At 41.7% G+C, this 144,179-nt stretch overlaps 2 protein-coding genes and 1 pseudogene across 2 annotated transcripts; 1 reads left to right on the top strand and 2 right to left on the bottom strand.

Moving 5' to 3' along the window:
* Window positions 1-38,806: 38,806 nt before the first annotated feature.
* On the bottom strand, window positions 38,807-39,657 carry LOC147898130 (uncharacterized). The gene is made up of 3 exons (XM_087378859.1): window positions 39,437-39,657; window positions 39,287-39,347; window positions 38,807-39,208 (listed from the first exon to the last, which is right to left on the bottom strand). The coding sequence occupies exons 1-3, from the start codon at window positions 39,655-39,657 to the stop codon at window positions 38,807-38,809; spliced, it is 684 nt and encodes a 227-aa protein (XP_087234985.1).
* A 1,105-nt stretch (window positions 39,658-40,762) lies between these two features.
* Window positions 40,763-97,749, bottom strand: LOC147898129 (hyperosmolality-gated Ca2+ permeable channel 1.2-like). The gene is given in 12 exon segments (XM_087378858.1): window positions 40,763-41,050; window positions 41,135-41,266; window positions 75,889-76,119; window positions 76,227-76,460; window positions 77,514-77,838; window positions 84,893-85,138; window positions 85,291-85,631; window positions 86,107-86,187; window positions 86,352-86,479; window positions 86,482-86,541; window positions 97,088-97,164; window positions 97,436-97,749. Coding segments are annotated over 12 exon segments (2,457 nt in total).
* Window positions 97,750-120,341: 22,592 nt separating this feature from the next.
* LOC147898128 (uncharacterized) lies at window positions 120,342-120,847 on the top strand (annotated as a pseudogene).
* The last annotated feature ends 23,332 nt before the right edge of the window (window positions 120,848-144,179 follow it).

Raw genomic sequence — 144,179 nt, 5'->3', positions numbered from 1 at the left:
TTCGTTAGAGAAGTGCGAGCCTCTAAACTAGTTCTAATGGGCATCCAAATCTAGATATCACTTGTTCATACAAGAACTTAGCAGTAGATCGTGCATCTGCCTTCTTGGTAGCTCTTGCTTTCACCCATTTGGTGAAATAATCTATCATCACGATGATAAATCTGGCTTGCATTGCACGCGCAACTGGATTGATAGGACCTACAAAGTCAATACCCCAATTCTCAAAACGTTGAGAAGCAAGATTCATCGTTAATGGCATGCGGTCCCAAATTTGTGGTTTTGTTGCCCTTTGGCATGGATCGCATCTTTTTACAAACTCAATAGCATCTCCGAAAAGTGTTGGCCACCACAATTCAGCCTATAACACTTTCCTAGCAGTTATTTAGCCGGCAAAATGCCCACCGGCTATCCCTGAATGTGATTATTCTAAGATGGATAGGAATTCATCCCCTCGGACACATCTCCGAAGAATATCATCCTTTCCCATCTTATATAATTGCCCTTTAATAAGGAGCGGTATCCCTAATCAACCTTCTTGCTCTTGCCTTATCTAGAGGTATTCCTATTAGTAATCCATTGGCAAGATAGTGATAAATTTCTTTTGCCCATTCTGGTACTAACTCAATTAAAAACATTGGGGCATCTAGAAGATCATCTTCCATTCCCGTGGGAGCTTCTCCATTGGGAATTCGTGACACGTGATCCGCAAGTACATGTGTCTTGCCCTTCTTAACTACTACTATGAAATCAAACTCCATATGAATCAACATCAATCGAGTGATGCATCCAGTCAGGCATGGTTTGTTCACGAGATAGAGTAAGGCTTGATGATCGACAAAAAATATGAACTTGTTGGCTAGTAGATAATGCCAAAATTTCTTAGCAACATATACCATTGCTAGGCCTTCTCGCTCCATTGTGGTGTAGTTTCTAGCCTCGTTAGCTGGCAGCTTACAAAATAAATGGGATGGTCTAGTTTTTGCTCACCAAGTTGTGCAAGCACACATCCTAACAAAGTTTGATGTGTCAATATGAACATGGAATATCAAATCCCAGTTTGGTGCTCTAAGGATCGGTGTTGTTGCTAAGGCATGCTTCAAGGAATCATATTCCTTTTCCGTCCACTCAAAGGAAATAAGTAACTTGTAAAGTGGTCGTGCTATCTCTTCATAGAGATAAAATAATCTCTTGTAATATCCTGCATGTCATGTAAATCCTTGAACTCCCTTTAAATTTGTCAGTGGGGGTAGCTCTAGAATCAGCTTGATCTTATTGTAATCTATAGAGATTCCATTTCTAGACACAAAATGTCCAAGGATAACACCATGTCTAACTCAAAACTAGAATTTAAGTGGGTGAAGTGAAATCCTCCACAATCGACATCTATCAAAGACCATTCATAAATATTTTAAATGTTCGAGCCATTTGGAATACATGCATAGATCATTGAGGATGATTTCCAACCAAATGCACAGGTACTCATTGAAATTTGTACTCATCAGAATTTGAAAGGTCGATGGGGCATTTGTTAAGCCAAATGGCATTTTTCGATATGCAAATATTCCCCATGTAGTGGCAAAGGCTGTCTTGATCCTTAGGATCAATGGAAACTTGGTTGTATCCAGAGAATCCATCAAGGCACCTGTATGCTTCATGATCCGCCACTCTTTCTAGCATGTGTTTAATGAATGGTAATGGGTAGTGATCTCACACAGTCGTGGCATTGACCTTTTTTAAGGTCTACACACACTTGGATCTTTCCATTCGTTTTTGTGACTATCACTATGGGTGAAACCCATTCCATGTGCTCTATTTCATATATGAATCCTACGTCAAGTAATTTGTCAATTTCCTCCTTTAATATCATTTCATAATTGGGATTCATATCATAAGGCTTTTGTTGTACTGGTTTTGCATCATCTCTTATAAGAATAGTGTAATGTAGCACTTCTAGTGGCACACCCTTCATATCCTCATATGACCATGCAAAACAATCCTTGTATTCCTTAAGGAGTAAAACTAATTGTTGTTCTTTGTTTGGAGTAAGATCTTTTGATATGAACACTGGTTTTGAAACTTCTCCCTTTGCTGCCAAGTTCACTTCCTTGACCTTGGCCTGGTCCTTTGCAGACTACATCATCATAAGTGTCTACTATCCGTTTTGCATTCTCGCAAAATATATGCCGATCTTGGGTAGTATAGGACTTGAAATGCAAGGGCACATTCCTTAGGTCTTCATCCTTGTCTTCCTCTTGATCTTCATCAGATGAAGCCTTGAAGTTGGAACTAGAGGATCTATCCTCTGACTTATCTACCTCTAGAAGCTCTACCTGCCTTTCTAGTTTCTTCGATTTTTTTCCAAGTTGTTTCCGTGGTAGATTGCCTATCTTCTTTTTGGAACTTTTCAAGGAGTAAGTCTCTATTCTTGAAGCTCCTTGATATTTTGGCTTAGGCATAGGCAGTGTTTCTTCAGCATGTATAGATCCTACTAGTATGGTAAATTCCTCCATTCTCCTACCCCAGTTAGGTGTAAACTCTTGATCCACTGGGGGAGCACACACATGTCTTAACCAATGAAGGTCAGACTGGACATGCACCACATCTTCATCCTTTCGTGGGTATTTCAGGAGGTTAAACATCTTAGACGAACAATTGTTCCTTCTAGAGGTTCTCCTTGATCTTGTGTGAATTGAGTGCCTTGCTTTTCTGGTATGTCCATGGTCACCAGCAAGTGCATCCAATTATGGGAATATTCGGGTTTAGGAAGAGATGCATACCACTTTGCATCTTGATTGATTCCTTCTATACTTGCATTCTTTGCTTTAAAGATATTTACTAGAGTGGTCCTCACTGTAGTATTAGATTCAACTGCAAAGAGGTTTCCACTCACAAGGTGAGTCTTCCAAGTGTCTAAGTTCACCTTGAGAACTTGACCTTCCTTTCTGAGATATATCATGTTTGTTCCCTAGTCATGGATCAGACCAAATGTATGCATGTAAGGTCTTCCTAGGATAATATCATAAGAGTCAAGTTGGTTGTCGAAGTCCATTACAACAAACCATGCCTTGTATGATACTCCAAATGTTTGGATCTTTAGGTCCTTGACCACACCTACAGGCCTCGTAGTTGCTCTGTTAGCAAGCTTAACTATCAAAGATGTTCTGTCCATGAGCATTCTTCCCCATTTTTCCCAGCATTGTTTAGTCATTATGTTGACTCCTACTCCTCCATCCCATATATCTGTAACTGATTGGTTTTGGTAGGAGATTGGAATTATAGCATTCGTATCATCGCTTTCAAAATATTGTCCCAATTTGTTGATTGGAATTGCTACTGGTAGTTCATGTCATCCTCTCATCGATGGGTCGGGGAGTTCTGAAGGTCCTATCACCCTAGCCATTGAATCCAGGGACCATTCATTTAATCACATAAATCATACCATAGCATTGGATTTCCCTTAAGTAATGAGGAAATCGGCATTTTTACCTCACTGGACAAGAATGTAGATAGTCCCATCACATCCCTTGGCTTGTGATTGCATCAGACCTATCATCAAAGTTGAATACAAATATAGGTCTTGGTCCTTGTTCCTCCAGCTTCTTCATGCCTGGATCCTCTTCAAACATTTTGTCCATTAGGAATGAACTATTGTTTAATGAGCTCAAGTGGCTTTCTTCTCTCACAACTGAAGGTATCTTCAGGGGTGTCTTAGGTGGTGGATAAGACAAATGGTTAGGGAATGTGGTATCCCTGATGGTTTGAGCTCTTTCTTGAGCTTCCTTTTTTTGCTCATATTCCTTGAGCTAGTCATTCCATCACCACTTTTGGATTAGGATATTCATCATTTAGTCCTTGGGGGTTGGTCTAAGCTCTCCCTAGGCTTGTACACCTTGCGGCTTTTGGTTATTCTCTAGGTTTCTATCACTTGCAACACTTCTTGTCGTTTTTGTTTCTTTGCAAGTGGTCATTTCTTCTTCTGACCCACTCTACACAATGACTCAATCCTTACCCTTTCCTACTTTAGTCACATGCTTCTTGGTAGTCTTTGGTAAGGGTTCTGGAACTTTTTATGTGCTAGCATGATTTTCCTTCTCATGCTTTCTCAATGCTTGCCTCATGGCCCTTGCTTGCAATCTTGTTAGTGCATTCAATGGTATGTGAGCTATGTGTCCTCTTTCAACTCCTAGAAGATTTAGACTTGTGGTCTTCTCATCATTAGCTGAAGTTGTTGGCCTTCTCATAGGACACTCCTTGTATAAGTGCTCGACACCACACCCACTGCATGATGGCATGTTAGGTGCTGGAGGTGCTTGCAGTTGTGCTTGGGCATTGTTTCTATAAGGACAATCCTTATAATTATAGTGATTTCCTTGACATCCATAGCACATTATTGGTTGACCAGGTTGATTCTTGTAAGGACATTCACTTGCCTTGTGATCCCCCTTACAAATGGAGCATTAGATTGGTGGTCTAGCCATAGTAGAATTCATATCCCTTGCCCTTGTATTCACTAGCATTGTTTGATAGACTAGAATATGTTGTTCACCATGTAGGACATAGTAACTGATATAACTAGTGCACTATTGATCCTCTTTGGCATGTGTCATTGAAGGCTTAACTATACTACTTCTGTTGCCACTTTTGTCTCCACCCATTCTCTTGGCATTTCTTCCACTAAAACTTGGTTCATCGAAGTGATACATGGTGTGGTGGTGGTGGTTACAGTCCCAATATTGGGGGTGGCGATGCAATAGTTTGTGCAATATATTGTCCTTAAATCATAGGTATTGCACCGTGGTCCCATTGGTTGAACTTTCTACCCTAAAGGTGTTGGTAGTGTGAGTTGATGGTCTAGATTGGTACATCAGAGGTTTGGGTACAACTCACGGATATCGACATTGTGATTTTTCATGATTTCCCCACCTCACACAGTGTCCATGGTACGATAGAGGAGGTTTTGCCCTCAACCTAGGACATTCATTTCTGTTACAAACTCCACACCATACATTGCCTCTTCTTGGGAATAAGTGTGAGTTGGCCAAAGCTTCTCTTAGTACTGCTACTTGGCCTTGCAGATTCAATCATTCTAAAAGTTTCTTAGCCAATTCATCAACATTTAGGTCTTTGGAAGATTGTGCACCTTCCTTAGAATATGTGGATGATCTTGAATGTTGTGATCTGTTGTTTGATGGTGATGGTGATGGTGGTCTATCCGTGTTTGTCGCCATCATGTTGTCTCCTAATTTGATCGTTGTTTTGTTGCATAACTCAAATCATTCTAGATTCATCGCAAATAGCAAGTCATGCAGCTTCTTACTTTTCAAGCCTAGTAGGAATCTTGGTTGTTCAAATGCTTAATCTTGACAATGTATTCCTGAAGTGATAAGTACTCTTGTTGCACTTGGTAGAGTTGATTTATTGGACTCCATCTCAATTCGCTAGGTGAGAATCCTGTTATAAAAGCTTTACGTAGTCGAGTCCAACTGATCTTTTCTTCTAGTTCTAAGGCTCTATACCATTGACATGCCTTCCCCTCAAGGCTCAACCCAAAGGCATTCACCTTGTCCGAATCCCCTACTTCACCGAAGTTCTCCCAAACACCATGTGAGACTTTTTGAGTGAAGGAAAAACCGAGTGAATAGTAACGAATAATTTTGCATTGCATGATACCATTGTGATCAGGTTGGCCTCAGGTTTCATGCAGCAAAAAACCAATCCAATTTCAGAAAAATAGAACCCATTTTATTTTATATCGAACCATCATCAGTAGGAAATCAGTAGCAAAAGCACGAAAATAAACAAGGTACACCTGAAACAACCAAAAAGTGATTTTTTAAATCCCTTGTCCAAGGTACACATGACAAATTGGTTCCATGTAATAGGCCAAAAAACTTATGCAGAACACAGTGGAAAGATTTCCCCAGTGTTTCTCATATTCCTTGAATGTGACACACCAAACACCAATGTTTTTAAAAAGGTATGTTTGTTCATTAGAAGATATACTTTAAACAAGATTGTATTCACATCATGTCAATTATCATGCACATTGAACACTGGAAGATACACATCAAATGGATTATATTCATCATGTCACACTTTCCTATTCAACTTTCACACATCTATAACCATATTTTTAGTAAAGAACACAATCCATACCACTCATGTCTAGTACCGTTCAATAGGATTTGTGGGCATGTTTACATCTGAGCTGGCCAAGCATTCTAGTTACATAAAGGGAAATTCTTTTAAAAAAATAAAATTGAAAGTGGTATGCTTATATATTACTTAGGAAAAACCAAAAGACATCTCATACAAAATGTTCCGGAGATGGTCTCTAACACCCACCTCTGGCCAACTGGCCACTAGCCATCTAACCTGGATAGCTATCTCCATGATGTCTGCTTACAAGACAACGAGAAAACTAGAGAGCCATTGACCACGGCATCATACCGGGTGGCCCAAATTCTATGCAATGTGGCATATCTGATTACATCCTAGGGAGCAAATTTATCTGACCCAAGGTCCAGCTCCAAAAATAGTAGCACCTTTGGAGATAAATTCTAGTCCCAAGGACTTAGCAAACACCAGCGGCGGATAAGTCCCCATACATTCCGAACCTATGGGCACCCCCAAAACAGATGGGTCAGAAACTCGGCCGTAGATTTGCATAATTTGCATTTGTCCTCCATGTGCAGCCAAGGAACATGGCTGCCAGTAGGGAAGTGTCGACCATCTATGCCACGTATGCTCAGGATCATCATTTCATTGAGTCTCTGATCCCAGCCCTCCTTGTAGGCAAGGAGTTTGTCCATTGCCTTCGTAGCAGTAAGCTTGTTCAGGGAGTGACAGGCCCCTACTCCCACTACTCTGATAGTGACCCAACAAAGGGATGAATATTTATAGGCCAATCATTCGAGACCCTACTCAAAATTCCACATATAAAGGCCAATTCGAGCTAAGTTAGTAGGAACTTTGCCTCAATCTGCAAAAGGGACAGCCAATGTGAGCATACATCCCAGAGGTCTTCCCACCCTTAGCATCTATCCGCTCTACAATAGCTTCATTCCCCATTGCGAAGAACCCACCTCCAGGCCAAGCAACTTGCCACTAGATAGACAACCGTAGGGAGTAGTCTACCTCCCCTATAGGTAGCCCTTTCCAACAAAGCATGTAAATGTCCTCCTTCCACATGGCCACTAATCTATTGAAGAAGCTCCCCTTCAAAAAAAGTGGGGCAACATAGAAGACCTTAGTCCACATGTCCACCAGCAACCGGAAGTGTTTGCATTACGAATTGATCGTCTAGAAACTTAGCCCATGGCTCCTTGGACTCCAGGAATTGTACCCAGAGCTTCATCAGAAAAGAGATAGAATGTCTCCTCAAATCTGGGACCCCAAACCCCCCAGTTTTTCGAGGCACACAAAACCAACCAGGAGAGTCACTTCCATTTGGTCTTCTTTCAAATGAACGATGTCAAATGCTTTTCAATTAACAACACGTGTTTTGAAAAAAGCACAGACTGACACTATATAAAAAGAGGCCGAGATATGCTTCACTACAGTGCATCTACCCAGCAAATTCAAAGGCACCTTTGACCAAGCATCGACTTTGGCCTGGAACTTGGGCCACCACCACATGAATCTTTGCCTTATGGATATCCTAACTCTAATGGGGATCCCAAGATGTCTGATCACTTGGCCTCTGGGAACCCATTGGAGGCATGTAGCTCTCATCTAGTCAAGCAGATCTCTCTTAGAAACATACAGTGCCTTTGACTTTTCCCACTGGATCTTCGAACCTGAGGCTTCACGGTGCAGCTTGAATAGGCCAAGAACCAACAAAAGCAGCTCTGGATCAGCCTTGCAAATAGAGTTTGAATCATCCGTGAATAATTGTGCAAAATATAGCGATGCATTGGACCTAGGTGAAATTCTTTACAAACCACGTGGGCGTTGAAATTAAATTTGGGTTCACTCATGGTAGAAATCATGATTGCTCGTGAGGTCTACTCTAGAATAACGGCTGGTCACCCAAGGAGGTTTGCAAATTGTGAACTCAATGAAATCTTCTTAGTACGTATGCGTGAGTAACGCCACATCTCCTTCATGAGTCATGCGTATCTACTTCGCGTAACGTGACCATCAATTGCGTTGATGCCATGATGAACCCCGAGGTCGAAGTTTGAAAACATCACAAGATTCCGCAAAGCTCTATGCCTGATTGTAGCGACTACCTCCAGTTGAAATTTCGTGGGCAAACGAGCTCAGCGTTGATCGAGTCTCCGATCGACAACAGGATGCCACCTTACCGTCAGAATCCGGGCCGCACCGGGCGTATCTCCACATCTCTTCCATGTGTAGCTTCATCTTCCTAGACGTCTGCTTGCCGGCCTTCTTTTTAAGCTTTCCCATTTGCACTGTATATTCGTGGGTAGCTGGGTCCAAAGATTGCCGAGTAGACTTGCGTACTTCCATTTGTCATCGTGAACGTCTTGCATCTCCGTCCATTGCTGCAAAACTTTCGTCAAGCTGGCGCAACCAACGATGGTTCTTGGTCCGGTTATTTCTCCTTCTTTGTCCAAGGTAATCCCAAATTCACGGGGTCTACAAAAACTTTCACCTGTCCATTTCGAGCTTAATTTTGGTTTCCGAGTTGGTTTCAAATTTCGCTCTTAGGCGGTGAGTTTTGGGCTGCACTGGTTTTTAAAGTGCTCTTGGCACCTCACTGTGGACGATCATGCTTCTGTCTACATCAAAACTGTCGGAGTTGGCAGTGTGACGCCATTCTGTGTACTAGAATACTCATCTGCTCTTACACCTCTGCTCGCTTTTCCATCGCCTTCCATAGGTCCATCCAGAGCCGAGCGGAAAAGCAAATCTAGCCCTCGAAGTTTCGTAGACTTTGATATGTCACACAAGCACGTCTTAGTGGGTGCATTCTCACCTTATATTTCTGTTTACAATTGTTCTTTCAGATGTTCTACATTCAATTACTACTGTTCATGATAGCCGGTATCGGGAATTTGGATTTTTCTAAAGGCGCCAGTTGCCGTGATGAAGATGAGGCTCTGAGTCTGGCATTGCCTTGTGTCACTTCAGGAACAGTGCAGTGGCATCCTTCCAAGTCATGCTGCTCTGGAATGAAGCAACTGATATCAGGCTTGACCCTGAGCTGCATGTGTGAAGTTTTGATGTCTGTGGGAGGTACAGCCACTCCTGTTCTTGTTCAAAATTACATCGCTGAATGTTCTATAGCCGTGCCTCCAAAATTCCGGTGCAAATAGGGGGGCGGGGGAAACTGTGGCAAATAGTCACGTTCTGTTGTATAATAGCTTCACAAATTTACGAACTCTGTATGCTACATCAAGGTTATATACCTTTGATCCTACAATAGCCGTTAAGGTCATGTAATGTAAGGTTATTCAAGACAGGTTCTCAATACGGAGGTATTCAAGAGCTTGTATTGTGCTAGTTTGCATACTTCAAATAAATTTTTTGGGTTGAAAATCAATGCCTGAACCATTGGTAGATCGAAGGAGACTTTTTTTATTTAGAGAGAACTAAATTCAAAGGCTTCCCATTTTTCTTATGTGAATTGGGTAAGTAAATTATAAGAAGAGTATTATTTGCCAAATTGATTAAAAACAAATCTAACAAGAAATGAATAATGTATTCTTTCCACTACAACATCAAGTCAAGTATTTTAATATAGTAAATCTCTCACCTTATCACTATGATTCAATCACATTTTGGCACAATAGGTTTGAGTTCGTAAGCCTCATTTCCAATGCTTGTTTGGAAAACCATGGCGAAGCTAGGGCAATTATTTGTGTATGTGTATAGGTCTCTTACAATGTGGGCCTTTCCCCACCCACCACTACAATGTTATGCGAATAAACTTAACATAGCTTGTTTGGTCACATTAAAATCGTGTAATTCCAATCACAATGGCTTAGCCTACTATGCCATGCACAAACTGGTCTTAATACGAAATTTTGAATTTCTTTGCCAAAATGTTACATCTTTACATTGTGAAGTTCATTCTTTGAGCTTATGAACGCAATGGTTTCTTTTTCATGGCTTCCAAATGAGTAACCATGTTTTAGGGTCAACCATGTTTTATAGTTTTCAATTAAAGGTCTTGAACCCAAACAATAGTTTAATAATTCTACAATGAGATAATTAAACTCTTGCCCACTATTAAGTTTTCTATACTAAGCTATATAAGTTGTCAATTTGTTCTCCATATAAGATCCTTATAATACCTATTTCAAGTTGGGGGTAATTTTTCAAGCAGTTTTAGCATGCCATTAAGACTTGATATAGCATATAAACATACCTCCATCATGCTAATTAGAATGCACAATGTTATTAAAATCCTTAACTACTTTTTTAATGTTGGTGGGAATCTTTTGGGAATAGGCCCTAAGAGACCATTGCACTTATAAAATTCCCTCACAAACATTGATGAATCAAAGCAACAAGCTTCATTGTAAAAACTACATGTCACTTTTACTTTTTTGTTACTTCCCTATGGCCTTCTTAGAGATACATATTGTTATAGTTTAAAAATTATTCTTTGCATGCTCGAAGTTATATTTTCTGCATGTTGGGTGACCTCAAAGAGTTGTATCTCAAGTTTATGGCTCAAAATCCTGACCTTGCATTTAGGAAAATGAGCTTTGAGCATTGTAAGACTTGGTAGGTCAGGAGACTCAAAGATAGGAATGTGTGTTGTTACAAAACAAACATAGACTTTCACTGGCCTAGCAATATTTGAATTACTCGAGATCTAGCAGTGTTGGAGCATTGCTCCATGGAAATAGATGCCCATGGTTTGCAAAACATGAATGCAAAGTATGTAGGCCACCTGGATCCTTGTCATATATTAAAAGGGAGGCCAAGTTTGGTAGGCTATGGTCTCTGTGAGAACTAATGGATTGTCCAAAGGGAGACTTTGAGTGGCACCGCATTGAATGCATTTATGGCATATGCACACATTGTAGTCTAAAGAAGAGGAAATTTGATATGTATCCAAATGAAATGAGAGAAGACAATGGTATTCCTCTAAAATGGGGGAGATTAGAGCACATTAATTTTCAAGGCTCAGAGGAAAAGAGATGGCTACAATCGCATAAGAGCAATTAGCCGAGGAAGCTTATAGATCACTTAATTCAATCCATCCCAGAATATGTGCTTCACAATTTCATGGCCAGTTGGTAATATAAGTAGTTCAAGATGTGTCTTGTCAAATTTTCCCATGACACTATTGTCTCTATCATAGATTATGCAAAAAATTACTCATTTCAAGAACAAGATGAGATATGAAGTGCTCACTGGTACAAGCAGATACTTATAATTCTAGTGCATATCACATACAATTGTTTGCTTGATTCTTCTATGGCTGATTGCAATCTGCTTGTTGACTCACAAGAGTCCAAGTTAGTGCAATGAATATACCATTTCTATATTTTGAATGATAGGGAACACGACAGCTTATTTGTGCAGCATGCTTTTTGTTTGCATTGGGAATGGCTACAAAAATATGAATCCCATGTACAAGAAAATAAAAACCAACATTGAGTGGATGGTGCTTTCTCTCAATTTAAATTAGCCCATGGATTCTACTTTATCAAGGTTGAAATTCTTGACCGGTCTAAACATGATGTGGAATTTATTTGGGTCTAGCCATGTAAGGGGGAAACTGACAGTTGTGGTGCTATTAGTAAGTGAGCTCTGTTTCAAACACCAATTAACGTGCCCTCAAGAAAAGCGACAGAAAGCTCAACTATGCCCATGATCCTATAGCATGAGTTACAACCAACCTTTCCACAAGGGTACAATCAACATCCAGTAAATAAAGCCTTAGGGACAGTGTAGTCCGTAAAGTGTTACATGAAGTAAAAGTGAATGAATTGCAAAGGAAAAGCAAACACGATTGTGAGTCCATTAAAGGGACTCATAGTTTGCACAGCATATGGGTCTTTTTAAACAACTAGTCACTTAAAACAAGAAAACTTTATTGTTTTTGCAATGCATGCATTATAGGGGATCATGACAATTTTGATGACATTACAATTGTAAAGAGATGGGAGCCAATTCAAGTTTTTCCTCTACATGAAGATGGAGTGACAAACAATGGAGAGAAAAACAATGACTCAATAGGTTGGGGAGTGTTTTGATGACCTCACTAACTTGTGTGGAGGAGAGGGATAACTTTGTAGTTGTCACTCACTCTAGGGAGAATGAGGAAGATGACTCATACTTTGTGTTGCAATGTACTAAAACCAAGCACAAGGCTAAGAAAGCATTTAATGATCATTGGGGAATAACCTATGAGGAGTGGGATTTAGTAGTTGGAGCTATCTAGTACAAAAAATTCTCGAAGAGAGGCCACATTTACATTTTGTTACATAAGAATTCACAAACATTTGTGCACTCTCATCTAGGAGCTATTAAGTTTCAGTTGCAAGCATGCCTAGACAAAAGAAGGGGAACATTGTCTTCAAGATGGATTTAAATAGGCATGAGAGCACATCATGGGGAGTCCTAGAGTAGTCGATGACTAAGTCCATAGGGTCATTGTTTGCTTGGGTGCTGGTGAGGTTCAGGGACTTTTCTTTATATAGGTATATTGCATGACCCATAACTTATGCATTGCTCAATGGAATTCGGTAAACTTTTTCTTCAAGTTGCAGTACATATTTCAAACTTGAACATAAGAGAAATATATTATGGAATAAGGATTTGGAACGAGACCGTTAAAGCATTACAAGTGCTATGTTGCATGTGAAGCATGCTTCCTTTAGGAAGACTATAGGATATAGCAATTTATTCAAAAACATCAAAATTTTATTCTGTACATACATGCGACCAAGTAATCATTCAAAAGTACACTACATGAGCTTCTCCTCAACCCAAGGACACATCTAAATGAGAAGATTAGGCATGGGTTAATGGGCCTCCAATGTTGTGCTAAATTGATGCATACCCATTTGAGGGCACGCTTGATAACTTTTTTTGATTTGTTGAAAACCAAAATGGATTGAAAATTTGGAATCCAAACTAGTGGGACTACTGCATGGTGGTCTGAAAACATTGATAGCTATTTGTATTAGTATCTAGATTCACCCTAAAATGGAAGATGTTGAAAAAGTGCGATTTGTGCATGTGCAAAGATCTTTTAATAAATCCAACACTATTTACAATTTTGAATTATTTCTTTTTCCATGCACTTGCTTGTTTCTGTAGTGTGTGCATCATAGGGGATCATGACAATTGTGAGAACATTGCAACTATGAAGACATGGGAGCGAGTTCAAGTTTTCTCTCTATGTTCAGATGGAGTGACAAACAATGGAGAGACAAATGACTCGCCATAGTTTGAGGAGAGTTTTGATGACCTCATTGACGGTCTAGGATTATGAGCACCATGAGAAAGTTCACAAGTCCAAGAAATGTCTACAAGATTTTAACTTTTTCAAAATACAATGACCTTTTGCGGCTAAAGGAAATTGCAAAGTCCCAACTATCTTATCAGCCTCTCTATATTAGCAAGCATCTCCCAACTCTTTAGGCCAATCTGATGCACAATGGTAGACCTCTTCACACACTCGGATTACACACTGCTTGCTTGACTCTGTTGGCTTATATGCCCATAGTAACTCCTTTTGCTGGGGTTCCTCTTCATCCTAGTCTTTTGCGCTCTATACATATTCACGCCTCCATCATGTCCTATCAAAAGAAACCTACATCATGAGCTTGACAAGTACCTTAAAGGAGTAGGAAAAACAATAGCCAGGGAAATTAATATTCACCATCTATGCCGACTCCAAGTAATCCACCCACCACTGAAGCATGTCCTCCTTGTAGCTAATTTCCTCTTTCTTCTTCGGGTTTGTTTCTGTGAGGAGGTCATCCAACATCGTTTTTAGATAAAACAAAAGCATTCCAAAGTCTTTTAGGTATGCCATAGATTCGCAATAGGTGGATCAATGCACATAATTTTGGGGCTAGATTTCATAATGGGCTCTTAGTTGTGTCTGCACTGAACTTAAATAGAGAGAGAGTTCATTGAAGTTAATTACTAGCCACTATAGTGGCCCATAATTACTCACCTTCCAATTATAGGGATTTGCAGTGGTACTAAAACGTTAGTTTTAAAATGCTATATTAAAACATTTTAAACATTTTTAAAGTAGCCCTTGGGCATTTTAAAATGCCCCACTAGCCATTTTTGTCTAGGGATCGGCTCCAGCCAGTTCCTGGCTAGTGTATCAATACACTGGCCAGTATTTTGACACAACATCGACCGATATTACATAATACTGACCGGTTTAGTGTACACTGACCGGTGTTTCTCTACACCAACTAGTATAATTAAGAACATCGGTCGATGTTGTTAATGTTATGGAAACCAGTGTTGCTCTCATACTATTCACAAAATCCAAGATTCCTAGAATACTATGGAGTCTTGGGAAAGACAAGAAGCATAAGAAAGAGGATAAACAAAGCTACAAAGAAATTTGTAAGTATTATTAGTCCTTCTAAGTAACAAAAGGTATCTAGTGCCGATGGTGGGCTTGCTTTTGCCGGTGGGAATCGACTTGCACGTAGACACTAATTGGAAAATTAGTAGTTATATACTATTAGGTGAAGAGTAAGTTAGTTGCATGTGACATTGTACTTAGCTTTGGAAAAATATATTATTTTTATTTTATGCATGAAGTATATAAGTGGTAACTTGTCTAGTTCTAGACTCTTTGAAAAGACTTGTCACTTAGGACTAGGTAAAGAGGTTGTTGGTTGCATGGCCTGGAATTTTAGTTTAGTTATATAACTTAAGATTTCATTCTGGATGCATGAAATACAGTAGATAGATAGACACTAGCAAAGTTTAGAAAAATGGTATAGTAGACATTAGTGCATGAAATGATTTACTTTTGGAATAGTTTATGTTTGTGTGTATGATTTTCTTACTTTTATCATATGTATTTATTTATAAGCATGTAACTATAGCTTGTAACTATACCTAAAGAAAAAGTCAAAGAGCCGGTTGGAGGTTCGCTTAAGCCGACCTGTAACAACTCATTCGTTGATGAATAATATTATACCACATGCCAGATGGAGGTTCGCTTAATCTAACTTGGAACATCTCATATGTGGTTAAAATTCATACTATATATTACTGAAATTCTACAAACTAGTCTTTAAGAATGATGAGGAAATATTTGACTTTGAGCCGGTTGTGAGCTCGCTTATGCCGGCCATTTACATCTCGCTCAAAGTCTAGCCAGTTGTGGAGCTCGCAATTGCCATCTCATAGCAACTTGTAAAATTATGTCGCATACGTGTGGAGAGATAGTGGTATACATAGGTTCACTATCCTTATGTTTTATAGATTATTAGGTGAAACAAATTAGATATGAATATATTACATACATTTTAATTTGTAGCCTTTATTAGAACTCAAACTCCATAGTACATATATACATAGAGAAAAAACAATATTGAGGATTGAGGCTATTCGGTTAACAATTTCTCCTAGGTTAGAAAGTAGTAGTAAAATTGTTTATAACTACTTGTGTAAGTAATGCTAGCTACTGCACCAGTGTGTGTAACATACCGACATCCATCAATAGAGCATGATGTTGTGAATGATCATGGTGCAGATAAATGCATGGTGGGAAAAGGCAATTTGCCATCCCATGCCTATTTCAACAGGTAGATTACCACATTCACAGTCATCCAATTACGTTAGGAAGGGGCGAGACAGTTGGATGATTTCTCTCTCTCTCTCGGTCTAGCAAGCTACTATCCCAAATAGCCACATTGATTTTGGATGTAGAATTGTAAATGATTTAAAATATTGTTATGTGTCCTAGAACCTAAATGATATGGTAGTATCCAAAACATGATTATTTATGTGATTATACATAGAACTTATATGAAATTTTGTATGTTTCTCTTACAGCCTCTATCAAAAGCATGGCTCCAAAAAAATGAGGAAGAAATCCAACAAAGGCTCACGATTACATTACGATGTTGCCTAACAAGAAGTGGAAATGTAACTTTTTTCATGAAGAGTACTCAGGCTCCAGCACAAGAATGAAAAAGCACTTCTTGGGTGATAGCGACAAATAGATTGGAAAATGCAAGGGGCCAGGAGTTGAGAGAGTTATAGCCACTCTAGGCGGACAAATGCCTAAAAGTACAGACAACCAGGTAGATGATATAGTCGCACGTCATCAATCCCAGCCTCAAGAACGTATGCCTGATGATTTACTCACACCTCCAGCTAGCCAATCTGTAGATGTGCCACCTCAAAGTAGTGGTGTGGCCTCATTCACACAGACGGCAAGCTGCTCTATGAAGTACATGGATAGTGGACAATGTAGTGACATTTCTCGTTCGCAATTGCATGCGCGTCCGCAATAAAGATCTTTGGAAGAGTCATTTAGACAACAACATATAGAGAAAGTGCAACAAGATGTTTTTGAGGCCATTTGTGCACCGCTTACCCACCAAGCATGGTTCAAAATCTGCATTAGAAAAGAGCCATGGCATCTGTAGCAAAGGTGAGTCTAGGCTTTATATTGCCCACTTACAATGATGTCTGCAATAACTAGTTGGATGCATACTATGAGAGGATGAAACTAGAGATGGAGCAAGTAGTATACGATCTTGAGAGAACAAGATGTACCATTGTTAGTGATGGATGGAAAAATATCACCAAGAGGCCTCTTATCAATATCATGGTCATGACATTTAAGTAAGAGGCTTTTTGTCAATCCATTAATACAAGTGGTAATGCCAAGATAGGTGAATACATTGTTGAACAATTGGAGGCTGTAAGCCTGGATGTTGGGGAGCATAATGTAGTTCAGATAATCACCGACAATGCAAAGAACTATGGGAAAGTTGGAAATTTTATAAATCAAAAGTATCCAACCATTTGGGCATCAATGTGCTCTTGCCATTGCCTTGACCTTGTGCTTGAGGATTGGTATAAATCAACGGAGACTTTGTGGTTCAAAGCCACTGTAGATGAAGGACAAAGATTGGTGTTATACTTCCTCAACCATGAGAGATTGTTAGGCATATTCCAAAGCCACCAACGTATAGAACATCCACTAGAGTTTCTGAAACCTAGCAAAACACATTTCAAAACAAACTATATATGTTGGACCATTTGCTCAAGCTACAGGGAGTTGTAACGGAGACATTATTCAGTGTAGAAGCTAGTGAGTGGATAGCTGAGTCAACCTCACAAAACACTCGTACTGAATTCACAGAGATGAAGCAAATGGCTCACACTGCTAGCTTTTGGAAGAGAATAGCTGATGCAGCTGATGCAATGGGGCCAGTATGGTTTGCCATTTGGAAATTAGACGTGAAAGGTCCAAGTTTGGGCAATGCTTACCTAGCATGGTGGGCTGCTGAGTGAGACCTCTTAAAGGAAAATAGAAGATCCACAGGTGACAACATTGGCTACAGCACTATTCGTTGTGCCACTTTGCAAAAGATGTTTCAAAAGTGATGGAACCATGTTCACAACTACCTTCACTATGCTGGTCATATTCTAGATCCCCAATGGTGGGAGTATCTTTCAAAAACTTTGGAACACGTAATGCAGCCTTGGCATAATCTCTTGGGATGATTTTTTGAGGATGGATTTGAATATTCTGCTGCTGTCAAGGAACTATCCACTTTTCAAAATAGGGAAGGGTTGTTTGTATATACAAGAATACAAGACCTCACAAAGGAGATCTCTGCATGGAGATGGTGGGAAGAGTGTGGAGCCTTGACACCTCATTTGCAAACATTGGCATTGAAAGTGCTATCCCAACCTTATAGCATTTCATTGAGTGAACGAAATTGGAGTAATTACAAGTTCATTCAATCACTTATAGCATTTCATTGAGTGAACAAAATTGGAGTAATTACAAGTTCATTCAGTCACAAGAAATCGCTTGAAGACATATTGAGTAGAGAACTTGGTATATGTTTATGCAAATGGTAGAGTTTTGGATGATGTTAAGGGAGAGAGCAATGATGGAGATTTAGCCAAGTGGGTACATTGTGATCTCCCAGGTCCGTTGCATGATCCTCCCATTGTTGGACAATTGCAAGTTGCAGCCAAAGCAAACTCTAGCGATGAGGATGAAGAAACTTTGTGATGACTCATGAGCAATCATTCCTAAGCTTGAAATACTATATACACTACTGATTGTGCTTACATTCATATTTATTAAATATTGTGCTATTTAAAATATTGTTGATTGACATCATACTAATTTTGTTAATTGACATCATTCCAATTGGAAATTATGCTAAAGCATTTACATGGTATTACAATCATGCTTACGTTCTATTTTAAATTTAAATTTTTGTTGATTGATGTCATATCAATTTTATTGATTGACATCATACCAATTGGAAGTAATGCTAAAGCATTTAGATGGTAATACAATTGTTTTATTTCAATGTTTAAACTTGGAAAGTATTATCCAATTGCTTGCAGCCTTATGTACTTCTGTAAGTGATGCTAGCTGTTGCACTAGTGTGTGTAAAATACCGACATTCGTCAATAGAGCATGATGTTGCAAATGATCATAGTGTAGATAGATGCTTACTTAGGAGAGAGAAGGACATGGGAAAAGGCAATTTGCCATCCCATGCCTATTTTAACAGGTATATTACCACATTTATAATCATCCAACCACATCGGGAGAGGGCAAGACAGTTGGACGATTTCTCTTTCTCGAGGTTGAGCAAGCTTGCATGGAGTACTCACATGTTGGAAGTTAGGATAGAAATGCATTTCAAAGGGTTCAAAAGTTTTTGATGATTATGAATGCACCACTCGGTGTATCCCAACACCGTCTGGTATTTTCAGGAAAATATGACAGTGTTGGGATACATTGAGTGGTATATAGCTGGTCAACCGGTGTACGTTGATCGATTATTAAAAACGTGTTTTTTGCATTTTGAACGTCCACAAGCGTCTTTAATTCAAAAAACACATTCTTTTCTTTAAAAAAACGTACTAAAACTATCCCAATCCAATTACCACCACCGAGCTTGCATGCATGATTACTACAAGTGTAGTAAATTATCAGTCACTAGGCTTGCATGCTCAGAAGAGTACTAGAGTTCATGGTAATGAGGGATTAGAAGTGATTAGGCTTCATGATTTACTTTTGTGGGAATTATTGCTCGGTGGTGGTGGCTCTCATCAGCCACGTCTGTCGTGGCTATGATTCCATCGGGCTGGCAGGTCTAAATTACCAACCACCGCTCACCCATCACTGGGATTACGCATGCATGATCACTATAGGTGCAGTAAAAATTACTAGTCACCAGGCTTGCATGCTCAGTAGAGTACTAGAGTGCATGGTAATGAGTGATTATAGCCACGTCTATCGTGGCTACGATTGCTTCCGGCTAGCACTTAAAATTACCAACCACCACCATAGTGGCCTGCTCACCCCCACCAGGAGGCTTAAGCATGCATGTTCACTACGAGTGCAATAAACATTACCAGTCACCGAGCTCGCATGCTCAGTAGAGTACTAGAGTGCATGGTAATGAGTGATTAGGCTTCATGATTTACTTTTGTAAGAATTTTTTCCTAGTGGTGGTTGCTCTCATTAGCCATGTCTATCATGGCTATGTCTAGTCTAGAGGGATTCAACACTATGAAGAGGAGGATTCTTCATGATGCTAAGAGCCACCACTGGGCTTAAGCCTCACTTAAGCATGCATGATCACTACGAGTGTAGTAAAAATTACCAATCATTGGGCTCGCATACTCAGCAGAGAATTTTTCATGGTAATGAGTGATTAGAGGTCATTAGGCTTCATGATTTACTTTTGTGGGAATTACTGCCGGGTGGTGGTGGCTCTCATCAACCATGTCTATCATGCCTATGATTCCACTGGGTTGGTAGTTTAAATTACGAGCCACTACTCACCCACCACTGGGCTTATGCATGCATGATCACTATGTGTGCAATAAAAATTACCAGTCACTAGGCTCGCATGCTCAGTAGAGAACTAGAGTGCATGGTAATGAGTGATTAGAGCTTCATGATTTACCTTTATGGGAATTACTCCTTGGTGGTGGTGGCGCTCATTAGCCACGTCTGTTGTGGCTAAGATTCCATCGGGCTGGCAGTAGTTACCAGCCACCGGAGTGGCCTGCTCACCCACCACATGGCGTCTGCTTTATGATTACCATCTCGTCTGGGGTGGTGCCTAAGATTCCACAGTAGTGGCCTGCAATTAATATGGATGGAACCCTGAGCTCCAACCACCATGGCGACTCGAGCTTTATAATATATAAGATCCGAGGCATTTGGCATTTTACTATGTTGCTCTCATCTGCCCCTACTCTGGTACTTTTCTCCACATGCTCTGCTACTTTGCTCCACACCCCTCCTCTAGCTCTTTTCTGCCCCTGCTCTACTTTGCTCCATGCTCCCTCCTCCAAATCTCATCACTCATCTGTTCCCCTGCTCATCTGCTTCTCACCCACTCATCTTCACCATGCGTACTATCACTCCCCCTTGATGCTCTATGATGCCAATGTTATCTGCCTTCTCATATAATGTGATTGCATTGCACTCACCTAGAGTAGAAATGCTGGCACTAGTGGAGACCCTTCATTCCCACAATTAATTCCCCCTGTATTTGCATGTCACCACCTTAGATGACATGCTCACAGAGGGCCTCTTTATGGTTGTGTTGCATGGGTTCCTCCTAGATGTCAATGAAGGCCTCACTATTTTTGGAACATAGTACTTTCAACTTATTGGGGGGATTGTAATTTGAGTCCTGGCAATGTGCATGGTCTTCAGTCTCTCCATCATCTACTCCTTTGGCTTCCTAAAAAATTTTAATGCAACAAGCTAGACTGGCAGAAATACTGAGTTATACAAATTCCCTCTTACTCACACGATGCTCATAACCACTCAGCAATGGCTGGATGTAATCTTTTGGCCTCTAAGGCTCTCAATGATCTTTTGGCTCACTGGATGTAATGTTCGAGTTGCAATTGCTGATTTTCATTACATTTATGTAATCTCTTTTTGTTTAGTTTGAGGCTCTCAGTATTATGCACTGTTTGTGATCTTTTGGCCCTTCAAGCTCTCAACAATTGCCAAGGTTTTATAAATGTAAGATCCTCTATTTAATTTTTGGTCGGTATAAGTTGTTAATTTTTATATAACCTATTACTGGACGTAGATGTGCATTGTAATCTCTTTCACTCAATATTCACTCGACAAATTGTACTTTTTCCCTCATTTATATCTACTGCAACGAGGACTAAAATACTAGTAAAGTAGGACTACAATTTCCTTGGTTTATGACCAAAATAGCACTAATATAACTCCAATGACCCAACGTTGTGGTTGCATGGAGATGCATTAAAAAAAATAAATTTCAACTTTTCAAAAATGCAATTGATGATATGGCCCATGAGGGGTTCCCCCTAGGGAGAAGGGCCATATCGACATGCATCATATAATATCCAAGATGCCACTGGACAAAAATGGCACGTCGATATGGCCCTTGCCCCTAGAGGGGACCCATCAAGGGACATATTCTCAATTGCATTTTGCCTGGTCGCACAAGGGAATACATTTTCCCTGGTACACAAATACATAACTCCAAGAACGTGCATGGTGGCTATCATAGATCTCCTTCTATTTGCTAATGCACAGGTCATCATAGACCTCATCTCGTAATATTACGTAAAAATAGGTAACGGAGCTATAACTCCAAGAACTAGCATGGTGATCTCTCCAAGACAACCTTGAATTCTGGGCAATACAGGCCATTAGGCCAGAGACTGCGCTGAGGCGGTGATGCCTAGAATGATGGATTGCATCTCATTATTAAAACAAAAACCAGCACGGTGGTCTCTCCAAACCAACCTGTGATTTGTATGGGCAAAGATGCGGAAAAAGGTTGCACGATGATAGTTGGTCAGGCTGTGCTATGATGGTGTTCAAAATGATAGATTGCATCTCATTATTACACCAAGAACCAACGCGATGGTCTCTCCAAGCCAACCTTCAATTTTAATGATTTGCATGGGTGCGGTGCCCAGTGGCAAGTGGCAAAACTACGGCAAAAGGCTACGTGATAATAAATGGTCAGGCGACTTAGGCCAGAGACTGCATTGCGCAAAGTAGTGTAGAGATGCTATGTGTTGAGCTATGCGGTGTTTAGAATAAATAGATTGCATCTCATTATTATGCCATTGCTCCGTCATGACATTGTGAAATTTTTCGACAAGAGCACAGGTCCGCACAAAATTCAAATATTCATCTAGGAGCGCATCACATCACGGCCCCAAAATGGCCTTGAATATAGTTCCATAATTGGCTACACCCAAGCAAACATTGAGCCCATACAAGAAAATATATTATCATTTCATGGGTATAGTTAATTCTAAACCAAGGAAAATGTATTCCCTTTTCTCTTGAAAAAATAAAAAATGTATTTATAGTCAGCCTATACAACCACTATACTTATTTTTAGTAAATTTTAAGTAACCATCGTGCTTGTTTTAGTAAATCCCAAACAACACCACCCTTGTTGTAGTAATAGCAAATGAGGGTGTTTTAGTAATCTCAAATGGTGGGAAAATGTATGCCACTTGTCTTAAACACTCTCTAGCACCAAGACTTCACCGAGACAATCTACAAGTCTACTACTCTACTAGAATATCTTGGCAACATAGGTATTCATTGTCTTCCCTTGAAGAATCCAAAAAAAGCTAAGATTATTGCCCCATAATTCGAGCTCCATGAAACCTTTGCTAAAACCAACTGATTTTTTCTAGTTGATTTTTGCTCCTGAAGACAAACCTCCAAGGAGAGATAAAATAAAGTTGTCTCCTATCGAGGCATTCCTTGAAGGGTGAAATTCTAGTAATCCTTTTTTTCCTTCTGGAAAATTTTGCAAAGATAAAACTATGCTCATAGTCCATCCTTGTTTCGTTAAAAAATCTCTATCTTAAGGTGTGTGGACTTTGGCAGGTACTTCAAAGATTGACTCGTTTGTTGACAAGCACCTCCAACACTTACTCAGTCACCATCGACTATGGCTTTGACCTATTACTAGTGCTAGTAAGTCAATTTCCTTCACAATATACAATCTTAAGAATAGGGGGATTGCAAATTCAAGAACAGGGTGATTGCATACACCTCATCCATACCAAAGGAGATTATTTAAGTTCAATTTCATTGTGCATTCCATCACCTTTTATAAAGTATATGTAGTATAGTCTCTTTTCATATGCGTTGCTATTTGATGTGCTGACACAAAGATGTATATCACAAAGAAGATCATAATGCTGACAAAGAGAAACCCTAGGGTCCCAAGTCAAAAACTATCAAGGTAAAGGCATCCAACTATGCCTATCAAAGTCAAGTTTCATGATTTCAAGGGAATTGAGGAAGAGGGTCCATACAACCATTTGTAGAGTTTTCTGAGAGACTATCACATAAATGGTGCTGTGACCAAGGAAGAATACATGAATTATCTTTCTTTTACATTGACTAAAATATCACAATGTTGGTTTAACCAATTCTCGATCGGCTATTTCAAGGATTGCAAGCAAATGTCCGAGGCTTTTCTCAAACTATTTAAATAAGAAATTATTGAAGTAGATGTTTGCACAAAGCTTAGCAAGCTAAAACACGAGGATAATGAATCCATTCAAGATTTATCATGAGAATGCAATCTCTTATTAGTCAACTCAATACATCACCATATGACAAATCACTATGTGCATGGCTAGTCAAAAATTGTACTCAGATTGTTCTAAGATCCCCAAAAATTGTCAACCTGACAAAGGCATGCAAGGAATTATACTAAACCAAGTTGTTGCATTGGAGAAAAATGGACCTATGAAGAAGTCAAGTGCATGCTTCCACAAGATCATACAAGCTAAAGTTGAGAATGAAGAAGGCCTTGAGGGAAATGGGTTTACAAAAGAAACCAAACTCAAATGAAAAATGGTACATCTAAGTATTGTAAAAATTGCACTAGATATGTCATGATGAGTTTGATTGCTGGTATATAAAGAAAAGATCTAGAAATGTGAACCAATTGGAAATTGAGCCCAAGGCAAAGGATGGATGCCTACCCACCAAGGCCGAGTGTCCATTGTGGCAAGAGAATATTATCTACCATTAAGGATGCCCAATTGGATTTGTCAGGGATCAAGGAACTCATTTTATGAGCTAGTGACAAAAGAGTTTATGGCTGTACACCAAATTGCTACAACATACTACCCTAGGTGTAATGGACAAGCTGAGTCAATCATCAAAACTCTAAAATTGGTGCTCAAAAAGACAGTAAGTATACATCAAAAAGATTGGGATGCAAAGCTTCCTACTGCATTATGGTCTTACATGAGAGCCTATAAGCTCCCTTAAAATTTGACTCCATCCCAAATGGATTTTGGTCTAAAAGCTATTGCTTTTGTTGAGTTTCTGGTTTTGACCTTGGTGAGCCAGAATTAATCAAGAGACAATTACATTATGGTCATATATGATAGCCTATAAAGTCCCTACAAATTTGACTCCATCTCGTATGGATTTTTGTCTAGAAGCTAATGTTTCTATCGAGTTTCTGGTTTTGAGTCTTTGAGTTGACACTGATCATTACCTTCATGACCTAGAAGCAATCGAGATGCTTACAGTAACTATATCGTTTGGATCAGTTGTACATTCAAGCTATATGGTCATAATAGGTTATTTCACCACACTCTAAGCCACAACACTCTCCTTCTAACTCACGATCCTCATCAATAACCTGCCTACTATAGAGAAACATAGGGTGATAGGTAGGAGTAGCTGCTACATGGAGCTAAGACTTCCACAAATGGAGATATCAACAACACAGGGTCTATACATAAAACTCCTCCAACCAACATTGAGAAGGTGGCCAAGACAATCATGATCCAATGATAGAAAAAGTGCCACTCCAAAACAATGAGGGGTAGAATAATATAGACATTGAGTGGTAAGTGTCAACAAGTTACCAAAAATTATTGATGAGATAGACAGACCACTCTTGGGGAGCCAGCACAAAACATAGAGGAACATGACAATTGTAGACCGAGCAAGTGCTACCCAAAGAAAACATAGAGGCCATAGGAGAAATGGAAGATAATGTTCCCAAGGGGCTAGAGACCACTACAACAGCCATAGAAGAGGCCAGTATAGAGTCAAAAAAGGCTATGGATTAGATTACTACAGAAGCCAAGTAAGAGGTTTAGACTAATGACTCACAACAACTGAAGACATGGGGATTGGCAGTGGCTTGTGCCTTTTCAATCACTAAGGAGGATGACCAAATTGTGGTGGATTACAAGGGCAAGGGCATTATCAATGAAACAATAGGCCTAAGTGATCAATTGACCATGACACGAGTGTCCCCAAGTCAAGACATTGTGACATATGATTTTGTTGCAAAAAAGCTCAAAGGTAACTGAACCAAACAAGGTAGTAGCAACTAGAAAACTATGCACAGGGGATGATACTCCAATGGAGCGAAGAAAATTTCAATGATATTCTCCAGACCATGCATGGGAGGTATCCCAATTATCTCTCCATGATATGCTCCCAGGTGACGGTATTCATTCCCTTTTTTAATTTGAATACATTTACCCCCAAATACACTCTTTGCCAATTGTTAGCAATTGAGGGAGATAAGGCTAGAGGTGGCACAGTCCATACAATGCAAAGGGAGAATGAGAATGGAGGATAGATGAGAAGCTCTCCAATCTGAAGCCATCACATGAGGTAACTCCTAGCTGTGTGTGGTCTCTGGCATTGACTCACATGGAAAGGGATCTTGGAGGAATGTCAAGGGAATTTCACACCTCCTACTACTCCTTGTGGGAGCAATGCAAGCTCATGCAGTCCAAGTTTATTGAACAGAACACCAATACTCTAGCGTCTCCAAAACCTCGAGTAATAGTGGTAACTTGAACACTTTCAAAACCAAAGCAGAATTCAACTATAAAGTGGGAGTGATCTTACCCCCTATAGACTACAACAATTCAAACTGTAATTGTGGATTTTGACATTTTCCAATTAATAGTGGTGCAATTAATTTTGATGTTCTGAATGGTTTTGTTTCATGTCAATGTCAAGTTTTTCCCAAAAAATTTATTATTCTTTTTATTTTTTATATTTAGAACATTTGGGTATATATAGGTTATAAAGTTACTTTAGTTTCAAAGTTTCACTATCATCAACTTGATGAGTCTACAAAAAGATGGGTCCCAATTGATTATTTGAAGTACTTGTTCAATCAAGAACCCAGGTTCATGAAGCATTTAGATCTCCTAGCTCACACCCTTAGGGTTTAGGGAGGTGGACACTAATGACGTCCTAGCATGTGGAGTCATCGAAAACACAAGAAGTAGGTTCCTATCTTGGGAAATGACCTTTATTTTCCTTCTCTAGGAGGGATAAATGGAAGAGGAGGCCTCGACCTCAAGCCCTAACCCTACCCCTGCCCTTTCCAATCCTCTTATTTCTGTAGATGAGCCCAACATCTACAATGAAGAGCCCATAGATGAAGAAGCTGAGGAGTGGGAAGCTGCATTGGCCCTGGAAGCACTCCAGCGATTTCCTGAACCCCATTCTACTTCTCAAATTCCATCCACCTCAGGCACCACCTCTGTTGACCTTGCAACAATGATATAATTTCTTGCTCCCCTTCTTGTCAATGGAAAACAATACCTCTTCCTCCATGACATAGAGGTTATGTTTGGTCTCCGGGAGGATGAAGCTCTTGGTATCCTATGTGGATACGAGGTGGACACGACTATGCACGAACTTGGGTTTTTGGGAGCAGATGATTCAATAGAAGAGGTTCTTGCTTTAACACTTGCCCAAATCAAAGCTGCAGAGACATCAATCTACTCCGACCTACCTGATGTTCCAGAAGAAGCCTCCACATCTCACTCCAGACAGCAGGAGGCCTCTGGATCCATCCTCATTGACAAAGAGGAAGGGATTGAGCATGATGACTCCATAGTGGTAAGAAACTATGAGCTTTGAATTTCTTCTCTCTTGGTATACTTTTGCTTTAATGGAATTCTAATGTAATGTTGGACTATTGTAGGAGGCATTTGAGGTCGACCTATTCTCATCTTGGCAATGCCTTGTTCGTAGTAGCTTCGGCCAAGATCACTCATTAGCACATTACCTTGGCCAAGCAAAAGGGCACTTTGTGGTTATCCACAAAAAGATTTCTCCACATGGCACTGATAATCTCCTAAAGTGCAAGGCCTTGTCAAGAGTGATTGGTCATGCTGACATCAAGCGCAATGTTGACAAGGTCATTTTGGTGAACCGCATGGTTGCCCTAAATGCCTTTGGAACCAATTTTCAAGGTATGGCATTGACAGCAGCAGCCATGTCCCTGGCTAGCAATGACAATAGTGTTGACTCTCTATCGACTAGGTTTAGAGCTAGGAGTGTATTTGGGAATTCAAAGCCCGATGTTCTCAGTGTTTTAGAGAAGAGAGAAAGGCTCTGAAGCCTTATTGGAACTTGCATAAACTGATGGAAAGCATCACGTAACATGTATAATAACATGGGAACAATAATGGAACCTAAAGATATCTTTTATTCATTGGCCTCAAAGGGAAGAGATTTACAAAATGATTCAGGTTACACCAAATGAACCTAAACAACATCTAGGGCCTAAGGGAGGGATCGGAGCAGATGCGCTTGGCGAGTGCAAGGTCCTTGTCCATCATTGTTACTCTTTTGGCATAAATAGCACATAAGTTTGCATCTTCAAAAATACCTACTGTCATCTGCTCCATTGCCTCCTAAATTGCTCCCATAGCACCTGAAGTGAAATGCACATCACTCTTGTAATGCTGTGCTATTTCACGTACAACACACTAGAAGGGTGCACAGGGAATGAGATTGTCCATAGTGGTTTGGAACTTGTGGATCTCCTGAAGTGCCTTCACGCCTGATTTTTTGCACCTCTTAATCTTTGGGGGACCCTGCACTAGCCTTTGGACATGGCTCCATGGCTGCTTGTCTGCTTTGAACTTCTTTCGCCTCTCCTCCCTTGCAACGACCTCTTTAGACTCCTCTTCCTGTGTCTAGTGGGTGATTCGAGGTGGCTTCTTGCGCCTGGGGTCTGCTTTGTCCTTGGTCTCTTTTCCTTTTCACGAGGCTGTGAGACAGCAGGCTAAGGCTCTTGCTCAGCTTGTACTAGAGGCTCCTCATATTTGATAATCTCGAGGCACAGAGGGTTGATGGTGCTCTTCTGTGTGGTCTTCTTGGTTGGAGGATTGGGGGCAAGGTTCATTATATCTGTGAGCTCACCAAATACTTCCTCTTGTTGTGGCCCCTGTAATCCTCCATCTCCTCTCTTTGCCTTTGTTGCTCCCCTTGTTCGTCTAGATGCTCCACTCCAGGACCCCATAGAGGAGGGAGGGGCAGTTGATCAGGATTGATTGGACTATTTTTCCCCTCTTGGGAGACCTCTCTACTTCCACGGTTAGTTGTGTGGAAGGACTGAGAGGACCCCTGATCGTGCTTGGATCCTTCATCGTGATGGGATTCCTCATGGTGCTAAGATCCTTGGGATCCCCCATGAGAGTTGAATGGTGGGGACTCACATTGCTTGGACTCCTAATGATGAGAACCGCCTTCAGATCCTTGGTGATCATTGCCCTCTTGGCCACTAGGGCTTGCAGTGTGTTCAGAGGCCATGGCATTCTGAGGACAACGGGTAGCATCTAAACGGCGTCCAGTGGGTCTAGCAGTTTGTTTAACTTGTGCCATAGAAATAAGGGATTTTAGGGTTTTGAAGTGCTTTATATAGTCTTTTTTAAAGCACTTTAGGGTTTTTCTTTTAAATTAGGGTTTTTTGAGTGCTCCTCCTCCCCCCCAGTGTTTTGTCAGTAGTTCGATAATACTTAATCTTCACCACCCTCCCTCCCAACCCACTCACCCCTCTGCCTTGCCATGATGCACATGCAATTCTGCAATTTCCAAACAAATTTGTGAATTTGGGAATCTATAATTGACTCAAAATAGTGTTAACTTTATTCATCAAACATTTTACATTTGGGGCTCTCTTAGGACCCAACGCCTCTCCTGTCTGACTCTACGTTGCAACGAAAGTGCAACCCCTTGGCTCCCTGTTGAGGACTTCCAAGTAGCACATCTCCTTGTCTTCTTGACATGTTGAACCACTTTTGCGAGACTTGAGACCTCTACCTTATTGCGCTTGAGAGGCCTGGCCTCTAGACATCTATAAAGCTTCATCCATTTTTATAGCAAATACTAGCTTGCCATCTGTACAATGAAAGAGAAATTCAGTATGGATATAGAAATAAGAAGAAATAAAGTTGAATGTGAAGAGGAAATTTCTCTTATCTTCTTCTCTCATCCCATAGAATTCGACCATTGCTCTCTGCAAATTCTCTACATCCACGTAAACATTATTGAAAGCATTCATCTCAAACGTTTGGATGCCATATTTCTTTTTACTTTTCTAAGTCATTGTGCCACTTACACAATAGTATCTTCCAAGCTTTTCTCTAGCACATTGGTTTGTTTCTTGATGTGCAAGCCTTACAGACCACAGTGATGGCAATAGCATTGTAGATATCTTATACTTTTCCTCCATAGTAGACTTGAAAATTTAAAAAATAGAGTTGGAAGCTTCACGACTTACACCAGCAGCATCACAAGCTCCAAGCACCTCCTTTGCTTTGACGAGGCCCTTCCTCTCTAGCAACTTGTTTATGTAGCCCTTTTTGTCTAGGGTCCTTCAACACTTCCATGACATCACTTGGCTTTATTAAAGTTCTTAGAACATATGAAGGATCACTATCATCCATTTCCATTGCTCCCATCACATCCTCCATGAAATTCCTAAAGTAGAGTACAAATGAGTCTTAGTGGAAAGAATGCAACACCACAAATATTTTGGGGTAAGAAATTTCATTGAAAATTTGGGGAACTAACCTTGCAGCCGTATTCTCCTCTTTCGGGCACCACTATTGGTTCACAATGCATCCATAGATTGCAATTGTCTTTTCTTCTCCTTCAGTCCCAAAGGTGTTCCCTTCAACTTTTGTACTCGTTCTATCGACTTCTATCGTTCCTTCTCCACAGCATGTTGAACTTGGGCATAGATAGACCTTTCCAAATCTTGTTTGCTTTTAGCAAGCTTCTGGATTGATTCTTCCAATTCATGTCACTCCAAGTCCAGTGCATGTGCTTTGTCACTGAGTTATTTTTTTTGTAATTGGAGATCGTGCATACTATTATGCATTGCCACAATAGTAATATTTCCCAAATTTGCAAGTTCTTCTGCTTGGGCTCTCTACACCTCGCTTGCTTGCATAGCCAATGTCTAAGAATGGTTCAATCGATTGCAATAACTGAGCAATCCAGCATGTCCCTTGCCAACAAACTGAACAACATCATGCACTATATGAAAAGGAGGACTCTTTTGGGTGGTGGGTTCTAAAGGATACAAGTTTCCATCCACCCAAAGGTCAAGATGCTTCTTCCCTTGCAATCGAAGACTGTGGAGCACACTTTGAGGAGTTCCACTATATCCCAAAGAGCATGTTCTTGCATATTCTGCCTCCTGTTGTGGGTTCAGATGGTACTTGTTGGATATGCCCTCAAATGGTGCCATGAGTACTCAAAGAGAGGTATTAGTGAGGCAGGCTAAAATTTAGGGGAGAGCTAGCAAAGATGGAGTAGTGAGAGGGAGAGAGTAGCAAGGAAGAGGGAGGAGGAGAAGCAGATGAGGGCAAGAGGAAGATGAGGAGAAGAGTAGGGTGACAGGTGTAGAAGGGAGGGAAGGAGCTGCTATAGAAGGGAGGAGGAGGGGAGAGATGCTACAGGAGGGAGGAGGAGGGGAGAGATTCTACAGGAGGGAGGAGCACAGGAGAGGGATCGTGGGTAGCTGGAGAAGGAGGGGAGAGAAAGGAGGGAGGAGGAGCCAGGAGGAGGAGGGGGGGAGAGGGAGGAGGGAGGAGGAGGAGCAAGACGGAGGAGGGGAGAGGAGGAGGGAGAGGGAGAGGGAGAGGGAGAGGGAGGAGGAGGACAGAGGGGGGGAGGGAGGGAGGGAGGGAGGGAGGGAGAGAGAGGGAGGGAGGGAGAGAGAGAGAGAGAGAGAGGGAGGGAGGGAGATTCAAAATTTGAAATTCAAATTTCAAAAAGCGGCCCCCTCCCCTCATTGTGGGGGGAGAGGTGGGCTCAAATGTGGGCTTAACCCACCTAGGTTGGGCTGGTTAGGCCTCTTTGGGACCCTCCAAGACCCTTGCATTAGCCCACTAAGCATTCCCTAATCCATTCATTATGAGGCCCTTTTGAGACCCCAATTCTCCCCTGATGGGTGTACTTTCTTTGCAAAAAAGGCTCAAGCTTTTGGTAAATTTAAAGAATGGCTACAGGTTGTTGAAAATGAAACAGGGAGAAATGTGAAGAAAATCAGATCGGATGGTGGTGGTGAGTTTGTTTCTACACAGTTTGGAGATTTTTGCAAGAGCAAAGGGATCAAGTGACAAACGATGACACCACATATGCCTCAGCAAAATTCGGTTGTTGAATGCCAAATGCAGACCATGGTGGAGATGGGGAGGTGTATGTTGAAAGGTGCTAGACTGCTAAACCACTTTTGGGCTGAGGCTGTTGGCCTGAGGCTATCAATACTATAGTTTACATCCTTGATCGCAGCTATACAAAGGCAATCAAAGGTAAAACACCACATGAGGCTTACAGTGATAAGAAGCCATCTATCTCCCACTTCAGAACATTTGGGTGTGAATGCCATGCGCATGTACCAGACAAAGAGAGAAACAAGATACAACCAAAAAGCACCAAATGTATCTTCTTAGGCTATTGTGATGAGAAGAATGCCTATAAGTTGTATGACCAAGAGGCAAAGAAGATCATAGCGAGCCGTGATACGGTGTTCATGGAGCAGCCATATGCAGTGGAGGCAGACAAGAGCTCTTCCACTTTATCATCGAGCAAAGGATCAGATGATGAAGGTATGTCACCAACCTATTGTTACACCATCGGAAAATCCATTGCGGTGATGGGTAAGGCAGCTATACAACCATGATAACCAGATGCCTATGTCTATTGAGCAGCATGCAGATGGACCAAGGCGGTCTCAGAGAATCGAGGAGCAAAGGAGGGCTTCTACTCACATAGACAATATGGCCTTGATGGCTGAGATTATTGCAAAAGTAAAGGAGCCTATAATTTTGGAGGAAGCACTTGCAGACCGAGATTGGAAAAATGCTATGCAAGTAGAATATGATAGCATCATGAAGAATGAAACTTGGGAGCTAGTAGATCGACCACCTAACAGAAAGGTTATTGGCACCAAGTGGGTTTGGAAGGTAAAGTACAAGGCTGACGGGACTTTGGAAAAGTACAAACTTGCCAAATTTGTTGCACAAGGATTTTCATAGGTTGAAGGGTTTGATTTTCAGGAATCTTTCGCTCTGACTACCAGAATGACCACTATTCGCATAGTACTATCAGTGGCTGCTCATAAAAAGTGGCCAGTTTATCAAATGGATGTTAAATCAGCATTCTTGAATGGTGACCTCAATGAGGAGGTGTACGTGGCTCAGCCACTTGGGTTTGAGGCCCCCCATTCTGAGAACAAGGTATGTAAGCTGAAGAAGGCTCTATATGGGCTAAAACAGGCCCCAAAAGCATGGTACCAATGGATAGACAAATTCTTTCATAAATTAAACTTCAAAAGATGTGCCTCAGATGCTAACTTGTATGTGTACAGGAAATGTGGAAAAACTACTATTATTGTTCTATATGTGGATGATCTCCGTATTACAGGTGACTATGAAGACATGATCTAGCAGATTAGAAAGGCATTGAGCATGGAGTTTGAGATAACAGTTGATGCACTACTGTTTGGGGATTAAAGCCAGGCAAGATCTTCATCTCTCAGCAAAAATATGCAAGGGAGATATTGAATGCATTTGGTATGCCCGAGTGCAAGGAGATAGCTACACCTATGGAGATAAATGCGAGGTTATCTATGGAGGATGCCTCACCACCAGCAGACATCGGGAGGTATAGGAAGTTGGTTGGCAGTCTCATCGATCTGTGCAACACCAGACCAGACATCAATTTTGCTATTGGCATTTTGAGCAGGTTCTCCACAAGCCCTGGGAGAATCATTGGAATGCAGGGATGCAGGTGCTCAGGTATGTGAAGGGCACTCTTGATTATGGCATCATCTATGGTACGAGCACTTCCTTGGCTGGTCATTGTGACTGGGCTGGAGATGTTGATTCCAGGAAATCAGTTTCTGGATATTGTTTCTCTTTTGGTTCAGGTATCTTCTCTTGGATCAGTAAGAAACAACCAACAGTGGCATTGTCTTCTACCGAGGCTGAGTACAAGGTAGCATGTTTTGCTGCATGTGAAGCAGTGTGGCTGAGGAGGATCTTCTGGCACATGGGAGTGCAAGAGGATGAGGCAACTGTGTTGAGGTGCGACATTCAAAGTTGCATGGCCATTGCTAAAAATCTAGTGTTTCATGCGCGCACAAAACATATAGAGATTCAATATCACTATGTGCATGATTTGATGGAGGACAGGATAGTGGAATCGGTCTATTGTCCAATAGAGCAAAATGGAGCATATATCTTCACCAAGGCACTCGGGAAGGATCAGCTTCAAGGTCATGTTCAGAGACTCTGCATTGGGCCGAGAAGGTAGTTCACCTATGGGTGGACATTGAGGGGGGGTGTTAGATATGCTCAATGCCCCACCCTCCTGGTAACCACCAGTGGTCCAAGGTGCTCAAGTTGTAAGGCCCCCATATGAGGAGAAGCCATGTGTGAGCCCTTGGGACACTCGATGGATGGTGACTTTTCCATGTTAGATGAGGTCGATCAATGAGACTATTGATGGTAAGGTGATTGTGTGGGAGCCCCTTATTCTTACTGGGGCCTGGGGGCCAGCTGGCCCCCCTGGTGGGGGTTTGGGGGTGGGAGCCCCCGAGGCGACGGTATAGGGAATATTCCCTAAATATTCCATGGACAACTAGTCGGTTCCACCGACTAGGTTGATTGGTCGGCTCCACCGACTAGGTCAATTGGTTGACTCCACCAACTACATTGATCCGAATACCGCCCTCATAGCTATAAAGAGGCGACCTTCGGGTCTGAAAGAGGGTCCCAAAGCATGACATAAGAAAAATACCCACCTCCGTGGACTCCTACCATATTAACTAGTTGATAAAATGTCTCCACATCAACACAATCAACATAATAAAAACCCCTGCCAATAAGAAAAACAAAGGAGTTGATTTTATTTTCTCCAACGGTTGTTGTTGACCATGCATGTAGCATAGGTAGTATCGTAACTCGTCCCATAAAATAAAGGCAAATATCGAGTTGTTGGCCCTAAGAAAGACTTTGGAGAAAGCATTCAGAGGAAAGAACTCAACACATAGATGAACCCGAGACTTGGTTATGAATGACAAACTCCTTGAATAAACAATGGAGGAGATCCAATTGCATAGGCGTAGAAGGAAAACTGCCAGATGCAAATTGCTGAGTCTTCTCATACTAAGTAGATGTACGAAAATCAGCAGGCCTCTTTAGAGTCCAAGAACATTGTCGTGAAGCAAATTCTACTACAGTAGGAGATTGGAAAATGAATGGGGCCTCTGAATTAGAAACTCATAATTCAATCGGGTTGCAGAAAAGAAACAAAAAATCAAAAGGAACGGTGGTACTAAGCTTGACGACAGGGTGGGTTAGAGATGTAGTAGAAAGTAAACGAGGCGATGAAGGGCCATGCTGAAACACTAAAGGAACAACAAGCTTGGCTAGAGATGAAGGAATAGATGAAGGACCAAACATAAATTTGGCTAGAGACGAAGGACCAGATGAAGGTCCAGACAGAACAAGAAAAGATAGCGCACAGGTGTCTTCCGCCATCTCGAACCTCCACCGACATACAGTTTACACACACACACACACACATAGATTCCATGTTGCATATTCAAAGTGGGAGGTTTGAGAGAGAGAGGTTTCAAAAAGAGAAGCGGGATCGATAGTTACAATGTCTTTGTTAGTTACACATCATGGACATGGGACGTGGTTTTTATTTTTAAATTTACACCCATGACCAGTCTCACAATTACTTTGAAAGTTTCTTTTACAAGGACTAAACAGCATCGTCCATGGACACTGCTTTTTAGTCCATTCAATCGTGCTTCCACCCAGGAGAAGAGAGAGAGAAGAGAGAGGGAGAGGAGAGAGGAAGAAGATAGAGAGGGGAGGGAGAAGATCAAGGAAGAGGGGAGCTAAAGGGAAGATAGGGAGAAGAGAGAGGGAGAGGGTAGAGGAAGAAGAGGAGAGAGAGGGAGAAGAGATATCTAGCACCTGCCTCTCCATTTTCCCTGGAGACTTTCCATCCTTGGTTGAGACAGGATTTTGACCTTGTGATTCAAAAATTTTGGGTGCCTGCTTATCTTAAGAAGAATCACAAGGGTAAAAAAAACCTTCATTTTATTGATGGTGATGTGGTTCCTTTACAATAGTTTTTGCTTGCAAACAATCTCACTATGGAGGATATTCTATTGGATGCCTCCCCTAGTGACTTGTAAACTTTTTTACTATTCTAGCTTTCACTTAGCTTTCACTTAGCCTCTTGGCTTTTCCCAGGGGCCTACTTGTAATTTTTTTACTTTTGTACTTCATGGTGGGTTTTCACCTCTTCTTAGGTTTCCCACAGAGAAATATAATATTTCACTAAAAAGTGTGTGTGTGTGTGTGTGTGTGTGTGTAGCACTTCAAACAGATGCCGGAAAGGTGAGATCTTGAGTGAAGTGGAGTCTGTGAATGCAACTACCAATGAGGAACAGATCAACTTGAGACTAGAGCTGAGTAGCAACACTTCAAACCAACAAAATCTTTGCAAACACTCAACGTCCCTAGGGCCATCAAAGTTCATACTCAGATTTCCTGATGAAATATGGTACGTGCCTCTGCAGGAAACACGTTTTCTTTTCTATTTCTTAAATGACATTGCAAATGAAGGTAGGTGGTGATGCTTTATGCTACTTTTTATAGGTGCATCTAGTATGCTTGTCTTCAGACCTAAGGATGTCAATGCAAAGGCATTGATGCAACTGACCGATGGAGAAAAAGAGGCAAAACAAGCTATGGTGGACCAGGCAAATGTTGTATCTGACATTGTTTCTTTCTTTTAAGAACAAACAAGAAGAATGGACTCAAAAACTAGAAAGGATATCTTCACACAAATAAAGAGGCAACTCCCCGATCCATTGTATCAAATCAGTTCAAATCAGATCAAATCTTCCAGGTAGTAGCTCTTCACCTAGTATCCACTAGATTGCCATCCAAGCTCCACTGTGGGAGCACACGGGTAGACAGAGCCATCATTTGTACTACATCAGTATTGAAGGAAAATTTTGTTCATCTTTAGTTTGCAGTGTACTCTCTATTCTTTGTTTAGTTTCTATTCTGCTACACCGTGTAATTTAACAGTCAGTGCCATTGCTTTGTGTGACTAGTTTGGTAGTGCTTTGCATGTGCTTGGTTACTACTTTGGCAGTGCTTTATGACTCCTTGTCCTTTTCTTGACTGCTTTGAGTGCTTTTCCATTGCTTTCTACTTGTAATGTGCTTTGCATGAAGTTTATAAGTTCTCTGTATGTTATTTGTGACTGCTTTGAAAGTGCTTTAACATTGATTTGTGGCTGCTTGTCCACTACTTTCTATTTGAGGAGTGCTTTATATGTGGTTTTTAGTGCTATGACAATGCTTTGGTGGTGCTTTGTCACTGCTTGCTTTTCTGATTGGTTTGGTAGTGTTTTAGCAAAGCTCTATATGTGGTTTGGCATGTTATTTGCATGTACTTTGACTTCTTAGATTCTGCTAAGAATTGCTCAGTGACTAGTTTACCATAGCTTTCTTTTTAAAAGCTGTTTTTTGATAGCTTGATTTTTTGACTGGTTGCTAGTGCTTTGGCACTGCTTTGTGACTACTTTGATAGTGCTTTACATGTGCTTGTTACTACTTTGGTAGTGCTTTATGATTGCTTCTCCTTTTCTTGACTACTTTATGAGTGCTTCTCGACTGCTTTCTACTTGTAATGGGCCTTTAATGAAGTTTACAAGTTCTCTATATGTGCGTTGTGATTACTTTGAAAGTGCTTTAAGATTGATTTGTGGCTGCTTTCCACTTCTTTCTATGTGAAGAGTGCTTTACATGTGCTTTGGTAGAGATTTACACATGCTTTGGAAGTTCTTTGCATGTGCTTTACATGTGCTTTGGCAATGCTTTGCATGTGCTTGTTACTACTTTGGCAGTGCTTTATGACTGCTTGTCCTTTTCTTCACTACTTTATGAGTGCTTTTCCACACTGCTTTCTACTTGTAATGTTGTTTGCTTGAAATTTACAAGTTCTCTATATGTGCTTTGTGACTACTTTGAATGTGCTTTAACATTGATTTGTGGCTTCTTGTCCACTGCTTTCTATTTGAGGAGTGCTTTATATGTGTTTTTCAGGGTTTTACAAGTATCCGAGCAGAAAACCACGAGCAGAGAATCCGAGCGATCCTTTTTGCAACATTTTTTAATGTATATTCATTCAAGGAATCATATTGGAACACTATTACGGTGGCATATGTTAAATACCAACTATACTTATCCAATTCTAACAGTATAAACTTTCCATGTATAGTATTTAAAGAAAATGTTAAAATAGGTCAAGGTCATTTGCAACCCCCCTAGAATGATACATTATCTTTTGGAACATTCATATTTTTAAATTCATTATTTTTTTTCTCTATTCTCCTCACACCCAAAGTAGACTGTTTCTCTAAGTTGGCCACTCATGTATGTGATTCCATCCATGAACAAGGTTTGAGCATATTGCATAAAACTTTTACTAGATGTGGAAGTTTTGTCCAATATATTCCTAACCGAAAAAACATTAAATCCAGATCATGAATCCAGGATTCCACACTAAAAATTGTAACCCACAAGCGTAATTTAAATTTTGAATTTCAATGAACCAATCCAACCAATAAATGTACGTGTGCACTTCAGCTTGCTCATCTATATGTAAGCCGCCAAGTGATATTTTACAAACCACATGCAACAAGTTTACTAGATGCAGGTAATATAACAAGTAAGAGTGACAACATATGAAGGAAAAGGAATGCATATCATAGAATCTTACATTAAATAATAATGCCAACCAACAAGATAGAAGCTCAAGATTGTTTCCAAAAGCCAAAACAATATGTACCTCCAATGTAGATTTTACTTGTGCATTAATAAACTAGAGTGCACCCAAAAAAAGTTTTCCAAACTATTGTCTCATATGCATTTCAGAATCAAAATGATAGCCAAAAATAAATATCATGTATGTGAGATAGCACCAATGTCTAATAGATAATAAAGTATAACCATAAACTAATTCTCATCGGCAGAGTCATCCACAAATAAAGTCCGTTGTCTCCTCTTCTCTCTCAACTCATAGTTATATGATTTGTCATTCCTTTCCATGTGCATGGCCATACTCTCTGCATAAGTTGGCAATTCACTTCAAAATGAAACTCTAGAACTCCCTTACATGTGTAAATGAAAGGTATTCATTCAAAATAAAGAACAACATTTTTTATTCACTAGTCCAATGGCACAAAAACATTGATTTCTTCCTCCTCAGCATCGACGTCCATGAGCATATGCTACTATGTAGACGATCCCACACCTACATAAATAGCATCCACCACTCTTAGAAGTAGTCCAATACATATCTCTGGGTCATTGTCTATTGCCAAGCAAGGGCGACCAGAGTGGAGTGCAGCCATCAATCCTGGTCTTGTCCCTGCCCCCATCTCAAGAATGGAACCATTTGGAGGACACAACATCTCCAAGAACATAAGTATGAATGCAAGACTGTTCTCAAGAGATCCATGCCATGCACCTCCCTTGCCAACTCTTTTGGAATGATGGACTAAAGGCAAGTAATGTGGAAGCAAGTTGCCATCTAAACTCATCCTCATCGTGGAAGCCACACCCTTTGCTGATTGCATGTTAAATGTGGGTCTTTGTCCTATCCTCCTCATAGCCATAGCATGGAAAACATAAGACTATTCAAAAAAGCATGAGTCGATTTCTATGTGATTTGTGATATAGAAGTAGAAGCAAACATACATCTGAAGACTCACCTTCACACCAATCCCAAGTGTGTCTAAAATGCCTTGAGGTTCCATGCTTTGTACTATCCATCTGCTTGAAACAAAACAATATGTACCAGAATCAGACCCTAGCCTATAACCCACAAGACTTCATGAAGTGTTCAACACAAATAAATTTACCTGCAAGCCACCTCCATTTTTAATCTTACTGCATAGCGCTCCACAGTAGGCAGAGTAGATGGAGAACAGAAAACCAAAGTCCACCCATTGTCATCCATTACAGCTACAGCAACGGCCAAGGAAGAGGAGATATGATCTTCTGTGATAACATTCCAAGGTGGAACCTCTCCTTTACCACCTGTAGCATACCCTGTGGGAAGATCCACAATGCAACAGTCCATACTCCATGTGCATTGTTTAGAGTTTTGTTTCTTCCCTTGTTGGTGTAGAAGTGCAAAAAAATCGCATAATTCTTGATATCCATCTGTGAGCTGTGATTGCACTATCTCTTCGCCCAATTCGACATAGTCAAACTCCCATACCGTCACCCAACTCCTAGGTATGAGGGGATGTTTCCAACGTGGTAAAAAAGACAGTGGAACCCAAATAAATTCAATAGAGAAAGGCTTTCTCACTATCCCAGAGTCATCAACTTCTGGAGTATCTGCAAACATAATGTATATCAAATGACAATACTAGACTAAAAGGAATTGGAAAACTTCAACAAAGATTTTGTAGCTTACTGTCTCCATCCAAGTCGGTATTCTTCCTTCTCCCTGGTTTTGCAGGATCAGGATTCCCTATATTTTCCTTTTGTTTCTCCACCAACATCTTTTGTTGCTCCTCTAGATTTTTACGTTGCTCCTCCATCATGTCTCGAGAGGATCTAGAATCAGATTTACATTGACCTTTCGAATGCCTTATCAAGAAACCCATGGAGCAAGTCAATCACAAAAAACTAGTTAAGAACAAGAGGCACATAAATAACCAACATGAAAAATATACCTCTTAATCCCTCCTCCTCCACACACTTTCCACTACTCATCTCTATCCACCATGGACAATGCTTTCTCTCCCACTCTGAAGCCTTATAGTTCCTTTTGCAGTCATGTCCTCACGAAAGACTTTATGTGTGTACATGCAATATGTAGGAGGATTGAGCACTGTCCATGCCTTGCAAATAGATGGAATGGTCTATATCTTTTTTGTTTCCAGCAAATGAAGAATAAACATATTCAAAACCCAAGTAGTTAAAAGCATAAGAACACTATGAAATAGAAATTCAAGAATGAGGCAATGAAAGATGAATGCTTACCTATAAACAACTCTTCTGCTTACATTCACAAGGTCAACCTGTTTTGCAGGCATGGTAGCCACAGACATGAAGGATGCAAAAGGCTCATACAAATCACTCCAATGTCTTGCCACAATATCCTCAAAATATTTGCATAGTGTAGGATGCTCTGGCAACTCCAAAGGAGAAACACCAACAAAGGAAGCCTGAACCTATGACAAAAACCTATGACACTCTTCAAGAACTTGGTCCATAAAAACTTCCTTTGCAAGCCACCCAATGAAGGCATGGTCACTTGATGGCATTCCATAACTATTCTTCAAATTTAAATCAGACCCAAGTAAAGATAATGATGAAAGCTGCCTAGCCTTGCTGTAAGAAGCAATGGCCACTTGATACAACTTGTCTAGTGTAATTTTAGTAGTTGTGTCTTCATATGGCAAGGACCATAATTTGTGAAACCAATCTTTGCCATGTGCAGGACTTATTATTGACAAAATCTGTGAAAACCACACAAAAGAAATTCAGCGTGACATTTGAAAGCAATGCATAGTAATACTAGACAAAGTGTAATGCACACTCACCCTATGCACCTTTCTCATATATGTTTGAGTGAGTGTTCTTTTAATACCAACTATTTTAACAACTCTTTCATCTTTATCCATTCCAGGAGGCAGCTTCTTACAAGCTGCTTCAAAATCAGATTTCCACTTGCCCTACAAAAGCAAGTATGCAGCAAAGCTATAATTCAAACTATATAGAGGAAGTGATGAAGCAAAAGCAAAAGGAAAGAAAGCATGAGGTAGAAAGTATAAGAACTCATAGCATAAACCATGCGACCAAGAATAGCCTGTGTGAGGGGATACCAAACCCTTCTTCCTTGACCAATCTCCTTTTGCCGTACAACCTCAATATTTTTCTTTTCTTCTTCCATGAAATCCTCTAGAAATACTTGTGCATCACAACTAACAAGTGTACGGACAATGGAATCTATTTTAGCATTAAAGGTGAAAATAGAAATATGTGCTTGAAACAACTAGTGGAAGAAAGAAAGATGATACTCACAAGTTAAACCTTTGTAAAGTTGCAATCAACCTCAACTCATTGTCAGGCTCTGGAGCTATAATATGTGCATGAATCCTGATATGCCTTGCCTTGTTATTAACAAAGACCTCCCCAATGCTTTCCATCCATGAGGCAGTTTGATGGTTTCCCTCCCACACATATAACATCTTGCAGGACAAGAATTCCCATGCAGGAGTCTGTTGAAGCTCATGCTCAAACTCATCATTCACAGCATGCCAATGCTTATCCCATGAAGCTCTTATCTCATCGTCCACCTCTTTGGTTGTCCCATTAGACATCCCAACTGAAATAATAAAGGAACCCTTTGTATGGACATATCCCTCCATCTCAAATGCTCTCTTGAGAATGGAGAGGTCATTCCTAAGTTGTCTCACCTTAGGGTTAATAAGTAATCTGCACAAAGGGATACGGGGAGGTACCATTCCTCTATCAATAGTTATGGACTCAAGAAAATCACTTCCAACATTACTATCCATTGATTCAAGGACAAATTCATCACCTTTTGTATCAACCTTAGCCTTTCCACTATCCTTCTTGCTAGCAGACTCTTTCTCCACCAACATCTCTTCAACCTCCTCTGCATTTGGAGATTTGGCTTGCGTGTCAGCAGATGTGGGGGATGGTGTTGTTGGTGCTTGCTCTTTCTTTTTAGGAGTCTTTTTCTTCTTACCACCAGCCTATCCACCTATTGGAGATTTTCTCTTTCCTGACCTAGTCATGACTTCTAGCATACATAAAAGAAAATTGGATATTAGATCTCAGGCACCATTCATTTTTTATTGTACTTTGAGGAAAAGAAATCCATTGAATGAACAATGAATCAAAGAATGCAACTGACCAAAAGAGAAATACCTGGTGATCTTGGAGCTTGGGCTGATACCACAAACAATTCAGTTTCCAATATTCCAACCAACACTCTAGAAAGAGAGATTCAAGAAAGTCATGAATATGTATTGACATAGGAGCATAAGAACATCAAAGAGCAACCATAGTGTGAGAAAAAACTAATGCACAATCCCCCTATTCCACCCAAATTGAAATTACAAAAGGAGAAATTCCTAAGGAGCTAGGACCTCTGTCCCATTCCCCCAAAAAATTCAAATCTCCAATATCCAAAATGACAACTTGTATATAGTGATTGAAGTAAAGTTAGGAATAACTATTCACATAGCAACTAGAGAATTATGAAAGTAAAGATTTTTCATGTGAAGCATGCATCCTAAAGACTATAGGATATAGCAATTTATTCAAAAACATCAAAATTTAATTCTATACATACATGCAACCAATTAATCATTCTGAAGTGCACTACGTGTGCTTCTCCTCAACCCAAGGGAACACCTAAATGAAATCATTATGCATGGGTTAATGTGGCTCCAATGCTGTACTAAAGTGATGCATACCCATTTGAGGGCATGCTCCATAACTTTTTTTTGATTTGTTGAAAACCAAAACAGATTAAAATTATGGAATCCAAACTATTGGGACTAGTGCATGGTGGTCTTAAAACATTGATAGTTGTTGGTATTGGTATCTAGATTCACCCTAAAATGGGGGCCTATTTGTGTTTTGAAGCACTTTAGGCCACATTGCACTTGTTTGGGATATCCAAGTCTGCTAACGTGTATCGCTAGAGGGGGGGAAAACCAACGGCTGAAATTTGCTACTCCCATGAATTTTAAATTTTCACACCTCCCGCCCATCAAATCTTGGAAGATTAAGTACCTGCAACTTGCCCTCACCCTACAACCCACACGCACCTTGACGTGACCTTGCACAGAATTTGGTTTGCCATTGTCTTCTTTCAGGTAAGTCTTCTATTCTTTGCTTGCCCCATCAGCTAGCTTCTCTAGTTCTATTCTAGATAGATCATGCCCATGGTGTCAATGGCAACATGCAGCTCACCATGGCTTGCAAGAGAAGCAGACAAAGGCTGCGAGATAAGAAAGTCGAAAAGCTAGGTCAAGGCACAAGGAACAAAGTGCGGGTTGAGGAAAGTGCTGGCATGGTATCGAATCAGTAATGAAAGACACTTTTACAGCATTTGTGAAGGGAGAAACAACGAGAAGAAATAAGACTCCTTGCAGAGTAGCAGCAGCAAGAAGCGGTTGTAGATGCACACATTTGATCATTGCCATCGGAGCGAAGAACATGAGCTATGGTGTCATGATTGGTGGGAGCATTCCAGGAAGCAACATTAGGACATTCAAGTGATTACTAGTATTAAGTCTTCACAAGCTTTAGCCTGCACCCTAAAGTTCATAGAGTAAAAGCCCTACCAACACCTCAAGAGATGCACGTCCAAGAGGCGATGCTCTCTAACCTAAGAAATGGCCTACAGAAAGTGAAAGGGGTACACAACTTAGATCAACTAGCTACAAAGAGGGCAACATTAGCTATGTTGGTGTCCCTTGAAACAAAGGAGAAAGGGCTTGGGAAAACAATGTCAAAGATGTTTTCAATCAAAAGGACGAACGTGGCTCCAACAGTTGAACGTAGAGCAAAAGCAATGCATGATCATCCCGATCCTAGAAGTTTGTGGGCTTCAACAAAATGGAAGAAAAGGAGAGATAGCCTAAGTGCGGAAGTCATTGCTATAGTGTTGACGATGTTTTGGCACAAAAATACAAGAGTTTCTCCAAAAAGAAAGGACATCTGTAAGAACCAAACAAAACAGAAGGTGTTTGAGGAGCACATCATACACATGCTAGATACAACGCAGGTCAGTGGTGTTGTGAGATGAAGTTGGGGGTAATGAAACTTCACGCACCTCTTAGCTTCCTGCTCTTCCCAATCTTAATAATAGAGACCCTTATCACTTGCAAAGAGAGATGAAGAAAATACTTTCATGCAAAGAAAACCACAACATATCTTTCTCCTTGCTTCCCTTAGAGGAGAATGAATATGGTAACATCCCAAGTAACGTTGTAGTCTAGCATCAGGAGAAGAAAAGGATCCACAGAGGCCATTATCTCACCAAGCCGGTCGGCACCAAAGAGAAGAGCAATGCGTTATTGGAAGAAGATCTTTTGGCTCAACATGACATGAACTACTATCTATCTAGGGGCTCAAAGGGGCTGATTTGGCTGGATGGGTGAATTCTGGGAAAACATGGCACCTCCTTCATAGAAGCCTCTAGAAATGGCTCAAAATCATTCTACAAACTACTAGAAAACACGAACATATATAACTTCCACCATAAAACTAATATCAAAAATTAAAGTACATATAGGATGTGCCTTAAAGTGAGCTTCGTACTGATTTAAGTTTCGTTGAAAACAGATAACCGGTTGAAGAGATATGGACGGTTTATTGAAAGGGGGTAAAAACTACCATAGAAATAAATAGTCATACACAAAGACTCATAATTTCTTGTCCTAGACCCAATAAAAAAAACTAATTACATGGGAGGGAGACCCTTAAAGAGAGCTTTGCACTGATATAAGTTTCATTGAAATCGGACCACCAAGGAGAAAGTTATAGGTCCAATACTGAGAGGGGGTCTGCCATCTGTCCATGCAGATTTCACCTAGGCAAGCTACTCCCTCAAGGCTCCACAATTATCAATGATCCAATACCCCTAGAATTCGTCTAAAAGAGAGGAATAAGTTTGCATTGTGGCTCTAGAAACGGATGGACCATGTGTGCACAGTGAGCGGCCGAACAAGAACTACTTTAGAGACTTGAATAGAGAGAGAAAAGAACATAAGAATGGAGAAAAAGAAAGGAGACTCAAGGAAGATGATAAGGAGTGACTTTCATTGCCATGAGAGTAAGACTCCACTCAAATACACTCAAAATACTATAAACACAAGGGAGAAGAAGAGGTTTCATACATACAAGAGGGAGCGGAAGCTCCAAGGCTACTCATAAAGAGAGAATAAACTAGAGAGAGATGGACTCAAGAGTCTACATAAGAGAATATCTGCAAGAGGGAGAGAAGGATCATGGAAGAGGCTTGAGGAGACTAGAGCTACAACAACATGTGGCCTAATGGTGGAAGAGATGATGAACAAGGGAGAGGAGGGCTCCTTTTATAGAGATTTTGTCACCCTCCTTCACCCATTTACAATTGTTGCCTATAGATTCCTTTCCCCATCAATCACATAAGCCCGTATGTCACCATCCATGTCCTTTTTGGCTAATCTTGCCATGTGTCCCATTAAAAGATGCTCAAGACTCTTAAAATATTGAGAAAGTCAAGAGTCTCCCCACAAGGAGCCCATAGGGACCCTCTCTTTTCCATATGTCCACATCCTTCTTATTCCACATGGAAATTCTAGAAGGATTCCTCTTGACTCCACACTCCTCCACATGCCTTCCACACGCTTGGCATGTGATCTCTCTTATATTATTGGAATACATGGACATGACTCACTCTTCCTATTTTCTAAAAACCCCATAATATCCCATACACAAATAACTCTCACCCCATACCAAGGTATTTATAATTCATACCTATGGTATTTACAATGATCCATTCCACTCATCCTCTCAATCCCATACAATATCTTAGAAAATAGAAATAAGTGAGAGCTGCTAGGCTATCACTTGATACTCAAACTCTTATCAAACATAGAAGAAGACAATACCAATGCCAAATAAAAAATATCAATTTTTGGCATCACATCTCCCCCCCCCAGCAGATCCTCCCTAGGGATAGAGAGGGTCTACTGGCCCTCAAGGTGGTCGATCATAGAAGAATTTAAGGTGATACTCATTGGTGTGTCTGGGTATCACCATGCCATCAACGTCCTCAAGCTAATAGGTTCCATTGGTGACATTCATTTACATCCTTATGGAGGCATGGCCAAAAGTAACCAATCTCTACTTCTATTATGGAGTTAACCCCTCGAGGGGGTCACTATGTAAAAACCCTCTATATCGCGTGCGTTCAAAGCCTATTTCTAAAATCCCTTATCTATAAAATTTTCATAAATAAAATGTACCATTTTTCTATACAAATTTGTAAATTTCTCCCAAAATTGTTTTAAATACTCCCTTATGTAAATTAACTTTTGTAAAATATAGATATTAAAAATTTCCTTCTGTTGAACTCACATGATAGGGTTACATATGATGAGTGACCCCCCCAAGGTTAACCCTCGAGGAAACATGCCTTCTTCCACATATTGATGAACATCTTATAGTTCTGGCCATCCAATGTCTACCAAAGAAGCCACCCTTCGGTCTTGTACTACAATGGCTTGAGTAGCCAAATCATTTGCCCTTTGATTTTCTTTTCTGTTTATATAAACAAACTTGCAAAAATAAAATTGACTACATAGTGCCATAGCCTTTTGATTAAGCTCCTTCAAATGAGGACTTCTTGTCCTATAATTCCCTTGCATTTCTTTATAATAAGTTGTGAATCTCCTCTTACTTCCAATTCTTTAACTTGACGTTGAAGACAACCCTCCAAACTAAGAATCAAAACATTATACTCAGCTGCATGTTAGTTGTGATACCTGGAAGCTTTTGTCCTCTTGCCCACACCTCTTGACCTTCAGAATTCATCAAGACTATCCCTTTGGCTCCTTGTTGGCATGAAGCACTAAAAGCCCCATCAAAATACAAAACAAGAGCTGTTGGTGGTGTATCCCTTTCATCTTTAATGTTCTTCTTACATTTCTTCTCTTCTCCTAGATCCTTCCGTCCTATGAGCAATTTTGCCATAGTGGACCTAGTGGTATTTTCAGTGTGACGAAAGAGAAAGAGAACTCTTGAAGCTCTGACAACCATTTTGCAAATCTCCCCCCAGGATTAGGCTTGCGAACTAGATATACTAATACAAACTGAGAGGTAAGGAAGAAAAATGGTCGAGCTAATAAATAGGAGTGAAACTTTCTAATTGAAAACACCAAAGAGACAGCTTGCTGCTCCATTTCTTCATACCTTGTTTCCACCTCTATAGGCTGTCGACTGGCATAATAGATGGGTTGCATTCTACCTGCCTCTCCTTTTTGTAGCAATACAGCAACAACTGAATGCAAAGATACACTTGGATTTACATAAAAGTCTTGAGACCAATCAGGGAGCTTCAATATTGGGCCCTTACTCATGGCCTCTTGAAGTTGCTAAAAAGACTCTTGTTGCTCCACACCCCATTGGAAAGAAACTCCTTTTCTTGTCAACAAGTTCATGGGATGCACTATCTCTGTGAAATCATCACAAAAGTGTTGATAATACTTGCTCTTTCCTAGAATTCTGCGAACACCAGTGACACTCTCAGGACTTGGCAATGCCATCATTACTTGAACCTTGTCAAGATCCATTTGCAAGCCTTCTTTAGAGACAATATGCCCCAACAAGGCTACTTTTGTTTGAGCCAAATGACACTTGCTAGGATTTAGACACCCTTTTGCTTCATCAATCCTAGCTAAGGCCATCTTTAACTTCTCCATGTGATCCATGTAAGAAAACAATACAATGTCTATGCTCAACAGATAACAGGATTTCATATGCAAGAGAGAAAAATAGATAGTATGGAGAATAAAAAATTTGATTACTATAAAACTGATACAATAGATGGTGCTGCCTCCCAACCGTGCGCTCCTATGTGAGAAGCTTCGATGGCATGCTGGAAACAGTAGAGGACGGAGGCTGGATGCTAAGGAATCAAGGTTGCTATAGCCAGTGATGATGATGGGCTTCATGGGCTTGCTCTTATATAGCCACCAGTCAAAGTCAGTTAGACCCAATCGAGAGACCGACCCAGTCGGCCCAAAACGACCGATTGGAGGTTGGTCTTGAAATAGGCCATCGACCACATGTTAGAACCATGGCGCAGAATAGAGCATCTAACCAATCGGTCTGCGTTTGGCCCAGAGCCATCCGGGATCATCTGGGGCTCCAAACGGGCCCTGCAGCCCGAGAGTGGGCTACCTTGGGAAATGCTCCATCTACCTCAGTGCAGTCAGTCATGGGATGCCTTCCTGCACTTGCATGTAGCCTAGTTGGTAGTGTGCCAACTCTATCTAAAGCCGTCCAGCCATCAGGCCACACATGGCCCCCATCTGTTGTCCAAACTAGGACCTACCGGATAACCAAGCTACTCAAATGCCTTCTCCTCATATGGGGGACTTACAAGTAGAGTTAGCTAGTTCCCGCGTAGTTACACGAGAGTGGAGCATTGATATCTAACACCCCTACTTAATGTCCACCCGCAAGTGAACTTACTTTTTCGTCCCAATGCCAAGTCGATGAAGATGCCTCTCCAGCAAGTCTTTTCTAAGAGCCTTCGTGAAGATGTCTGCAGCATTCTCTATAGTCAGACAGTACACCAAGTCGACCTCTCCATCCATGATGAGCTCGTGTACAAAGTGATATTGAATCTCAATGTGTTTTGTGCAAGCGTGGAACACAGGGTTCTTTGCAATTGCCATGCAACTTTGATTGTCACATGATAACTGTGTAGGCTTGTTCTGCACTACACCCATGTCCCCTAGAATCCTCCTCAACCACACTTTCTCACAAGAGGCAAAACATGCTGATTTATACTCAGCCTCGGTAGAACAAAAAGCAACTGTGGGTTGCTTCTTGCTGACCCATGACACAGCTCTAGATCCAAGTGAGAAATAATAACATGTCACTGATCTCCTACTGTCCACGTCTCCTGCCCAATCCGAGTCATAGAATCAGGTCAAGGTGTTGCCCTTGGTATAGGTGATGCCATAATCAAGTAAATAGAAATGCATTAGTCCGAGGTCTGTCATTTCAAACTCTCTTCCTAGCAACTACTTTGTCTACGAGATCTTTTCTTCATGGTTCCCTGTTATGACAAGGTCATCCACATAAAGGACCACAATCATACACCTGCCTCCTTCTTTGTAGATATATAAATTTGCATCAGATGGGCTCCTCCTGAACCCGTTTTGTAGAAAGTAGGCATCAATCCACTGGTATGATGCTCGTGGGGCCTGTTTTAGCTTGTAAAGTGCCTTCTTCAATTTATAGACTTTACCTTCTGAACCGAGGATCACAAAACCTGGTGGTTGTTCCACATATACGGGATCTCATATGCAAGAGAGAAAAGCAGATAGTATGGAGAATCAAAAATTTGATTACTGTAAAACTAATACAATAGATGGTGCTACCTCCTAGCCATGCACTCCTATGTGAGAAGCTTCGATGGCATGCTAGAAACAGTAGAGGACGGAGGCTAGATGCTAAGGAATCAAGGTTGCTGTAGCCAGTGATGATGATGGGCTTCACGCGCTTGCCCTTATATAGCCACCAGTTGTAGTTAGTTAGACCCAATTGGGAGACCGACCTAGTCGGTCCAAAACGGTCGACTGGTAGTCGAAATAGGACACTAACCACACGTTAGAATCGTGGCATAGAATAGAGCATCTAACCACTCGTGTTCAGCCCAGAGCCATCTGGGATCATCTGGGCTCCAAATGGGGGCCCTGTAGCCTGAGAGTGGGTTGCCCCAAGAAATGCTCCATCTACCCTTAGTGCAGTCAGTCATGGGATGCCTTCCCACACTTGCATGTAGCCTAGTTGGTAGTGTGCCAACTCTATCCGAAGCCGTCCAACCATCAGGCCACACATGGCCCCCATCTAGTGTCCAAACTAGGACCTACCAGATAATTGAGCTACTCAAATGCCTTCTCCTCATATGGGGGGCTTACAAGTAGAGTTAGCTAGTTCCCACATAGTTACATGAGAGTGGAGCATCGATATCTAACAATCCATGCGCCGAGAATAAATGCAAAAATCATCCAAAAACACCCTTATGAACTTTCCCAAGTAAGGCTCGAGCACTTGACTCATGAACCTTTGAAATGTAGCTAGTGCATTGGTCAACCAAAAGGCATCAGTTTGTATGCAAAAAATCTCCAAGGTGTGACAAATGATGTTTTCTTTTGATCTTCCTCCCAGATACGAATTTGAAAGTACCCAGGATACCCATCACATACAGAATACGTCTCATGCCCTACTACTTGGTCTAGTATTTCATCTTGGAATGGCAAAGGAAAATGTTCCCTCTTAGTGCATGCATTCAAAGGACGAAAGTCCACACAAAGCCACCACTTAGTTCCTTTCTTTGGTGTGACAACTATAGGAGATATCCATTCTGAATCATCAACAGGAAAGATGAATCCCACCTCAAATAGTTGTGTTACCTCTTTCTTTAGTGCCTTAGTGGATCACCCCAATTGCCTTAAGCGTTGCACAAGTGGCTTGCTTTCTAGCTTCAACTCAATCTTGTGCTCCATAAGAGAGTCTAGTCAAACTTGTGAATCGCTTATTTTGCAAAGAGACATAAATCATCTAACATATCCAAGTACTGGAGCTTCTCACTACCTATCGATAGAGAATCACCAAGAAGCTCTTCATTGCGTTGGCATCGTTTAGTGTGCTCCACATCCTCCACATGAGGTGTCTCTATAGGATCTTCTTGTACCACCACCTTATTCCCCCCTGACTCATCCCAATCAGCACCAAGATAGACCAAAGGCCACTTCTTCCACCTCACCCTCTGAGCTGGACTCCTCGGAGCTACACGTTGTCTCTTCTTCTTCATCAATTAATAAGTCAGAGCTCGAACTCTCTGATGTTGAAGACTCCTCCTCGTCAACTTCCTTTTTGTGACTTTTGATGTTGTAGTGCACCTTCTTATCCTACAAAATCAATTCTCTAGCATCCACCTTTTGAACAGCCTTCACCTTGCATAGCCAAGGCCTTCCCAAAATCAATGGATAGGCACGTGCATCTGGCTTGGTAGGGATCACCTAAAAAGTAGTCGACACAGAGATTCCACATACATCCACTTCTAGATTCTTCACAACTCCCAAGGTGTTAACCCTAGTGTTGTCAGCCAATTTGATGCGATAAGGAGAGGTAGTACTAGAGTATTTTAAATCAGCATCTATCATGGTCTTCTCACTCATGACATTAATCGATGCACCTCCATCAATGTACACATTAGAAATCACTTGAACCGCAATGATCACATCAACCATAGGTACATCATCACCAACATCTATATCTACCTTTTTAATAAGAGGAATGGCACTTTTGTTCTTTGACACTCTTGTGCTTGCTAGCTTTCCCCATTCTTTTCGTAGTTTTTGAGACAAAGCAAGTAGTTGACCAAAGGTGATATGAGCTTCCTTTTCTTTTAAATGCCAAGCTTGATCCAAGTGAAGGCTCCAAACAAGCCACAAGTGAAGGCTCCAAACAAGCCACAAGTGAAGGCTCTAAACAAGCCACCCATCCTTTCAAAGTGCAGTTTGAGCTGAGAAGCCAACCCTTTAGTTAGAATACCTATTTCAGTTTCCACCATGGGCGAACTTGGAGGAGGCAAACATTAATTGGACCCTCACAATTGGTACTCAGGATGATGAACATTTGAATAGGAATTATTTATACATATAAAGCATTGCAACTATTAGTTTAATGAGAATTGAAGCAATGTACATAAAGTCTCGTCAACAATGACATCTCTTGAAGACTATTAATCTTCTCTTAAGTAGATAATACAATTTATATGCTTTACGTTCTTCTTGGGAAGTATACGCTACTCCAAGTCTTCAATCTTCAAATGTAACACAATCATAAGTTTCACATATTAGGGACCCCGAATCAGGCACACAAAAGCAACATGGGTAATTGGTTTAGATCAATTGGCCATATTAAAACTATTGAATGGGTTTTGACAACTAAACTTTCCACCATCTAGACACTATAAACATGCAACATGACTACTATCTACAAAATGTTTTTGTGCAAGCAATAGAAATCTATCTCACTCAAATTTACATAGTTTTGAATTGGTTTTCTTTTGGTTCAGAAATGTTTTAAAATGCAAGGTCCCATATTGCAAAATATAGGTGTCCATGAAACGTATTTAGAGGAACTGTCTAATTATCTTGTTCTTTCTTAGTGTCATACGTGGTTGGATGCTTCCTATGGAAGTGAGGGATGTCAACTAGACTCGCATTAACCCTTTACAAAGAATACATGAACATCCACCACATGGGCACAAATAGATAAGTTACATGATATCAAGAGTCCATTTTGACAGAGTAGGATGTGGTAGCCAAGAGGCAAAATGTACAAATGCACCATATTTCCACCAATATAGATATGCAATGCGTACACAAGGAAGATGAAAAATGCACAATGCAACATATTTCCAAGATTGTAGATATGCAATAGGCATAGATACAATAGTCTAGATATGCCACAAGTACATGCAAGAATCTAGATATGCAATAAGTACAATAGTCTTTCAAATCTAAGCATGTAAAAAAGCATCCTAGCATGTCATCTCCACACTTATTTATAGTGAAGTTTCGAACTAGATTTGCAAGTAATTTTGAAGTATGTTTTAGGTTGTAGGTTTTTGTGATGCATGACGAAAATTTCAAATTCTTCGATGATCTTGTTGCATGAACTCATCCACACTTGACAAGACATCGCTATTGAAACCTTTGCCCTTCTCACTGTGCAAGAATTCATCTTACTACGGTGTTCCTCTTCCTGATGTTCCTCATCTGCTTCTTCCTTGCTTTCTTCTTCTTCTTTTGCTTTACCACACCCCCGTTTAGCCATCATTACCTCTCTTTCCTCATCCCTTCAAGAAGCTTCTAACAAGGATACTTGTTTTTCTTCTTTCTTTCTCAATCTAGGACACTTGGGGCGATAGTGACCTTTTTCATTACATTCATAGCAAGTGACCCCACTCTTATCTCGAGGTCTATCCTCACTCTTTGGTGCTCTAGGTTGTCGTGCATTAACCAAATGCAATTTCAAATCAGCAAACTCTGCCATCAATTGGGAGATATTATGATCTAACTCAGAGGACTTTGGTACCTGAGGAGTGCCCATTACCTCCACCTTAGGAGTTGAAGCTATTGAAGACATAAAAGAGTATTTGATCTTTAGAGAAGCTTCTTTGTTGGTCACAATGCGAAGTGCCTCCATGTATGTTGTTGGATCTTTAGTCATTACTTTTGAGCGAAGATGAGGCTCCAAAACCATAACAAATTTTCTCATCTTTAAGTGCTCCATCCTTGAGAGACTTTGAGGGGCCGATGATGCAGATGCCACAGCTCGCAAAGCTGCCCTTTCATACTTTGTCCATAAAGTTTCATATCGGATTGCCAACCCAGAGACCATCTCACCCTCTCCTTGATAGAACCGGTCCAATTGCAACATCAAAGCATTTGGTGACTCCACTACCCGAAATCTCTACTTCATTGCTGCCATCACTTGGCCCCAGTCCTCCTTGGTGGAGTCTGGCAAGGCCTCATGCCAACTCAAGGCTACACCTTCAAGAAAATCAGGCAATATTTCCATCCGATCCTTCATGGACCATCCAAAAAGTTAGCATCCTCAAACAAAATCCCGAAGATAAGACTCCAGGTCTTCCCCTTGGGTCCCTCAAAACACTGGAATCTTCAACATGATGAAACACAAAAAGAAAACACCCAAATCCAACTAATGTCCCGAACAAGATCCCACAGAGCCTTAGTATACCAAGACCAACTTATTATGCATAACCACTTGTTGAAAACCCTCCACAATGTGATCCTCAACAAAATCTTAAAAAATAAGTGACTAACCAGCACCATGAAAACATTGTGTATACATGCATTCAAGAATCACCCTTCTCACAATTGGAAGTGCACATAACAGCTTTAAGATATTGTACTCTTCATCATTTGCATAGCAAAAGAAGTTGAAAGCATTGAGAATCACCACTCTGTTGAGAGTTCATGCTCAACATCATGTGATCATGTGTGCATAGCACCATAACATGATCATATGTGCATAGCACTAACCTTATAGAGTGCTATAAAGGAAAGGGTTAGATCCCCTAACCTTAACCCTAAAAAGGTTTTTATATATTCTATTTTTTCAACTAAATCTAGTGTACAGTTAGTCATTTGTGGTGTGCTTTCTAGCTGTTCCCTCTCTCCTCATCTCCACTCTTCTCCTTTCCCCTCTTCATATTTTGTCATGGTATCAGAGCTCTTTTGCCTTCTGCTGAGGTATTGTGATTCCTGGGAGTGCGAAAGAGATTGAGAGATTGAGAGGTTTCTATCTTTCATTCCGTTGATGAAAGATTTCCATTCATGTGAGAGGAATTTTCGTCCGTTCATCTCCTTTGAGAGTTCATTAAGAGAGAGAGAAATTTCATTCATTCAGTTCACTTCGCTTGAGTGAAGAGATTGCCATCCATTTGGAAAGAGAGTTATGTTGTTCTTCATTCTCAAGGTTCATTTCATGAGAGAATGGTCCTGTGAGGTCTCTTTCTAATTTATAAGTTCATTCTTCTCTCCCGATTGTAGCATTTTGAGCTCGTGTTCAACATTCCTTGAGTCGTCTCTTCTATTCTCTATGTATTCTTTATGCTCAAAGAAAATAGAGACAACTCTACTCTCTAAGCAATTGCCAACCTCTCCAAGCGACAACGCTTCCAGCACTAGAAGAAGACCCTCCATCCACCAACGACTGGCTCACGGTCTCGGCTCCCATGAGACAGCATCAGCCTTCTAAGGATCCACAGCTCTATAGTCTCCAGCACAGCTGCCTCTCCAAACAAACACTAGGTGACTCAACTAAGGCAACCTTGCAATAGATCTCACAACGGGATCCTACAATGGTGGCTTTGCATAGCTCCCTGGCTCTTCATCGATCCGCCAAAATAGCTCCTTCTCCAATGGCTGCTTCGACTCCAAGGCGACCTCACAGAGAACTGCCAACATAATTTGGCACCCAGTTCCTGTCTTCCCAAAGCACCTTCTCCAACAAGGCTCCACCACGAAGCTCTCAACGTAGCTTCAACTAGCCACAGATATGGGCTGCAGCCACGGGTTGCATCTCCTGCAACAACAGTGCCACCAGACGACCAAACTCTATAGTTCCAACACTCTACAATGAGCTGCTCTCACCGACAATAACCACGACTACAAACGCACCATCCACAAAGGTTCATAGAGGAGCTGGAGCTCTAGACCCAGCGATGGCTCTCCATGCGACAACCTAGCACCTCTCTAAATGGAACTGCACCAGTGCCAGTCCACCAACGGCTCCATCTCCAGCAACTAGTCTGAGACAGCCAAGATAATCCACACACCTGGCTCAGCCATCTTTGAGTGCCGCCTCCAGTAGCAAATGCCTCGTAGACGAATCTCTCAAGGCCAATGAGCCGCTCCTCCAGCAAAGTCACCTAGCTCCAGCTCCAAAGCGCTCTGCCTCCACGAGCTCACGGATAGCAGTGCCAATGGAATCTTCCTCTCCATCCGTCAACCATCACAGACGACGATAGAATCTTTAAGATTCCGTCAGCATCTCAAAGATTCTGACTACCCAATCCTTGACACGTGGCAGATAAGCTCCAACCTGGGTTAGGTAAGTTAATCCGGGTTAGATTGATCATAGGTTAGAGAACTTGGTCAACATTGTGCCACATCAGTAATCCACATCATTAGTGACATGTCATCAAGCCACATCGTCACCTATGCCACATCAGTTGACACATCATCATTGCCACATCAGCTGCTACATCAGCTTACCCACATCATTACTGCCACATCAGCATTGCCATGTCACCTTGCTGACCTCATCTGTGCCACCTTAGCACTGCCACCTCAGCAGTCCAGTCAGCATTGACCTCTACAAGCAAAGTCCCTTGTCAAGCACACTGTGCACACACTACATGTGCACACAGTTGCCACCTCAGCACAGAGCTTCATTGGCACACCTCTTGCTAAGCACAGTGCCACATCATCACTACATGTGACTCATAGTGACACATCATCATTGAGCACCATTTGCACTCCTTTTGCCCCTCCACCTAGATCAAGTCGTATCTCTTGATCTAGGAAGAATTTGGCGGCGCTCCAAAAAGGAAAGTTGCTCGTTTTTTCGTACTCTACGCAATGCGCACATTTCGATGCAAGTTACACTCACTTTTGAGACTCACTGACAAAACCACTTCCTTCATGCACATTTTCCTCTACATCGATGCATCTGACCTAGCACTTAAAAAGAACAAAATAAAAGGAATTATTTGCTGTTCTTTCATCAATCGACGATTGGTTTAGATCTAGATCAAAGTAGACTAGATCGCCATAGAGGGGATGCTTTGAATTTCCCCAAGTTGCCAATCTAAGCCATGCCCGAAATTCCTGACTAGTACCTACTCGGAGTCAATCCATACACTCACATATAGTTTCACATCATTACATTACCTGAAACCTTACGTTCATCAGTTCAGTGAGCAAACTTCAGAGTTTAGAGGCATTGCAGATTGATTCAGTGGGTAGATAGCATTTGATTTCACACACACATGCCACCATTGTAAAGCCTATTCGGCTATCTCATGGCATCGTGCACATCATTTCAGCCTTGTAAGGCCTCTTGGCTATTCCCAGCATCATTGCCACAAGCCTTGTAATTCAGATCAGATTTTATATACTGCAGTTCTATCTTCACCGATGGTTCAGAGATTTCACTTGGCATATTCAGTGTATTTGCAGTTGATTCATACATAGATCTTCACGACACTTTTTGAGTACATTTCTTGCACCATGTTGACTAGCAATCTCAATCTGGAGGCATCTGCTAAGTTAGACAACTCCAATTACGGTATATGGAAATACCAAATGGAGACCATTCTTGTGCTTCAGGACAAATGGGAGTATGTCGATGGGTCTACACCTAGACCATTGGCCGATCCAGCCACCAGTAGCTCTACTCCATCTGTTGTCACAACACCAGCAACGGAATCTACATCAGGATCTACATCTACACAAACAATTTTTGCACCAATAGCAGATCCTGCCATTGCCCAAGCTCAAGCAAAATGGGATAAGAAAGACAAGTATGCCTATCACCTGATCAAGCAGAATGTGCAAGATGTCATGCTAGGACGGCTCAACATAGTCAAGACATCAAAAGAAGCATGGGATATGTTCGCGGCTCTCTATGAGTCCAAGAACACATCCAGAATTCTCACCCTGAGAAACCAGATCAACCAGAGTTTTTGCAACAACAGTGAAACTAGTCATGCTTATGTACTCTGCATAAAAGACTACAACAATCAACTTGCAGCAGCAAGAGAGACTATGAACCCCACAGAAATGGTTCAAGTAATCATGAATGGACTAGGAGAGGGATACGAGAATCTAGTCCAGAGTATTGCCATCCAACAGAAATTCCAACACTGGAAGAACTTCAATTAGTTCTACTTGGTGAAGAACTCAGGACTCAGGCCATCAAGCATGTAAAGGTCATTATAATGATCAGGCATTCACACCTTCGGATAGAAGCAGAGGCAGAGGTAGAGGAAGAGGTAGATCATACCAGAAAAGTGGTCATTATCAACAAAATCAAAGTCAGAATCAACATCAGCATCAGCATCATCCTCAGCAACATCAGAGTCAGCAAAGAGGAAATCATTCCAATCGAGGAAGATTTCAAGGATGAGGGAATGCATCCACCAATGTGTCAAACATTCAGTGCAACTACTATCACAAGTTTGGACACTATGAAAGAGATTGCCGTAAGAAGCAGTACGACCAAGGCAGTCAATCCAACAATAATTGAGGGAATTCCCGAGGCAGAGGAAATCATCGTGGTGGACATTCTAGTCATAGTCATTTTGCAAATGAACATGGAAAAATGTTTCTTGCAAGCAAGGAATTGCATCAGACTAATACAATGTACCTAGACACTGATTTCAATCCCAAAGAGGATTTCAGCTATTAAGTCGACCAAGTGGAACAGGATCCTTGGTACATCGGCAGCGGTGCATCATCTCATATGACTAATCATCAGGAATGGTTCATAGAGATGAAACCATTAGAAGGTCAGAAAAATGTCATCTACATAGCAGACAATACACCGAATCCAGTTCAAGGGATAGGTGTTATCCCTATGAACAATTTCATTGGTACGAAAGGATTAGTCAAAGATGTGCTCTATGTTTCGAAGCTCAGCAAGAACCTTTTGTCAGTAGGTCAAATGACGGAACACAACTACAATTTATCTTCGATGGTGATGAATGCACTATCAGAGACAAATCCAAAAGATGTTAGCTAGTAGCAAAAGGTGTCAAGGAAGGACGTTTATACAGAATGCTAGCTACAATACTAGATCAGCATGCCATGTCAGCTCAACCACAACAGATGCCACTATCTACAAAATGGCACAAGAGATATGGTCATGTCAACTTCAAGTACTTATTAGATCTCAGGAATCAGAATATGGCAATTGGGATTTCGAAGCTACAATTTCTTTGAACATTACTTATCCAAAACATTATTGTTTATTTTCTTTAACTTGTTTTTGTTTACTTATGGGAAACATGATTACTAAATTCTTTTCTCTTATTTTTAAAAAAAGAGCATCTTCTGTAAAAAAAATAGTCTTGCTTTATCTTGTTTTTTTAAATGATTTACTCCTTCCTTTTCAAAGAAGAATAAATGTTCGTTTCAGCACTTAGGTTGACTACGTTGTTGCTTCCACCACATGTGCTCCTTTCATGCCACCATAACGAGAATCCCCCTCTCACAAAGGAACTATTTTTCATATGATAGATAATAACAAAGTGTCTAAATCCTCCCACCGTGGGCATGCCCAAGGTGCATGGACAAGTGAGATTGCTCCCATTTCCTGGCCATGGTTGAGATGCATTGAATGAAGGCTAAGCGGGGTTGCTCCCCTGAGGCATCCCCAAGGGCCAGACCCAAAATTGATTATTAGCCATCTTGATTTTTTGCTTGCAAAACAAGGTGAATTTCATTCAAGTAGCCTACCCTTTTTAATCCATCATTAGGGCTATGCTACGTGTTCACAATAGTGTATGTAGAAGAGTGATCATTGAATTAGTTGTGCCATGCCTTGTGCTTCAAGGAATGACTGCAACTTTGCTTTGCTGGCAGACATTTGTCCAAAGAAGTTTATATTGAAATTGCCCAGAATGTAAGTTTTTGGTATGGCTTGTAGATCTTGCAACAAAAAATAAGTCAAAAATAAACATTGAAATGAATAGTAAAACAAGGAGAATTTACTCAACAATGCGATAGTGTACAAAATCTAAATATATTTTATTAGAAAAGATCGCCCCTTAGGCCTAAGATACAACAATGTGCCTTCAAGGGCAGGTGGTAGTCTAAGTCCTAAGGGTGTGCTCAAGAGATTCTAGGGCTTTCCATCCATAGTCGCTTTGTCATCCATGTCCTTGTCCATGACCATGATGTGCTTTGTGTGGATGGCAAACAAGTTAGCATCCTCGAACAAAGAGGTGGTAACTTTCTCCACACCCTCCTGGGTCACCCCCATAGCTCCTATGCTGAAGCACACGTCGTCCTTGTATCCCTGTGCTATCTCTCATACCACACATAAGGGAGCATGTGGGACAGTGCTTTTCTACAACTGTCTAACCTCGCTTAGGCCCTCGCTCTCCCGCTTTGCTATGTATGGCTCTTAGTGGAGGCCATGCAAGTACCCCAACATGGCTCCATGGCCTCCTGTCTACTTTGAACTTCTTGCAATGCTCTTCTCTGCACTAATCCCCCTCCGAGAGTCCTCCTCTTATTGGGCTAGGAGCTTGCACCTTTTTAGATTTCCTTGTGGGGCTTCCTCAGCGTCTACTTTGTCCTGACCCTAGCTGGTTGCATGCAGGCAAGAACTACGTCCATGATGGGTTGTATTACCGAGACAGGGATGATGGTACTCTTTCCTCACTCTTTCTTGCAGTTTGTTGAATCCTTGACAGGTTATCAAGGAGGTCATCCCGCCGTCATCATCATGAAATGAATCTTTTGAGCCCTCCTAGGAGTTGGAGGTTGGCTCTCATGAGACTTAGGGGAGGACTCACGAGATTTGTTGGAGGGCTCATGGGGAGGGGAAGGCTCATGCAAAGGAGAGGGCTCATGAGACTTGGGGAGGCCTCATGCAGAGGAGAAGGCTCATGAAACTTGGGGAGGGCTCATAGGACTTGGGAGGAGGGCTCATGAGAGTCGAGGGAGGGCTCATGGGACCTAGGGGAAGGATCACGCTCTGGGGAGTTGGGGGAGGCTCATGAGATTTGGGGGAGGGCTTTTGATTCTATGGCTATTTGGAGAAGTTTTGTCTCTCTAAGATCTTCCTATGTCCAAACGCTCGTGGTTGGGACCCACTTGCACAGGCCACCATTTCTAGATCTGTCTCAGTGGATCGGGGATGGGCTTGAACCGTTATCTGCAAATTCCTACGTGATTCGGGAAAGTATTCTTTAAGCTATGATTCTTTGAGTTGACGTTCTTCTTCTCTATTGTTGTAGAAGGTTAAGTTTCCTAAGGTTCATTTTTGCACATAAATGCAAGGGTTGACTCTCTCTTACTCCATCCTTGGATTAGATTTTGGAGTTGTGGCAGAAGAGAGATATTTGTAGATTTTTGTGTTGAGTCCAATTATATAGTGATGCCCATGTTTTAAAGCATTCCAGGTTCTATTTTCACTAGCAGTCATTGCAGTGGGGCCATGATTCTTTTGGATATACCTTATGCAGATCACTCTAGTTGCAGTCTGAGCCATGTGCGCTCATTTGTGGTTTGCATTTGGTTGCATTGGATTCTTTACAAGCCACTTGGGTGCATAGGATCCTTATTGGATGCATTGATAGGCCCAAATTGCCTTGTGGGATGCTTTATTAATGGACATTTAGCACCAGATGCTATTTTATGCTGAGGGATAGCTTTAACATATTGGACTGGATGCACAAGTTGTGCTATGATCTCTTGGATGAGATTTTGTTGATGCATATGATCATGGACAATATTTATGCTTGCGGGATTTTGGCACTTATTGGCATTGGGATTGCCATTGTTTTGCCATTGCAGTTCGCATTTTCTTTTGGGCCAGATTTGCTCATATGGATGCATAGTATGTGCACATGAGTTAGATGCATTTTGATGCTTTGAGCCTTTTAGGTTTGGTGATATTACTTTCCATTTTGGCATACACATTTGGGTGCACCTGGTATATGGTGTGATTTGTCTCTTGTAGATACTAGCAATTGGGATTTTGTTTCATTTGCATTGTGGCATCCTCTTCCATGTCTGAAAATGAGTTTTTCAGCATTAAAATTTTTTATGGGACAAACTTTTCTTTGTGGAAAGAACAGGCAAGGTATGTGCTTATTCAAAAGATGCAGATTAAAGCCTTTGCAGGGATTGAAGCTAAGCTTGCAGATATGTCTAAGAATGATTGGAATGAGTTGGATGCATTAGCAAAGTCTACTATTAGACTTCATCTTGCTGAGCCAGTCTATTTCACAGTAGTAAATGAGTAGACTATGAAAGATTTGTGGAAAAAATTATGTGCCACTTATGAGAAGAAAACTGCCTCTAATAAAGTTTTCCTCTCATGAAGAGGTTGTTTGAGCTGTAGATGAAGGAAGGGGTCTCCATTACTTCTCACTTGAATGAATTTAATATTATTTCAGCCAACTTCAGGCTCAGAATATGAATTTTGATGCGGAGACTAAGGCAATATTGCCATCCTTATGAAATACATTCCGTACATCTGAGTAACTCTGTATCTAGTGGAGTATTGAAGTTTGATGATGTTGTGGGTTGCTTGTTGTCCGAGGAGATTAGATGAAAGCAAGATGCATCCTTAAATGTGCAAAGGGGCAAATCACAGTTCAGGGGGAAGTCCCAAGAAAGAGGGAAGTCTTGTAGCAAATCCAAGGCACGAAACATTGAGTGTTACTATTGTGGTAAGAAGAGCCACATGAAAAATGATTGCTACAAGCTGAAAAGAGAGCGAAAGGATAAGAAAAAAAATGAAAATTGGGGTGCAAATAAGAAGGAAGAGAGTCCAAGTGAGGACAAAGAAAAAAGGAAGATCGAGGAGATCAATGTAGTCATCTCACTAATAATAGTGACAATGACATTCTCTTCATGTCTTAGACTAGTATACCTACAAACTTGCTTACCACTTCAGATGATAAATATTCCCAGGATTGGATTTTGGATTCTAGTGCTTCATTCCATGTTACTTCCCATAGGAAATGGTTCTCCATTTATGACAATGGAAAGACAGGATCTTGGAAATAACTATGCATGTGACATAGGGGAAGCAGGTGACATAAAGTTTTCTTTTGCAAATGGGTATGCCTTTGTTTTGAAAAATGTGAGACATGTGCCTAAGCTGACCAAGAGTCTTATTTCAGCGGGTCAGCTAGATGATGTTGGTTTTCAAACCACCTTTGTTTTTCAGAGTTAGAAAATTCAGAAGGGCTCTATGGTTTTGGCAAGAGGTGCCAAGTGTGGGACATTATATCCCTTATATGTATCAAGGGTGTCTAATCATGTTGTTGCAGTAACCGAGCAACCAAGTACTTCTTTGTGGCATTGTCGATTGGGGCACATGAGCCAGAATGGAATGAAACTCTTATGCCATTTGGGCTATGTACCACATTTGAGTTTTCCTGACTTTGAATTTTGTGAGAATTGTATCTATGGGAAGCAGACTAAATCAGCCCATAAAAGAAGGGGAAAGAACGAGCTTGAAAGTCTTGATTTGGTGCATTCATATGTATGTGGTCCCATGCCTACACGGTCATTAGGTGGGGCTGAATACTATCTGAAATTCATTGATGATGCAACTAGGAAAGGGTGGGATTATGCTATAGCTCAGAAGAGCAATTGTTCCAATGGTTGGCTTTGGTTGAAAATTAGTCAAGTAGAACGGTTAAATGCCTATGGACTGACAATGATGGAGAGTGTCTCTCTCATGACTTTCAGCATTTTTGTGATACACGTGGGATCAAGAGGGAGCTCACCTCCCCTCGTACTCCAGATAAAAATCCAATTGCAGAACAGATGAACCGGACCATTTAGAAAAGATGCAATGTATGCTTTCCAATGCAAGTCTTTCTAGTGGTTTTTGGGCTAAAGCAATGAACACTAAAGTGCATGTGATCAATAGATCACCTAGTAAGAGTTTAGATGGTGGTATCCCTGAAAAGGCATGGAGTTTCAAGAAGCCCTATTACTCTCATTTGCATATATTTGGGTGTGATGCATATGCACATGTGCCAAAAGAGCTTCAAAAAAAGCTAGATCATAAGTCTAGGAAATGCATCTTTTTGGGTTATGGTGAAAGTGGAGAGATGGGAAATCATCTCTGGGATCCAGAAGCAAAGAAGATCATATGAATTCATGATGTGGTCTTCAATGAGAAGAAGATGCATAAGACACCCATGAGGGATGTGGAAATGAGGAGAATTATTTTCTAGGATGTGAATCCACCCGAATATGTTGATAGATAGCAAGATGTCCATGCAATGAATGTGAAGGAAATGGTGCCACCAGGTACTCCCATAGATACACAATCAAGGGCAGATGATGGATCATCTATTGGTGGAAATGATGAGCCAAAATAGAGTTATGCAATTGAAACAATGGTGCTATTTCCTAAATGTGCTAGTTGCTCTGCTTAGTCTTTGAGAATCTTGCTTTGCTTGCATAGCCACTTTCTGAACATTCTTCAAGTGATTGCAATAACCAAGCAACCCTGTATGTCCAAGTCTTACAAACTGAACTAGGTCATGCATTTTATGAAAAGGAGGGATCTTTTGGTTGGCAGGATTTAAAGGATACAAGGATCCTTCTACCCAAAGTTCAAGATGCTTCTTTCCTTGTAAATGAAGACTGTGGATGTTGGAAGCTCCCCTCAATCCCAGACTACATGTGCTTGTATATTTAGCCTCCAACTCTAAGTGAACCTGGTACCTGTTGGAGACATCCTCAAATGGTGCCATAAGTAAAGGAGTGTAGAGGAGGTGTAGAGAAGGAGAAGGTTTCAAGAACTAAGCTTGAAGGAGCAAGAACGTAGGAAGGGGGAGGGTGCGAAGGAGGAGGGATGGAGGAGAGAGGACCATCAATTGAAAAGGAGGGATGGAGGGGGAGGAGCAAGCATAAAGGAGGAGGGAGGGATGAGGGAGGAGTAGGAGGGAGGGGGGAGGAGGAGCTGGTATGGAGGAGGAGGGAGGGGGAGGGAGGGGGAGGAGGAGGGTAGGGGAGGAGGGATTCAAGAGGGGCTTATCATTTCTCATCTCCCCTAATGGTTATAGCTCTCCTGAAGGAGTTTAGAGACTATTTTTCATGGAGTCTACTAGCATGAAGAGATTTCCCTTGGAGGTTGTTCAGCATATCAACCCTTTATTGAAATAGGGAGGCCTATTTAGCGCCGTCCTTACCCCATGAGTTCAAAGTACATGAGTATAGTTAAAGGCAATCTTCAAAAGCTCGTCAATATTGGATTCATTTATGAGCTAGAACACATGGATTGGGTGTCATGCATAATGATTGTCATGAAAAAAATGACAAGTTCTGAGTCTATGCTAAAGTTAAAAAGATCAATTGGCCACCAAATTTGATTCACTATCTCCTTCCATACACTATCCATAGTGATTGTCATGGAAAAATGACAAGATCTAGTTCGTGATTAGGCCACAAGATTTGATCAATATCCCCTTGTGTATACAAAGCATGTATTAGAAATAGTAGTGGTCAAGGAATCTTATAGATTTCTTGATGGCTTTTGAGGGAAATATGAAGCTATTACAAACTCCCTTGATCAATACAAGACAGTATTCACCATAAAATGGAGACTCTATGCCTACAAAGTCATGCCCCTTGATTAACAAATGTCCTACCCACATTCCAAAGGTTGATGACCACAACTTTCAAGGAATATCTAAGAGACTTCTTAGATGTCTTTTTGGATGGTACATGTATAAAAGCCAGTTAGAGTGAGTACTTGAAACTACTTGAGAAAGGTATTTAAGAGGTGCAAATCCTACCACATATCTCTGAATCTACTAAAGTGTTAGTTTTGAGTAAAGCATGGAGTAGTTCTTAGGCATATTATGTCCAATAATGGCATTCCCACACAAAAACAACTTCAATCTCATTGTAATTTAATGAGGCCTAGCCATGGTATACACAGTATGTAAGTTCCATCATTACCTTTTGCCATCTAATTCATGGTCTTCTTGGACCATCAAACCTTAATTTAATCATGAACAAAACATCTGAATAGGGCTTATAACAAGCTGGACTCTCATCCTTCTTGAACTTGAGTCATGGTCACTATCCCCAAGTCCTCTAAACATATGCTAGCTAATCACCTCTCAAGAATACAAATGGAGAGACAGCTACAGTAGTGGATGATGATCTTGTAAAGAAAGAGGGAGAGAGATAGGAGACTCAAGTTCAGCTTTCTTCACAACACACAAAAAGAGAGAGGACACAAGGTTGGAGGGTGAAGCCTTTCTTCACTTTTGCACACAACAACAATACAATAGAAGAGGAAAATACCCTATATGTCAAAACCTAGAATACGTGGTTCATATGTGAACCCAAACCAAAAACGTACGTGGTAGTCTAACTACACCACGAGTACAACTAACATAGGCGATGACATAAATGATAGTCATCCAGGAGATATATCGGGGGTAGAGCTTGATATCTCAACACTCCCCCTCAAGCTCAAATCCATCTCACGTACACCAAGCAAGCTCCTAAATCTGCGAAGCTTCTCGGTACCCAATGCCTTCGTAAAAATATCAGCCACCTGCTCCTCAGTGCTGACATAGACAAGATCAATCTCACCAGCTAGAACCTTCTCTCTCACAAAGTGATAATGCACCTCAATGTGCTTCGTTCTAGCATGATAAACTGGGTTATTAGCAAGCATGATGCTGCTAATGTTGTCACAATGAATGACAACTGCTGCATGAACTGACTGTCCCATATCTGCAAGTAGCTTCCGTAACCAAGCTACCTCACATGCAGCCATTGCTGCACCCCTGTACTCAGCCTCTGTGCTCGACAAGGCAACTGTTGGCTGCTTCTTGCTGCTCCAACTGATGGCACCACTCCCAAGGGAAAACATAAAACCACTAGTAGATCTCCTGTTTGAGACACTACCAGCCCAGTCAGCATCTGTGTATCCATGTACCTGTAATGCACACCCAGCTTCATAAAACAGTCCATAATGCAATGTGGACTTCACATACCGCAGTATGCGCCTAGCCGCATCCAAATGTGGCTTCCTCGGTGCCTGCATAAACTGACTCACCAGCCCCACAGCATAGCTCAAATCTGGCCTGGTTATAGTCATGTAAATCAAGCTACCTACTATGCGCCTGTACATAGTAATATCTTCAAGAAGCTCACCTGACTCTGCATTGAGCTTCACATTCTGCTCCAATGGAACAGAGATAGGCTTACAGCCTGTCATCCCATATTTGGACAGCATGTCCAAACCGTATTGCCTTTGCAACAGCCATATCCCACTCGGGGATCTAATAACCTCAATGCCCAAGAAGTAACGCAGCTCTCCCAAATCCTTCATCTCAAATTTCTGCTTCAACAGCAGCTTCACTTCATTAATGTCTGCATCACTATCACCTGTAATAATCAAGTCATCAACATAGATGACTATAAGCACAATCCCTCTGTTTGTCCTTTTCACATAAAGTGAAAAATCTGAATTGGAAATCTGAAATCCAATAGTGACAAGATATTGCCCTATCTTGTCTGACCATGCCCTCGGTGCCTGTTTTAAGCCATACAAGGCTTTGCGCAACCTGCATACAAAATCGGGGTGTGAGTTATCCTCATAACCTTCTGGCTGCATCATATAAACCTCTTCCTACAAATCACCATGCAAGAAGGCATTTTTCACATCCATCTGATGCAAAGACCATCCCTTTGCAGCAGCCCTATTACTCTCTCACGGTTGCCATCCTTGCAACTGGGCTGAAAGTTTCCTCATAGTCAATTCCATATGTCTGCGCAAAACCTTTGGCAACCAATCTTGCCTTGTACCTTCTAACAGACCCATCAGCATTGTGCTTTACTTTGTAAACCCACTTGCAGCCAATAGCCTTCTTATCATGAGGCAAAGGCATCAAATCCCAAGTGTGGTTTGCATCCAAGGCAGCCATCTCTTCATCCATAGCTGCTTCCCAATTTTTATGGCCTGCTGCATCCTCAAAACATGTGGGCTCTGGCTCCTCTAGAACCTTGACCATATAAGCATAGTGATGTGCTGTATACCCATCATATCTCAGCCTATCAACTGGATACTTAATACGAGTGGACCTCCGTACAACTGGATCAGTTGCAGGAGTCTTTAAATCATGCCTGCTTTTCCTTGCACCAGGTGTAACAACAGAAGGAATTCCAAGTTCCTCATCAAGGCTCATTTCAGAGCCACTTGACTCTCCATCAACATGAGAGCTACCAGCAGACACATCAAACACTGGAGCATGGTCCACTTTTTCTTTTCCCTTATGTGATACCTGCACAACACTATCAGGACTGCCATGTGACGATTCACTAGATCTCAATCTCCCTGTCCATGCATTAGATCCACTAGTAGAGGACTCTTTGGGTCCACTCAAGGCTTGAGATTGCTGCTCTGCATTTATTGCAGCATTCCCATTTCCTGCATCTGCATCTCCTACCATAACAGTTGGTGCATACCAGCTGCTCATTTCATCAAAAACAACATCTCTGCTCACTTGCATTTTGCGGGTGGAAGGGTTATAACAGCGATACCCTTTCTGGTGCTGAGCATATCCAATAAAGATGCATTTTTCTGCCTTTGGATCCAGCTTTGTTCTCTTCTCATCAGGAACATGAACATAAGCTATGCAACCAAATACCTTCAAGTGAGAAATATCTGGTTTTTGGCCTGTATACATTTCTTCAGGCGTCATGCCATGGACAGCTGCAGTGGGGGTTCTGTTCATAATATAAACAGCAGTTGCTACTGCTTCAGCCCAAAAATAATCAGGCATGTTTTTCTCATTTAGGATCGCCCGTCCTACTTCTGCAATATGCCTGTTCTTCCTTTCTGCAACCCCATTCTGCTGAGGGGTAGACCTGCATGAGTACTTCCTTTGAATTCCCTGTTCTTTCAGATATTCACAAAATTCTTCTGAAAAGTACTCTCCCCCTCCATCAGATCTTAGCACTTTAATATGCACACCTTTCTCTTTTTCAACCATGGCCTTAAAAGCCTTGAAATGGCTGAACACTTCACTTTTGTGCTTCATAAAATAAATCCACACCTTCCTAGTGTAGTCATCAATAAACGTCACATAATAATGGCATCCACCAATAGAAGCAGTTTTGGTTGTCCAAACATCTGAATGGATCACTTCCAAAGGTCTTCTGCTCACCTTAGCATTTTTGGGAAATGCATGTCTGGCCTGCTTACCCATTTGGCATGCTTCACATACCTTTTGCATTCCCTCAACTCTGAATTTAGGCAAACCTGCAACAATGTTTTTCGTTTGCATAGATTTCAGCCTTTGTATATTCACGTGCCCAATGCGCTTGTGCCATATCTCAATATCTGCAATGACATCTCTCCCATGCGCAAACATAGCAGCTTTCACCTCAGGCATATCAACATCCAAGGTGAACATTCTTCCATTTTTGTTGCCTTTCGCAACCAAGCGGCATTTATTTTTCAAGTCCTCAACAAAGCATCCATCAGGATTAAATCTAACCTGCAGACCTTGCTCAACCATCTGGCCAACTGAAACCAGGTTCTTAGTGATTTTTGGAACATGAAGTACATCTGCCAAGTACTTCGTTTTGCCATCCTGCATAGCCAATGGCACTTTACCAACCTGCGTAATTGGGTGCGCAGTATCATCACCTGTTTCAACATAACCTGGCTTATCCAAATTTCTAACATCATGAAACCACTCACCATGACTGGTCATGTGGTTAGAGGCACCTGAATCAACATACCAAACATCATTGCAAGCTGCAGCATCTCCTGACATGGAGATATATGCTGCATCACAAAAAGGTGCTCATTTCTGTCGTCACCATGCCCACTTCATGATGCATAGTTGCTTTGCTGCAACTTCCCACTTTTGATGTCATTCTGCTTTTTATAGCATGTATTCTCCTTGTGTCCAGGCTTTCCACAATAATAGCATTCTGTGCTGCTATTTACTTGCTGGTTCCTTTGCCATGAACCACGGCCTCTTTGGCTCCCCCTGCCTCTAGAACTACCACGTCCTCCTCCATAGGACTGGTTTTCCTGTTGTTGCTGTTGGTTCTGATTTCCTGCACGGCCACCAAAACGGCCTCTTCCTCTACCTCTGCCTCTACCTGTATTCGAGTAGAAAGCAGTCTCTTGAGAAGTTGAGGTGGCTGAACCACCATTCCTTTGCTCTTCACTTAGCAAGAGAGCAATAAGTTCCTGAAAATCAGGAAATGTTTCACGGACTCCAATGGATGTCCGAAACTGTGCATAATCTTTCCCAAGACCATTCAAGGTCACGGACACTAAGTCCTCATCATCAACAGGTGCTCCAATGGAGACAAGAGAATCTGCAAGGCCTTTCACCTTCAAGGAATACTCATTTATATTCAGATTTTTCCTTTGCACATTGTGCAACTCCTGCTTTAGCTGCATCTTTCGTGCTTTGGTATTTGTGCTATACAGCTTCACCAATGTATCCCATGCCTCCTTAGGCGTCTCTACATCCTGTATATGCACAATCATAGAATCTGAAATGCTAACAGATAGCCAATACAAGCATTTTCTGGCTTTTTCATGCCATTCCTTAAAGGCCTTCAATTCAGCAGGAGTGGGAGCAGTACCCAAAACTGGTTCTGCAGTTTCACCACTGATGTAATCCCAAACTCCCTTTCCCATAAGGAAGTTTGCCATCCTGAACTTCCATGCTTGGAAGTTGTTCTTGTCAAGCTTCTCACTGACAATAGTAGACAGATTCTCAGACATTTTACAAATCACGAATTGCAACAGCAACCTGTAAACACAGCAAATGCCTCACAAGGGCAAATAGCAAAACTTCTGCGAAAAGCCTCACAGGGGCAGATCTGCAACACTGACGAAAGTGGTATTTCACCACACAGTCACTTCCTCGTGACGATTTTGCATCAACAGGCAACAGGCATGAATCTGCAACTCCCAATATCTCTGCACATAGGCATACGATGCAATTTCTGTGGCACCTTTCCACCGACTAGCCGTGCGGTGGTCGCACAGCAAAAACAGGGCCTTTTTCTGAGTGCCTGCGAAGAACTTCTGCCTCCAAAACGGGCTTCGAAACGGCCTCAAATCAAAAAAATAAAGTCACCAAGGGCTTCGCCTTCTTCCGCAGCATATACTGCGCTCTCGCCACACTGCGAAGGGCCTCTCAATCTGAAACAGTGCACTCCTGCACTTCTGGCTGTGCTACCTGCAGAGATTTGCTCCCAAACTCGAAATAGGAAAGCAACACTGGTCCTCTTACCAGGACACCACAAACTTGGCTTGCTTTCTTGAGCTCCTTACCACGAACAAGGCTCTGATACCATGTAAAGAAAGAGGGAGAGAGATAGGAGACTCAAGTTTAGCTTTCTTCACAACACACAAAAAGAGAGAGGACACAAGGTTGGAGGGTGAAGCCTTTCTTCACTTTTGCACACAACAACAATACAATAGAAGAGGGAAATACCCTATATGTCAAAACCTAGAATACGTGGTTCATATGTGAACCCAAACCAAAAACATACGTGGTAGTCTAACTACACCACGAGTACAACTAACATAGGCGATGACATAAATGATAGTCATCCAGGAGATATATCGGGGGTAGAGCTTGATATCTCAACAGATCTTTGAGATGACTTGTTGCTCCAATTGGGCTTAGTACCAAAATATGGAAGATATCTGTTGCCTCCTAGAAAAATTTAACAATTTCCACAAGACTAATCACTAAGCAAGGAATGACTCACAACTTCTTATTTCTTCCAAAAAAAAGGAACTTTCTATTAATGCTTAAGAAAAAACCAATGATAAAAATCAATACTCACTATAGCATTGATTGTGGAAGGAGTAAAAGAAAGAACATTGGTTGTCAAGTAGCATGTTTTTAGAGAACCCAACTCATTGACTAGGGAGTCTCTAAAATAGGGGACAGCAATCAAGGTTGAGAAGTTGTAGATCCCTTTGAAAAGCAAGGGATTGATTGGACACAAATTAGTCCTAAAGGTATGCACAAGGGCAATGCATTATAGTGGCAATAAACTACTCCACAAAATGGGCAAAATCTTGAGCAAAAAAAGGTTCAATGCACATTCCTCCACAACTAAATTCTTATATGATCAAATACTATATCGATTTGAATTCCCATTGTCTAATTGTTAGTGATCATGGCTCCCGCTTCATTAAAGAAGTAATAGCAACATTGCAAGTGAAATTCCTAGTGATTCTCAAAATTTCCACACCATGTTACCCTCAAGCCAATAGTAAAGTCTACAAGATGAATTGACATGACAATAATGTACTACACCAATAGTAGACTCAAGTGGAAGACCCAACATGTAAACAAGGTTTGGCATAAAGCATCACTATGAAGTTCACCATCAAATGCAACAAATTTTAGCAAAAACAATCATCAAATAATCAACATGACAATATGTACTACATCAACAATAGACTCAAGTGTAAGACCCAACATGTAAACAAGATTTGGCATGAAGCATTCATTAGATATGAACCACCAAATGCAACAACTGCAAGATGAATTAACATGACAAAAATGTATTCCATCAACACCCAACATGTAGATAAAATTTGGCATGAAGCATCAACTATGAACCATCAGATGCAACAACTACTAGCACAAACAATCCTCAAATAATCAACATAGCCTTGACGAAGTATAGTCACTAGATGCATGCAAGGCAAGCAATGACCCATGATGTTATCTAAGACTCAAGCACCTACAAGGCAATAACTACATGTAGACGATGGATGTGATCAACAACTTAAATGTCTACTATAGTAAAACCCAACACAATGACCATAGGCAAGCACATAGAAGAATACCACAGACAAACATAGGAGAACTTAACAAAACTTACCTTGTAGTAGACAACTCAGCAATGATGGAGATAATGACTTCTAGCATACAAGTTCACTTTGCGGAGAAGGTGCCACATGGCATAAGATAACGGCACACGTAAATCCATGTGGCACACAAAGTAGGAGCATCCCATATCTAACATGTGGCACACCTACCCCTAGATAAATAAGGTTCCATCTCATTAACCATGATTCAAAACTACCACATGAATGTTCCAAGCAGTTTGATCCCATCAACTGAAAGGTCATAATCTCTAGAGATGTAATTTTTAAATTAAGAATCATAATGGAAAACATCAATTACACAGGAGATGGTCCCACCGATTACACAGTCACCTATAGAAAAGATTTATGAAAAAGAGCAAGAATTGCCAAAGGACCCCGAGAAGGATAGCGACTTAGATGGTCTACTAGAGAAAGAAGACCACCAACAAGATTGATATATGCTCACTATGAATAAAGAGATGGATGCTTTGTAAAAAAACAATGCTTGGGATTTATGCAATCTTCCACCAAGAAAGAAGGTCATTGCAAACAAATGGGTTTACAAAGTAAAGTACAATCCAGAAGGCAATATTGAAAGATATAAAGCTAGACTAGTTACAGAAGGTTTTGCATAACAATATGGTTAGGATTATAATGAGACTAATGCTTCAGTAGTAGCAAAGATGGATTCCATAAGATTTTTTATATCACTAGCCACACTTAGCAAATGGAAGTGTACCAGCTAGATGTCAAAATTTCTTTTCTCAATGGTTACCTAGATGAGAAAGTGTATATGGAGCAACCAACAAGGTATGTTGAACTAGAAAAAGAGCATCAACTTTACCATCCTAAGAAAAGTCTCTACCACTTAAAGCAAGCACCCAGAAGTTAGTATAGTAGAATTAACAAGTATTTTGCTAATCTAGGATACATCAAATCTAATGCAAAATCATACTCTCAACTACAAAGTGTGCAGATGATCTAATAGTGACAGGAAGCAATGAAAGCTTTATCTTCAAGATGAAAGAAGTCTTATCTGTGCAAAGCTTGACATGAAAGATCTTGAACTTATGTACTATTATCTTGGAATTGAGTTTTGGAGAGACTTAGATGGCACCTTCATGAGCCAACAAAAATTTGTGGATAGTCTCTAAAATTTTCATATGGTAGATTGCAAGATCATAGCCAATCCCAAAAAGCAAAGTTTAAAACTTACCAAAGATTCAAAAAAGCCTATAGTCAATGACAACAAGTACTATAGGTAGCTCATGGATCTCTCATATATCTGACTATCACAAGGCCATATATTTGTTATACAGTACGTTCACTTGCACAGTTTATGGCAAATCCAAAATTAGTTTCAATGGAATGCAACCAAGGGAGTCTTTAAGAGACATCAAAGGTACAAGACGATTTGGAATAGAATACAAAGGAAGTCATCCAAGGTTGCATGGATATTGTGACAATGACTATGTAGGAGATCCATACAAGAAAATGCATTTTTTATTGGTCAAGGTGCTATATCATGGTTGTCAAAGAACCAACCAATTGTTTCTTTGTCTTCAACTAAAGTAGAATATAGAGCACTCACAACCGGTGCATGTGAGGCTATATGGCTCAAAAGACTATTGTAAAAAACATATTGCTTTAATGAGTCAAAGCAAACAACAATATACTATGATAATCAATCAGCCCAAGCATTAGCCAAGGATCCAGTATATGACTCTAGGATAAAGCACATTGATGTCAAAGAGCAAAAGAGTGTTACTTGGTGACATCATATTACAACATTGTGACAACAAAGAGAATGTTGCAGTTATCTTTACCCTGTGGGAGAGCTTATGTTGAACCATCAATTTGTGAAATAAGTCGTGCTGGAGAACATATGTATGCCAAAGATATAGCCTATAATAAAATAATGACAACTATGTGGGTGATGTAGGTCTATAGGAACTAGCGCCAAAATTAGTCAATAAATGTGACTGTACATGGGTGGCATGTGTGTGCTAAAGGTGCATGGAGAATAGGCAAGGATGATGCACCGGATAGAGCATATAAATCTACTTTTTGTCATGGCCAAAAATGCATCCCACCATCAGCAAGGGTATAAAAAGGTGACCCTTTCTACTAAATCCAACTTATAGAAAATTTACTCCACCACCACACACACAATGTATCACTCCCATGTACATCCTGCTAAAATGCAGATAGTAGTGGCAACAATTTGACGAATCTCAAAAATCTAATAGAAAATTTATGCTTAATTTTTCATAGCTAGTGATTCCTTAATCTTATAATTCATAGTAAAGTGTACGCACCCAAGTTTCAGCAACAATCAAAAATTTCAAACTATTAGTCAATCTTATAAGAGTTCCGCAAGGAGTAGAAAAGGGAGTAGAAAAGGTAAGGGCTGAACTTTCCAAAATTCACTAAGAGATACAAAGATAGATTTTAAAATATAAATTTTGATGTTGAATTACTAGCTGCAAACACTTCCATGTGTGACTCCCAAATGGCGAATATTCTCAAACAATCTAGATGTATTTGCACTCTGAACTTTCTTGGCGATTGACAAATGCTAAAAAACACACGGCTGCAAATGAGCATTGTAAATCTTCAGCACGACAGTCTCATAAGAATGCTTCTTTGCTATCCGATGCAAAAACTACTTTGATTCCAAGTATGATAACCGAACTTTTTTTTGGAGACCAAAGGCTTATCGTCATCTTGATGAGTATCATCAGCACGGCCACTATTTAGCTGTCAACCAGCCGAATTCTTTCAAGAAGTTGGCGGTGCCACCTTGTGCAATGTTCCAAGATCATCTCGATGCCAAAATCTCAGCCTGCTATATGTGTCTCTCGATTTGTCAGCTTCCTTCTCAGTTACAACATTTGGGCTAAGAGCATTCTCACTCCTTGATCGACAAACGACATCAAATAGCAAGCAAAGTTGCCCTACGGATAGTATCTAACTATATACAGGGTGTTGGAAGAAAGAAGATATCTTGCAGAATGATTACATTATCAGAACCACCATCCTCAGAAAGGATATCCACTATGCATGCTCTTCCCCAGATTCCAGGATCGAACTTTAGATCAACTGCTTCAGTAGCAGACTTCCTTTATCCAATCAGTACTTACTCCCTTTGACTGCCTCCTTAGACATAGTGCTATAGTGGAGAATTCGATTCTCCTTTTTCGAATCTCCACGTGTAATTTTCTAGAAAACTTACTTCAGCAAAACAGCCTATGATAGCCCAAGGCACACAAAGAATATTTGCTTTCTCCTTAGCACTTGCTTTACCACTATACTAGGAGGCGATGTCCATGTGCACCTGTGCACACTTGGGTGACTCGTTGTTGACACTGGGAGTTGGAGTGTTGCCTCTTGAAGTGTGCTTGGTTGGCACCAAAGGGGGTCTTTCTGCCCATTTACATCCAGGGTCGCTGTACTCCTCATCTTCGTCCATTTTAAACACCGGGTGCATGTAGCTATCCTGCAAATAGCTTCTCAGATCCAAGTTGGGCTCAATTGCTCTATCCAGCGTGTCTTTGGCCATAGCTTCCTGCAATTTAGCCACAAAATGCAGTCTTTAAGGCAAACAGACTACCGGAGAAAAGAATCATAGCACCAGTGATAAACAAAGAAGCTAAATGAACTGACTATGCTGACCTCCAATGGATATCTGCGAAAGGCTGGTTCGAATCGATTCTTACAATATACATGAAAGGCGATGGTCAAAACAGGTAATAATAGTAGGACGGGGGTAGAAATCCTGGCACTTTGTGTGCCTAGTAGGCCCATTAGAGAGATCTGCTGTATCATGAGACATGCTATAATACGGGTATGTAGATGTGGCCAGAAGGCACCACCACTCTCGTATTTCTGGTTATACACATTTATGACCTGCACCAAAATGCTAACATAGGACTGTTTAAATTCTGTGACGAGTCCACTGATAATCAACCATTTGATTGAACATATCGTTTAGTTGTTTCTTTAATCACCCTCTTGAAATAATGAAAGAAAGCCAATTTCTTTTTACAATATCATTCTCTCAGTGACTTGCATGAATTTCCTTGGCAGATGCCTTAACATGTTTTCTTCTGACATTTGTCAAATGCACATTACCCAGCAATCTCACTGGGAAAAACGGAATCAATAACGCTTATATCACCTCCTAACAGCAATCAATTTGCAGCCAACACACGTCTTAAAAAGCAATCTGCCAGAGTACTGTGCAGTCCAAAATGAGATTGCAATATATAAATGCGTGTGAAAGAAACGACATTGAAGATAGATGCCCGTGAGTAGTGTATGAAGCTGGAATGAATGTGCAAAGGAAAGAAGGGAGACAAAATTTTGTGGGAAAAGGCAGTGAGGACACAGCCTGAGTGGAGGGTCAATGAAGGATCACTGGGCGAAGCGAGTGCCGGGGGGGTGTCAGGTTGCCCAAGGGGGAAGGGGGACTGGGTGAGGGAGAACCAGGTCTGCCACCCAAGAGGTGGCCTGTCAATGGCTTCCGTGGCCAGCTGCAGGCCTGCACGGCCTGTTCAAGGTGGCACTACCAAAAAAACAGCCACAGGCATGCAACAGGCCCATGCGCAAAGGGGGCGGGGGACTGGGTAGCAAGGAGGTGGAGACAGGCTGGAGCAGGAGCCACAAGCAGCAGCTATTTCAAAAGCATCTCTGAAATTACTCTATTTGCAATGTTGCATGAAATGTTTCTGTTTCACTATTGCCTATTTGTACAAGTACCGCCAGGGAATACAATGGAATCAAATTGATTTACTTTACTCGATCACTAAGTCCACACAAAATGTCACAAACTCGTACTCATAAATCAATGGAGAAGAATGAAGAGTCACTCTAGACAGGAGGTTACTATAAAACTCAAAACCTCCAATACCATTGTGTGATTCCCCTAATCACAATTCTCAGCATTAAGACTGGCTTTACCTGATGTCGATACACCATGTAGGCAAATGCGAAGTAGATGATGATGAATGGAAGAAAAATTGGGGTTACAGCAGCATACACAATGCCCAATAAAAAGTAAAGCTCTATTTGAGGGAGTGCCTGATCCAAACCAATACTGCCAGGGTCCATGGCATTGTCTCTATCTTTGTCTGTTTTAACCAAAAAGGTATTTTTTAAATGGTAAATAATCAAGGGCTTCAGACGGAGAATCTCTGCTGCTGCACCAGCCCATCCATCAACCATAATGTAAGTTATGAAGAACAAGGCTTTTTCCGCCACTGATTTACCAATTAGAATAGGGATGCTGCATTTTGACAGAAGAAACTAAGTCAGTATATATAGCAAGAGATATGGAAACTCTTGTGAAGCTGTACTCACAGATAATGCACACGCTTGACAATGTTTATGTAGCACGCATACACAAATTCAACCATGTAGAAACCAAGCCATTACCCCTGTAAGAATTCAAAGAACTGATTTTTAATTTCTTCAAAATTCTGGTTTTCCAAAACTTTGATGGCCATGTAATTCCTCACATATACACTCGTAAAATCAAATTCAAGAAAGCATACAGAGAGTCCATGCCCAACTGTCAGAAATCAATTTTCACCTGTTGTGAGGAATTGTTCTTATAAATTGCTTCATTTCACACATTCTGTTTTTAACACAATTTTGGACACATGATGTGTGATATTGAGTGCCATGGCAGTTAAATTGGAAGTAAGATTGCAAATTGCTGCTCTATCAAATACTCACAAAGCTTATTCACATCTCTTTCTTCGCAGAAATATAGCTGAAATTTTCAGACTCAGCTAAAGATAATATTTCTCATTTCCTTGTCAACATATGACAATACTTTTATTACAAGGAGCATTACTGTACCCTGTAGAGATTTGCTTGAAGTTCAACTTCTCCAGTTGGATGGCATTTGATATGCCTATCAGAAGGCAAATAGCTAAAATTTTCAATTCAGCTAAAGCATTGTGGTCTCATTTCTTATTTGGCAATATTTAACGTAACATTTGTACGAGATGCATTACTATACCATACACAACTTCACTTGAAGCACTTATTTATATATGAATGCATGGGTAGCGATTAGGACTTTTGACTCCTAAAGGATTTGTGGGTGAGAAGATAGAGAGGAGAATGTGGACTGCTTTTTGAATAGCCGTCTCCTTTGGTGCTAGCCTTTGTTATGGTTGAGTCTTCCCTTTACCTGTGGAGTGCTAACAAAGACAAGTACCAAGACTTTTGTGTAAATACAAAAGGATGCTGATGCATGTCTGGGTGTATGCGTGTATTATAGAGCATATGTTTATACTATATTCTACAACCACGAACCATTGTCTGCATTCGAGTATTAAAGGCATTCCATGCGTAATGAACATTAATTAGGGCAAATTCTTTATCATCAGGTTAAGCATACATGTGGAAGGCACTATGAGCACAAGTATCTACTCAAGTTGGCACTGTTCCTAGAGAGGAGCAATGGCAGCATACACCATTTCCTTGTATGCATCATGCTCCAACCAACTATTGTTTACCATCAGGAGTCTTTTTTCTGGCAACCTGTCACATCGTATCTCATGAAAAGACACTTGGTTTTCTTTGCAAAGAAACGGAATTCTAATTATAATGACAATATACAAGCAAAGTCCATGAGGACAAAGCACCCAAGAGTGCAAAAATACAGTGGTCACTTGTGTACCTTTAGTCTACCATCTCAAAAAGCCTATGGGGCGATGAGGAATGATCCTCCAGATCACATCTCGAAAAGCCACCAGTAGGGGTGGTAACTCCTAGCCATAGAATCCTGAAACGAGGTGCTAGCATCCCATTGTTGGCAAAATAAGGCCATTTGGCACTCTCTAGTGGTGTCCTTGTGGCCTCTCTCACACATGCAGTACAAGGTGTGTACTTCACTAACTAGATTACTACTAGGGAGGAGGCTAGTTACCCACCACAAGTCTGCATTGTGCTAGCCAGATTTGACAAGCTGTGATGCTGCAAATGACCTCCCAAATAGAGTCCTACTGTGGACGGGAGGTCTTCTTGGAGAGATTGTCCTGTTGAGTAGATGAGGTCAGAACCGGAATGGCCCCAGAACATCAAAAAATAAATATAATAATAATAATAATATATATACATATTTTTTAACTCTTTGAAAGTTTCAAATGGGTATTTTAGAGCTTGTATATAAAGTTAAAGCTGTAAAATGTTAGTTTCTTTCATTTTCTAACATAGTTTTATGTCATATGATGGCGTGTCGTGTATGACATGGCGTTCCGGTTTCCGTTCCCCCGTTCCCAAAACGTTCCCGTTCCGACACCCGAATTTCCGGAATGTTCCCATTCCCTGGTAACTATGACTTGCACAGACATGAATGGTTGTGAAGTACACACATTTTGATGAAGCTTGATTCCAGAGTCGAACAATTCTGCGTGTGATTCCTGGGCTCATCTACCAGTCTTCCGCTACTACGGGATAACCCTCTAGTGGGATTTCATTCTCTAACAAGCTCTGTCCCAATTTCAAGAAGAGCCAAGATCTGTCCAAAATCCAACTGATTTATGCTAGTTAACCTTGACCAAAATGCCATTCAAAGAAACTCAAGTGCCAAAGACAGATTCTCTCCAAGCTAAAGAGGGCTCTATGTGGAAGGTAGTGTCATGTGCATGCTCTATGTTTAGAAACTCTTTCTTGCTTTAATTGTAAGATGAAGGCCCAAGAGGCCAACTACTCATTCTTGGAGAAAGTATACAAAGCCATTATAAACATCAGAAAAAGATATGCTAATAGGGGGCAGCCCTAATGCACTGATTTGGTGAGGCTGAAGAGCTCACCCGGAGGACCTCCAACACGACTTGGCTCTGATCCCCTAAGCATATTGACACAACCTTCTAATCCACATGTCATCAAATCCTTGTGAGTGGAGGGTGCCCCCTAGGAAGTTTTCGTCAACCTTATCATAGGCCTATCAAAATTAAGGAGGGTTACCAAGTGCTGCCCACGTTTGTGGCCCAGATGTCGCTGAAGAGGTGGGCATTTATGGTTGCCTCTCATGTTAGGTGGCACTTGGTAGAGTACTCCATGTTGAATCTTCAATAAGTCCCTTCTCCTATGTCCCCATTGCTCTCTGATCCACTACCTCATCAAAGCTGGTACATACTTAGAGATGGCCTTTCTAGGGCAGACCCCACATGTTGGGAGAAAATCAACAGCTAGGGAATCCTTTTGGTGTCCTTTGATTTGAAACACGAATATGCATGTTGGGTGTGCTAACTTACATTCGTTGGACCCCATGGGACTATGGCCTTGTATCTTGACTTGGTCAATGAAGATTCTCTTCATTGCATTTTACAGATGAGGATATGGAGACTACAAACGGAGTAGCTCTATGCCATTAGGAGATCGACTCAAGTATCCCCCAGATCAAGTGTTCATACAAAGCTAGTAAGATTCAACTAGTGCCCAAGGATGGCACAATTCTCAAGGTTTGGGATTTCTCTCTGTGTTACTTGGGGCCAATCTTGATGAGGGAAAGCTTCAAATTAGACACAAATCCTCAAAGAGCATGAATGGCATCTTTCCCAGAAACCATTTGTGGGAATATAGTTGGAGTTGGTTGATTGGACTTACATTCCCTTGAGCAACAACTTGGCACCGGTACTCTTTGAGGCTACGGAGGATGCCGTGGCCATTACCAATCAAGATGGCAAGCCTTGCTACCTGGAACGGCGTTCCAGATGTTCCAGACGTCGGGACGCCCCCTGGTAACTATGGTGCAAGGCAGCAAATAGACTGTGCATCAAGGCAAATATAGAAGCAACACTTATATATTTCCGTCTGTCCACAAACTGGACACAACACAATACCCAAATGTTCTCCTACTATATGCTTGGCACCTCTAGATCTCTAAGCCCACATGCTCCTCTGAGCTTATTGAGACTCTCTGTCAAAGATCCCTTCCACCTTGCTGTCCAGAAAGCCAGCCTAGGTGCACAACTCTTGCTGAGCTAAGTCTGTAGGTATCCAGCCCTGGATAAGGCCCAGCTGCTTGCTGCTAGTGCTTCCTGCCCTTCAAAGGCTGCTCCAAGTGATAGGGAAATGAGGCCGCTAGGGGCCCCTTTTATAGGGGCCATCCCTTGCCAAAAAAAACTGACCCAAATTGGCAGACTCTTGCAGACCTTCCAGCGCACTCAAACAGGCCCAAAACAGCAGCCTATTAAGCCTCCCTAGGGGCACATTTGCAGGCCTTTTTCTGCCTGCCTGGCCACGTGACATGCTGCCACGTGGCAAGCTGCCACTGGCCCAGGCAGGCCTGCCCATATCTAGCCTCTTTCCCAAGCCCCTAGGCCCTCTAAACTTTCTGCATCTGTTGCGTGCTGAGGTTTCCCTACACATGCTTGTACTCCCCATCATGGACAGCCCTATGGCAGTCTTGCACCACTCTTGCCCACCCTGGTGGCCCTGATTTGCCAGGTCTCTCTCTCTCTCTCCCTCTCTCTCTCTCGACTGCCCACATAGCAGCCCACGTGGCAGCCCTATGCCTACTCTTATTCTTTGGTCCACCCCCCCATGCACTCCTCATATGGGGGCTCACAGGTGGGGAGGTGACCAACCCTATTCCAACACCCTCTCTCACCGACCCACATTGGCTAGATCCAATTCCGCCGATGAAGATGCTCCTATAGCTCCCGTGTCATAGCCCTCTGGAACACTCTGGTGTCATCATAGTCTTTCTTTGTCTTTTCAACTAGTGGCTCATACTCCGCCAGGGCCGGTTCCACTTTCGCATGCCATTCTGGTGCACAGGTCCATCCACGGCACCTGACGACACCACCACCTTTAGTCACAAACCTGCCTTCAAACTCGAACATTTCAGGTACCATCATCCTCCAACTATCCCCCTCATGATGGGTGAACAGCCTGAAGTCCTCCAGGCACCAAGCTCTCAGGGTCTGTTTCACAACTCGTCCTCCGTCTGACTAGGGCTGCAAACAAACAACATACCCGAGACATCATATCCCAGGCATAACTCCAGATTACCTGGACCGTGAAGCTCCACCTATGGTACTGTGTTGTTGTCCCCCTCCAAGTCATAGCATCCGTTTGACCTTAAGTCCTCAGGTCTTGTCGACAAATCCCCCTCTACTTCAGCAACACCAACCAAGCACTAGATGACTCCAGGCACTCATCATTGTCCATCACCTTCACAAAGACCCCAGACTCCTCTCCTGACTAATCCTCAATGTCTAACATTATGACAATAACACCAGGGACCATGTACCTAATCTCAACAGCACTTGATGTTGCCACCAAGAAAAGTTCCTCTGTCACCACCAGCTGAGCTGAATTCTCTGACTTTGAGCTAGCACCAGTCTTCTTCTGATTAGCCTTCTTCTTTTTGCAATCCTTTACAAAATTTCTTAGCTCATCTCAATGGAAGCACTTTTTCCCTTTCTTTCTCTTCTTTTTGTTGTCTTCATCTGAAGAGTCTGCTCCTTCATCGGATTTGGGCGTGCCTTTGCCAGGCTTACCCTTGCCCTTGCCTTTGCTCCTGTCCTAAGCTATCAGGTCCTTGTTATCCTTATCCATACCATCGTACTTCTTTTCCTGAGCTTCTTGTTGTTGCAGCAGCAATGGAACCAGATCCTTGAAAGTCACCGGTGCTGTCCTCTATCATAGTAGTCACAAAGCTACCATAGCTCCTTGGGGGCATTCCCAACAACAGCCTCTATGCCATCCTAGTCGAGATCGTCCTTTGACCAATTGTCACCAGCTGATCCCGCACCACCTTCATCTTGGTAATGTGTTCTTGTACCGATGCCCCTTCATCCATCCTCATGCCGTTCAGCTCCGTCTCGAGGTCCAAGATTCTCGCCTCGTTGTTGAGTTCATACATATCCCTCAATGTTGTCCAAGCCTCAAAAAAAGAGTTTGCCATCTGAATATGAAGCAGCACCATATCCGCCATCGTACCACATATGGCTGAAATGTGTGTTGACAACATTGATGGAAGATGGATGGAGTGACACTAGGAGCCGCTCTATGCAAGGCATCAGTGCATGCTCCAGAGGGGCCAGCTTTCATTAAAGCTATTGATAATTCAAAGGAGGGAAAGCCAGCTGAGAGGTTGGCTAGCATTTGGAATGAGTCCATTGAGTATGTAGGGGTGGATCAGGTTCTTCAATTTGCTTCTAACAAGGCAACAGGGAGGATTCTTGAAGAGGCCTGCTATTTCATTATTTGTAACTCGCCTATACATTTTTTAGTTTCCACCCCTAATTTTCCCTATTAATCTCAATAAGCTTATACGTTCCTTCATACATCAAACACCTACCTTCATCAAGTCATCGTGCTTCTCATTCTCTTAAATTCGCCAACAATTTGCACTCAAGTGTTGCTTTCCAGGCATCCATACAGTGCAATCTCTTATGATTCGCTCTTCATGTACATACAACGAGTCTAACTTCGTGAGGGAAGAACATACAATCTCCATTTCATTTGTTCTTCAATTATGCACTCCCTCCCTCGATGACCTCAAGCTAAGCTTCCTCACTCGCCACACCAGAAAATGTGGACCAAACTCATGAGCAGCATCATGAGAATTGTGTTGTTTGTGGGAAGAAGGGGTGGAGGGAATGGCAGTGCAGACCCAAAACCAATGCAAATCCATGTTGCAAGCCTGAAGAAACCTGACATATATCGCAAATCTCCTTATATTCATCTGTCTCTTGTCTGAAAGACAATATGTACATGCCATCAAGTAATCTCTCGAGCTAATTCTTTCTCCCATCCTCACATTCATGCCTAGTCCACAAAACACAACTTTGATCATTTGCTTAATCAATTATCTGTAAGACTCTACACCTAATTCAAGTTTGTAGTCAAGAATAAATAGATGAAGACTAATGTTAACCTCATTGTCTAAATTAAATTTACATCTGTGCATCTACGTAAAGTACGAATTTTTGTATTATAGCTTGTATCGGGCCAAAGGATTGACCCTTGTCGCTTGCACGAGATATTTAAAACATTTTGACCTTCTATAACGAATGAGCTATAATCATTCAAATAATATCCTCAATACAAAAGAAGAAAAATATGACTTTAAAAAATAGACCTCACATTGGCATACATATAACATAATTTTTTAATAGGAAGTCGTTGATACTCAGTGCTCAATTTTGTTTTGTAGCCTTTCTTTTCACCATCGATGATGATTATTGCATGAAGAATCGCCAATGAGGCACAAATTATTTCAAATGGAAAAGAACTATCATTGTAACTTGAATCAAGTAGGGAGAATGTGTAGCCTTTGAAACGATCCAAGCATGGGTATCTTCTTCTACCTTGTCGGAGGCTCATTGATGAAATTGTGGAGCTGTTGAGATGCTGTTCCAGTGAATATACTACCAAAAAACACCGTGACCACCATGAAAATAAAATACTTCGATGCAGATCTCCTTTCCAAGGATGATAATGATGTGTACCCCTCAATTTTCGACATAAACATCAAAAGATTTGGAAGAAGAAGAAGAAATATCTTTAGCGCAAGTCCAGGTAAGAATCCTTGAAGAAATGAGCTCACTATATGCCTGGAACAACACAATAATGACTGCATCATTTTAGAGATTAATGCAACTAGACTTTTAGAACTTATGCTGTGCATGAGTGCATGATAACCGATAGACACCAGCGTTTATCAGAAAAGTCCAACAGCTAGAAATGTGAAATGGATCAAACTTACAATTTAAGTATCGGTCTCAGAAAGGGCAATGTTCTAGAAAGCCCTTTCAGGTTTGCCAACGACTGAACAAACGTTATCGGAATCATGAAAAAGAACACCAAAAAGAAAAGGGCGATTGCCATCACTAGTTTGCGCAGTGTGAGCTCGACAAATGGAATAGCGAGATTATTCCAATATACATCACGAGGCTCAGGAGCCCATTCTGTCAACCAGGCTGTAGGATTTTTGGTCTGCTGTGTTTGAGCGGCAACAGCAGCTCCCCATCTCGCTCTGAACGAGACAAAAGCAACTGGAAGCAATGCCTTGGGATCTTCCAAAACTCTTGTGCGCTCTGCTGCAATCTGTGAGTGCAAGCACACCATTAAACAAAAAATCATATGTATTTCCAGACTTACATATATACATGCATACATGCAAATACACAAACGTGCATGTATATGCAATCGACACAAAATATATAGTAATTTTTAAAAACTAAATTCGATATGATCATGAATAAGTGCCTGCCTTTTCCCACGTCTTTAAAATTGGACTGAGCAACTAACAGCTCTATTGCCTGTGTAGGAGAGGCGATCCAGATTTTGTATACATGCATTGTTCCACTTTCAATATCGTAACTTTATTAGATAAAAATTTCAGAAGCTCGGCCAAATCGAAAGACGATGGTAAAGTAATGTTTTGGAAACGAATTCATATTAAGTTTTGAATTTTGACCATGGAAATTTCATTTTTTGTGCTTTTTCCATAGATAATACCTCCACTTATAAGTTAAGCAACTTCTTGCATTAAGGTTGTAAATGTGGCCATGGAACTCACCTCTTCAGTTATTCTGTCCAGTTCCATCTTATAGTATTCAACTGCATCAACTTTCTTCCCCCACAATCCAAGGAAACCTTTCTGTAACATCGACCACAAAACTCCCAGTGACTAACGTGATAAAAATGACTTAGTAAATGGAACAGATTCAAGAAGAGATCTAATTCTTGAAAGTAGATCTCTTCTTGAAAGTATGTCCAGCATTGAGCATCTCAGCTACCATACACTTTAAAAAAGGACCAAACCTTCAAGGTTGGTTGCACATCAGCATTCCTTGAGCTTTTAATTTGATAGTAATCCATCCAATTTTGCAGCCCCTTCTTCTTTTCCACAAGATTTGCCAGTTTATTTGCATTGCGTACAACCTGGTACATATATATCAATGATCAGAGTGGCCACCTGCCTGAAAAATTGTCCACAATTCCCTCAATTTGCCTTCAAGATATCAAAATACCAAGCACTTATTCCATCCTTAAAGATCGACAGCTCAACGATATAAGCATGCATGAGCCTCTTGTCATTTGCATAGATAGAACACCGCACACTCAACCACAAAATGTTTCACATTTTTATTTCCACTTGCACTTTAAATAAAGCAGTTTTTTGGATATTTAAGGATCCATATTTTGCATTTACACCGATCATTTCCGTGATGTAACAATGAAGTCTGTCTAATGCCCCTTGAAAATTTGTCAAATCTAAAAATTCTGACAAATGCAGTAGAGTCTTTTTTCATATTCAACAATGCATGCGTTTGTACAATTTTACTTTCCCTTATGGGGTCCAAATAAAATGCAACCTGCAGCTCCAGCTTCTAAGTGAGCACCATTGAATCTCAAAATGCATTTCTTATCTTTGTAAGCACTCAAGGGACCCCATGCCTTAATCAGCAACTTGTCAAGAATAATCCTTTGCCATAACCTACACCTTGATCTACCATAAACATTTCTTAATATACTATTTCAGCTGCTTCTTCAATCAAACACCACGGTAGGACCCCAAGATCATATAATAAAGCTACTGGTTCTCCCACATATGACTCCTCAAGAACACATTTTAATACATGGAAGGGATTGGGAGGATCTTACTCGTCCCCCACAAAGTTTTGGATATTGAAATGAAACAAAAAATAAATGTTTCATAATGCCCTTAACAAGATGTCCACTGGTGGTTATTTATGTGGAAGGGAGAGTGTGAGAACACACACACACACACAAGCAGGATAAGCAAACAAGAAGTGTGGGGATAAAAGGTATGTGTGTGTACCTCCCCTAGCACACAGTGAAGCTTTTATATAAAGGGATAAGGTTACAACACTAAGTACGGTGTACTTAGTGTACTTAACAAATAAAGTACTAAGTGTACTTAACTGTACTTGGGTGGCCATAGAGCCTTTACCCCAACAACCTCCCACTTAAAGGCAATATGCCCTCAAGTAAAAATAAATAAATGAGGCTCAACCTATACCCATCAACTGTCGGCAATGTGCAAACCGCTCTGCAGGCAAGCCTTTTGTCAATAGATCTGCTGGATTATCATCTGTGTGAATCTTGACAAGCTGAATCAGCTTATCATCTATCACTTCCCTGATGAAGTGATACTTCACATCAATGTGCTTTGTCTTTGCATGAAAGACAGGATTGTGTGCCAACTGAATAGCACTCTGACTGTCACAATGCAACAATGGAATATCACCTGTAATGCCCAAATCTCCCACTAGCCGAGATAACCATAAGGCCTCTTTGCATGCCTCTGTGGCTGCAATATATTCAGCTTCCGTAGTAGACAAGGCTATGCACTGCTGCATCCTTGACATCCATGACACTGCACCTCCAGTGAATGTATAAACATAACCGGTAGTAGATTTCCGGTTATCGGGATGACCAGCAAAATCTGAATCCACATAACCATGCACCTTTGCATCTCGCTTGCCAAAGCATATGCACAACTCCTGTGTGCCCTTCAGGTATCTCATGATACCTTTCACTGCATTCCAATGCTTCTTGCCTGGATTTGCCATATACCTGCTAACTACTCCCACTGCAAACGCAATATCAGGTCTGGTAGCAACCATGGCATACATGAGACTGCCACAAGCTGAAGCATACGGAATCTTGGCCATTTCAGCCCTATCAGCATCTGAGTGTGGGCTGTCCATTGCACTGAGTTTCACATACGGAGGCAATGGAGAACTAAGGGTTTTCCCCGCTTCCATATGAAACTTGTGCAATACTTTGCCAATATATTCGGTCTGAGACAGATTCAACAAACGCTGTCCCCTGTCTCTCCATATCCGCATTCCCAGTATGTGATTTGCATCACCAAGGTCCTTCATATCAAAGGCCTCATGCAGTCTTTTCTTAAGGTCATCAAGCTCCTTACAAGCTGTACCAGCAATAAGCATGTCATCCACATATAAAATGAGAATGATTAAACTGCCATTTGCAGCCCTTTTGGTATATAAGCACTGATCGTCATCACTTCTCCTGAAGCCTTGGGACTTCATGAAGGTATCAAATTTCTTATACCATTCCCTTGGTGCCTGTTTCAGCCCGTAAAGGCTCTTTTTAAGCTTGCATACAAGTGACTCCTTGCCCTTGACTGCAAATCCTTCTGGCTGCTGCATGTAGATCTACTCATGAAGATCACCGTGAAGAAAGGCTGTCTTCACATCCATTTGGCATAATTCCAAATTCTCACATGCAACCAAAGCAAGTACAATCCTGAGTGTGGTCATCTTAACCACTGGAGAAAAGATCTCATCAAAATCAACACCATACTCCTGCTTAAAGCCCTTGGCAACCAACCTGGCTTTATACCTTGGCTTAGCTCCAGGTGTGACTTTCAATCTATACACCCACTTGCATGGCAGTACTTTCATGCCCTTAGGCAACTGCACCAATTCCCAAGTACCATTTTTATGGAGACTGTCCATTTCAGACTTCATGGCTAGTTCCCATAGCCTTTTGTCATGCATTTGCACGGCTTCCTTGTAACAGGAAGGTTCTCCACAATCTGTAAGCATAATAAAATCTGCTCCTGGAACAAATCTGTCTGGCGGTTTCATTTGTCTAGTGGACCTTCGGACCCATTGGTCTTGCTGTCCAACTTGCTGCTCACCTAAAACAGGTTGCTGTTCTAGTAGATCAGGCTGCAGAATTATGCCTGGGAGGTCTTCCAAAGGTGGCATGTCCCGTAGTACATCTTCCGCCATTGCGGGCTGTCCATTTGGACCTGCTGCAGCATCATGCATTGGCTGAGTACGCTGCTGTTGTGGCTGATTTGCAGCCTGCCTGAACTGTACAGGATGTCCCGAGTCATCAATGTCAACCTCTGAAGCATCAGAAGGCTTATCTGCTGCCTTAAACATACATGACTCATCAAATAAGACATCATTACTGCGTATTAGCTTCTTATTCACAGGATCCCATAGGCGGTAACCCATCTCACCATTGTCACCATATCCAAGAAAAATGCATTTAAGAGACTTAGGATCAAGCTTGCTGCGATTTTCTCTGCGTATATGCACGTACGCAGTGCAGCCAAAGACCCTCAAGTGCTTATAGGAAGGAGGTTTTCCTGTCCAAAGCTCCTCTGGCACTCTGCCATCTAGTCTTTTATTTGGTGACCTATTGATGAGGTGTACTGCTGTTTTTACAGCTTCAGCCCAAAATCCATGAGGTAAAGCAGCATGTGACATCATAGAGTGAGACTTTTCCTGTATGGTTCTATTCATACGCTCTGCAGTGCCATTTTGCGCTGGACTGTAGGGAGCAATGAGTTCTCTTTTAATACCTTTAGCATCACAAAATGCATTGAATGCATTAGACATATACTCCCCACCGTTATCTGACCGCAAAGCCTTCAGTGTTCTGCCTGTTTGGTTCTCAACCATAGCAAGCCATTTCTAGAACACTGGAAAGACATCACTCTTCAATCGAAGAGGATACAGCCACACCTTCCTTGTGGAATCATCTATAAATGTGACAAAGTACCGTGCACCTCCAAGTGAAGGACTAGGCATCTCACACACATCTGTATGCACAAGCTCAAGTTGAGCATCTTTATGTCCTAATCTCCTTTTATGAGGACACTGTAACTGTCTACCATACATGCAGTGCTCACAAAACTTTAAATCAGAAAATTTAAGAGACGGTAAGTAGCCAAGGCGAGCCAATTGCTCCATTCCACTTATGCTCATATGTTCCATCCGACTATGCCACATAGAAATATTCGGCAGCTCGGTGGCATGAATATCAGCATGATTACATACTTTAGCATGAAGAGTATACATTGTGTCTACCTTAGAGCCTCTGGCAACAACCAGGGCACCTTTGGTGACCTTCCAGAAACCATGACCAAAGCTGGTCACAAAACCTTCATCATCCAACATGCCAGTAGAAATCAGATTTTTCTTGACTTCGGGTACATGCCTAACATTTTGAAGCATAAGCTGAGTACCATCAGCAAATACAAGCCTGACATCTCCAATACCAACAATACTGCATGCATGATTATCCCCTAGAAAAACGACTCCATTACTGCCTGCTGCATATCTTACAAACAATTCTTTGTAAGGTGTAACATGGAATGAGGCACCTGAGTCAATGATCCAAGAGTGCATGTCTGCAAGATCTCCTGCATGGAGAGAATGAGCATCCAAAGTAGTGAGAAATAGAACCTCTCCCTCACTGTCATAACCGTGTGTAGAATGAAGCTCTTCAATCTTCACACTGCTCTTTCCATTGCTTACTGGTACAATTGCTTTTGCATCTGACACATCAGTATTTTTGGCTTTGTCTCTCTTATCATTTTTCAGTTTAAAGCACTGCTTTTTAGTATGTCCCTTTTTGCCACAGTAGTAGCACTCAACATCTTTGTTGGAGCGGGACTTGCTCCTCCCTTTTCCCCTTTCCTGAGATTTGCCTCTTTGCTGACTTCTCCCCCTTGCATTTAAGGCATTGTTAGGCTTTACTGCATCTTGAGCTTTCAGCTTCTGCTCTTCTTGCAAAATCAGCCCTGTGATATCTGAAAAACTTATGAAAGTGTTTGCATTTGTTACAGCTGTGGTGAATGTATCCCAACTTTCAGGAAGAGAAATCAAGAGTGCCATACCCTTGGTTTCCTCATCCACCACATATTTCTGATTTGCAAGTTGAGTGACAATTGAATTAAACTCATTGAGATGTGCATCCATGGAGGTCCCTTCCTTCATCTTCAGATTGAAGAACTTGCGCAGCCAATATATCTTTGTAGCTACACTCTGCTGCTCATATGTGTCCTGTAGCTTTTTCCACACACCCCAGGCTGTTTTCTCACCATCCACATTCCAAACAACACTCTCATGGAGTGACAATTCAATTATGGACTTTGCTGACAGATCAGCTAGTGCCCAAGCATCATCAGATGTGCCAGTGGGCTTCACACCTTTGTGTATAATAGGAGCATGAAACTGCCTGAGAATTAGCACATTCAGGACCATCTTTTTCCACATTGGGTAGTTAGCAGCACCCTGCAACTTTTTAATATTGAGAAGAGAAGATTCCGAGGATGAAGCCATTACAATCAGCAAAAAATATAACCCACACTTGGGTGCCTAACTCCCTGCAAACTAAGTGCACAGATGCACTTGTAGTTGTGCTCAAAAGTTAATTCCTGCAATTTTCTCCCACTTAACAGTAAATACTGTTTGTTTCCTGCCGGCTGCAGATCCAGAAAAGTAATACTTAATGCATTAATTGAGGCTCTGTAGTACAGTACAGCAGTACCTTGATTTGACACAATGTATGTCCCTGCTGTAACAGTGAAAACAGCACTGTTTTATGCACTTTAAACTTCAGTAAAGTGACTGTTTACAGTCCAAAAAATTGACTCCGGACAGTACCCGACTGTACTTTCTAGTACAGCAACAGAAATTGACTGTATAACTGTCCAAAACTGTCAGAATTAGACTCTCTCTTGCCTCTATAACTGTGTTACACAGTTTAGAACTTGAATGAGGCAAAAGCCCCTTGACTAGAAGCCAATTTTGAAGATTTTAGTGCATACACAGCTTTCCCAAAGCTCCACTGATCACATAAAGCATCCAGGTGTTTCCCCAAACACTGATATGCATAACAATGTCAAAAGCCCCAATTCATATGCATCTGCCACTGTCCCGTAAGTCATAAAATGCATCAAATCCTTGCACAAATCAACTCCAATCAGGAGGATATACGCAAATATGTGCGTGCAGAAGCCAATGCTTGGCTGTGGCTGCAAAAGCCCCTTGATTCCACAATTCAGAAATGAGAATTTCTCTCACATTGGAGGGGTAGATCTGCAGATCTACCTCACTGACAACAGAAGGAACCAAAAAACAGGTGAAGCGGGCTTCTGTACGATCATGAACGTCCCGGAGCTCTCCGGCGATGGAGATGGTGAGGACCTGCCCCTGTGGCCACGTATGGCGCTAATGGCGGATTTGCTGGTGGCCTTGGCCCGGGCTAGCGCCGGTGGCTGCTGGTGAGCCGACGGCGTCGTTGGCTGCTGGTGGCCTGCTGGCCGCTGGCTGGCGCCACTGGTCGCTGGTGGCCTGCTGGCCGCTGGTCGCTGGTGGCCTGCTGGCCGCTGGCGTCGGTGGCCTTTGGCCCTGGCTGGCGCCGCGTGGCCTGTGGCCCTGGCGACGCACGGTATCAAAGGGCTGCTAGCGCAGCGCTAGCAGCTGAAGGTGCCGTTGGCTGCTGGCTGACGGCGTGGCACTAAGCCTAGTGATGGCTGGGCCTGGCGATGGCTGACCGACGAGGCTGGTAGGCAAGGAGAGCAGGAGCAGCTATCGACGAAGCTGGTACGGGCAAGTTTCTTGCAGGCTGTCGATGCTGCCTAGCGATGGCTGGCGGTGCCCCTTGACTGCTGGTAAGACCCACGTTTGGGCACACCCACGTTTGGGCTCTGATACCAGTTGTGGAAGGGAGAGTGTGAGAACACACACACACACACAAGCAGGATAAGCAAACAAGAAGTGTGGGGATAAAAGGTATGTGTGTGTACCTCCCCTAGCACACAGTGAAGCTTTTATATAAAGGGATAAGGTTACAACACTAAGTACGGTGTACTTAGTGTACTTAACAAATAAAGTACTAAGTGTACTTAACTGTACTTGGGTGGCCATAGAGCCTTTACCCCAACAACTTATTGAGTGAATTGAACAAGTTTTCTCAAGAAAGCTCTTAAACCATGACATTAGTAATTAGAATAGTCCAAGATAATCTATTTAGAACTATCTTAAGTCATTACAGCTACTAGTTTCAGCCAAACAATGACCATCTCAATATTTCAAAGTTTTTTACCCTTACCCCTCACGCAGCCACCTTTCCCCTCCTCGGTTGGTCCTACCACACCCATACTCCAGGCGTCCCCTCACCATGCTCCACTTCCTCCCCCCATCATTCAGCCTCCTTTCACACCCCACTTCATGTCCACATGATCCCATCACTCCTAGAACCACGTCCTCCTAGGGATACATCACCTTCGCACACGGGAGGTAGAGTACGACCGTCTCATCGATATCCTGAGCCAAGAGTTATCACAGTTCCGGAAGGAGATGGAAGCCATAGTGATTGCCCTGCATGGTGCACCAGAAATAGAGGCCATGGAGGCACAAATAGCCACCACAATCACCCATTGCAGAGGCTTCCAGATGGGTGGAGGTTGCAAAAGAGGAGCCTGTGAAGGCCACCATTTCAGCCACCAGTTTGGAGCTGCAGCACAGGGCCAGTAAGGCCCTCAATGTCAGAGTATGTGGGACACCTCGTAGAGCCACCGCCCCTATGGATGACACGATTGACTTCGTGACCTCCACCCTTGGGGTTTAGGTGCACGAGATTGAGGGAGCCTGGCACATTGGGAGGGACCCCAAATGAGAGCAGCCTCTCATCATTCGCTTCAGAGATGTCAGGCCTGCCTTGCGGCCCTATGTAGATGCTCAGTTTTACATACCCACCCAGAGATCCATTTAGATTATCTTAGAGCCCTTCAGGTAGAGGAGAGGCATACCCTCCTATACAACAGCGGGATGTTGCCCGCAAGGAGGGGAAGTGGGTAATAGTCTGAGGGGGGTGACTCTTGATAGGTCCCTGATGGGCATCCGGTGGCCCCCTTACATCGAGGGGCGGGATCGATGAGATTCAGAGCACTGAGACCCTGACTTACAGTCTTCGGAACTGCAATGGTACTTTATGGTCAGATCCAGGGAATTTCTTGGAATCTTATACAAGTGGAGACATAGCCTTTTACACAGAGAGACACCAGAGTCCACAATGCCCTTTGCCTATAGTCAGTGGATACACATGGGAGACAACTCATCGCGATGAGACCAAGAGACAAGATCCACATACTAGATTACTATGGGTTTGGATCAGACGGCATCCTTGGGAGGATCTCTTCATCACAATTTGCTACTTCCCCCGAGACCTCACACTTTGCCAAAGACCTACGCGAGGACGCTGAGACCTCACCATATGCACCTCTATACGCAAACATCATGGATTTCTCGAGCTGCGAGAAAGTTCTCCTTGTTGGAGACTTCACACGCTCAATGAAACATATGCTCTAAAGTCTGGTTGACTATTTCCGTCTGACCATCCGTTTCTGGATGATTCCCACTACTCATTCCCAACTCAATCCTTAGTGCCTCAAACACTGTAGTCCAAAAACATCCCTGTCTAACACTATGGATCTAGGTAATCCATGAAGACAAAATATATGTTTAATAAACAAATCCACCACTTGTGGGGCACTAACAGACTCTCTAGTCGGAATGAAGTGAGCATCTTGGTAAGACGATCAACCACCACAAGGATATAATCATATCCACCTTGTGTCGTAGGCAGACCAACTATAAAATCCATGGAAATGCTCTCCCACCTACCTAGTGGTATTTCCAAGGGTTGCAAAAGTCCGCGTGGCTTCACTTGCTCTGCCATGAAAAACAACGTGTCACATATTCATGAATATGTTTTTTCATTTTTGGCCAAAAGAAATCTCGTTTCACGAGATTGTACGTCTTCTCGACTCCTAGATGTTCCACACATGGGCTAGTTTATATTTCAGGCTGTCTATATGCCTTTTCTGCTCCCTCTATTTCTTGGTTTTCGAGCTCCCCAAGTATTACACTAGCTGTATGGGAATTGGTGCCTGCGGACGATGTTGAGGTGATTCTTCCCAATTTGAAACTCGCGTGAAATTTGGATTGGGGTCATGTCATTGGGATTGCTTGCTTGTAAAGGTGAAGATGCATCGTCCGTGCATGTTTCCCAATGTTTGGATTATTGAATTCAATCCACAGAACTAAAGGTGCAACGTCACTTGACACGTGCCTGAAAATAGCATCTGCTCCATAAGCTCTTGGTGCAATCCTTCAGTAGAATTTGCGCCCTGAAGATAGTCTCATTGATTTCCTACATGTCCTATGCCTAATGTCTTTTCGCTTGAATACAGTAAGGTTCTGTTGGTAGCTTGAGGAAGACCTCACGATTGTGCATGTCCTTTGCTGAGTTTGTGTAGAAGAGATGGGGTAACGCTTCTGTCATAGCTTCAATAAGTCCCTTCTCATATGTCCCCATTGCTCTTTGATCCACTACCTCATCAAAGCTGGGTCTATGCCATATTATACGCTATAGCCTATAACGGTGATTGGGAAATTATCAAGGATTTGGAAGTTCGTGACAACGTGCCAAAACATTTCACTCAATAAGGGGATCATTTATATGGTATTTTTTGTCCAATGAGCTTGAGGCAACCCGGTTGTTTACGAAACTTGGCATGCCACAACAAGGAGTTGTAGTCGGTCGGAATTTCCAATCATGCATTGAACTCACCAAGAAACTCTAGGACCGAGCACATTGCCATCACGTGTATCACGTTTTCAGTGAGCAAGTGGATGGCACAAGGTTTCGATGATCTATTGCTCTAGAAAAGACGATTCTTCAGACATTCTCATCAAAGCCCTACCAAAGAAGGTTAAATTGGAACTCAAAATAGTCTTTCTCTCGACACACGGACTGATGATCCAAACAAAGCGCCCTTAAGAACACAATAAGTCGTTTGCTCATCATGCCATTCCGACCATCTGGCACAATGATGTGGGATGTTTGGATAATGTCATCATTACTTGTAATTATTTTTGTGTCAACACTAGATCGTTGTGGTCACGAAGGTTGAGACAATCTATCGTTCTACAAAAAACAATCCTTCCAACATTTTAACCAAAACCTTATCAAAAGGTAAATTCGTTGTGTGGATCAATCTCCTTGGTATAGGGCGGTTGATGATGCATATCATGCCCCTAAATATTCAGCAACTCAACCTTGATCCCAACTCAACCTTGATCCCTTGATGCTGTCGAATTGCTCCAAATCTTTGCATGTTATGCATCAGTTCACCAATTCCCTACTGCAAGTTTATGCCTCCACTCACAGATTTGTCACGGATTTCGAGCTGAGAATCTCTCTTTCCTCCTGCGCTGGGCACAGTTCCGACGTTACTATCTTTTCTTTAGGATTGAGGTTAAATGCCCTGCTAAGAACTTCTGACCAAATATCTATCTCTTCCACTGTGCCTGACCTAGTTCCAGCATTCTCTCTTTATCCGGTTTTCCGAGGTTAGACACAAAATTTTCCCGCTGAAGTCATGTACGGACCATAGAATATCTGTGTACAATGTTCGATGTCCCACTTAATTTTGCCTACCATTCAGGAGGATCTTGAGAAGGGACTTATTCATTTTTTAATTTTCATTTCAAGCAATCACTGGTATCCTGTATGCCATACTTTGAAGATTGATTGATATGGCAACATGGTATCACCGAGAAGAATGTATCTGCTGAGGAGCACCATGGTGCTGGTAACGCCTGCCATGTAATTCTTTTTCAAACCAATACCCTATGTGGAGGCTTGATTTTGCATCATCATACCTCTGTTAATTTATTTACTACTTCAATCACATGTCATGTTATTGATGAATTTTAAAATTAGTTGCAACACAGCAGCTAAGACATAGACAGTTCCATCACCAATGTATCTGTCTAAAATGTTGTAAATGACTGAATACTAGGAGTAAGATTTCTCAAGAATAAACGCAGTATTGCCAGGCCTGAAGTTTGATGTGAACGATGGAAAAGAGTACGTGCATCATTGTTTGAAAAATCACAGGCTAGTTGACAATGGCAATTGAAGAGATTGTCTCATCTCCAAAAGAGAAAATTTGAACTGCGCATGCATAGGAAGCATTATTGAAACGCATTGGCCCAAGCAAAGCAGCTTCAAACCGATATACAACCAACACCACTTACCCAAGGAGATAGATGCGCAAATAAATTGCGGAATCAAAGCCCGCGTGCTCGATCAGCTCAGGCTCTGGCATTCGTAGGACTTCCTTAGTCCAGTCTAGGAAGTGAAGGTATACTCTCCAGTTCAAATTGACTATATTGGATATGGATCGTCCAGCTTTCTTGACATCGTGCCTTAGACCTTTCATGTACCATTTTGGATAGTAAACTCTGTCGTTCAAAGGTTGTAACCGCAGAACAGCAAAGGCCATGAGAAAGACAAAAGCGCCGACGATGTTGATAGCAGCCGCGACTGCCAAGTCTGAAAGGCTCGTCATATTATGAAGACAATCTGAGAAAATGGAGTACGTGCTAAGCAGTGTTCGTTGAAACCAAAATCATGTAAGCCAACAGCGACTCCATCGCATATCAAGAGCGAGGAGAGCTCGACATGAAAAGCGCGTCACAAGCTCGGAATTAGCGGAGCAACCATGGGAGGGAGGGCGTGTGCTTGGGGAAGAAAGGGTTTAAGCTCCAATGCACGCGAAACTCACAACCTGTAAACAGCCCATCACATGGCAGGCAACAAAGAAGGTGGCGGGGGAGACTTTGTGCGGGGGTGGAGTGGGATGTGATGATGGGCAGGGAAGGTGGCAAAAGGCAGTCGGAAAGCAATGTTGGACGGTGTAGAAGATGAGCTGGGGGAGTGTAGTTTGGGAGTGAAAGGGAGGTTGGAAAGAGATGTTCGGTTTCCAACGGGAAAAGGGTGAGGTGTCCGACGTATCTTTAGCCCGCTTTTGTTCTTCCGACAGACTGCAGTCGACTGTTTTCTGCGATATCAAATTGAAGAGAGAGAGAGAGAGAGGGAGCCTTTTCGGTTTTGCAGTTGCTCCGCATGATCATCGATGCTTGGGCGAGTGTGTGCAGTGGGGGCGATTTCTCGAAAGCAAGAGAGGCGGCGTTTGGTCGGTTTTGTTTATTGGCTTGTTCCAATATTGTTTGCTCTCAAGTTTGGGTGGTGCGACCTGAGATGTTACGAGCGCATATTCCATCATCAATTCACGCTATCCGAACATAAGCAATCGTTTGACGAAACTGCAGCGAATTACGATTTTCACGTGCTGTTTCGTAGCATCCGGCAATCCTGCGCGCCGATTTGGCTTATTGTATCCAAATGTAGCTTGATCAATGAATTTGATTCAAGATGAGGGTGCAGAATGGTGATTGATAGAGAATAAGGCCGAGTTCACACCACCCGGCGGCAAAGAGCATGGAGTGAGAGTATCCAATGAGAGCAAGCCGGCGGCACTCTCCGCCGTAATCCAAGCTCGAGCGCCAAGTCATGCCCAGCTTCCAAAGAAACTCGCCCCTCTACCCCACTCAATCTGTGACCAATCACGATTCTTCAGCCACGAAACGAACGGGATTCTTCTTGGCTTTTCAGCGCTGTCATGCCCGCCCAAAATCAAGGTTTCATATGCCTGCTGCTCTGAAGTGCGCTGGGAGCTACGTTGCTACTCCTTCATTTCGTATTATTTAAATCGTTTCTTGCACAATCCCAACTTGCAAAAGTCTCATCAACGTTCTGTTTACTGTGTAGCTTGCCTTGACTCTGGATCGTTGTCTTAAAGCGGCGCTTCTCATCCATGGAAGCCTAGGTTTGGCTCTACACTTCTCTGTGAACATAGATTTGATTTTTTTTTAAACATCGCTCCACATGCGCCTTCTCTCCTCTCCATTTTGCAAGACTCTAAGTTTTGTTGGTTGTTGCCAACAGGAGTGTCATTCTCCTACAAAGCTCTCTCTCCCAGGTATCCATCTACACCTACGCTTGTTTGGATGCCATTTGAACAATTGTGTTTAGCCTAGGCACAAGTTGAAATCGGATGAATACGTTTTGCTATTCGTTTTTCTCTCCTTCCTCTATATATTGTGATTCGTAGAGCCAATCATCGTAGAGTAATGCAAGAGCACTACCATTCTATTGACTGTCGTAGCTTTTTCTTTGGCTTCCCGTCTTGAGAGATTCCTGGTTGAAAATTTCAACTTCTTGGCTCGTTGCTATAGCTGCTTGTCTTGGTTTCGTCGTTGCTTTCTGCGAAATGTCTCCTCATGCTCGACTTTTTTAACTAGAGTGCTTGGCCAGCTGGGCTCTTGATGAATACTTCTCTCTTTTGCTGTCTTGTTGAGGTTCACATGAGTCACGTTGTCAGAAATGATGCAGAAGATTGATGTTCAATTGCATGCAACCTTTTTTAGAGATGTTGTTCATGTCGACAGTAAAACGTAGTTTTTCTTTTTTTCGGAGAAAGACAAATTCCTATTCTTTGCATTGTAAGCAAATCTATAGTCATTCCACTTCGAGCGAAGGACGAGGAGATGTATTTCAGAAATGTATAAATAATAAATCAAAACGAAATTGAGCCAGAAGCATGCAACTGTGACAGGAAAAATCCAAACCCAAAGCTGCATTGCATGTACGACAAAAGTTCTAGCACCATTTGCAACTTCATTGGATCCCTTTTTTCGAAGGCACAAATGTTTATTTTTTGGGTCAAATTATGTTCCTACGCTTTAGGAAATAGTACTTCCGTGCTTTGGCCGGATGGCCCTCGAGCGTGTTGTAACCTAATGGACCTACTGTGTTGTGGCTCCTTATGTAGTACTGCTCTAAAGTTCGTGCTTTGTCTACAGTGTCTGTTGTTTCCAAAACTTTGATTTCGAAATTTTCTTCGAAGGGCTTGTAATGTTGCAAGTCCTCTTTCATTTTCGCCGGTGGTTTTTTATTGTGCTGTGTTTGATCCTCCGCGGCAGGTCCGTCGTGCTCCTTATGTACTTTCTGTTGTTGGGCTTGCATGTGATGCAGTAGACGACGAGGCTCGCGCGATTCCCTTGCGCGGGCGCTTCAGTGGAGGCTCCTCCTTCATCTCGAGGCTCGCGTCTTTCAATGTCGTACCTGCGTAAACATTGACAATTACGTTAGTCATCGAGGTTTTCGGTCTTTTTTTTTTCGTTTGACGTCCATAATAGAATGCATTTATTTACTTGCCCTGGTTTTTCTCTGTTGTCGTGAAAGGATCGTTTCCAATACCGAAGCGCTCCTCGTATAAGTCTCTGTCGAAAATATACGTAAGCTTCTCCATTGTCGTCACCGGGTGCGTCGCGTCGTGCGTCCCTCCAAATTGTTCCATGAATTGTTCGAGTATAGCCGTTGCTTGATCGCGCGTCATGTCCCTCAGCAACTCCAAGGATACGTTGTACCCGTAATGCAGCAGCTCGCACGCATACGCACGCATACGCTGTGATCCCTTTCGTCTTCGTGTCTAGTAGCTTCTGCCCCTCCAAACTTTCCATCATCCTATCGGTCTCATCGAACTCAATGTCAAGCTCGACAAGGATCTCTTTGAGGAGTCCTGTAAGAGAAGTGTAATCCAGGATGAGTTTGTTGTTCTTGCAACTCGTTAATTCTGTTTCTCAACTGTTGCGGTTTTTTTTAATTTTCGGAAGCATTACGCAAACATTTACGAATCTCAAGCCTCCCGGCTCTCTTTTAGCTGGCAAACGCCTACTGCAGTTGTCAATGAAGTCGCGTAGTTCCGCATACGTGTTGAAGCCGTTGATGTAAGCTCCCGGACGTTCTCCTGCATTGTTTGCTAGCCGGAATTGCTTTGTGGTTAGGAAGAACCTCCTCTTTGCTGGTGGAGGTTTTGTTGCCTTCGCGTTGCTTTTGTATAGCGCAAATAGCTGCTTGCAGGCACGACTTATTACACCGTCTTTTCAAATGAGCCGTCTTTTTAAATCTTCAAGAAAAAAAGATTCTTTCATGCTGGTGGAATTTACCTTGTCTGCGTCCATGTCTTATGCTGCAATGTCCCGAGCTTTATGATTCTCTCTGCACCTGTTCTCGACAACAGACAAGATATTAAAACCATTTTCCTTGCACGCATGTTTGACGCAACATATTCATGACTTGCCTCTGCCTTTTTCAATCTCTGGTAGTGAATACCTTTATGCACGTGGTTGTGTTGTCGGCTGTGAGAACTCTCATGGAATTGGTCTGAATATGTCTGGATGTGGGTAATGTAGTATGCGCAGCCTCGTTCTCTCAGTCACTCTGGACAACATCACGTATGCCAGGCCAGGGGCAAACACTCCTCGGAATATGAGCAGTGCTTTGTTGGATATGGTTGCGCCTTGGGATTTGTGTCCCGTGATAGCGTATGCTAGGGTCAGTGGAAATGTGGACTTGTGGAACCATTTTCCATTTATTGCCTTTCACTGATGCTTCGAGCGTCGTAATGTGAGCACGGCCGCTGTTGTGTCCACGACGATAGTGATACCGTTGATTTCCCCCCTGCTAGTTGCATTGATGCTCTTGATTTTGCACATTGCTCCATTTGCGGCACCTATTGCGAGGTCGATGTTTTCCGTTATCATTGCCTTCGCCCCCACGCAAATTTTTCCTATCTCGTTGAAGCTTTTGTCCTCCAACCATTCTTTGAGAGCTGGTTCGCTCGCGGCGTTACTGTGTATTTGAACATGCACAATCGTCTCGGGAGTGTTGAATTTCTCCACAAGCTCATCGTTGAAGGTAGCGACATCAACTCTGTGTGTGCAAATGATGGTTGTTTCGGCATCGATGAAGTGGCATGCACCTTCCTTGTCGACAATGCACTGCCCCAAACAGTCGGAAATCTCGTCAGTTGTGGGCGTCCTGAGTCTTATGGTATGCAAGAATGCCAGGAACGGCATGTCTCGTGCATGTCGCACCGAGAATTGCATGTGGTACATTCTCGCTGCAGGCCAGTGCGCGGAGGACGTGATGTGGCACGGCTCGCAGAGATCCTCGCGGTGTTTGCAGACTGGCAGTAATTGTGCCAGGTCACCAAAAATTATCAGCATTTTGTGTCTGAATGGCTCATGCAATGTGCCATTAGTGACATTGACGATTTGTCTTACCACGAGATCGAAAGTCATCCTTGTTAGCATGGACATCTCGTCAATGATGATCGCGTTGGCTTCCTTGATTGCGAGGTGTCGCTCATCCGTCTCATGGATGTTCAGTGGGTATTGACTGCTGCGCACAGGGATCTTGAATTGGTAGTGTACAGTGGTTGCAATCCCGCTCAGCCGCGTCGCAGCCGCCCTTGTTGATGCACAGAGTATTGCCGTTTTGTTTTGCGCTACCAGATGTGAAACATAGTACCATATCAAGAAGCTTTTGCCGCTACCTGGTGTTCCACAGACAACGTGTAGCCCCGAGCTTGTTGAAGCCAGGCTTTCGAAGACTCTTTGTTGTTCTACTATCAATGCGGCATTGGCGACGGTGCGAAACTCGGCCATTTTTTGCAACATCCTCGTGCGTGTTGGCCCTTCCACGGTTTGCTGGTCGATGTTAGGCGCTTCCATCGGGCAGTCTCGGATGATCGCAACCTTTTGCAATATCATATTGATCAACTGGTCCGTGTGGTCAGTCGCTAGCAAGTTCCTTTGCGTGTATTCGGTCACATACATCTCGAGGTCCTCGTTGCTCAATATGAGGCCGCGCATTTGGCATTCGACAAAGTAGGATCCAGCTGTGTTGGCAGGTGATATGAGCTCCGTTTCATTCCTGAAGCTGAGTTTTCGCAAGAGCACGTTGTAGAAGTACCCCTCTGGTTGATGTCCAGGGTGGTAGTCAGTGAATCTGACTACTCGCTCACATTTTGCGATCCTGTTGCCGAAGAGGTCAAGACCGACCGTTCCACGTTGCGTTTCCTTGGGCTTTCGTATCACATATTGCCTATGGTAATCGTAGAACGTGCTCTTCTCGATGACGCTCGGTCTCCCGTAGTATATGTCGACCGGGTGCAGGGTGACGTTGTTGTTTCGCGAGACGATGCATTGTCTTAGAGATGGTGGTGAGGAGTCGACATAGTGAACGGTCTCGCTCCTTGTGATTGTTGGTATCTGCATGCAGTTTAGCGCGGCCTCTGTTGGAGAGGTTGGTTTTGATAGGAGGCTCGCGGCGATGAGTTTCAGCTTTACTTCGTCGAAATGTTGCAACCCCAAACGTGAGGCATCTTCTGAACGGATGTTCAGTTTGCCCATTGGTTCAGATTTCATCGCGTACTTGAGGAGGTAGTGAGAGATTGAAGAGTTTGTCACCCGCTGTATGTTCATGTGCGCACCCCACAACAGTAACACGGAAGGGTGGTAAGGGACGACGTTTCAGTGCTCATGTCCCGGCCGGTAATACAACCAACGTTGCGTCAGAGGGTCGAGGATGGGTTCATATTCTGGCTGTGTTGCGAAAGGGAAGCCGTGCTTGCAACTGTGGTGTGACGGTCCGACGTAGCACGCTTTCCTGCATACGTGCAATTGCTTCTTGAGAACTAGTTCTCGCAGCCTTGTGTTTCGAGGATCCAGGGCCTCGTCCCTGGGGACGTAAGCTGCAATCTCATTTGCAATTCGCTGACGGTCATCATGGTGGACCCACAATATGACATGGGCATGTAGGGAGCCCTTGTTTTGTATCTCATAACGAACGACATGGTGTTGTATTCGGCCAAGCAGACCGTCGGATGAAAGCAAATGCTTGCACATGAACATGTGGAAGCGTGCGTGGAAAAGTGCCACGCATTCAACAGGACAGTCCTTCCAAGTGAATTGCGCATTATAATGCGTTGCGATGCTCTCGATCACATTAATTTCTTGCCACCGTGTATCGGTGACCTCGTCTGCAGTGAATGTCAGAAAGAAATCTGGGAGGCCCCAAGCATCGACCATCGTTATGAGGTCCTTCAGTTGCCGTCGATGCCACGATGGGGACCCCGGCATTGTTGATGGCATGCTGTAGCGAAGCACGTGTCTCATTGCGTCTTCATCGGTCGTGGCAGGGTTGGCTTTCCTATATTGGTCGATGTCTCGTTGCAAGCATGTAGAGTTGCTTGAATTGGCAATCATCACTGCCTGTTTTAACTGGAACATGATCAACAGGTACAGCTTGTAGAGCGTGTAGATAGAGAATAAGGTGCATATTCTCATTTTCACATAGTTGCTGAACTGTATGCAGCCATCATAGTAGCCCCGTCCGAAAGGGAACAGGAATGGAAACACTGCTGACTCCATGGTTATGTCAACGCACGCGCTGCCAGCTGCTGCTACTCCGTCGACGTGGAATGAAGCGACCCTCTCTGAAAGCATTTCTGTACCCCGTAGCTGTATGGAGGCAAACTCATGCTTGTCCCTTGCATCAAAGGCGCGACGGTTCGCGGGGTCCACCATGTTTTGCAAAAGCAGGAGCTCAGGCTGAGATTCCGCTATTGACATTAACTCAAAGGGAGCTGTCTCATCGTGTAGTTCCAAGATACCTGCAATGGTTTGAGGACTCAAGATGCACATACCCATCTTGATGTCCGCACGCTCTGCTAAAGAATTGTACTTGCGCAATATTGGATTGTTCTCGATGTTGTATGCGAGCACACCTGACAGCTCGTTCGTCACGATTTCTTGAGCCGAGCTTAGTGGGACGTTTCGCCAAGATATCAGAGGATTGTCTAGAAGTGACCTTCGATCGAGTGTGCCACGAGCAATCGCATTTGCAGTCGTGGTAACTGAAATGGATACATCTATGATGCTTAGCAGTTGCATGTGGAGGTGGTTTGTTTTAAGCAACTGCCGAGAGTACTGTGGCATCAACCGCACAATGTATCTGCTCCACTGGGCATCTCGTGTGCAGCTTTGGCATTTCCAGTAAGTCACTTGCATGCCCATATTCTCGCAGGCATCCAAAAGTATCATGTTTCCGAGTGTGGCGCTGTGGCTTGAGATCCCTATGCCTTGCGAAGAAACGATCCTTTGGTTTGCAGACAGTAGCGTGGTTATGCCACAGACACCGCAGATTTGAAGGCTAGAGAAAATAGCTGCGCAATTACCAACCCATTGCTTGTATCTATCTGCGATGGTCAACCACGATGACGTAGCTGTTCCTTTCCCCCCGGATGTATAGCCTCATTCATAGCAGTTCCAACTGCTTTCTACATGTTCCGCATCTATCTCCTCACATTTGAGGGGAATTTCCGCACCGGTGGTGGTACCAATTCATCCCATTCCTCTATGAATAGTGTCATTCGGAGTAACACCAAAACGATAGCAACGAGTGGAGATGGGTATGATGTTCCTCCACCCCCACGAGACGAAGGAGTCGATTCAGCAGGAGGTTATGACGGGGAAGATTCAGTCGATAGAAAAGTTTCTACAGAGTCCAATATTCGTTCTGAGTCTGTATATCCTAAGGAATCAGACGTTTCGATGGTATTGCCTTCAGTAGTAATCCTCGATGATCAATCTACGTCACATGTCTTCTACAGCGTGCGAAACGAAGCGGTCCAATATTCGTTCTGAGTCTCTATATCCTAAGGAACCAGACGTTTCGATAGTATTGCCTTCAGTAGTAATCCTCGATGATCAATCTGCGTCACATGTCTTCTACAGCATGCGAAACGAAGCAGCCGTTGAGCGTCACAGCGAAGGCATGGCGGGAGTTTGAAATAGGGACAAGCGCTTCGACTTGCGTTGAACAAGAGACCATGGGCTGCTGGTGTGCGATTGGTGGGGAAGCTCACGTCAGACTTTGCAACAAAACACGTCGTCAGAAACTCAGAATTTCATGGTTGCAATAGATTAATCATCGAATGCACAGGAATTGCACGACCGTATTTCGTAGACGAAGAAGAGCTCTGTGAAGAGCAAAGGTTACTTCTCCAAGCATAATGGCATTGAATCTTGCTACGCAAAAGCTTACATCAGGTATGGAGTGTTCAAGGAAATCTTTCTCGCAAGCGTAGAGCAGAGAGACGACTACTTATTACCAGCAAACTTGCTTGCACTATACCTACATGGGCTGGCAGAGTTGACGGAAACGGGAAGAAGCAACAAACCATGCACAGAATCGTTCAAACTATAGCAAAAAATCAATTACCTCTACAGAGAGATATTCTGATCGATAGGAGAGGCAGTACTCGTATTTAATAGACAAGCGGTATGTTTCACCTATATTTAAAGGTGCAGTTGGCTTTTTACTTGGCTTTCAAAGCTTGGCTTTTTACGCAGATGGCTTTTCAAAAGCTTTCAAAGCAAAGCTTTTGAGCTTTTAGAATTTAAATCTAAGGGTGTATATTGTGCCATGTGGAAGCACAGGATTTCAGAATTTGAAAAAACGTTCTAGTGCTGGCCAAGTAACAAGACATTGGATTCGTTTAGCAGCTCATGAACTTCTGGCTACTTTTTTGTTCTGTTTCACATCCTTCCTTTCTTTTGCACTAATTTCTATGCTAGGAACAACCACAAAAACAAGTCTCCATCACTTGAATGCACATACTCATATGCATACTATTTCAAATGGATTCTGCATTATTTGCAATCCGAAAAGGATAATGCAATACGAAATGGACATTGCATATTCATATGCATATTGTATCAGATTGACACTTCATTAGGAGATGGATGCTGCATCATATATAGTTTAAGGTGCTGCTGCAGTATATAGATTCATGAACAATGTTTGTCTTTAACAATGTTTTGTGTTCTACTATGGTTGTCTCTTTTGTATAATCCTGTTGGTCGATCAAACATTGCTTGCAATGCATACATGAAACCAATTGAAGTATGAAGTGCATTGGTTGCAATACACACACAAAACCAATTGAATAACATTAGGGGAATCTTGGACTCAAAAAGTGCCTCATAAGGATCTGATTAAGAAAAATCATCATCTCCTAATCTTGAAGTGAAAAAGGCATGGTAAGAGGCAATTAAGGGGGAGATTTTACTATTATTAAAGAGGAGTGTAACGTGTCATATTTAATTGGATCGTGTAGATGCGTTTGTGTTTGATCTAATGGTGCAAAAATAATAGGGCTTGTGATCCATTGGATCATCCTAGTCCATCTAAAGGTGGGAATGAAGTGCCTGTTCTCCACCTTTAGATGCAATCTCCATCCAACAGCACACGTGATCATGTGCCTAATCTCCACCCTTGGATCAAATCCTCCATCTAAGGGTTCCCATGATCCCATTTAATGAGCTGCCAACCGCCACTCCACTTGGTGCAAGATCATCTTGATCCAATGGGTCGCGCACGATGCTACATATCCACCCTTGGATCTCCAACCCATACAAGGGCACGTGCGAAGCACCTCTTCCTCACCCTTAGATCATAGATCTTCATCTAAGGGTTCACGTTGTGTGCCCTTTTCTAGCCATAGGATGTATCTACATCCAAGGGCCATTGTCGGTAGCCACCTATGCATTAATATGTGGGAACCATGAATAGTGAGCCATGCATATAGACCATTGGATCTCCAGAATAATCCTATGTATGGGATAGGGCTAGACCAAGATGTAAGGAGGGAGTGCCACATACCACACTTTTGAGGGTTAGGATTAACTTGCATTCTTGTGCTCCACCCTTCATGTCCTTGGATGAGATCCAATGGCCACGGTTCCTTTTCAAAACCTTTACCAAAGTGAACCTAGGTAATGTCAGTCATGACAGAGGTAATGCCAGTCATCCCACCAATCAAAAGAGTTTCAAAAACCTCCATTATTTTAATGTCCAAGCCTTCCTATTGGCCAACCCCCTAATCTCAAAATTTAAGGGCCTAATGCAAGAGGCCTTTTTTGAGTCCAAAATCCCCCTAATGAATAGTATGTGATAGGTTCTTCTAAATTCACATTTTGCGAGGTGTCTTACAGATATTTTGAAATGTCTTTTCTTTACACAGGTTCATAACTTTTGCTATCGATGCAAACCACTCCCAAAACCAAGATTCTTAGATTGAGGAGGATTTCCACGGCTCCCAACACACTCCCAACATCTTCAGCCATCCATCATTCTTTGGCTTCACTCCGCCACACGCTGGCCTACCCCTTTCATTGCCACCACATAACTTCATTGCAATGTTGACCTCTCCATCACCAGGATCCTCTTTGATGTTTCATTCACCTATGCCAGGGGGTGGGCAAGTGCCTCCAAGTCCGTGCTACGTGAACTCCAAGCCTGTGAGTCCATGGTACATGGGCTCCAATGCTAATGATAGTGATATAGGGGTTGAAATGGTAGCCTCTCAACCCTCCAAAGGGTGCAAGGCTGGCTCTTCCCATGAAAGATGTGGTGGATGTTGAAGGGAATGCTCCAAGAGTTCAAAAGAAGCCCAAAGACTTGAAAAATAAAGTCTCAAAGGTAGATCTAGATGATGATAGTGTGGATAAGGATGCTAAAGGGTCAGGTTTTTGGAAAGACTTTTGGGTTGACCAACTAGTTCACATAAGGTGTGGTATGCACGAAGAGTTCAATAATCCCGAGAAACAAGGAGTGGACCTATGGAGCAAGGTTGCAACATAGCTTGCTTCTACATACCATGATTTTGACAAAGATAGTGAGGCTTGTCAAAAGAAGTGGGGAAGAGTGTACAAGCAATACAGGCAAGATAAAGCACATAATGCAATCTCAGGAAATGATAAAAAATGCACCTACAAGTGGTATGATGCCGTAGATGAGTATATGCATGATAGGGCTCATGTAGTCTGCGTGAGCCATGCTTCTTGAGTGATAGGCTCAGCAGCACCTGATGTAGACACACTACCAGGTGGAGATGGAGAAAAGCGGCATAGCATATCTAGTAGTCATCTAGTATCCAACACACATGGGGGGAGCACACGTAGGGGACGAGGCAATCACAGCTTAGATGAGTCTTTGGGATAGTTGGCAGACATCGATTGTACATTTCTAGATCACCTGCAGGACTCTTCCTCTTGGCGGGAGGCATTGGAGGCAAGAAGGCTAGACATTTTTTAGGCTATGCACACAAGCATGGCAGCTTTTCTCGAGCATGCCAAGAAGGCATAGCAATCTTTTTGGTGTTCTTTGTGTTTATCGCATTGTTGTATCTAAGATGAGGATTTTCATATGAAGTCTATATTGACCTTGATGCCACATTTGAAAAGGATGAGTTCAAGCTTGGTTGGGTTTAGTTGATGAAGAGGTGTTTTTTTAATAAGTGGCCGATTACATGGTGTAAACATGCATGATAAACATGTGAAATGGCTCATTTCAAGCTTAGTTGTGTTTATTGAGAATATTTCATATTTGATGCATTTCATCATGGTCTTGAATAGTGGATGGTATGGTGTGACACATTCGTATCTTCCTTTTAATCAATGCCACATTGTCATAACCCAACGTGTCTTTGTTCACAATGTTAATTGCATGATGCAAATTGCCATGGCCATCTCCAGAGAACTTGCCTTGCATTGTGCATGGATATGTTCCATTGTGATGGCCGAATTGATGGACACGAGTTATGACCACAATGAAGCCATTTTACAAACGTGGATGCATATGGTTCAATGTATTGGCCAGTCACTGAAGTGCAAAAAGACAATTAATCATCGAAGGGGCCATGTCAAGTGTGTATGCTGGGCTTTCCAACGGCCACAACATTTTCTAGAGCACTATTTGCTAGGCTCATATTCTCGGCACAAATGTTCAAGAGACGTGTATGCGTGAACAGGGAGACTTTCCATTACATTTGTGGGCGGCTTGCTCCACATATTCGACCAGATACAACCGTGAACGATCATGGAGGAATGAGCTTGGAGAACCGAGTAAGCCTTTCCTTGCAAAGGCTTGCTTCTGGTACATCACTGGAGGTTCTTGCTGATGTGTATGGGTGTGCCAGGAGTACAACTTGTAAAGTTTAAGAGTTCTGCAAGGCAATAATGGAGTCAAGACTACAAGATTTTTACATCCGATGGACGACCGAATCTCGCCGAGTGACACTTGCCAAAGAATTTGAGGCGTTCCGAGGCATACCCTTTGTAATTGGTGCCATTGATGGTTCTCATATACTAATCATTGCACCAAAGGCAAACCATGTTGACTACAATTGCAAGGGATTCCACTCTAACTTATTCCAATTGACTATGTCCGCACATTGTTTGGTTTGAAACTATGATGTGGGGTGGGCTGGCTCAATTCATAACTCTATAAACGTCTCAAGGAGAGAGATTCACCACAGATGCAAGAGAGGTGACCTTCAAAATTATTGCCTTGTGGGGATTGTGCTTATTCCTCTTGCCCAGAAGGGATTGTCACCATTGAAGTACCACTGCAACTTTATACAATCTAGCACCATAATGCAAGTTGAGCGAGCATTTGGAATGCTAAAAGCTAGATTCTAAATGCTACTGAAGAGAGGTGACATGGATCCTCACCATGTTCCTGATGTTGTGGCGACTTGCCTAGGTAGTGCTACATAATATTTGCATAGTCCACGGTGATGCCTTTGACATGGACTGGTGCATGAGGCTGAGGCTATAGTCTACAAATATCCTCTTTGGAAGATGAAGGTGAAAGAACTGTAGCAAGCTCTATGGTGGAATTACGAGCTGTGAGGCCAGCCCCAGCTAACAAAGCAATTGAACGTGGCCAAAGAGGTGGGGATCTAGCAATGGGAATCGGGTGCAGATCGTCGTGACATTCTAGCAAGAACAATGTATAGAGAACATTCCAAAAAGATGGTTCATGTTGTCTTCGGTGATGAAGATGGAGCAAGCTCCTCCTCATCAGATTTGGCTTAGATTGGTTTGTTCCTTCATTGTACTACACCATCTTTATTTCACATTGTATTGCAACTTGGCCTATTTATTCATCCACGCACATATTAATAATTAGAGATGAGATTAAAAGAGAATGGAGATTATTTTTAAAAATGGGTTTGATTACCATGCATTGTGAGTTGTAATTAAAAAGTGTAAGCAGGTATGGACTTCTTATGCTTTACGTGAGGGTTCTACAGATTCTGTTCATGAGTTTCAATCATGGCAACACGTGCAAAAAATCCTAAAGGAGTTGAGCGAGCATGAGAATGTCCATATTATGTGGAAGATGCATTGAGGTCCGTCATTACGAATCAATGACAAGGTGAGGGTGGTGGACAATGCCAAAAGTGTGCAGGCAGGGGCGGAATCTGGTGTGAATCTGCAGGCAACTGAAATTTTGAATGGGAGCTGCAGGCGGGTGGACGTCTCTGGCACTAGCTCCCATGTCCCCGCCACTCAGTGTGAACCCAGCCTAACTCAATCGTACACACGCTATGAATTTGCAAGTTTTCGGGGGTGTGTGTGATGTTTGGTCACTGGCTAGTCAGTCAAGAGCGTTTTGCAAAATGTCCCCAAGAATCCTCTCATAGTTCTCCTAGGTTTCATGGGTTTCCATTGATGGAGGGTTTGAGATTTTTATCCCGCATGTTGGCTTGTAAACATTCTTTTGTAATGCAAAAAAATAAAATTAGTGGGGCAAAATGGAGCCATAAAAGCCGTATTTTGCCCCACTAGTTTTTTTTAAAAGTTCAGTTAAGGGCTGGTATATATCGACTCTTTACCAGTGTCGGCATATACTGACCTTTACCAGTGTCGTTCTATACCGACGTGTCTATAGCGATGCATGTTTTCCAATGTTAATAGCGATGTAAATACCATTATTTGCGCCTGTTTAAAAAAAACTTTTAAGTCTAAAAAAGTTCGGTATTGTCATCAAAAAACAGCCTATATCTTGTAGTGTTGAGAAAAGACAAAATTGTTGATAAATTATTATATCTAGGATTTTTCTATGCTTAGGAAAAATAAAATTGTAAGTATTGTTAGCTACTACACTAATGTGTGTGAAATACCAACATTCATCAACAAAGCATGAGGTTGTGAATGATCATGGTACAGATACATGCTTACTCAATAGAGCAAAACATGGGTAAAGGTGACCTAGCATCCCATGCCTATTTATGTAGGTAGAAGTTTTGCCTTGATAACAAGGACTCCTTCCCCAAACAAAACAAAAGAAGACTCCAAATGTGCACATTTTCTTCAAATCCTCAAGTTATGGCAAAACATTTCCCTATTTTTGACCTGCCATGGGTAGGCCTTAGTAAAAGCTCGACATTGGAGATGGGGAAAGTAGGATTTAATTTTTGTGTTGGTTCATTTGTTGGGAAATAACTAGTTGGCCCCAGTGTTCTACCCAATAAATGAGTATTTTAAAGTCCTTGCTAAATCCAATTATAGCTAAGGGCTTTATATCAAAAGCTATCTAAAGGAAATAAACCTTAGGACCTAGCATTAAAATCTAAAGACCAAGCCAAAGCTAACGTGGTACTAAAAGGTATATCTAAGTACTAAAAGGTATATCTCAGTATTAAAGCTACCAAAGTCAACGTCTCCATCTCTTTGTTTAGAGATAGAGTTCATGGTGGTGCAAAATTCTTGTTGTTAGAGACCTATCAACTGGAGGCTCCACGAGCAATTCTTAATAGTGGTGCTATAATTGGTTGAAGGATGTTTAGGCCATTCTTATCACAGAGATATCGGGTGGAGAATATTGAAGATTATGCTTTTAATGGGAGAGATTTCTTATGCATGCGACCATTTTGTTAGGGAGGTTCTTTTGTTCACGGTCCAGGACGGCGGTCATCGTCAAGAAGTCATCTTGAACCTAGATGTTGCTATTTGCTTGGATTTGGCTTAGATTGGTTTGGTTTCTTCATTGTACTACACCATCTTTATTTCACATTGTATTGCAAAGTGGCCACTTTATTCATCCACACATAGATTCATAATTGGAGATGAGATTAAAAGAGTATGGAGATTTTTTTATATAAAGGGTTTGATTAACATGCCATGTGAGTTGTAATTAAAAAGTGTAACCAGGTATGGATTGCTTATCCTTTATGTGAGGGTTCTCCAAATATTGTTCATGGGTTTCAATGATAGCAGCATGTGTAGGAACTCCGAAAGGAGTTGAGCGAGCATGAGAATGTCCATATTATGTGGAAGATGCATTGAGGTCTGTTATTATGAATCAATGACAGATTGAAGGAGGTGGACTACGCCAAAAGTGTGCAGGCAGGGGAGGCAGCTGGTGTGAATCCACAGGTGCCTGGACATTTGTGTGGGAGCTATAGGCGGGTGAACACCTCTGGCGCTACCTCCCATGTCCGCCACTCGGTGTGAACCCCGCCTAACTGAATCGCACACACATTGTGAATTTGGAAGTTGTTGGGTCTGTGTGTGATGTAATCAGGAGCGTTTTGCAAAACGTCCCCAAGAATCCTTGGAAAGTTCTCCCAGGTTTCATAGGTTTCCATTAATGGAGGGATTGAGATTTTTATCTCACACGTTTGCTTGTAAACATTCTCTTGTAATGCAAACAAATAACATTAGTGGGGCAAAATGGGGCCATAGAAGTCGAATTTCGCCCCACTAATTTTTTTTTTAACTTCAGTTAAGGGTCAGTAGATATCGACTCTTTACCAGTGTCAGTATATACCGACCTTTACTAGTGTCATTCTATACCGATCTGTGGTGACCGTATTTCCTTCAGGGACTCCATAGCTGTAGGTGTATTCGCAGGGCGAGGAGTTGTAGCAGAAGCTGGCGGGCAAGACGATGCACAAGCGGTCGGCACACGAGGCATTCTTGTAGGTGGAAGAAGAGGAGGGCTGGAAGACATTTCCGGTTTGGTTGTAGCACTGGAAGCAAGGGTCGATGACACATGTTTTCCAATGTTAATAGTGACGTAAATAACATTCTTTACGCCTGTTAAAAAAAAACTTTTTAGTCTAAAAAAGGTTGGTATTTTCTTTGGAAAACAGCCTATATCTTGTAGTGTTGAGAGAAGACAAAATTGTTGATAAATTATTAAATCTAGGATTTTTCTGTGCTTAGGAAAAACAAAATTGTAAGTATTGTTAGCTGCTACACTAATGTGTGTGAAATACCAACATTCATCAACAAAGCATGAGGTTGTGAATGATCATGGTACAGATACATGCTTACTCAAGAGAACAAAACATGGGAAAAGATGAACTACTATCCCATGCAGCCTATTTATGTAGGTAGAAGTTTTGCCTTGATAACAGGGACTCCTTCCCTAAACAAAACAAAAAGAAGACTCCTTCAAATGTGCACATTTTCGTCGAATCCTCTAGTTATGGCAAAACATTTCCCTATTTTTGACTTGGCATGGGTAGGCCTTAGTAAAGGCTCGACATTGGAAATGGGGAAAATAAGATATAATTTTTGTGCTGGTTCATTTGTTTGGAAATAAATAGTTGGTCCACTGTTCTGCCCAAGGAATGTGTGCTACCAAAGTCAACGTCTCCATCTCTTTGTTTAAAGATTGAGTTCAAGGCAGTGAAAGATTCTTGTTGTCAGAGACCTATCAACTGGAGGCTCCACAAGGAATTCTTAATAGTGGTTCTATACTCAGTTGAAGGATGTTTAGGCCATTCTTATCACAGAGATATCGAGTGGAGAATATTGAATATTATGCTTTTAATGAGAGAGATTTCTTATGATGCGAGCATTTTGTTAGGGAGGTTCTTCTATTCATGGTCTAGGACGGTCATCGTCAAGAAGTCATCTTGAACATGCATGTTGCTATTTGCTTGGATTTCAATATGGACAACCGTGAGGCTGTTGGAGAGTCTACTAGCATTCGCGATAAAGGAAGAGTATCTGTTGGTGCACAAGAAGCATCTCCTGAGTCTGTGGACACAAGAAACAACACATTTCAAAGGGGTCTGCCCTTGTTAAGTTTGTGTTTCTGAATTCCTAGATTGATTGTCTGTTGTATTTAGTTTGGAAGTTTTCAACTTCATTTCACTCTTCTATATTCTTCGTTTCATTCTACATTTCACTATTCTATATTCTTCATTTCACTCTTCTATATTCTTCATTCCGATTCTTTTAATCGCCCTTACATGTTGGTTTCATTCAAGGGAAGCAAGGAGGGATCGTCACCATTGAAGTACCACTAGAACTTTATACAATCTAGCACCAGAATGCCAGTCAAGTGAGCATTCAAAATGCTAAAAGCTAGATTCAAAATGCTATTGACGAGATGTGACATGGATCCTCACCATGTTCATGATGTCATGGCAACTTGCCTAGTGCTACATAATATTTGCATAGTCCATGGTGATGCCTTTGACATGGACTAGGTGCGTGAGGTTGAGGCTAGTCTACAGATCACCTCTTCAGAAGATGAATGTGAAAAAACTGCAGTAAGCTCTATGGTGGAATTATGACCTGTGAGGCTAGTCCCAGCTGACAAAGCAATTGAATGTGGCCAAAGAGGTAGGGATCTAATAGTGGGAATCGGGTGCAGATCGAATGCAGTTCATGACAATCTAGCAGGAACAATGTATAAATAATATTCCAAAAAGATGGTTTGTCTGGTCTTCGATGAAAAAGATGGAGCAAGCTCCTCCTCATCAGATTTGCAATAGATTGGTTTGGTTTCCTCATTGTACTACACCATCTTTATCTCACAGTGTATTGCAACTTGGCCACTTTATTCATCCATGCTTAGATTAATAATTGGAGATGAGATTAAAAGAGAATGGAGATTTTTTTTATAAAGGGTTTGATTAACATGCCATGTGAGTTGTAATTAAAAAGTGTAACTAGGTATGGACTACTTATCCTTTACGTGAGGGTCCTCCAGATTCTATTCATGAGTTTCAACGATGGCAGCACATGCAGGAACTCCGAAAGGAGTTGAGTGAGCATGAGAATGTCCATATTATGTGGAAGATGCATTCAGTTTTGTTATTGTGAATCAATGACAAATTCACGGAGGTGGACTGTGCCAAAAGTGTGCAGTCAGGGGAGGGCTGGTGTGAATCCACAAGCGCCTGGACATTTGTGTGGGAGCTACAGGTGGGTGGACACCTCTGGCACTGCCTCCCATGTCCGCCACTTGGTGTGAACCCAGCCTAAGTGAATTGCACACACATTGTGAATTTGCAAGTTGTTGGGTCTATGTGTGATGTTTGGTCACCGGCTATGTAATCAAGAGCATTTTGCAAAGTGGCACCAAGAATCCTTGGAAAGTTCTCCTAGGTTTCATGGGTTTCCATTGATGGAGGGCTTGAGATTTTTATCTTGCACGTTCGCTTGTAAACTTTCTTTTGTAATGCAAAAAAATAACAGTGGTGGGGCAAAATGGGGCCATAGAAGCCGAATTTTGCCCCACTAAATTTTTTTAAAAGTTCAGTTAAGGGTCTATATATATCGACTCTTTACCAGTGTCGGTATAGTGACCTTTACAAGTGTCATTCTATACCGATGCGTACATAGCGACACATGTTTTCCAATGTTAATAGCGACATAAATACCCTTCTTTGTGCCCGTAAAAAAATAACTTTTTAGTTTAAAAAAGGTCGGTATTTTTGTTGGAAAATAGCCTATATCTTGTAGTGTTGAGAAAAGACAAAATTGTTGATAAATTATTATATCTAGGATTTTTCCGTGCTTGGGAAAAACAAAATTGTTAGTATTGTTAGCTACTACACTAATGTGTGTGAAATACCAACATTCATAAAAAAAAGCATGAGGTTGTGAATGATCATGGTACAGATACATGCTTACTCAAGAGAGCGAAAAATGCGAAAAGGTGACCTAGCATCCCATGCCTATTTATGTAGGTAGAAGTTTTGCCTTGATAATAGGGACTCCTTCCCAAACAAAACAAAAAGAAGACTCCTTCAAATGTACACATTTTCTTCGAAACCTCAAGTTATGGCAACATTTCCCTATTTTTGACCTACAATGGGTAGGCCTTAGTAAAGGCTCGACATTGGAGATGGGGAAAATAGGATTTCATTTTTGTGCTGGTTTGTTTGTTCGGAAATAAATAGTTGGTCTAGTGTTTTTCCAAATGAATGTGTGCTACCAGAATCAACGTCTCCATGTCTTTGTTTAGAGATTGAGTTCATGGCGGTGCAAAATTCTTATTGTAACAGACCTATCAACTGGAGGCTCCACGAGGAATTCTTAATAGTGGTGCTATAATCGGTTGAAGGATGTTTAGGTGCCGTTCTTATCATTGAGATATCGAGTGGAGAATATTGAAGATTATGCTTTTAATGGGAGAGATTTCTTATGCATGTGAGCATTTTGTTAGGGAGGTTCTTTTGTTCATGGTCTAGGACGGTCATCGTCAAGAAGTCATCTTGAACCTGCATGTTGCTATTTGCTTGGATTTCAATATGGACAACTGTGAGGCTGTTGGAGAGTCTACTAGCATTTGCGATACAGGAAAGAGTATATGTTTGTGCACGAGAAGCATCTCCTGAGTCTGTGGACACAAGAAACAACACATTTCAAAGGGGTCTGCCCTTGTTAAGTTCGTGTTTCTGAATTCCTAGATTGATTGTCTGTCGCATTTAGTTTGGAAGTTTTCAACTTCATTTCACTCTTCTATATTCTTTGTTTCATTCTACATTTCACTATTCCTTATTCTTCATTTTACTCTTCTATATTCTTCATTCTAATTCTTTTAATTGCCCTTACATGTTGGTTCCATTCAAGGGAAGCAAGGAGGGATTGTCGCCATTGAAGTACCAATAGAACTTTATACAATCTAGCACCGGAATGCTAGTCAAGTGAGCATTCGGAATGCTAAAAGCTAGATTCCGAATTCTATTGAAGAGATGTGACACGGATCCTCACCATGTTTGTGATGTCATGGCAACTTGCCTAGTGCTACATAATATTTGCATAGTCCATGGTGATGCCTTTGACATGGACTGGGTGCGTGAGGCTGAGGCTAGTCTATAGATTACCTCTTTGGAAGATGAAGGTGAAAGAACTGCGGTAAGCTCTATGGTGGAATTACGAGCTGTGAGGCCAGTCCGAGCTGATGAATCAATTGAATGTGTCCAAAGAGGTGGGGATCTAGTAGTGGGAATCGGGTGCAGATCGGATGCAGATCATGACAATAGCAAGAACAATGTATAAAGAATATTCCAAAAAGATGGTTTGTATGGTCTTCGATGAATGAGATGGAGCAAGCTCCTCCTCATCGGATTCGGCTTAGGTTGGTTTGGTTTCTTCATCGTACTACATCATCTTTATTTCACATTACATATTGCAACTTGGCCACTTTATTCATCCACGAATAGATTAATAATTGGAGATGAGATTTAAAGAGAATGCAGATTTTTTTTAATAAAGGCTTTGATTAACATAACATGTGAGTTGTAATTAAAAAGTGTAACCATGTATGGATTGCTTATCCTTTACGTGAGCATTCTCCAGATTCTTTGCATGAGTTTCAACAATGGCAGCACATGCAGGAACTCCGAAAGGAGTTGAGTGAGCATGAGAATGTCCATATTATGTGGAAGATGCATTCAAGTCTATTATTATGAATTAATGTCAAATTCATGGAGGTGGACTGCACTTAAAGTGTGCAGGTAGGGGAGGCAGCTGGTGTGAATCCACAGCGCCCGAACATTTGTGCGAGAGATACAGGTGGGTGGACACCTCTGGCGCTGGCTACCATGTCCGCCACTCCCTGTGAACCCGGCATAACTAAATCACACACACATTGTGAATTTGCAAGTTGTTGGGTCTATGTGTGATGTTTGGTCACCGACTATTCAATCAGGAGCGTTTTGCAAAACATCCCTAAGAATCCTATCAAAGTTCTCCCAGGTTTCATGGGTTTCCATTGGTGGAGGGTTTGAGATTTTTATCTTGCACATTTGCTTGTAAACATTCTTTTGTAATCAAAAAAATAACATTAGTGGGGCAAAATGGGGCCATAGAAGCCGTATTTTGCCCCACTAATTTTTTTAAAAAGTTCAGTTAAGGGTCGGTATATATCGACTCTTTACCAGTGTCAGTATATATCAACCTTTACCAGTGTTGTTCTATACCGATGCATATATAGCAACGCATGTTTTCCAATGTTAATAGTGACGTAAATACCGTTCTTTGCACCTGTTAAAAAAAAACTTTTTAGTCCTAAAAAGGTCGGTATTTTCATCGAAAAACAGTCTATATCTTGTAGTGTTGAGAAAAGACAAAATTGTTGATAAATTATTATATCTAGGATTTTTTTGTGCTTAGGAAAAACAAAATTGTAAGTATTGTTAGCTTCTACACTAATGTGTATGAATTACCAACATTCATCAACAAAGCATGAGGTTGTGAATGATCGTGGTATAGATACATGCTTACTCAAGAGAGCGAAACATAGGAAAAGGTGACCTAGCATCCCATGCCTATTTATGTAGGTAGAAGTTTTGCCTTGATAATAGGGACTCCTTCCCCAAACAAAACAAAAAGAAGACTCCTTCAAATGTGCACATTTTCTATCCTCAAGTTATGGCAAAACATTTCCCTATTTTTGCCCTACCATGGGAAGGCCTTAGTAAAGGCTCGACATAGGAGATGGGGAAAATAGGATTTCATTTTTGTGTTGGTTCATTTGTTGGGAAATAAATAGTTGATCCACTGTTGTTCCCAATGAATGTGTGCTACCAAAGTCAACGTCTCCATCTCTTTGTTTAGAGATTGAGTTCTGGTGGTACAAAATTCTTATTGTCAGAGACCTATCAACTGCAGGCTCCATGAGGAATTCTTAATAGTGGTGCTATAATTGGTTGAAGGATGTTTACACCGTTCTTATGACAAAGATATCGAGTGGAGAATATTGAAGATTGTGCTTTAATGGGAGAGATTTCTTACGCATGCGAGCATTTTGTTAGGGAGGTTCTTTTGTTCATGGTCCAAGACGGTCATTGTCAAGAAGTCACCTTGAACCTACGTGTTGCTATTTGCTTGGATTTCAATATGGACAACCGTGAGGCTATTGGAGAGTCTAATAGCGTTCATGATATAGGAAGAGTATCTGATGGTGCATGAGAAGCATCTCCTAAGTCTGTGGACACAAGAAACAACACATTTCAAAGGGGTCTACCGTTGTTAAGTTTGTGTTTCTGAATTCCTAGATTGATTGTCTATTGTATTTAGTCTGGAAGTTTTCAACTTCATTTCACTCTTCTATATTCTTCATTCTGATTCTTTTAATCGCCCTTACATGTTGGTTCCATTCAAGGGAAGTAAGGAGGGATTGTCACCATTGAAGTACCACTAGAACTTTATACAATCTAGCACTAGAATGCCAAGTGAGCATTTGGAATGCTAAAAGTTAGATTCCGAATGCTATTGAAGAGATGTGACATGGATCCTCATCATGTTCGTGATGTCATGGCAACTTGCCTAGTGCTACATAATATTTGCATAGTCCATGGTGATGCCTTTGACATAGACTGGGTCCGTGAGCCTGAGGCTAGGCCTCTTTGGAAGATGAAGGTGAAAAAACTGCGGTAAGCTCTATGGTGGAATTACGAGCTATGAGGCCGGTCCCAGCTGTCGAAGCAATTGAACGTGGCCAAGGAGTTGGGGATCTAGTAGTGGAAATCGGTGGATGTAGATCATGACAATCTAGCACGAACAATGTATAAAGAATACTCCAAAAAGATGGTTTGTGAGGTGTTTGGTGAGGAAGATGGAGCAAGCTCCTCCTCATCAGATTTGGCTTAGATTGGTTTGGTTTCTTCATTGTACTACACCATCTTTATTTCACATTCTATTGCAACTTGGGCACTTTATTCATCCATGCATAGATTAATAATTGGAGATGAAATTAAAACAGAATGGAGATTTTTTTTAATAAAGTGTTTGATTGACATGCCATATGAGTTGTAATTAAAAAGTGTAACCAGGTATGGACTGCTTATCCTTTATGTGAGGGTCCTCCAGATTCTGTTCATGAGTTTCAATGATGGCAGCACATGCAGGAGCTCTGAAAGGAGTTGAGCGAGCATGAGAATGTCCATATTATGTGGAAGATGCATTGAGGTCTGTTATTGTGAATCAATGACAAATTCACAGAGGTGGACTGTGCCAAAAGTGTGTAGGTAGGGGAGGCAGCTGGTGTGAATCCATAGGCGCTTGGACATTTGTGTGGGAGCTATATGCGTGTGGACAGCTCTAGCACTGCCTCCCATGTCCACCACTCGGTGTGAACCCAGCCTAAGTGAATCACACACACATTGTGAATTTGCAAGTTGTTGGGTCTGTATGTGATGTTTGGTCACCGGCTATGTAATCAAGAGCATTTTGCAAAACGTCACCAAGAATCCTTGGAAAGTTCTCCCAGGTTTCATGGGTTTCCATTGATTGGGGGTTTGAGATTTTTATCTCGCACGTTTGCTTGTAAACATTCTTTTGTAATGCAAACAAATAACATTAGTGGGGCAAAATGGGGCCATAGAAGCCGTATTTTGCCCCACTAATTTTTTTTAAAAGTTCAATTAAGGGTTGGTATATATTGACTCTTTATCAGTGTCGGTATATACCAACCTTTACCAGTGTCATTCTATACCGGTGCATATATAGTGATGCATAATTTCCAATTTTAATAGCATCGTAAATACCATTCTTTTGCGCCTGTTTTATTAAAAAAAAATAGTCTAAAAAAGGTCGGTATTTTGGTTGGAAAACAGCCTATATCTTGTAGTGTTGAGAAAAGACAAAATTGTTGATAAATTATTATATTTAGGATTTTTCTATGCTTAGGAAAAACAAAATTGTAAGTATTGTTCGCTACTACACTAATGTGTGTGAAATACCAACATTCATCAACAAAGCATGAGGTTGTGAATGATCATGGTACAGATACATGCTTACTCAAGAGAGCGAAACATGGGAAAAGGTGACCTAGCATCCCATGCCTATTTATGTAGGTAGAAGTTTTGCCTTGATAACAGGGACTCCTTCCCCAAACAAAACAAAAAGAAGACTCCTTCAAATGTGCACATTTTCGTCGAATCCTCAAGTTATGGCAAAACATTTCCCTATTTTTGACCTGGCATGGGTAGGCCTTAGTAAAGGCTCGACATTGGAAATGGGGAAAATAGGATATAATTTTTGTACTAGTTCATTTTTTGGGAAATAAATAGTTGGTCCAGTCTTCTGCCCAATGAATGTGTGCTACCAAAGTCAACGTCTCCATCTCTTTGTTTAGAGATTGAGTTCAAGGCAGTGCAAAATTCTTATTGTCAAAGACCTATCAACTGGAGGCTCCACAAGGAATTCTTAATAGTGGTACTATAATCGGTTGAAGGATAGTTAGGCCATTCTTATCACAGAGATATCGAGTGGACAATATTGAAGATTATGCCTTTAATGGGAGAGCTTTCTTATGTATGCGAGCATTTTCTTAGGGAGGTTCTTTTGTTCATGGTCTAGGATAGTCATCCTCAAGAAGTCATCTTGAACCTGCATGTTGCTATTTGCTTGGATTTCAATATGGACAAGTGTGAGGCTGTTGGAGAGTCTACTACCATTCGCAATCCAGGAAGAGTATCTGTTGGTGCACGAGAAGCATCTCCTGAGTCTGTGGACACAAGAAACAACACATTTTAAAGGGGTCTGCCCTTGTTAAGTTCATGTTTCTGAATTCCTAGATTGATTATTTGTTGTATTTAGTCTGGAATTTTTCAACTTCATTTCGCTCTTCTATATTCTTCCTTTCATTCTACATTTCACTCTTTTATATTCTTCATTTCACTCTTCTATATTCTTCGTTCCGATTCTTTTAATCGCCCTTACATGTTGGTTCCATTCAAGGGAAGCAAGGAGGGATTGTCACCATTGAAGTACCACTAGAACTTTATACAATCTAGCACCAAAAGGACAGTCAAGTGAGCATTCGAAATGCTAAAAGCTAGATTCTGAATGCCATTGAAGAGATGTGACATGGATCCTCACCATGTTCGTGATGTCATGGCAACTTGCCTAGTGCTACATAATATTTGCATAGTCGACGGTGATGCCTTTGACATGGACTAGGTGCATGAGGCTAAGGCTATTCTACCCTTTGGAAGATGAAGGTGAAAAAACTGTGGTAAACTCTATGGTGGAATTACGAGCTTTGAGGCTAGTCCCAATTGAATGTGGCCAAAGAGGTGGGGATCTAGTAGTGGGAATCGGGTGCAGATCGGATGTAGATCATGCCAGTCTAGCAAGAGCAATGTATAAGGAATATTCCAAAAACATGGTTTGTGTGGTCTTCGATGAAGAAGATATAGCAAGCTCCTCCTCATTAGATTTGGCTTAGATTGGTCTGGTTTCTTCATTGTACTACACCATCTTTATTTCACATTGTATTGCAAGTTGGCCACTTTATTCATACATGCATAGATTAATAATTAGAGATTAGATTAAAAGAGAATGGAGATTTTTTTAATAAAGGCTTTGATTAACCTGCCATGTGAGTTGTAATTAAAAAGTGTAACCAGGTATGGACTTCTTATCCTTTACGTGAGCGCTCTCCAAATTCTGTTCATGAGTTTCAACGATGGCAGCACGTGCAGGAACTCTGAAAGGAGTGTCCATATTATGTGGAACATGCATTGAGGTCTGTTATTATGAATCAATGACAAATTCACGGAGGTGGACTACACCAAAAGTGTGCAGGCAAGGGAGGCAGCTGGTGTGAATCCGCAGCGCATGGACATTTGTGCGAGAGCTATAGGTAGGTGCACACCTCTAGTGTGGGCTACCATGTTCGCCACTCGCTGTGAGCCCGGCATAACTAAATCGCACACACATTGTGAATTTGCAAGTTGTTGGGTCTGTGTGTGATGTTTGGTTACCGGCTATTCAATCAGGAGCATTCTGCAAAACGTCCACAACAATCCTCCCAAAGTTCTCCCAGGTTTCATGTGTTTCCATTGATGTAGGGTTTGAGATTTTTATCTCGCGTATTTACTTGTAAACATTCTTTTGTAATGCAAAAAAATAACATTAGTGGGCCAAAATGGGGCCATAGAAGCCGTATTTTTCCCCACTAATTTTTTTTAAAAGTTTAGTTAAGGGTCGCTATATATCGACTCTTTACCAGTGTCGGTATATACCGACCTTTACTAGTGTCATTCAATACCGATGCGTATATAGTGATGCATGTTTTCCAATGTTAATAGCAATGTAAATACCGTTCTTTGTGCCCATTAAAAAAAAACTTTTTAGTCTAAAGGTCGGTATTTTCGTCGAAACATAGCCTATATCTTGTAGTGTTGCGAAAAGATAAAATTGTTGATAAATTATTATATCTAGGATTTTTTTGTGCTTAGGAAAAACTAAATTGTAAGTATTGTTAGCTACTACACTAATGTTTATGAAATATTAACATTTATCAACAAAGCATGACGTTGTGAATGATCATGGTACAGATACATGCTTACTCAAGAGAGCAAAAAATGGGAAAAGGTGACCTAGCATCCCATGCCTATTTATGTAGGTTATAAAAGTTTTGCCTTGATAACTGGGACTCCTTCCCCAAACAAAACAAAAAGAAGACTCCTTCAAATGTGGAAATTTTCTTCGAATCCTCAAGTTATGGCAAAATATTTTTCTATTTTTGACCTAGCATGGGTAAGCCTTAGTAAAGGCTCGACATTGGAGATGGGGAAAATAGGATAAAATTTTTGTGCTGGTTCATTTGTTGGGAAATAAATAGTTGGTCCAGTGTTCTTCCCAATGAATGTGTGCTACCAAAGTCAACATCTCCATCTCTTTGTTTAGAGATTGAGTTCATGGCGGTGCAAAATTCTCGTTGTTAGAGACCTATCGACTGGAGGCTCCACGAGGAATTCTTAATAGTGGTGCTATAATCAGTTGAAGGATGTTTAGACCTTCTTATCACACAGATATCGAGTGCAGAATATTGAAGATTATGCTTTTAATAGGAGAGATTTCTTATGCATGCGAGCATTTTGTTAGGGAGGTTCTTTTGTTCATGGTCTAGGATGGTGGTCATCGTCAAGAAGTCATCTTGAACTTGCATGTTGCTATTTTCTTGGATTTCAATATGGACAACCGTGAGGCTGTTGGAGAGTTTACTAGCATTCGTGATAAAGGAAGAGTATCTGTTGGTGCACGAGAAGCATCTCCTGAGTATGTGGACACAAGAAACAACACATTTCAAAGGGGTCTGCCCTTGTTAAGTTCGTGTTTCTAAATTCCTAGATTGATTGTTTGTTGCATTTAGTTTGGAAGTTTTCAACTTCATTTCACTCTTCTATATTCTTTGTTTCATTCTACATTTCACTATTCTATATTCTTCATTTTACTCTTCTATACTCTTTGTTCCAATTCTTTTAATCGCCCTTACATGTTGGTTCCATTCAAGGGAAGCGAGGGATTGTCACCATTGAAGTACCACTAGAACTTTATACAATCTAGCACTAGAATGCCAGTCAAGTGAGCATTCGGATTGCTAAAAGCTAGATTCTGAATGCTATTGAAGAGAGGTAACATAAATCCTCACCATGTTCATGATGTCATGGTAACTTGCCTAGTGCTACATAATATTTGCATAGTCCACAGTGATGCCTTTGTGGGTGCGTGAGGCTGAGGCTCACCTCTTTGGAAGATGAAGGTGAAAGAACTACAGTAAGCTCTATGGTGGAATTATGAGCTGTTAGGCCAATCCCAGCTGACGAAGAATTGAACGTGGCCAATGAAGTGGGGATCTAGTAGTGGGAATCGGGTGCAGATCGGATGGAGATCGTGACAATCTAGCAAGAACAATGTATAAAGAATATTCCAAAAAGATGGTTTGTGTGGTCTTCGGTGAAGAAGATGGGGCAAGCTCCTCCTCATCAAATTTGGCTTAGATTGGTTTTGTTTCTTCATTGTACTACACCATCTTTATTTCACATTGTATTGTATCTTGGCCACTTTATTAATCCACGCATAGATTAATACTTGGAGATGAGATTAAAAGAGAATGGAGGTGTTTTTATATAAAGGGTTTGATTAACATGCCATGTGAGTTGTAATTAAAAAGTGTAACCAGGTATGGACTGCTTCTCCTTTATGTGAGGGTTCTCCAGATATTGTTCATGAGTTTCAACGATGGCAGCACATGTAGGAACTCCGAAAGGAGTTGAGCGAGCATGAGAATGTCCATACTATATGGAAGATGCATTGAGGTCTGTTATTATGAATCAATGAAAAATTGAGGGAGATGGACTATGCCAAAAGTGTGCAGGAATGGGAGGCAGCTGGTGTGAATCCGCAAGTGCCTGGACATTTGTGTGGGTGCTACAAGCAGGTGGACACCTCTGGCACTACCTCCCATGTCCGCCACTCGGTGTGAACCCAGCCTAACTGAATTGCACACACATTGTGAATTTGCAAGTTGTTGGGTCTGTGTGTGATGTCTGGTCACCGGCTATTCAATCAGGAGCATTTTGCAAAACATCCCTAAGAATCCTCTCAAAGTTCTCCTAGGTTTCATGGGTTTCCATTGATGGAGGGTTTGAGATTTTTATCTCGCACAATTGCTTGTAAACATTCTTTTGTAATGCAAAAAAATAACATTAGTGGGGCAAAATGGGGCCATGGAATCTGTATTTTGCCCCACTAATTTTTTTTAAAAGTTCAATTAAGGGTCGACATATATCGACTCTTTACCAGTGTCGGTATATACTGACCTTTACCAGTGTCATTCTATACCGATGCGTATATAGCAATGCATGTTTTCCAATGTTAATAGTGACGTAAATACCGTTCTTTGCACTTGTTTTTAAAAAAAAATTTAGTCCTAAAAAGGTCGGTATTTTCATCGAAAAACAACCTATATCTTGTAGTGTTGAGAAAAGACAAAATTGTTGATAAATTATTATATCTAGGAATTTTCTATGCTTAGGAAAAACAAAATTGTAAGTATTGTTAGCTACTACACTAATGTCTGTGAAATACCAACATTCATCAACAAAGCATGAGGTTGTGAATGATCATGGTATAGATACATGCTTACTCAAGAGAGCGAAACATGGGAAAAGGTGACCTAGCATCCCATGCCTATTTATGTAGGTAGAAGTTTTGCCTTGATAACAGGGACTCCTTCCCCAAACAAAACAAAAAGAAGACTCCTTCAAATGTGCAGATTTTCTTCGAATCCTCAAGTTATGGAAAAACATTTCCCTATTTTTGTCCTACCATGGGTAGGCCTTAGTAAAGGCTTGACATTGGAGATGGGGGAAATAGGATTTCATTTTTGTGCTGGTTCATTTGTTGGGAAATAAATAGGTGGTCCAGTATTCTGCCCAATGAATGTGTGCTACCAAAGTCAACGTCTCCATCTCTTTGTTTAGAGATTGAGTTCATGGCGGTGCAAAATTCTTGTTGTCAGAGACCTATCAATTGGAGGCTCCACAAGGAATTCTTAATTGTGGGGCTATAATCGATTGAAGGATGTTTAGGCCATTCTTATCACAGAGATATCGAGTGGAGAATATTGAAGATTATGGTTTTAATGGGAGAGATTTCTTATGCATGCAAGTGTTTTGTTAGGGAGGTTCTTTTGTTCATGGTCCAAGACGGTCATCATCAAGAAGTCATCTTGAACCTGCATGTTGCTATTTGCTTGGATCTCAATATGGACAACCGTGAGGCTGTTGGAGAGTCTTCTAGCATTCATGATATAGGACGAGTATCTGTTGGTGCACGAGAAGCATCTCTTGACTCTATGGACATAAGAAACAACAAATTTCAAAGGGGCCTGCCCTTGTTAAGTTCGTCTTTTTGAATTCCTAGGTTGATTGTCTGTTGTATTTAGTTTGGAAGTTTTCAACTATATTCTTTATTTCATTCTACATTTCACTCTTCTATATTCTTCGTTTAGATTCTTTTAATCGCCCTTACATGTTGGTTCCATTCAAGGGAAGCAAGGAGGGATTGTCACCATTGAAGTACCACTAGAACTTTATACAATCTAGCACTAGAATGCGAGTCAAGTGAGCATTCGGAATACTAAAAGCTAGATTTCGAATGCTATTGAAGAGATGTGACATGGATTCTCACCATGTTCGTGATGTCATGGCAACTTGCCTAGTGCTACATAATATTTGCATAGTGCACGGTGATGCCTTTGACAAGGATTGGGTGTGTGAGGCTGAGGCTAGTCTACAGATCACCTCTTTGGAAGATGAAAGTTAAAGAGCTACAGTAAGCTCTATGGTGGAATTACGAGCTGTGAGGCCAATCTGAGCAGACGAAGCAATTGAACGTGGCCAAAGAGGTGGGGATCTAGTAGTGGGAATCGGGTGCAGATCAAATGCAGATCGTGATAATCCAGTAAGAACAATATATAAAGAATATTCCAAAAATATGGTTTGTGTGGTCTTCGAGGAAGAAGATGGAGCAAGCTCCTGCTCATCAGATTTGGCTTAGATTGGTTTGGTTTCTTCATTGTACTACACCATCTTTATTTCACATTCTATTGTAACTTGGCCACTTTATTCATCCATGCATAGATTAATAATTGGAGATGAGATTAAAAGAGAATGGAGATTTTTTTTCATAAAGGGTTTGAGCTTCTGTAGCTTTCTTTTGTCACAAAATGCAAAAGTGTTCTCACATGCTTGGTACAAGAGTACAATGAAGACAACATTGTCATGTATACTCTGAAGAACGTCTCATACATAATATTTGCATAGTGCATGGTGATGCCTTTGACATGGACTGGGTGCGTGAGGCTGAGGCTAGTGTACAGGTCACCTCTTTGGAAGATGAAGGTTAAAGAACTACGGTAAGCTCTATCGTGGAATTATGAGCTATGAGGCCAATCCGAGCTGACGAAGCAATTGAACGTGGCCAAAGAGGTGGGGATCTAGTAGTGGGAATCGGGTGCAAATCGGATGCAAATCATGACAATCCAGCAAGAACAATGTATAAAGAATATTCCAAAAATATGGTTTGTGTGGTCTTCGAGGAAGAAGATGGAGCAAGCTCCTGCTCATCAGATTTGGCTTAGATTGGTTTGGTTTCTTCATTGTACTACACCATCTTTATTTCACATTCTATTGTAACTTGGCCACTTTATTCATCCATGCATTGATTAATAATTGGAGATGAGATTAAAAGAGAATGGAGATTTTTTTTTATAAAGGGTTTGAGCTTATGTAGCTTTCTTTTGTCACAAAATGCAAAAGTGTTCTCACATGCTTGGTACAAGAGTACAATGAAGACAACATTGTCATGTATACTCTGAAGAATGTCTCGTACATAAGGGCGAAGAACGCCTTGGGTTTCTATGACTTCAGCATCCTTGTAGAGATTCCAGACGGCCAAAAGAAAGTGGAGCTGTAACAAGTGTTCATAGCTCAAGTATGAAAGCTTGGTTACAGTCAACGGGTACGTTTGCACAATGGTTTTTCTTCTATGCAAGCTTTATTGGTACTGACAACATGTTTCTTGGGTTTGTAGGTCACTGGCGTGTTGCACTTCACAAACCTCATTGCACAACTTGTAGAGTTCCAATGCAAAACATGTGGTGGAACACGCGTTAGACACAATCCTACACATCCTTATTATTACACATGTGCATCAATTCAAATCATCGACAAGGTTCCTTTTCTCAAAGGCCGCATCTAGCATGGCATTGGCTTGGATTCTACTGTGACTATTCGTGGCGGACATGTTGATGCATTGCTTGGTTGCGAGATACCTTTTCTAGATTTGTACATTGAGAGTGTTCCGAATGTTCGCTCTATGCTGCTTGCCATCAAGCCAAGTGGCAGTTTCACGATAAATAGCTCCGTACACTTCGTTGCGTTCGAGCCGAATGCATTAAATCTTTGTTTGGGATCCCAACGCTTTTTTTTGCAAGAAAGTGTTTACGTATTCGTTGCTGTAAAACACTTGTGCAGCCTACTTTGTTTGGTTGCATAGTATCTTCTTTGTCCGTTTTTTGCACAATGGGAGAACTAGTAGACATATCAATGTCCGATGCTATCAAGTATAATGCTTTCAAAGAAGCCCAGTGGCCCACCCAAGGAACTTTGACTTGGTTCTATGTTTTCTTGATTTTTTATAATACCTCACCTGTGAAATGTTTGTACGATTGCTGTACGATTCCATTCTTTCATAGTGCCCTGCCATTGAAGCACCATGGAGGGAAGCGCTCACGAAATCACTGTAAATGCACCTAGGAGCAACTGAACTTGATTGTGTTGCCTTGGCATTGCAAGAATGTCTCTAACTCGCGTGCTTTGATCCATGATTTCCTTTCGCGCGTAAGTGTACTCTTGCAATGCTCTTTCGAAGTAATTCGTCAAGGAAAGCTGGGCACGCGCATCATATTCAAGGTAGGCACCAACATCGCGAAAGCTACAGTTTGCTTAAGAACTAGCCCCCCTCCACAACAAAGTTGAAAACGTCATTACGCTGTGTGGGATACGGAGCATGATGTCTTTGGTGCAAACAATGCCATGACATGCAACAGCAAAAGAAATCGCCCTTTCCTACATGAGCACGCACCCGCAGTCCAAGCAACACTACAAGCTGTTATGAAGACAACATACAAGACAAGGAAGGATTTGGCCCTCCAGAAGCCATTTAACAACACCAACAACTTACTCAACCAACCATGTTTAATGGAGGTTTAACATCGCCCGCACAACGCCACAATCACTGTGACGTCTCGATGCAATGTCCGGCCGCTCAGTACGCAGAACAACCGGATGCATTTAAGAGAAAAGCCATCAGAGAATACCTAAAACGCATCCAGGATACGCATGCATTTCCATGTATCTGCTGTGGGACAGTTAAATTCAGGACAAAGATGCGACGCAACAAAAATGCACCAAATCACTTCATGGTGTAGCATGAGCTATTGCCAGTAGGGCACAAGCCTCAAGGTCTCCTATGCAATTTGTGCAAAACACAAATTCGCAGAGGCAAGGTTCAACAATACGCTTGCACCAACGTGCTGTTGTCCCCACAAACACAATACGTCAGCATGCTTGGTAACTTGGAGGCACGTTTGGTTGCCATGAGGATACCCTTTGCACAGATATCTGAGCTGACATATGAGGGGTAGTATGGGCTCCACGGTGCAATGGTCAGGTCAATGTGTTCGCTGATATCGATAGGGCGCAAAATGTGTTGCCTTGTTTCTTGAGCGATAGTTCAATGGTCATGGTCGCTTTGAAGCGCGAGACCTACATTGACTCTTAGAGCTCTTACAAACTCCTTTATACACAAAACACAATGTCTCAATGAACCATCTATGGGCTGAGGACATCAGGTCAACAACAAACCAAACTTTCGCAGAGCGGCAACTCATGGACTCGAGAACAACAACTCTTCCCTGAATGGTATTGGTAGAAGGAAAATGAGAAAGAATTGCACAGTAGAACAAGAACAGGACATCCCACTTTTACACAACACAGCAAGTCGTAGACTTCCAAGACAAAACAATCAAGATCGCGTCCTCTGCGACCTAAGCATTTTCAAGGATGAGCATTGTGAAGAACTTACGTTCCCTACATTGTTTTTCGGGCACCCTAGAAAATACAATTTGTCTACTCGTGCATCATACCAAGACATTGCGCGCTGGGAGCTTACAAACAAAGACCGTCGATTTGCACTAGCAATAGAAAATGTGTTCTTCAGGACAATGAAGGTGCTAGTCACGCAAGCGTTGTCCTTATCTTGGTTTGCATGCGCAAAGGTCGGCTGCGCGATCGAAAAATACATGCAAAGGACATCGTGCAAGACACAAACATTGAGAGCCTGCAATCCCACATAGGTTTTCATGACTTTGCATTCCTTCAAACTTTTGCTCACTACAAGAACAAACTTAAGAAGAATCTTTTTGCAATGCTAAGGTAGTTAGGCCCTCCAACTTTCTTTGTGACTTTCTCGGCTACTGAAAAAAATTGGGAGCCATTGGTAGAGTGCCTTCATAGATGCAGCTGAACAACCCATCCAAGCGTTGTAGTACAGACCGATGGAAGTTTTCATGGCCTTGTGCGTTAGATCCAGTAACAACTGCAAGGTACTATGTACACAAATTCCAAGCTATGAAATGCCTCCTCAAATAGGATGCCACAATACTAGGCAACGTACTTGATTACTTTTTGGTGACAGAGTTTCAAAATAGAGGGAGTGAGCATGACCATGGAGTCTTGTGGATTGAGAATGCTCCCGTTTATGGCATGTGCACTAACAAAGAAATTGAGGCTTTCGTGGACAGGCACATATGCACTAACATTTCAAAGCTTCCCCTCAAGAACAAAGATATTCAAAGGCACAAGCATAGAAAAACCTATAGAAAAAGGGGAAATTCATGCCAGTTCTACTTCCCACGACCTCCCATGAGGTCAACAAAAATTTTGGCACCACATGAAGATCCAGTATGCTTGAACGCACACAAGGCAAATTGCAAAAAACTTAACCTCTTCAAGGAAGAAAGCAAAGACTAAACCTTGCGTATTGCTTACCCATTGAAGATATTCTCCTCAAAAAATGCTTGGACCCCAAGGTGCCTTTTTGCTTATTCTTATATGGCAATGCTAGGATAGGCAAGACATTCACTCTGCTACTCTTGGTATAAGCCTTGATTCGACATTACTCCCAAGAGCAAGTCAACGACATGAATCTACCTAAAGTTTTGCTCCTCACGTATTCTAGGAAGGCTGCATACAACATAGGGGGGGAAACAATACACTTTGCTTTAAAATTGGCCTTTGCTCGCCTCTATCTACAAAAGCCTTTCAACAGACAAACTCCAAATTCTCTCACAATATGTCCAACTAATTGTCTTTGATGAGATTTCACTGATAGGGTAGAACACATTCATTGTGATAGACATCCGTATGCATGAAATCAAGCATAATCACTTGCAGCCCTTCGGAGGAGTGAACATTTTCTTGTATGGACACTTATGTCAAGCAAGTCCTACAAAGGATAATTGGATATTCTCTGCCAAACCTTCTTCCTTGGCAATCTCACCCTTCGTATGGAGTGACGACGTCTTGTACTACAAGCTCAACATGCCCATGTGGTAGTAAAACGTTTCATTCCTTGAACGCCTAAATCGAATACATGTGGGAACCCACACCTCTAATGACATCGAAGCAATGAACCACGTGTATTGCCACCAGCCAAAAGAAGTACCCCATCTCTTCTACAAAAACTCAACAAAGGACATGCACAATCGTGATGTCTTCCTCAAGCTACCAATGCAGTATGGACAAAATCTAGAGGACTCATAATAGAAAAGGGAGATGGGAAATGTAGAAGATGCCTTGGTCCTTTGGAAGAAATTTTTAATTTATTTGTAGCCTGTTCTCATGCCAGAAGAGTTTGGAAGTTCATGCAGATAGAGTGTGGAGAGCCAATTAACTGGAAAGCTATACTTCTAGGGGATGCATGCAAAATCAGGCATGAGCCTTGGTTCCAAATAAGGGCACATGCTTTATGGTTTATCTGGATCTCTAGAAATAATTTTCAGTTTAATCATAAAGAAGTATGTACTGATGCCTTTTTTGCTTCATGGTGGGACAGGAAAAAAGAAGACTTGAATTTTAGATAGGGGCTTACAATCTTACACACACAAGGTTGAATGATGACATAACAAAGCACAAGTGCAAGTGTTGTAACTATAATGAGCATGACAAGCTGCCCCACTATCTAGAGAGGAGACCACCTTCAACTAACCCCAGTTCTATAGCTGTTGGCCCTTTCACAACACCTTTTTGCCCAAAGCCATGATGTTGCTACTCCCTCAACTCAATCTTTATCTCATGCTTCTGAGGAGACGTCTCTTCATTCATTTTAGGGTGTTCCTATTGTTGCTAGTGCTACCACTACTCCTGCACACAGAGCAAGTCTTAATGAAGAGGATACCAATTTTTCCTTTCAAGTTCCTTATCTTGTCTTTCATTTTGTTTACTAGTCTTTTTGCTAGATGTTAATCATGTCCAAGGAAATCAAGTATCTATTGTCTAAACTCTGATGATGTACAAAGGTCAGAAAAAGTTAATATAAAATCTCTTTTTTTCCCAAAAAAAAGGGTAATATTGTCATAGGTAATCCTTGCAATCCGTATGCCAGGTAGGCCACTATAATCCCCCAATTAGGATCTTCTTGGATGTGATGTGATGTGAGTGAAGGTACCTCCTAAGAATACCATCTTTGCATAGTTGTTGTATTCTCCCGAAATGAGTTGGTAAGGACCCAACTTGCAGAGGAGATTGCATTGTTCACATAACATGAGACCAAGTTACATCCTTTTACTAAGGAAGAGTGGCTTCTGCTATTAAAAGAGTGCAATTTGTGATGTGCACATGGAAGAGGGTGCATCAAGAAGATCATCATCATTGCAAGCTATATGTCACTTTTTTATCAGTATTCTGACACAAAATACATTGAAAATGTTTTTTCCCTTGTGGAAACATCAATATAATAGGTGCCGATATGCTTATCAGTGTACTCATTGGGGCTTGACAAAACCTATAGGAAATTAACCATGTTAGTATCTTCTTTGGTAGATGCATCAAGCACCGATGCTGTGCTCCAAAAAAAAAACCATCTGTGAAGCAAAACGGGGCTTGTTTCAGCCCCATTCTGCCCCACTATAATTAAAAAGCAAAATCAATTTCAAGCTCAATGTGGAATATTGTGAGTGTAAATTTTTCCAAGGCACATCCTCTAACCACAAACTTGCAAAACAAGGCACTGCATTGCAAGTCTAGGTCTATGATGTTTAGGACCCCCTCCTATGCGGGAAGGATCAAGGTGTCCCAATCTATTCTAGAAATAGTGTTTGTAGTGCCATCTAGCCCGCTCCATAAAAAATTCATGATAGGCCTTATGACCTGAGTGATACAATCTCTAGAGTTGCACCAACAGGAGAACACATACCAAGATGTGGCCAACAAAACTTGGTTCACAACCACCACTCTGGATGCAAGGTTTAATCTAGATGAATTCCAAAAAAGGAGTTTCCTCCTAATGCTCTCTAACACAGGAGCAAGCTGCTATGAAGAAGGGATACCCAAACTAACCTGATATCCTAGGTATCTGACTGACACACCCTTCTGAATCCATGTGAAATCCAAATCAGTCCCCCCAATGTGGAGTGCCATTGTCACAAATTGAAAAGCCATTAGACATGTTCCAATTGATGTGAGCACCTACTGCAGTACAAAACAAATCCAAAGCTGTCCTGAAGGAAGTGAGAGTCTGAGGAGAGGCCTCCAAGAAGATAGCAGTGTCAACTTGTAATCCATGAGTTCCTCTTTCCATCTGAGTGGAAGTCTAAGCCCAAGAATATCAGCTCGAGACCTCAGAAAAATGCTCATAGCCTCAGCCACAAAGAGGAAAAGAAAGGGGCAAGAGGGCATCCCTAACATATTGATCTAGAAATTTGCAGTTTCGTCTCCTCCCTTGCCCTTGCCTATGTCCTTGCTTTGGCTCATGTCCTAAGAATGTTGTGTGTAACAATTTAGAAAATATAATTCAAGATTTATTGTCAAAATGGAAATGAAGATGATTGAGAACAAGGAGGATCAAAGACTTACACAGCATACAATTGTAATCAAATTGATAGGAGCTCCCTTGCAATGAGCTTCTCAAAGAGAGCTTGCGCACCATTCACAATCATAGTCCCACTCCTTGTCTATAGGATATCTCAAAAAGCTTGTGAGCCCAAATTAAAAACATGAGATGTAGTGCTATGAGAAAGATAATGTATTCAAACCAAAAGAGAAATTGCACACATACTTACCACCTTTGAGTAGAGTTCTCACATGCCACCACTCCCAAGATGTGAAGCACCTCTCCTCTACATGTGGACTCATGTCGCTTTTCACTGAGAGTGCTCTCAATGGAAGCAAGAACGGAAGAGGGAGAGAGAGAAACAGAGAGCCACACAAGTTTTGGTGGGTGCAGAACACCCTAATCTTCTTTTTCATTCATTTATATATGCATTTGAGTATTGTACATAACCGGGGTAAAGGCACAATGACCTTTAACCCCCACAATCTCCCACTTAAAGAACAATATGCCTTTAAGGGAGAACAACCAGTGAGCATACTATCCAATGCCCATCAATACATGACAATACTCAAACCGCTGACTAGGTAGACTCTTCGTCAACATATTTGCAGGGTTATCATTTGTATGAACCTTGACAAGCTCTATGCGCCTGTCCTCAAGTACCTCCCTGATGAAATGGTACCTGACCTTAATGTGTTTGGTCTTGGCATGAAAGACCGGATTCCGTGCTAGCTGAATAGCACTCATGGAATCACTATGCAATGTTGGTACAGTTGTATGAATCCCCAAATCTCCCACTAGCCGATCAAGCCATATAGCCTCCTTGCAACCCTCTGTGGCTGCAACATACTCACCCTCTGTGGTAGACAAAGCAACACACTTCTGTGCACGAGACATCCATGACACTGCACCACCTGCAAAGGTGAACACATAACCAGAAGTGGATCTCCTACTATCCACATGCCCTACATAGTCTGAATCTGTGTACCCAAGTACATGCATGTCTCCTTTACCAAAGCAGATGCACATCTCCTTGGTACCCTTCATGTACCTCATGATGCACTTAACTGCCTCCCAATGCCTCTTTCGTGGATTAGCCATATACCGGCTAACAACTCCCACTACAAATGCAATGTCTGCTCTAGTAGCTATCATAGCATACATAAAACTCCCAACTGCTGATGCATAAGGAACCTTGGCCATCATGGCCCTCTCCTCGTCTGATTTGGGACTATCTATATGACTCAGTTTCACAAGGCAATGGAGTACTCACTGCCTTCCCCCCCTCCATATTGAAATGCTACAATACTTTTGTAACATACTCCTTCTGTGAAAGCCAAAGGAGTTTCCTACTCCGATCACGCATGATGCGCAAACCAAGAATATGACTTGCAAGTCCCAAATCCTTCATATCAAATGCCTCATGCAATACAATTATCAGGCTATTATCCTTAGCCCTTTTAGTATAGAGGCAGTGATCAATTTCACTCCTTCTAAAACCCTGGGACCGAATGAAAGCATCAAACTTTTGATACCATTCTCTAGGCGCTTGCTTGAGACCATAGAGACTCTTCTTCAGCTTACAAACTAAATGCTCTTTGCCCTTTTCTTCAAAGCCTTCCGGCTGCACCATGTAAATTTCCTCATGCAGATCCCAATGCAAGAAAGCTGTCTTGACATCCATCTGCATAAGCTCCATATCCTCTGTTGCCACTAGTCCAAGCATGCATCTAAGTGTGGTCATCTTCACAACTAGAGAGAATATCTCATGAAAGTGCACACCCTTCTCTTGCTTGAACCCTTTAGCGACCAAACGGGCCTTATACCTAGGCACATCAGCACCTGTGACCTTCATTTTGTAGACCCATTTACATGGCAATGCTTTCTTTCCATGTGGCAAAGAAACCAAGTCCCAAGTCTTATTCTTCATAAGTGAACTCATCTTTGATTGCATAGCATACTCCCACTTGCGTTGATCCTCGTGCATCATAGCCTCTCTGTAGCAAGAAGGCTCCCTGCAATCAGTAAGCATCACATAGTTTACCCCTGGAACAAACCTATTAGGTGGTTTAGACACTCTAGATGATCTTCTCAAGGGCATTTCAGCTTGCTATCCCACCTGCATATCAGCCACATTTGGCTCATCATTTCCACCAATAGATGATCCATCATCTACCCTTGATTGTATACCTGTGGGAGTATTTGGTGGTAGCATTTCTTGCACATTTGGTGCATGGACAGCTTGCTGTCTATCAACATATGCAGGTGGATTCACATCTTGGAAAGTGATTCTACTCATTTCCACATCCCTCATGGGTGCCTTATGCATCTTCTTCTCATTGAAGACTACATCATGGCTGCGTATGATCTTCTTTGCTTCTGGATCCGAGAGACGATAGCCCATCTCTCCACTTTCACCATAACCCAGAAAGGTGCATTTCTTAGACTTAGGATCTAGCTTCTTTTGAAGCTCTTTTGGCACATGTGCATATGCCTCACACCCAAATATACGCAAATGAGAGTAAGAGGCTTCTTGCCACTCCATGCCTCTTCAGGAATACCACCATCCAAACTCTTAATAGGTGATCTATTGATCACATGCACTGCAGTCTTCATTGCCTTAGCCCAAAAACCACCAGAAAGACTTGCATTGGAAAGCACCATTGCAACCTTTCTTGAATGATATGGTTCATCTTTTCTGTAACTGGATTTTTCTCTGGAGTACGAGGGGATGTGAACTCCCTCTTAATCCCACGTGTATCACAGAAATGCTGAAAGTCATGAGAGAGATACTCTCCACCATTGTCAGTCCGTAGGCATTTAAGCGTTCTACCTGACTGATTCTCAACCAAGGCCAGCCATTTCTAAAATACCTGGAACACATCACTCTTCCGAGCTATAGCATAAGCCCACACTTTCCTAGTTGCATCATCAATGAATGTCACATAGTATTCAGCCCCGCCTAATGATCGTGTAGGCATGGGACCACATACGTCTGAATGCACCAAATCAAGCTTTTCAACCTCTTTCTTTCCCCTTCTTTTATGGGTTGATTTAGTATGCTTCCCATAGAGACAGTGCTCACAAAATTCAAAATCAGAGAAACTCAAATGCGGTACATAAACCAAATGGCCTAAGAGTTTCATTCCATTCTGGCTCATGTGCCCCAACCTGCAATGCCACAAAGAAGTGCTTGGCTACTCAGTTATTGCAACAACATGATCAAATACCCGTGATACATATAAGGGATACAAAGTCCCACACTTGGTACCCCTGGCCAAAAGCATAGAGCCCTTTTGAATTTTCCAACTTCGAAAGCCAAAAGTGGTGTGAAAACCAGCATCATCTAGCTGACCCACTGAAATGAGACTCTTGGTCAACTCAGGCACATGTCTCACATGTTTCAAAATAAATGCAGACCCATTTACAAAAGAAAACTTTATGTCACCTACTCCCACTATGTCACATGCATAGTCATTTCCAAGATGCACACAACCTGTCTTTCCACTGTCATAAGTAGAGAACCATTCCCTATGGGGAGTAACATGGAATGAAGCACCAAAATCCAAAATCCAATCTTGGGAATATGCATCATCTGAAGTGGTAAGCAACTTTGTAGATAAACTAGACATGAAGAGAACGTCATTGTCACTATCATGTGTGACTGCATTGATCTCCTCGATCTTCACTTTTCCTTTTTCCTCCCTTGGACTCTCTTCCTTTTGATTTGCACCCCAATTTTCATTCTTTTTCTTATCCTTTTGCTCTCTTTTCAGCATGTAGCAATCCTTTTTCATATGGCCCTTCTTGCCACAGTGGTAACACTCAATGTTCCATGCCCTAGATTTGCTACGAGACTTCCCTCTTTCTTGGGACTTCCCCCTGAACTGTGATCTTCCCCTTTGCACATTTAAGGTTGCATCCTACTTGTTGCCATCCATAGACTTCAGTCTAATCGCCTCAGCCAACAAGCTACCCACATCATCAAATTTTAGTACTCCACCAGGTGCAGAGTTACTGACAGCTGTATGGAAGGTATCCCATGAGGATGGCAATGAACATAAGAGAAATATTGCCTTAGTCTTCGCATCAAAATTCATCTTCTGAGCCTGAAGCTGGCTGAAAATAATATTGAGTTCATTCAAGTGAGAAGCAATGGAGACCCCTTTCTTCATCTGCAGCTCAAACAACCTCTTCATGAGGTAAACTTTATTAGAGGCAGTTTCCTTCTCATAAGTGGCACACAGTTTCTTCCACAAATCTTCCATAGTCTGCTCATTTACTACTATGAAATAAATTGACTCTGCAAGATGAAGTCTAATAGTAGACATCCACTGCAACCCAATGCACACCACAAATGAGCGCACATGGCTCAAACTGCAACCAGAGTGATCTGCATAAGGTATGCTCAAGAAATCATGGTCCCACAAAAAAGACCGCTGTCGAAAATAGAACCTGAGATGCCTCAAAACATGGGTGCCATTGCATAATTGGACTCAGCAAGAAAATCTGCAAATATCTCTCTTCTGCCGGAACTCCAAAATCCCAACCGATGAGTGAGAAATGGGAGTCAACACTTATCCACTACCATGTGGCATAAATCTAAGGTTTCAAAACCTTAAAATGAAAAATGCATAACAGAGAGATGAACTCAAATACACAGAGATCTATAACTCTGAAAATACTCCACCGAATCATGCAAGAACTGACAGGTAGGGGTTTTTGGGCATTCGAAACACAATGGGACAGACGGTTTTGGAAACCGTGGTCTCAATCACTGGGTCCAACACACATACTAAAAAACGTTTTTGGAAACAGAGCTGTTTGCAAACTCCACCAGAGTGCGAATGATGAGCAACATAGAAGTTTTAGGACCTCTTGAGTCCACCGGAACTGATAGATCTGCAAATGGTTACTCCAAACTTGAGTTCCAACACCCGAGCAGAAAAACGCAGAAACTGACACAGTGAGTCAGAAATCCAATGAAATGATCCCAGATTCAAGAATGAAGGTGTTTCCAAAGTCCTGAAGTGAAATGGACAAAAGCAAGCAATAGTTGCCTCTACAAGTCAATACGGAGTCTCTCTCGATTCTCTATCATCGAACGGAACAAGGAAAAGCTCAAAAAAACTTCTTTTTCTTTGAAAACACTTAACAGGCTCTCAAAACCACTTCACATAGCCAAAGTGACTTTTCCAAAGGTTCCTCCAAGGTCTCTACACACTCGGATGCAAGTAAAGTCACCCACAAAGCTTCCGATAGAGCTTCTCCTTCCTCCCACAAAGCTGCTAAGCTTCCAAGCATTCACGCACGCTCAGCTAGATCACCCGGGCTCCGATATTAGTTGAGAGTGCTCTCAACGGAAGCAAGAACGGAAGAGGGGGAGAGAGAAACATAGAGCCACACAAGTTTTTGGTGGGTGCAGAAACCCTAATCTTCTTTTTCATTCATTTATATATGCATTTGAGTATTGTACATAACCAGGGTAAAGGCACAGTGACCTTTAACCCCCACATTCACTGCTTGTCCCACCTTGTTGGATCATTGTAGATCTACTTTTTGGCCCTCTTACCTCCTCATCACATAAGGAGGCCGTAGCTTATCTTCCATTGCATCTTGAATCTCCAATAGGGATGTTTCATTACATCGCACATGTGTGATAGCATGTACTTTATACCAAACTCAGTTACAAGGAACTCCAAGTGGAGTCGGTCTATGACATAACTTTTCCTTTAGAGTCTCTATTGTGGTGATGTATCTAATATGTCTGTATCAAAGGCGACCATGCATGAGCTACCTCATGTGAGCTATGAGTCTGGCCCCTTTGTCATTGTCGATGACTTATCATGACTCATTGACATCCTATCCTAGATCATTAGAAGAGGGTTGCCAGAAGGGTGTGGATGGACCTAGGTGGTAGATGGGGTATGAAATGGCATGGCAAATGGACCTTGGGTGGTAGATGGGGAACTTGATGGCATGTGGCTCTTATAGTAGGAGGGCAACCAGATGGTATGGCGGTGGTACGCATGGGATTGGTGGTGATGCCACTAGTAGGTTGTGCCTTAGGAGGAACAATTTGTCCGTGCTTCCCCTACAACATTCAATGATGATGTTGGTTCCCAATCGACAATACCTCAACATGAGACATCTCCTACCCTTTGCAAAGTGGCCTATTGTATGGACTCGAAGTAGAGGAATGTGTGGACATGTGGTAGACTACATGGTATGCTAGAATGCCATAAATTATTGTAGGCTCCTCATGCCTCATAGCCTCTAAGGAAACTTAAACAATCCCATGGAATGTCAAAGGAAGGAGTCCACACACACGCTCTCCCCTTGACCCCTATGTCACATTTCAAACTTGCTAATTTCGAAGGTAGCTTGAAAATTGCAACAACATTCCTGTTTCAAAAGAGTTTCAAAGTCAACCTCTTCATAGCCTCCTCCTCTCCAACTCTTTCTCTTTACTCCCATTGTTTCTGCAATGGTAGAGAACTCCCCTTCCCATAGATCAAAGCTATCTCTTCAATCTTTTATAGGCCATATTTTAAAGGACAACAAAGTGTTTGGATTATTCAAGAGTTTGGGCTAATGTTCTAGGTTACAATGCAATTTTCTACAAAGGATAGAGAAAATAAAGAGAAGCATTGGAAGGATTGCATTGTCGGGTTTTATAATACCAAAAAGGGACTCAAGGCAAAGGTCCAACACATGTATGTGACTTGAGATGTCAACTTGGATCCTCAAATCAAGCTTGCTTTCCTATTTGCACTATCATTTCTGCCTTATGACATCTTGATTTGTCCATTGTACTGTGTATGTTTGTGTGTTTTGAGAGGGGTGGCCATATTCAGATTAAGAGAATAAGAGAGAGAGAGAGAGAGAGAGAGAGAGAGAGAGAGAGAGAGAGAGTAGGAGTGTGTGTGTGTGTGTGTTTTTAAAACACACATGCACACAAATAAGATGGGGGGGATGAGGGGTGTGAGGGAGAGGTTAAGGGTGTTGTGTGCATGCATGCACGTGCATGCATGCACGTGGATGTGTGTGTGTGTGTGTGTGTGTGTTTAGAATTCATTATCCCCTTGATTTGCACTATCATTTTTGCCTTATGACATCTTGATTTATCCATTGTACTATGTATGTTTGTGTGTTTTGAGAGAATAAGAGAGAGAGAGAGAGAGAGAGAGAGAGAGAGAGAGAGAGAGAGAGAGAGTAGGACTGTGTGTGTGTGTGTGTGTGTGTTTAAGACACACATACACACAAATAAGACGGGGGGGGGATGAGGGGTGTGAGGGAGAGGTTAAGGGTGTTGTGTGCATGCATGCGCGTGCATGGGTGTGTGTGTGTGTGTGTGTGTTTAGAATTCATTATCCCCTCAATAATTGAACCATACAATCGATTCAATCATAGATTGACCTTAAACTAAACAATTAAAATTTTAAAATAATTCAAGTATGGAGATTTAAACATTTAAAAGAAATAAGATATAATTTTATTTTGAAGGTATTACAACCAAACTAGGTAGGTTTACAAAAGTGTAGAATCCATCTGGTAGTCCAAGCTCGGAGATAATGCCTGTATGCCCTGGCGTGTTATCGCTTTACCAAGGAACATAGACAACCATCTAGATTCACAAGTACATTTTGGAAAATATCATAAGAGCAAAATGCAAAAGTAGCATCACATGTCACATGTAGGGTATTCCATATCGATAAATGATAGACCTTTCAAATTCTCGTAAATAAATGAATACCTCCTACAACTAAAGGAAACATTTTAAAATTAGTAGAGATAAAAGAGCAAAATTGAAACAAGCTAGGAGTAGAAGCTAGGAGTAGTCCACACTCAACTGTGACACATGGGGGGTAGTACACACCCAACTGTGACATAAGTTATAAAAACCCATGCGGGGTAATCCACATCCAAATACTACTCTTAAAGCAAATACATTAACAACAATCCTAAGTAAGGAAGAATAGTAATAACTTAGAATAGAGCCATTGACTTGATAATGGAAATAACCATAAATGAATTTCAAAAAGCTATAAGCACCTTATCTGAGGGACAAGAATGCCTTTTATTAGAAAAATAAAAGTCCTAAGAAAATTCCTTAAAGCCCACAAAAAAGATACAAATAAATAGAAGGAAAGATAAATAGAAATGGTGCGAGTGCCAAAACACTAAGGGGGATAGTCCACACCCTTAAGTTAAAATAAGGTCCATCTCTCTTATAAGCATAAATAATGATACATACAAATTACATAAAAAGGGGGTTCAATCTGCACCCTTGACCTTTGAATATAGTGAAGAAGCAAAAAATATATTAAAGGCCTAAGTTAAAGACTTTTTTGCATAATGAATTTTTAAAAATTTTAACAATAAAGCCAGCAATAAAGAGAGAAATAAGTAGAGAAAAAAAAAAGTAACACAGAAACTTTTTTTTTTTTGGCCGAAAAAACAGTGCTAATTATATTACTTCGAAAACAAGATACAAGAGGTCAGCATTGCA

Source organism: Dipteris shenzhenensis, chromosome 9, assembly GCF_047967505.1.
Source record: "Dipteris shenzhenensis isolate YYH24624 ecotype China chromosome 9, Dip_SZ_1.0, whole genome shotgun sequence".
Taxonomy (NCBI): Eukaryota; Viridiplantae; Streptophyta; class Polypodiopsida; order Gleicheniales; family Dipteridaceae; genus Dipteris; species Dipteris shenzhenensis.
This window is presented reverse-complemented; position numbering and strand designations above follow the sequence as displayed.

Excerpts from the sequence above, each read along its gene's own strand:
- LOC147898130 (XM_087378859.1), bottom strand. The coding sequence starts at position 39,657 with ATGGACTGTTGCATTGTGGATCTTCCCACAGGGTATGCTACAGGTGGT. Across the intron at positions 39,348-39,436 it reads AAAATGGAGGTGGCTTGCAG|ATGGATAGTACAAAGCATGG; the intron begins GTAAATTTATTT and ends TGTTTCAAGCAG. Across the intron at positions 39,209-39,286 it reads CACTTGGGATTGGTGTGAAG|TCTTATGTTTTCCATGCTAT; the intron begins GTGAGTCTTCAG and ends TTTTTTGAATAG.